At 45.3% G+C, this 123,838-nt stretch overlaps 3 protein-coding genes across 8 annotated transcripts; 1 reads left to right on the forward strand and 2 right to left on the reverse strand.

Moving 5' to 3' along the window:
- Window positions 1-10,501: 10,501 nt before the first annotated feature.
- Window positions 10,502-42,555, reverse strand: LOC138402178 (liver carboxylesterase 1-like). 3 transcript variants are annotated; one of them, XM_069497932.1, is made up of 15 exons: window positions 42,473-42,555; window positions 38,823-39,027; window positions 36,142-36,286; window positions 33,000-33,133; window positions 30,524-30,677; window positions 28,628-28,735; window positions 26,083-26,187; window positions 23,856-23,894; window positions 19,363-19,503; window positions 18,927-18,929; window positions 17,940-18,020; window positions 17,525-17,672; window positions 12,590-12,721; window positions 11,538-11,610; window positions 10,502-11,245 (listed from the first exon to the last, which is right to left on the reverse strand). In XM_069497932.1, the coding sequence occupies exons 1-15, from the start codon at window positions 42,522-42,524 to the stop codon at window positions 11,062-11,064; spliced, it is 1,704 nt and encodes a 567-aa protein (XP_069354033.1). In that variant the 5' UTR covers window positions 42,525-42,555; the 3' UTR covers window positions 10,502-11,061. The 3 variants fall into 3 exon arrangements, with proteins under 3 accessions (XP_069354033.1, XP_069354034.1, XP_069354032.1); XM_069497933.1 differs by having other exon boundaries at window positions 38,823-39,030; XM_069497931.1 differs by lacking the exon at window positions 18,927-18,929.
- A 15,087-nt stretch (window positions 42,556-57,642) lies between these two features.
- On the reverse strand, window positions 57,643-86,834 carry LOC138402177 (liver carboxylesterase 1-like). 4 transcript variants are annotated; one of them, XM_069497929.1, is made up of 15 exons: window positions 86,566-86,834; window positions 82,717-82,921; window positions 79,676-79,820; window positions 76,702-76,835; window positions 75,174-75,327; window positions 73,496-73,603; window positions 70,940-71,044; window positions 68,460-68,498; window positions 65,378-65,518; window positions 64,943-64,945; window positions 63,952-64,032; window positions 63,537-63,684; window positions 59,397-59,528; window positions 58,345-58,417; window positions 57,643-58,052 (listed from the first exon to the last, which is right to left on the reverse strand). In XM_069497929.1, the coding sequence occupies exons 1-15, from the start codon at window positions 86,615-86,617 to the stop codon at window positions 57,869-57,871; spliced, it is 1,704 nt and encodes a 567-aa protein (XP_069354030.1). In that variant the 5' UTR covers window positions 86,618-86,834; the 3' UTR covers window positions 57,643-57,868. The 4 variants fall into 4 exon arrangements, with proteins under 4 accessions (XP_069354030.1, XP_069354029.1, XP_069354027.1 ...); XM_069497928.1 differs by having other exon boundaries at window positions 82,717-82,924; XM_069497926.1 differs by lacking the exon at window positions 64,943-64,945 and having other exon boundaries at window positions 57,644-58,052; window positions 82,717-82,924; window positions 86,566-86,833.
- Window positions 86,835-91,111: 4,277 nt separating this feature from the next.
- On the forward strand, window positions 91,112-91,774 carry LOC138373942 (chromodomain-helicase-DNA-binding protein 9-like; the record flags this gene model as incomplete). Its single annotated transcript, XM_069456607.1, has 1 exon — window positions 91,112-91,774. A coding segment is annotated over one exon (663 nt), but the record flags the coding sequence as incomplete, so codon positions are not given.
- Between the last annotated feature and the right edge of the window lie 32,064 nt (window positions 91,775-123,838).

The raw sequence follows: 123,838 nt of genomic DNA on the forward strand, positions 1-123,838 counted from the left end.
GCCCTACCTACAGGAGAGTCTGGAGAGCTAAGGATTTTTAACTGGGCACATGGCTGCCCTGAACAGAACCAGGGTTCTCTTCGGAAGAGGATGAGAAGGATATTGGAAGGAAACCGATATTTATCTTCTTCTCTGTGGCTTCCTCGCACTGGATCATCATCCTCTGAGAGCAAGAGGGGCCCTGTGGGAAGCACCATGGGCTGAGAGGGCACAGATAGGGGCTTCTACATCCCATGGACTGAGGTGAATTACTGCCATGAGTTCAAGTTATAGGGACTGAGGTCTTCCAGGGTGCGGACACGCAGACCCGGTGTTGTCATTCACAGAGGCCTCCTATGATGGCAGGTGGATCTGTCCACTGGGCAGAGTGTTTCTGCCCACTCCAGGTTCCCTCTCCCCCTGCCTGGCCTGGCAGGGCACCTCAGCAATGGAGGAAGGTGATTTCTTGTTTAGAACATGAGCACGGTGGCCACCAGGTGGCACCAACACACACTCCTGCTGCTAAGCAGAGGCTGCAGGAAGCACACAGGGCTGGGGGTGCTTGTTCATGCTCTAGACCTATCTCACAACCTATCTGAATCCTCACCACTCTCCTGAACCAGGGGACTGCAAAGCAGTTCTTGTATATATGCAAAGATCCATTTGGTTTTGCTATTATTAATAGTATATCATGGGTGGGTGGATTCATTCATTCATTCATTGATCAGAATCATAGCCAGCCCTGCTGTGTACAGGACTGGACTAGAGAATACACAGGATGAATAGCCCTGCCCTGGAGGAACTCTCAGTCTGATGGGGAGACAGATGGTTGCTGGTAAGGAAACATTTATGGAGCACTTATTGCTTACTTTTAAAGCCCTCCAGTGGCTTCCCATTGCTTTCAAGGTAAATCCAAGTCCTCAGTCTGCCTCTCCTCCTGTCACCCACCTCTGCTCCAGTCATGCTCGACTAGCTGCAAGTGACCCAAGTGCACCCTGTTCCCCTGAGCCTCACCCCTGGGCTCTTCCATGGCTCTCTGATACTGGCTCACTCCTCTCTGCCTCTCAAGATATCACCCCCTAGAAAACACCTTTCCACACCCGACCATCACTGCACTTACCACACTTACTGAAATGATCTTTCAGGGGACCAGCAACTTTGGGGACAGGATGCAGCAACCACTTATGTATACTTATATGCCCAATAATAGGTGGCACTAGGGTTGAGTCTTGAGAGAAATTCCAGGACATGAGAATAGCTCCAGTGACAGCACAGAGGCATGAATCAGTAGCAGGGAGTACCGGGATCCGCAGAAATTTGCAGGGTCCAAATGGAGAGGCTGCAACAGAAAGTCAAATCCAGAATAGGAGGGAGATCCTGTGCTGAGATGAGCAGATGGAACCTTTTCCAGCAGACAGTAGGAGCCACTGAGGTGTTAGATCAGTGGAGTGATGGAACCATACTTGGGAGTTAGACGGTGTATGAGCAAATGATTGCTGTGCAGCAAAGCACCCCAAAACATAAAACGACTAGCGTGTACTTAACTCATGAATCTGTGGGCCTCCTGGGGAGTTCTGCTGATCTGTACCATGCTCAGATAATGTTTCAGTTTTTATTTTTATTTGTAATTACTATGAGTACATAATAGTTTTATATATTTATAGGGTACATGTGATGTTTTGATACTGGCCTACATAGTGTAATATCAATAATCAAGTTAGGGTAATTTGTGTACCCATCCCCTCAAACATTTATATTCCAATTCCACTGTTTTAGGCTTTTAGTTATATTAAAGTATATCATAATTTGTTGTTGACAATTGTGACTTTGTTGTGCTATCAAATATTCTTAATTCTAACTACTGACTACAAGTTGAGTTGATCACCTATGGCCAATGATTCAATCCAATCTGTTTGTGTATTTTGCCCATGTTTTAATGGGGCTGTTTAGTATTATCTTGCTGATTTCTTCAAGTTCTTTGTAGATTGTGTATATTAGCCCTTTATTGAATGGTTTGTGAATATTTGCTCTCATTTTGTAGATTGTCTATTTGCCCACTTGATTATATCCTTTGCTGTGCAGAAGCTTTTAAATTTAATCAAATCCCATTTATTTATTTTTGTTGTTGCTATAATTGCCTTTGAGGTCTTAGTCATAAATTCTTTGCCTAGGCCAGTGTGTAGAAGAATTTTTTCTTCATTTTGATCTAGAATTTTTATGGTTTCATGCTTTACATTTAAGTCATTATCCACCTTGAATTAATTTTTGTAGGTGGTGAGAGGTAAGGTGCTTGTTTCATTCTTCTGTGTGTAGCTATCCAATTATCTCAGCATCATGTATTGAATAGGCTTCTTTTCTTCAGTGTCTGTTGTTGTCTGCTTTGTTGTAGATCAGATGGTTGTAGGTAGATGGTTTTATATCTGGGTTCTCTGCTCTGTTCCTTTGGTCTATCTCTCTATTTTTGTACCAATACCGTGTTGTTTTGGTTTCTAATAGTCTTGTAGTATAGTTTAAAGTCTGGTAATGTGATGCCTCCAGATTTGTTCTTTTTGCTTAAGATTCCTTTGGCTATGTGGGCTCTTTTTTGGTTCCAAATGAAACATAGAATTATTTTTCCTAGGTCTGTGAAATATGATATTGGTATTTTGATGAGGATTGTATTGAATCTGTAAATCATTGTGGGCAGCATGGATATTTTAACAATTTTGTTTCTACCAATCCATGATATGCTTTTCACTTGCTTGTGTCATCTGTGACTTCTTTCATCAGTGTTTTCTAGTTTTCCTACAGAGAACTCTCACCTCCTTTGTTAAGTATATTACTAAGTATTTTATTTTCTTTGTAGCTATTGTGAATGGTATTGAATCTTTGATTTGATTCTCAGCTTGACTGTTATTGGTATATGCAAATGCTACTGAGTTTTGTATATTTATTTTGTAATCTAAGGCTTTGGTGAATTTATTTATCAATTCCAGGAGTCTTTTGGTGCAGCTTTAGTGAGTTTCTAGATAAAAGATCATATCATCAGTGAGAAGCAAGAGTTTGACCTCTTGTTTCCTGACTTGGATACCCATTATTTCTTTCTCTTTCCTGATTGCTCTGGCTAGGACTTCCAGTACTATATGGAATGGAAATGGTGACAATGGGCACCCTTGTCTTGTTTCAGTTCTTAGGGGGAATTCTTACAACTTTCCCCCATTCAGTATGATTTTGGCTGTGGATTTATCATGTGACTGTTATAATTTTGAGATATGTTCCTCCTTCACTCAGTTTCTTGAGTGTTTTTATCATGAAATGGTGCTGGATTTTGTAGAATGCTTTTTCTGCATCTATTGAGATGATCATATGGTCTTTGTTTTTGCTTTTGTTTAAGTGGTGAATCACATTTATTGATTTGTGTATGTTGAACCATCCTTGCATCCCTGAAATGTAGCACATCTGGTCATGGTGAAATATATTTTTGATATCCTGTTGAATTCAGGTTGCTAATAGTCTGTTGAGTATTTTTCCTTCTATATTCATAAGGGATATTGGTCTGTAGTTTTCTTTTTTGTTGTTGCTGTGTCCTTTCCTGGCTTTGGTATCAAGGTGATGCTGGATTCATAGAATAAGTTGGGAGATGATTCCTTGCTTTTAATGTTATGGAATAATTTCCATGGTATGGATACCAGCTCTTCTTTGTAGGTCTGGTAGAATTCAACTGTGAAAGCATTTTGCCCTGGGCTTTTATCTGTTGGGAGAATTTTTATTATTGCTTCAACCTCACTGTTATTGCTCTGTTAAGTAAATCTATTTCTTTCTGATTGAGTCTTGGGAGATTGGTGTTTCTAGGAATTTGACCACTCCCTCTATGTTTTATAGTTTATGTGCATAGAGATTTTCACAGTATTCCCGCATGATATTTTGCGTTTCCGTAGTATCAGTTATAATATCTCCTTTTTCATTTCTGATTGAGTTTATTTGGGTCCTTTCTCTTTTATTTCTGCTTAATCTAGCATGAGGTCTATCAATTTTGTTTATCTTTTCCAAGAACCACCTTTTTGTTTCTTTGATCCTTTGTATTTGTTTTCCATTTTGTTTAGTTCTGCTCTGAGCTTTGTTATTTCTTTTCTTCTGCTGGCTTTGGATGCAGTTTGCTCTTCTCTTTTTAGTTCCTTGAGATGTAACATTAGATTGTTAATTTGTAATTATTCTATCTATTTTGTGTTGGTATTTAGGTATGAATTTCCACCTCAAGACTGTTTTTGTTGAATCCCATAGATTTTGATGGCTTGTGAACCCTTTGTCATTCAGTTCAAGGAATCTTTTGAGTTCTATTTTGATTTCATCATGAACTCAATGTTCGGTCATTAGCAGATTGTTTAATTTTCATGACTTTGTGTAGATTTGAGTATTTCTCATGAAATTGATTTCTAGTTTTGTTCCACTGTAGTCTGTAAGAATATATAGCATGATTTTGACTTTTTTTAATTTCTTGACTTATGTTTTGTGGCCTAAGATATTATCCATCTTGGAGAATGTCCCTTGTGCTGATGAGAAGAATGTATATTTCATAGTTTTGAGTAGAATGCTCTGTAAATGTCTGTTAGTTCCCTTTGCTCTAGAGTCCCAATTAAGTCCAGTGTTTATTTATTTTCTGATGATTTGTCCAGCTCTGAAAAGGGGGTCCCCAGCAATTACAACATTACTATTTATGTCTTTGCTTAGATCTAGTAGAATTTTCTTTATAAATCTGTGAACCCCTATATTCGGTGCATATATATTTTGGATTGTGTATTTTCTTGTTGAATTGCTCCCTTTAGCATTACATAATGGTCATCTTTGTCTTTCTGTACTGTTGTTGATTTAAAGCAAATTTTATCTGATATGAGAATGGCCACATCAGCTCTCTTTTGGTTTTTGTTTGTGTAGAATTTTTTTTTCTATCCTTTCAACTTGAGTCTGTGTGAATCCTCCTGGGTTAGATGTGTTTCATGGAGATAGCAAGTACTTGGGTTGTGTTTTTTCATCCATTCAGTGAGTCTATGTGGGGCATTCACACTGTTAATGTTGAGTGACAGAATTGACATGTGGGATGCTGTTCTGTTCATCATGTTGGGTAGTACCTTATTGCTTTGTCTTCCCCCTTTTGCCATTGTTTAGTATGAGCTCTGAGCTTTATCTGTTGGGTGATTTTACACTGGTGGGCATCCACCGTGCTGATCTATGGTTAATGCAGGTCTGAGTATTTCCTGTAGGGCAGGTCTGGTCATGGCAAATTCCTTTAGTGTTTTCCTATCTGGAAAAGACTTTATTCCTCTGCTGATGAAACTTAGTTTTGCAGGATACAAAATTCTAGGCTGGCAGTTGTTCTCTTTAAGAAGATTGAAGATGTGCCTCCAATCCCTTCCGACTTGTAAGATCTCTGTCGAGAAGACTGCAGTTAGCCTGATGGGTTTTTCTTTGTTGGTTAGTTGTTGCTTACATCTTGCTGCTTGTAGAATTTTCCTCTTCATTTTGACTTTGGCCAGGTTGATAACTATGCATCTTGGAGATGTCCTATTTGCTCTAAATCTTCCCAGTATTTGATGACCGTCTTGTACCTGGATGTCTGAATCTCTGTCAATCCCAGGGAAGTTTTCCTCAATAATTCCTTCAAATAGATTTTCCATGCTTTTTGTCCTTTCTTCTTCTCCCTTGAGGATACCCTATAATTCAGTATTAGTGTGCTTCACATAGTCCCATATATCTCTAAGTGATTGCTCAGTATTTTTATTCTCTTTTCTGCCTCTATGAATGACTAGGTTAGCTTCAGAGCCTTTTCAGGCTCTGAGATTCTTTCTTCTTGCTTTAGTCTGTTGCTGAGGGTTTCTGCTGTGTTTTGATAGTCCCTAAATGATTCTTTCATTTCTTTAAGTTCTATTTTATCCTTTCATTTGTTGTCTGGCTGTTTTCTGACTTTTTCAATTTTTTCATTGATTTCTTAAAATTTAGTTTGACTTTTTTGTTGGTTTTCAACTTTCTCTTCAATTCCATTCACTTCATTTGCCATCCATATTTTGAATTCCATTTCTGTCATTTCAACAATTTCCTTTTGTTTGGAGTCCACTACTGTAGTTCCATTGTGATCCCATGGTGGTGTCAATCTATCTTGTTTTTTCATGTTGCCAGGGTTCTTTTGCTCATTTCTTCTCTTCTGAATCCTCTTCTCTCAGCTCAGGGCAAATAGGGTTGCAGGGCACCATTCTCCTTTGCTGGTAACTCCCCTGGTTAGTTAGAAGGAGAAGTCCCTGGATGGCACTTTTGTGTCCTACTCTGGAATACTGGCCCATCAAGGGAGAGGTGGATGCACTGACAGCTTGTAGTACAGCTGTTCTGTTTTGTTCCTTTCCCCTGTGATTACCGCAGTTCAAGCCAATGCTGGTTGGTGTTCATGCAGGGTGGTGGATTATTCCCTAGATCATTGTTCGAAGTTCTAGCTGGGAGCTGGGTGATACCCTGTCCACAGAGGCTGGTATTATAGTGGAGTGCTCTGCCTAAGTTCTCCCTGTGGAGGTGACAGTGGCAGCTGGGTGAGGCTATCTCGGCAGTGGTGGTCCTGGGGGACTGGGCTGTGAGTGTTGCTCAAGCCATATCCAGGTGTAATGGCAGCTAGAGGCTGGGGATTCCCTGGCAGAACATTGGAGTTTGGGGCTGTTCTCCCACTCTGGTGGCAGTAGTGGATACTCAGGGCTCTAGGTTCAGATTGGTCAGGTTCATATCCCAGCTCTGTGACCAGGGCTGTCTTCATGGATGTGAGAACTGTGCAGTCACAGGTTGTATTAATGCTGTGCCATTGCAGTCTTTGAAGTCTTTATAAGTTTTAAGACAAGTGTCCCACATTTTTATTTTGCACAGGAAATTATGTAGCTGGTCCTATCATTTACTAGCTGCGTTTTCTTGTGCCTTGTGTTGATTTTCATGGGGTTGATAACAAGTACTCACCTCATAGGGTTTCTGTGCAGATTATTTTACCTAATATGGAAAGTACTTTATAATGAAAACACAATAGATATTCAATACCTTTTAGTTACTATTACTATTGTTATAGAGTTTAAAGTTATAATCAATAGATCACCGATGGCTGATGTCCACATCTATGTGTAAAGATCCATCTGGCTGGTCATCTTTCAATTGATCCATACAGTCCCATTGCCAAGCACTTGTTAAGGAACCACAAATGGGAATCTGACCTTCGTCCTGACCCCAAAGAGCCCACAGTCTCACAGGAAAACCTCTACTCTCATTTGGCCTGAGGGTTTTAGTTTGTTGTCCTCTGCTCTATAGTGTCACCCCTTCTCTTTAAACCAAATGGAAAAAATACACTGTTTCTTCACCTCACTGAGGCTCCGGGATCTCTGCGAGGCTGTCTCAGGATGAGCAGCTGTGGTGTGAAGGTTCTGCACTGGGGCCCTGGTAAACTTTCTCATGGGTTGAATCTTCCACCAGCACAAAGGGAGGAAGCACCCAGGCTTTTTTATCAGCTTTCCAGATGTGGGGTAAGAGGGGACAAAAGAGGAGTGAGGCTTAAAAAGTATCAGCAAAATCAAAAAGTGGAGACAGACTCCCCATGACAGTGTTTAGTGGGGTCTTGCTTTTTCTTTGATCTGATCTGACAATCTCTTTAAATTGGTATGTTTAAATCATTTTCTTTTAATGTAGTTATTGACATGATTAGATTAAAAACTGTTATTTTAACAAGACTTTTTAAATTTCTTCATAGGTTTTTTTTTTCCCCCTTTATTTTGTTTGCTTGCTTTAGGATTATTTTTTATGATTCCATTGTATCTCCACTACTGGTTCCTTATTCATATCTCTTTAAAAATCTTTAGTGGTTGTCCTTGGTATGCAATATACATCTTTAACTAATCACATTATACCTTCAAACAATATAATATGAATTATAAGAACCTTACTTCAGTGTACTTTACATTCTTATTTCCCATCTTTGTGCTATTTTTGTCATTATTTTGCTCTTAAATACGCTCTAAGCTCACAGTTCATTGGTACTGCTTTTGCCGAAGACAGTGACTTAATACAAAAAAATCTAACTTTTATTTTAAAGATTTCTGTAGTGTTCACGTTGCCGATATAGATCCAAATTTTTTCCTTGTATCACCTATCTTCTACACGAAGAACTTCCTTTCATATTTCTTGTAGCACAGGTATTCTAATAATAAATTATCTCAGTTGTTTTTCTGAAAAGTCTCTTTTTCTCTATTTTTGAATAATATTTTTGTGAAATAGAGAATTCTGAGTTGAAAGTGTTTTCTTTCAGCACTTGAAAGGTGTATCTTCTTGTTGTTGTTTTTTGTTTGTTTGTTTGTTGTTTTTGCTTGCATGGTTTCCAGTAAGAAGCCTTCTATAATTCTTTTCTTTGTTCCTGTGTATGTAATGTCTTTTCTCTCTGGCTTCCTTCAATATTTTCTTATTAAGTGTCTAAATATGTATGTTAATGTTATTGCTTAATCCTGTTTATGGTTCCCTCAGATTCTTTGATATCTTTCATTATTTCTGGAAAATTCTCAGCCATTATCTTTACAAATATTTTTTTCTCCCTGTTCTTTTTCTCTTCTCTTTCTGGTATTGTAGTTATACATATGTTGGACCTTTAGATATTATCCCACATCTCTTGAATGCTGTGTCCTGTTTCTTTTTTTCTCCAATCCTTTTTCTCTTTTTATTTAAGTTGGGTAATTTATATTGACCTATCTTCAAGTTCACTTATTCTTTCCTCAACTGTGTCAGGTCTACTGCTCAATTCATTAGAGGCATTCTTCATTTCTAGTATTTTTTCTTTAATTTCTACCATTTCCAATGTCTTCTTTCTTACACTTTCTACATCGCTGCAGAAATTCCCGTCTGTCCTTATATGTTTTCCTTATACTTATTTTAAATTCTCAGCCTGTTAGTTCTGACACCTAGGTTATCTCTGAATCTAGTTCTGTTGATTGCTTTGTCTATTGTTAATGGGTTTATTCCTTGCTCTTTTGTGTGTTTCCAATTTTAAATTCAATGCTGCACATCATGTGTGAGAGACTACAAACCGAAGTAAATAGCATTTATGCCTGGAAATGGCCATGCCTTATCTTGTACAAGACTGATTGCACACATGAGCACACATGTGTGTTGGTGTGTCAGTCCGTGTGTGTGGTTGTGTATATTTGGGGAATTAAGTTTTTGTAGTCAGGAGATAAGCAGGGCTTGGGTTGTGTTGTTGCTATGGTTATTTTAAGTGCATTGTTGTATTCAGATTCTGCTAATGTTACCTTGTGCTTGTGCTTACTCTGGTGTGCTTGTGTTTGAATGGGTTTTTTAGGGTGGGTTTTCTGAAGGGTTTTGTTAATGCTTTGTTCCACTACTTAGGTTTAGGCCTTCCCTGTGCACCTGCTGGTACTTGATAATTCTGGTGACAATTCTCTTGTCTTGGTCTAACCTCAATCTTAGGCAGGCCCTGTGATCCTCAGTTTTGAAGATAGGACTTTCTCGGTCTTCTTTCTCCTCCCCAGCAGTAAATACCAATGAACTGGACTCAGGATGGTTTGTTGTCCCTCGCCCAGGGGTTTTTCAATTTTTTCTTATCCTGAGCCTCAATAAGTCTTCAGTCGTGCCTTGAGGAAGACAACGGACAAGGTTTGCTGGCCTTTTTCCTTGGGGGATTATGGTCAGAGCAGGATTCAAGCCTGCACCCCTGGAGTCAGGCTTTCTCCTGTCTGCACAATACAATGTAAACTTTTGTAATTAAAAAAAATCAGAATTTAATTTGTGGGGCAGTTCGGACCGTTATTAGAATGTAACTTTATCTGTGCTAAAATGTTATCTGTGATGGAATAATAGTTTGTCTAGTTTATTCTCCTAGTTACTAGGGCAGTAATAATTAATATGTATCCAGTCCCATAGTTTGAGTTTTACTTTTTGGTATATTGAAGTTGTCTTTCTCAGGAGCTCACGTTTTTCTCAGGAGCACCTGCGAGAGGCCCATGGAGAAGAGTTTGTGTGGGTTTAAACTCCCAATTAGCTATATGGCTCCCAGGAATTTTATACTCTCATACTAGGCCACACTTGGCCTTTCGCACTTGATTATTCTTTTCAAAGACTTTACTGATTATAGTGACCCTGTCTTCAGCCTGTAGGTGGAATGGAAGCCAGTGCTCACATCCCATATCTCCTGTCTTCCCTTAAATTCTAGGGTAATCATTTGCCTTGCAATTTCACCTCTTTTGTGCAGGAAAAGTAATGATTTTTAAAGTAATCCAGCTTCTTCCTGTTGTCAGGATAGGACTGACACTCTTTAGAACTTTCTACATCCCAGCAGAACCCAGAAATCACTCCTGAGATTCTAAAAGAGTTTTAGGATGACACTTCAGGGACTTATTCCAAGGTGGTCACTACCTGGACTTGAAGTGGTCCAGACCACAGAGCGGCTTCAGACCAGCTGTTGGAAGAGACAGCCTCATGGAAGGGCCTAAGACACTTCTGTGTATGTTGAGGAAGGTCCTGCACACCTGTGGGAGGGTCAGCGAAGGCCACACAACACTGCCACAGGTCACCACGGCCCCTCTCCCTCTACCGATCCAGGTTCGTGCTCAGCCTGTGCCACCTCCATCTCCACGGGTAACTCCAACTCGAGGGAGGACGGCTGCACTCTGGCCAGCCCCAGTCCGACCACTGGAAGCTGTTGGGGCTCAGAGACACGGGGCATGTGCAGGGTCCCCTCAGCACCTCCCAGGGCCCAGCCTGCTGGGTGCTGCTTGTCTAGAGGCCAAGCCGTCCCCAGCTGAGGCACCTTCCTACTGCTGGTGCCTCCCGCTTCATTATTCTCTCTCTGATGAGAGTGCATTAATCACTAGCCTTAGACATAAACACTGATTTGGCCTCTAAAAGAAGATTTATTCCCACGATTGAGGTCACAAGTGCAAAAATTGTCCCTCCCTGCCCTGTGTCCTCTCCCAGCAGACAATTCTCCAGCCCCCACAACCTGATGCTCTCTCACTCACGATCACCTTCTATAGAATAGCCCAGTCTTGGCTCCTCCAGGCTCTGGAGGCTGGCGGGGCCTCCCGTTCACAGCTCAGTGTGTTCTGTCTGGGTTGCCTTCTCTGCTGCCTCCGTGTCCAGGAGCTTGGTCCAGAAGTCCACTTCCTTGTCCTTCAGCTTCTGGGCTGCCTGCGTGGGGACATCAATCTGCAGGTACCCTTCCTTCTGGTCATAAGCTGGCCAATGGGGCAGTCCCTCCCCATTGGGGTTCCTGGGGACAGAATCATATAGAAACTCCTTAAAGTTGCCGTGTGGTCCCAGCAATCCTCTGAGATTTCCAGGGATCTCCTGGCTCATGTATGCTAGGAAACTCGTACACCTCCAGACATAGGGAGCTCACCATGTCCCGGGGCAGCCTTTCCATTTTCAGAGAACTCTCATTTTCAGAGCACTGTGGTGTCAGGGTGGGAAGTTTAATCACTCAAACTTTAGAAGCTGTCCCTCCTTCCCCATAGATCCACCTGCCCCCACCGACCCTGCCCCATCTTTGCCACCAGGCTCACCCGTTCCGAGCAAAGTTGGCCCAGAATTTCATCACCATCTTGCTAAGTTTGATCTCTTCTTCTGAAGCACCACCTGTAGAAACAAAAAACCTTTTCTGTGCATAGTGTGGTTCATGGTTCAGTAGAGTTAGCATCACTTGGGAGGTTGTTACTAACACAGAGTCTATGTCCTTGCTCCATAGACACTGGGTTGAAATCTGCATTTCAAGAAGACCCTGGTTAATTTGACTGCACTGTAAGTTTGATGATGAATGATCTAGAACTCAGCAATGGGTGTGCAGACAATCCATGGATTGGCTGACTTTCTCTTTTGTGACCCCCACCTGCCTTCTCCCCACTCAGGGTCCCAATGCCACACCCAAGGTTTTCCTCTACAGGAACCACAACTCCCAGAGTTGTGCTCTCTTGGAACCTTTCTCAATCTCCTACATGTACCCACAGTTTCACATCTGTAAAATAACAGAGCTGCAAAGGTCCTAAGGGATCACCAGACTGGGAGACGCCCAAAAGCACTGGTGTGTCATGAACAGCCAGGACTTGGGTTACAGTCATCCATTACTGCTGAGAGTGAAGGTGTTGAAGGCACTTGTGGAGGGTTTTCTTTAAAATATTATGTTATTAAATATTTTGAAGTTAAAGATACATGATTTGATAAGTAGACAGACAGACAGACACACATTAGACCCAGTTCAAGGTTAACGGCAATTCTAACCTGAACTTCACTCACATTCTGATATGCTCTTGTGAGAGGGAAATGGAGTAGTGACATTCTGGCCCTAGAGCAGGGCCCTGCAGGTGACCCACCTCTGCCTTATCTATGGCACAGGCCAGGATTCTGAAAATGACCTTGGCTGAGGGCACATGAGTGCACATCCTCCTTCACGCGTGTCAGAGCAGGAGGAAGGGTGGGGGCTGCACAATGGCATTCGACCCTGTTACAGTGAATCAGGAAACTAAGACCAGGACAGAAGGACAAATCGCTCAAGGCCTCCAAACCAAGACTGGAACCCACATCTCCTAACTCCAGGCTCACAGCCACCAAGAGCCATTACCTTTTAAAAATGGGGCTCCCAAGACAGAGAAGATCTCATCCCCGTGGTCCCCTCTCACCGTCTTGGGTTTCATGTCTGATGAGAAGCTTGGGCGGTACCGAAACTCATACATGTAGGTGGGGGCTCCGGCATCTGAGAAGACACGATTCATGCACAGTTCCTGTTACCAGACACAGCCCTGGGGGGTGTCAAGGTCCCCGGCCCTGCGGGAAACCCCTGGTGATCAGCACAGTGAGAAACCCTTTCAGAAAAATTTAGTGACTTCCTGAGGGCTGCTTAGCTGGTTAAGGTAGAATGGGATTTGAGCAGAGCATTTGTTGAATGAGTGAACGAGTTAATGAATGAGTGAATACTAAATAAATGAATTTTAAAACCCTGGGTTGACCAATTTAGGATAACTATCATTACGGGGACACTGGATCCCTTTGCCGCATGATGCATTCACATACACGCAAATCTATATACATCCAGTTTACACTATTCTATTTCTTTTTTTTTTTTTTTTTTTTTTTTGAGACAGAGTCTCACTCTGTTGCCCAGGCTAGAGTGACTGCCGTGGCGTCAGCCTAGCTCACAGCAACCTCAAACTCCTAAGCTCAAGGGATCCTCCTGTCTCAGCCTCCCGAGTAGCTGGGACTACAGGCATGCACCACCATGCCCGGCTAATTTTTTCTATATATATTTTTTAGCTGTCCATATAATTTCTTTCTATTTTTAGTAGAGATGGGGTCTCGCTCTTGCTGAGGCTGGTCTCGAACTCCTGAGCTCAAACGATCCACCCACCTCGGCCTCCCAGAGTGCTAGGATTACAGGCGTGAGCCACCGCGCCCGGCCTACACTATTCTATTTCATTGATAAGACAGGGACTAGTGTTCATTCCCTTGGAGAATATATACACCCTGATAGGTGTCTTCTATTCAGCCTAGTTTTAATCATGTCCAGTGGTTTTTTTTTACCCATTTCTGAAAAGAGTGATGCAAATCCAAATTGCTTGCTTGAAAACAAGGATATTTAAATACAAACATAGGCAGAGAGAGAACAATGGGTCTCTTATTTCTCAGGAAACCACAAAACTCAGCACTTCATATTTCACGGTCTCCTGCTTGGCCCAGGGAGTGTTAAAGCTTTAAGGCTGATAATGTAGTAGTGGAGATGACAAGGGGCCGTGGAAGGGTGACCTTGCCTCTCTCCTGACCTCTCTCCTCCTCTCCTCTGCCTTCCTCTCTTAGCACTAAACCCACTTGTCCATACCCAGGGAGATGTCAATTTCCCTACTGACTGGCTCAGTGGAGCCACCAATCCCTGCTCCTCAGGGATAACTCATGGGCCATCCAGCCCTATAGCTCAGCACTTTGCATTGGACACAATGTCCACAAAGGAATGACCCTGACAGAGAAAGAGTTAGGCCCCAACTGGGTTGGTGGAGAAATTTTATAACTTTTCCCCCTATGGGTACAGTAAGAAATTTAGTTGGGCACGCTTGAAGTTCTGACTGGGGGGGGATGGGGTGGGGGGAGGGGATGGGTGCATATCTACATGATGAGTGCGATGTGCACTGTCTAGGGAATGGACACGCTTGAAGTTCTGACTGGGGGGAATGGGGGTGGGGGGAGGGGATGGGTGCATATCTACATGATGAGTGCGATGTGCACTGTCTAGGGAATGGACACGCTTGAAGCTCAGACTCGGGGGGATGGGGGGGCATGGGCAATATATATAACCTGAACTTTGTATCCCCATAATGAGCTGAAATTTAAAAAAAAAAAGAAAAATTAAAAGAAATATATATCTTAAAAAAAAAAAAGAAAATGCAGAAAAAAAAACTGAACAAAAAATTACTAATAATCCCACCACTCAGAGATAGGCCATTTTAGTACTATAGCCCTATCTCCCTTTTGTGTTTGTCAAATTGGAAAGATACTATATATGTTATTTTGTAACATACTATAATCATCTCTTAACATCATTAAATATTCATCCAGAAAAAAATTTACCAATATATGTCATCCCAACGTGAACGTGAAGAATAACTTATTTAATCATCACCCTCAGCCTCCACCACTGCACCCTTGGTTTATCAAGAATCGTTGTTTGGAACAGGTCATCCTTCTGAGGTCCCTAGCGCACTTGGTAAATAAAGGGCCGCTTCAAGGTCAAGCACAACATGCTGAAAGGAGAGTTTGACCTCGCCTCTGCCACTCAAATGTTTTACAAAGGAACTCAGAGCCCAACCACAGAGGAAAGAACTTTTGTGAAGGAGAGAATTTATTTTAGGCAGCATGCTTCCCAAAAGACATTTTTAAAAAAAAAACTTTTGCCTAAAACCACTGAGATTTATAAAATTCATACAATCACAACAGAAGTCTTCAAAAGAAAGTAAGGAACAGATTTGGGCAATAAGAAGTAGGAACACTAGTGAAGTATAGGCAGTGAGAGAGCTAGTAATCAAAGATATGCAAATTAAAACGTAGTCTTATGTCCCTTTTTTTGGTGGAAGAGGGCTTATGAAATTGGCAGCATTCTTTTAATTTCCAACCTTAGTATCCCAGGTGAGAAAGGGAGTGAAGAAATCCACACTCTTATATACTGGAGAGCAATTTTGCAAAATGCATCAAGAGCTTCAAAATGTTCCTATGGGCCAGCCTAGTAATTTTGTATGAAAAACCCTAGAAAATTATTAGACATATGGTTGAAAATTTATGCATATAAAGCTGAGAATAATAATGTTATTGGCAGCCCCAAATTATGAGCAGCCAATCTAAATATCCAACTGGATAGAAATATTAAATTAAATTTTCATATATCTATTTGATGGAAGAATGGATGTTTTTGACAGTTTTTTAAATCAATATTAAGGAAATCCTTACCTCATTTACAATTAGAGTAAAAAAGAAAATCATCACAACATGGCATTGCATGGATAGAACTATAACAGAAAATTAATTTTTATATAATATGAGATGAAAAAATTCTTAGAAGAAAATACCAAAAATATTACCATACATATCTGCAGGTAGAGGGATTAGGATAGTTATCTAATTTTTCCTTTATGTGCTTCCATATTTTCTAAACTTTCTACAATTGAAACATTAACTTGGCCGGGCGCGGTGGCTCACGCCTGTAATCCTAACACTCTGGGAGGCCGAGGCAGGTGGATCGCTTGAGGTCAGGAGTTCGAGATCAGCCTGAGCAAGAGCGAGACCCCCGTCTCTACTAAAATAGAAAGAAATTATCTGGCCAACTAAAATATATATATAGAAAAAAATTAGCCGGGCACAGTGGCGCATGCCTGTAGTCCCAGCTACTCGGGAGGCTGAGGCAGTAGGATCGCTTGAGCTCAGGAGTTTGAGGTTGCTGTGAGCTAGGCTGACGCCATGGCACTCACTCTAGCCCTGGCAACAGAGCGAGACTCTGTCTCAAAAAAAAAAAAAAAAAGAAACATTAACTTTATATTCAGAAGTTATTTTTCTCAAAAAGAGTGAGACAAATACAGAAAAATGAAAGTTGATAAAATCTGTGTAGTCCTGGGAAAAAGACCCAGCAACTCAAAGACATGAAATATCAGATAAAAAACACAAGTCTCGGGTAGCCAGGCCAGCAGAAGATGTAGAAGAGAACTCCACAGATCAGACACATGGCAACATGCAAAACTAAGTTCATAAAAGAACAGACTGAATCCCAGTCGGCCCCTCGGGACCCTCGGGAGGAGGAAGTGGAGACGAGCACCTGCACCTGCCTGTACGGGGCTGGGCCTGGGCACATACTGGGTAAGCTGTCGCCAGGTTTTAGCAAGCTTATAAAGTCCTGAATTTCAAAATGCTTCCAGCATGGTGAAAAGAGAGTGGTCTGGACCGCAGAACCCTTTGCGGGCTTGCAGACTAGGCAAAGGAGAGCTGGTAGGAAAAGGTGGGTCTGGGAGGATCCCCAAATGGCACCCGGAAGAGGACACCTCTCTAGGTGAGCCTGTGCATCCTTACCTCACACCACACCCACACAGCCTCCGTCAGTGTCAGAAGGTTTCAAGGTAGACCCCGCCCTGGCCCTCTGATTGTCCATTCCAGCACTCACCAAGATGGACAAAACCTGCAGCCACAGACACTGACTTCTCCAGACCACCCACACCTGCTACTCCTCCCTCCGTTTGGCCTTCTTGGTCCTGGACAACCATCTTGATCCGGTGCTTGTCTCCCACTGTGCCCCCAGCTGCACTAATTAAGAAACTAGTTTGCCGTCAGCTCTGACCTTGGAAACCTCCTGAGAGGCGTCTTCCAATATTTGTCCTCCAGCCCACATCCCACCATCACCCCAGGCAGGAAGCCCTTGTAGCAGATGCTGTTGCTGCCTCACCCACATCACCCACATGCCCTGTTTCTGGGTCTGCCAGCCTGACGCCCACCACCAGCATCCACCTCTTCGCCTGAGGCCTTTGTCAGCCCTTCAGGGACTAATGGACCCATGTGTGCCCTCGGTCAAGATACCAGGGAATTAACAACTCCTTGGAACAGCCTTCAACCAATAACAACTGAGAGCTGGTGGATAAAGACCCCAGCTCCCTCTGCTCAGAAGGGACAACCCCGAGCCATGTCCTCTGCTTGTGTCCCACAGCTCCCAGCTCCAGCTGTGCACAGTGGACACCTGCTTGGCAATGCATCACGGATGGTCTTCCACCTCTTTCCTCTGACACTTCCCCACCTCCCTGCTGCTGTTTCCTGGCATCACCTGACAAATAAACTACATGCATTTGGACCATTTTCTCAGAGTCTGCTGCAGACAGAACCCAAAATAGGACAGCGCCACACCCCATGTCATATGGAACCTGCCTGTGAGGCCTGACCCTCGGCAGTGTCCACATCTGTCTATGCTGGGAGGTTGGCAGGTCAAATACTGGAGCTGGTGTGGCCAATGTTCCTTTGCTGTCCAACCTCTGGGACTCACCTCTGTGGTGTCGGGCCACAATCACAGATGGGACACCAAATAGGACATCTCCAATCAAGTCCAGGAACAGGTCTTTCTTTTTGACAGGGTCGTCTGTTCCTCCTAAATACTCCTCAATGGCTACCGAAGTCAGCTCCTCAGGGATGCCCTGAAACAGATCAAGACAGTGACCACGTTCCCGGGTGAGCAGTGCAGCTTCTCTGGCCAGTCAGCAAGGCTTGCATCGATGGAGAAGCTCTCCAGCCCTGGGCAACTCCCCCCACCGCCCGGGTGGTGAAGTAGGGACGGTAGAAAAATGAGGGCCAGAACCCCCAAGCCCCAGTCTCCATTCTATAATTTAATTGATCTGTGATTCGGGACAAGTCCCTGCCCCTTTTTGGATCTCACCCAATTCCCACAATTCCTAGACTCTTACAGTAAGGGGGTAGGACTTCCACAAGAGTGACGTGGCCGTCTTCTGGTCCAGTTTGCCTTCAGAAAGTGGATAGCCCATCAACTATTAAAAAAAAATGGTTAAGCATTTGTAAATCCTCAGGAATGAACAACAGCCAACCTCACCAACCAACCACAACAACACAGGCTGTAGGTCCTCTAATTTTGTTGGGCCATAAAAACCATGGGTCTTTTATGAATTGGGAAAATCAATGAATCAAATGCACTTACACCTAGAAATTTAAGAATTGCAAAGAGGGTAAAAAAAAAAAATTTAACAGAAACTGGAAGACTGTGCAGCGTGAGTACGTGTGTGTGTGTGTGTGTGTGTGTGTGTGTGTTTGCTCATGAACCTACAGTGGCCCCAGCCCCCTGGCTGAGAAAGCTCCACCTGCCAGGGAACTTACTCTTTGCTGCAGCCAAAACCTGGTGACAGGCAGAGGCCCCTGGGCCCCTCCCAGAGCAGTGACTTTAGAAAGCTTCCAGTTATAAGGCCTTTCTCTGCCCTTCGGGATGCAAATCTACCACCCACACTGTTTCCTCAAGGACCTGAGGGGCCTGGCTATGAAGTGCAAACCTCCAGGGAGATACCCCTGGTCTCCCTCCCAGTCCTGTGCGAAGATTACAGCCTCACTTCAGGGAGGGCCTCGCTGCCATTCACACCCCTGCCTCCTGTTTCTCCTCCAGGGGAGGGTGGACCCACAGATCCAGGTGGTCTGGCCTCACGGACTAACCAACCCCAACTCCGCACCCCACCGTGCTTTCCCTCAGCACAGCCCAGGCTTCAGAACATCTCCAGCCTTTGTTTCAGGGATTTGGGGCCCGTCCACACCGGACAATTCCCTGTTGCAATGGTGTTTCTGGATAAAACCTGTCCTCCTGCTCTAACTAGGGTTGGCTTTGTTATCTTGGACAGGAAGGAAGGTCTTGCTGCGCATTTAGAGTCAATCTTAACTCAAGGAGAACCGACCTGCTCTGAATCTCTCCAGAGAGATGACTGAGAGCCTGTGTGGAGATTTATGGGGAAACTGCGCACCGGGCCCAAGGTGAGAAGCTGCCAGGCCCAGGCCTGACTCGCCTCAACGCCTGAGCTCCTTCCCCGTTCCAGGCTCCTCCGTTTCCCATCTGCACAACCGTTACCTCCTCAGGCCCTCCCGGCACGGACACCGCAGGATTCTCTCATTGGAAGACGATCAAAGAGTGTTGGGGAGAGGGGTTCCCGGGGCCATGCCACCCCCGTCACAGCTGGGCCATCCCAGAGGTTTCCATGGAAATGACAACTCATGAGGGAGGGGACAGCTGCCCTGGACTCAGATGGGGACTTGGAGAAGGAGGACGTCTGGGGCGGGAGCAGGGAGGGCTGACTGGGGAGAGCGCTGAGTCTGTCTGAGGCTGCACGTGCTCACCGTTGGAAGGAGCCAGCCACACTCTTGCTTGTTGATGCCGACAACATAGGGGACAGCGTTGAAATTCTTCTCGGCCAGAATCTCTTCAGGGCTTTTGGGCAGCAGCACTCCGTCCACCACCGTGGGCAGGAAGGGGTGACTCTGGGGAAGAGACAGGACAGCGTCTGAGCCTCCCCTCCCCAGACAGCACCCCTGTCCCCCATCTGCCTGCCTGAGGGCGAGGGGAGCACATGGGCCTGTGTGGCCCCAGGCAGTGGCCACAGAAGCTCAGGGTCCTGACCAAGGGGGCAAAGTCTGTGTGACCCCAGACGGTAGGACTTCAACCAGGGGCTGGCAGTGGTAAGGTGATGGGAGAGGGAACCGATCTTAACTCAGATCGAAATCCGTGTATTATGTATATACATTACATGTACTTCAATCTGCAATGTGTGTCTCCATCTGTAGAGACAGAGACTTGTTACTCCCAGCAGCGATGTTCTGTAACATTGCTCCGAACGCCGAGTTAGCGAATATTCAGTCATTAATTGCAGGGGAAGTTTAGGATTAGGTTCCTCAGAGCCTCTGGTCAACCCTATTTTATGTGTGGATTTCTATTTGAAGATATTTTACGTAATAGATATTTCTCACAAGGACTTAATTATACTTGGTATTTATTTATGCTAAAACACCAGCCGGGAAGGGCTTCGCTGTTGTCTGGCCCTGGGGAATGTGACTGCAAGTCTCTTTGGCTTTGAGCCTCACAGCGTGCTGTCCACTGTGCTTTCTAAAAACTCCTTTGTCATCTCACGAATGCATTAATTGAGCTGCTTTTCCATCCTTCCCACAGCTTCATCACACACTGCAGATGTTACTTTAGCACTTTCCAGAATGGCCTCATGTACGGATCAGAAAACTTCCTCTTCGTTTTTCTGGATGTGCTGTGTTGTCGCCCTGTCATCCCTGAACTCGCAGCACGGCACTGCCCCTCACCCCCCAGGCACAGCTCTTCCAGCACAGCTGTGCTCCCGCGAGGCACCGCACAGCCTCCTTGCGTTCGGGAGCAGAGACAGCACGGCAGCACCAACTGCCATCTGGGACAGGGACATCACTAACACGAAGCACAGAAACGCAAAAAATAAGGTGCTCAGTGAACCACGGAAAGGACCCTTGTTAGTTTGAGAGATGAGAAGAGCAGACAGAGAGCTGCCTCGTTTGATCTCGGACGGGAACGTGCACGTCATCCAAGCCAAACTTCTTGCCACTCTGCACGTGGCTGTGAACGACCACAAAAGTGCCGTGGGTATTGACTTTGGGGTTAACAATAAATCTTATCAAGTAGGTGAATTTACAAATACAGAATCCATGATTAATGAGGACCGACTATATCCACCTATCTATATTTAAATGCTTTGCTTTCAAGAGGTGTTGAGCTCTCACCACTCAGTGTGCCTAGACTGGGACTTGATTCTCTATGAGAGAGGAATACCGCCCGTAAAGGATCAGGGGCTGGGGGTGGGGGCTCACGCCTGTAACCCCAGCAGTTTGGGAGGCAGAGGCCAGAGGACTGCTTGAGACCAGCCTGGGCAACACAGTAGGGCCTTATCTCTACAAAGAATTAAAAAAAAAAAAAAAAAATTAGCTGGGCATGGTGGCACCCACCTGTAGTCCCAGCTACTCAGAAGGCTGAGGCAGGAAGTTCACTGGAGCCCAGGAGTTCGAGGCTGCAGTGAGCTGTGATGGTGCCACTGCACTGCAGCCTGGGAAACAGAGTGAGACTTTATCTCAAAGAAAAATAATAATAATAATCAGGGGCGGGCTCCCATTATATTGATGAATGTTTCAATTTTAGCTTTTACCTTTGATGAAAAATTTTATATGGCCACAGGTTAAGTAGAGCCTGACTTCTTTGCCACCATCTGGGGCGCGGCTTCTGCGCACAGTGATGTTTCACATACAGTCACCAGAGTGTAGCTGCTGAGAGCGTGCGCTGCGGAACCAGACTACTGCCTGGATTGGAAACCTGCCTCTTGTTACTTACTAGACGATCATTTGGGTACGCAGTTGTACCTGTTTGTGCCTCAGTTTTCTCGTCTATGAGATGGGTTACTGTGAGGTAAATGGCTGAGCACACACAAACTATTATACTCAGCACAGTACCTGGGACCAGGAAAGGGCTCAGTAAATCCTAGACGTTACTAGTTAGCACTGTTACTACAGATGCCCTCACAGACACCCGTCCTGTGCGCCGTGTTTCCAGCTCTGCCATCCGTGGGCCAGAGCTCCGTCCCTGGACATCACGCGGAACTGGGCAACTCCCAGGCTCTGAGACCCTGTAGCTCCCTGCTCTGCCAGGGCCAGCGAATGACAGGCCAGTTCCGGCTGCCCAAAGGAGAAGCTCTGTAAAGTGAACCAGACCCAGCAGCACGAGGCTCAAAACTCATCCCACACAGCTGACACCAGAGACCGGGGTCAGGGTGCAACTAGGGCTGCCGGGAGAGGCCACGCGGTTCAGAGAGGGCTGCTGTGGGCAGCTGGCAAGGGAGCAACGAGTCTGGAAGGAAGGAACAGGGCAGGCCACACGGAGGAGGTGCTCACCACCTGTGGGGGGCTCTGGGGAATGAATGGGATTGAGAGGGCATGACAGGGGTGAGAATTTCTAAACAGTGGGAACTCCATGAGCAAAGAGACAGAGGTGTCACTGTGCAGGGCTAATACCAGGAACTTCAGGGAGTCCTGGGCTTGCTGGGATGGCCGTGGGGCAGGGACCAGAGAGGGGGTCAGATGGCGGAGCACACAGCAGGCACTCAGCTCGGTCTGGAAGGACTAACTCCACGGGGGCAGGGGGGTGGCTCTGGTAAGGAAGGTCAGGCTTGTAAGAAGTAGGGAGACAGGCGCTACTGCGTGCTTAGGAGGGTAAGTCTGGCAGCACCGTGGGACTTGGTACTGGAAGGAAAGTGGGGGTAGAAGACAGCAAAAGTGCAGGAGAGAGAAAACAAAGGCCTGAGTGGGACGGCATCCACAGGGGGAAGACTGGCATCAGCAGCAGTGACAGTGACAGTAATTGCCACTGTCCACTCAGAGGACACGAGTATGACCTTGTTGGGGTAGGAAGCTCGGGCATCCTTCACTCCCGTCTTTCTCGCCCCTCACGCGCTGTCCGTCCGCACATCCCACCTTCAACATATCCAGACTCCAGCCACTCCCCACCCCACTGCTGTGGCCTCGTCTCAGCTGCCAGGACCCCTGGCCTGGATGATTCCAGCACAGCAGCCTCCCAGCTGGTCTCTCTGCACCTTCCAGGCCCCTTCCCGACTGTCTACTTTCAACACAGCAGACAGAGACCTTTGTAAAATCCAAGATCATGTCTCTCCTCTGTTCAAAACCCTCTGAAGCCTCCCCTCTCACTCCAAATCAAAGTCCAAGTGCTTCAAGTGACCACCCCCACCTCCCACCTCCCACCTCCCACCTCCCACCTCCCACCTCCCATTACCTCTTTAGCCTCCAGCCCGTCTGTCCCCTGGCTCCTTCCTCTCCAGCTCTGCAGACCAGCCTCCTGCCTCAGCGAGGACCAGCGCAGCAGCCGTCCCTGCCTGGACGGCCCCTCCAGTTTCCCTGACAGCTGCCTCCCCCCTCCGGAGCCCGGCTCAGATGCCACCTTCTCACTCAGCCCGTTCCTGACCCTGCTACGTAAGTTCAAACCACTGGTGAGCTCCACCCCTTAACACCACCCATCACCAACACACTACATATTTTATTTGGTCTTTACTGTACACGGCCCCACTGGAATGGAAGGCTCTAAGGGGCAGGGATCTTGTGTGTGTCACTGCTACGTCCCCAGCTCCCGAGTCAGGTCCTGGCACTCGGGCAGTGCTTACAGAGCCTGAGCTGATTGGCTGCATGACTCATTCAATCCTCACAAGACCTGTTAGGGGAAAAGTGCTGTGATCTCCAGGGGGGGAGCAGAGAGGGCAGGACTGTGAGATGCTGCACAGGTGATGCCACCAGACCCTGGCGACCTGTTGGGGGGACAGCAGGAGAAGATGTGGAGGACACTATTGGAATGACCCACGTGCTGGGAGGAGGGGGTTCTCAGGACTGAGATTCCGAGCTCCCCCTGTATAGATGAACCTGTGGCCTCCCAGGGGATCTGTATCCTCAGGGAAGGCTCCTGTGACCTCTGCCTCCTGACAGTGGGAGGCTCCGGTCCAGCCTCCTCCCTCAGGGCCATGTTGGGCAGAGGAAAGGTGAATAAGAAAGGGGGTGGGTGAGACCGGGAGTCTCACATTTGATGCCTGGGAGCACTGGACTGTGAGAACAGGAAACAGGTTCCAGTCCTGCCTCTGGTCCCCTGGCTGTGTTACCCCAGGCAAGTCACTGCCCCTCTCTGGGCCTCAGCACCATACACATGAGGAGTTATGGGGGTTCCACAAGGGAGAATTGTTTCATTCAGAGTCAGTTGGAGCTTAAAGATGTTAAGACTCAAAACCTTTAATCAAGAAACCAAAGGTCCTTACCTCTCTGGGGTCTGCATCAAAATCAATCCTAAGAAATTTCTGTGGAGACAAAGGCAGAGGATGTGGGTGAGAAGCTTCCCGGGAGAAAGCTGATCTTTGTGGCTGTGCACCAGAGGTGTCGGGTTCTCCCTCCTGGTGCCACCCTGGCAGGGCCAAGAGGAAGTGGGCAGGACACCAGCTCTATGGGTGTGAGCACAGGGTGTGGGCGAACTTGAGGGAGGGGCAGGCACCAGCAAGGGAAGGACAGGCCCTGGGGACCCTGGCCAGGGTGGCAGGAGCTCTGGAGAGAAAGTCTGTTGTTGGTGACTGCCGTGACTGCCACCCATTTCTCCTTCTTGTTCCCCTGGCAATGACACCCCAATTTTGTTTGGGGGACCACCCACGTATCCTCTCTTACTCCATAAATTCAGGTATTTATATTCAACCCAGGGAGTTCCATCGCCCTAAACACAGATATTATTTCAGGGATGGGCACTTACCCATGTCAGTCCAACAGAGTGTACCCCAAAACTTTTGCTAGAACTATTGGGGAAGAGGATTTCTAAGCAGGTAGAATATAAGTCCAGAGTGCTGTTGTCTTAAACCTCCCCAGGGGACAGATCTGCCTGAGAGTGAAGCCAACACAGAGGAGTGCAAAACGGAAGGATAGAGACAGGAAGATTCCCAATAACATCCTATGAACATCTGGATCCAGCCATGCCTGAAGCCATCTGTTCTTGGACTTTTCAGTAACCCAAGGATTCTGTTGCAACACATTTCTTTTTCTGCTTGAGGCAATTTGAGATGGGCTTTCTCATCCTGCATTAGAAAGTCCTGACTCATACAAGCTCCATGATGCTTCTCTTTGGTGTGTGTTCACCAAGATTGCAGTGATTGTCATGTCACACTGTAGCTAACAGGTCTGACTGGGATGCAGGAAGTGATGGGAAAGGGTTCCTCCATTATGGGTTTGTAGCCCCACCAGCCAAGTGTGTGTGTCTGTGTGAGTCAGTGTGAGTGTGAGTGTGAGTGTGAGTGTGAGCGTGTGTGTGTGTGTGTGTGTGTGTGTGAGAGCTGGGGGCAGTGGATCATCATGGAAGCACTTCCATAAGATCTCAGAAAATCTCAAAAGAGTGTCCTGGGATCGTAGGTCTGAATTTTCAAAGTCACCAGCTAGTTCCTTATAAGCTGGGTCCTCTTATGCTACGTGAAGAATTGCTGAAATATTTGCCTATTTCCAGACATTAGAACCAGTTGTGCTTTAATTTTTTAAACATTTTTGTTCTCCATATTACAGCCTGATGAACCAGGACCCAACCCCCACAGACACACTGGACGCAACCCACAGACACGCAGGCAGAGCCCAGTGCTAGAGACGTGCCCGGGGCGTCCAGGAGTATCCCCAGGTCTGCAGGGTCCAGACGGGGAGTCCAGGCCTCAGGCCACTGCTGAGCTGACAACTCACACTCTTCTCCCACCACGGGAATAGCTCCCATTGGTTCTAGATGCTGTATTCTCTGGGCGTTTGTTCTGTCGAGCTTCCCTGTGATGACAGATGGCTTCCACAGCCATCCATCAATCCTCAGATGTCACCTTCTCTGTGACGCATCCCTGCTGGCTATAAGGAATGTTTTCCCTCTCTGTACTCTCACCATACTCAACCCACTAAGTATATGGATAGTTACTTGTGAGCAGGTACCATGTCCAATCTGTGTTTGCATCACCTCCCCCATGTTCCCCCCATACAGTTAGCATGGATGGATGGATGGATGGACGGACGGACGGATGGAGTTGGTCAATACATGGAGTACGGGAGAACTGGATGGCTACATGGACAGATGGATGACAATTACCAGGCAGGTGATGGATGGATGGGTGGATGAGTGGCTACCTAGATTCACAACTGAGTCCGAAAAATTTAGGATTTTGGTTCTCCCTGAGAATATGTCATGTTTAATTTCTTTAAAGTACATCTGAAACAAGAATGGCAAAATATTAAGTTTCCATAAAGTTGGAGAATTATTACATAATTTTTACTCATGTATTTTTGGACTTCTTTTGATATTTGAGGTATGTTTTAATAAAAAAAGCAAAAAGGAAATTCCCTGTTCAGATCCAGAGACTCCTGAGAGGTGCACAACTGTCCCAGGGAGTTTTTTCAGGGCAAGAGGACAGCAGAAAAGATGAAGCCCCGGGCCACGACTGCATGCGGGGGTGGGGGCGGGGGGACTAGCACGGACCCACCTACCATTTTCAGTGTAGCCTCCAGGAGCTCCTCCTCTGTCTTCTGGCGCAGGCAGTGAACCATGGCAGCCGAGGTGGTGGTTTTACACCCAGCAGCGACAGCAACTTGCTGCAAAGATCACAGGCAGCAAGAGCTCAAGAGCATTGTCCCTTCCCTCCGTCAAGGTAGAAAGATGTGTTCTGTCCCCAGACCACTTTGCAAGACAGCAGGGGGAGCAGAAAGTACTCTAGACCAGACGTGTGGGTGCTGGGGCCCCCAGAGTGCTGCCTCTGTGCCTAATCTGAAATGTGACGTGAGTCATAATTACACACGGCCTCTGTCTGTTACCTTTTGTCTGTTAAAATGGGTGTAATGACCTCAAAGCTGAGTGTCTCAAGAGAGGTTTAAGGGTATGGAGCCCCGAAACCCACCATCTGGTTTCCAAGCCCAACTCTTGTGCATACTGGCCATTTGGCCTCGGGCAAACCACTTGCGTTCTTTGTGCCTTGGTTTCTCCATAATGATCGCGCCTACCTTGTAAGATGAGCTAATACGTGGGAAGTGTGTAGGAGGGTCCCGTGTCTCCCACACACTGAAACGTGCAGAATTGCAGGAGGCCTGGATAAGGTGATTCGCACCAAGACACTTCAGAAAGTACCGAGTGTGACTTAAACGGGGCCCTACAGGAAAATAGCGCGCGTCCGTCCTGAGGCACGGATGGTGCTTCTCAGTCAGTGGGGCGTCTGCGGCACAGCTAAGAGTTTCCACCTGCACCGCCACGTGCTGGAGTCCTGAGCAATAACCAAACGTGATTCTCCAGGGCAGGGGTCAGACATTTTCATTAAAGGGACAAACAGTCATATCTGAGGCTTTGTGGGCCATGTGGTCTCTGCTGCACCTTCTCAACTCTGCTACGGAAGGAAATTAAATGCGTTCCTCTGTGCTCCAATGAAACTTTCATTATGGACACTGAAATGTGAATTTCATACAGTTGTCACAAGTCTTAAAATATTCTTCTTCTTATTATATTTTTTCAATTATTTATATATATAAAAAAAAGTCATTCTTAGCCCAACGGCTATACAAACATAGGCCCAGATGTGTCCTCCTGTGTCTTAAGGCAAAGCCACTGAAGGGCACCTGTTAATGCATAGAGAACCCCTGACCCCATCCCAGAACCTCTTTCGGTCTTAAAAAAAAAAATGTAAGAAGAAAACACTCCAGAAGGAGAGGCTCCCCTGAGCCTGTCTGGGACACTTGGGGGTGGTCTGCCCTGCACATCCTTGCTTCAACTTTTCTGATGCCACATCTGATGCACCAAGGGAGCATCTCAGCAAAGCCAGTGCTGCCAGCCTCTCTCCTACATGATCCGGGATGGGGGGGGAGAGCTGTGAGTGTAGACATGTTCCTTTTCCAAAACAGGGGGAAAAATTTCTGGAACCACAGGGGAGTTCCCAAGCCCAGGGCCAGATGGGGTGGTCACAGGAACTGACAGCAGAGCTCGGCCAGAGAGGAAGGCCCAGATGCACCCAAGGCGGGCTCCGTGGTGGCAGGGCCATGGGGAGGGCGCAGGGTCCCAGAGCCTGGACAGTGTCTGCTGCAGAATCCCTGCTCAGAACTTACTTGGCGAATAAACCAACAGGAGGGAGAAGTGGGGAAGAGGGAGGGAGGAGGAGAGAAGAGCAACAGTCAGAAAGACCTGGATTTCCTTCACTTTGCAATTTCTGGCTGTTTGTTCACAAAGCCCAGCCTCATCCCCACCACCTCCGCTTCCTTGAAAAATAAATTCCCCTTCTTGACCCAAGCCTGCCCCAGTGGCCATCTGTTGCTTATAACCAATGAATTCTGAAAATTTTTCAAAAATTCTGAAAAAATCCGTGGTGTCTCCATTTTCTCCCCTCCTGCTAATCAGCCCCTGAAGTCTGAGCTGCCCCAAACCAGCCCCCACAGCCCCACCCAAACCCTGCACCTCTCTGGCTCCAGTGGGCCCCCCTCAGCAGCGCCACCCTGTGGTCACCTCTTCCTCTCTTCCTACCACTCTCCAGATAAACACAAAATCCTCCCCAGGGTCCTGTGCAGCAAGGCCCCTGCCAAAGTCCCCACCCTCAGCACACCCCAAGCTCCCCCTGCTCTCTGCTCTGGCCACATCAGCCTTCTCTCACTCTCAAGATGCTTCTCCAGCCACAGGACATTCACACATGCTGCTCTTGTTTCCCTGGAATACTCATTGATCAGCAAGTAAATTATTGCTCAGCTTTCTGACACTGACTCATTGATCATTTTCCTGATAACCTCTAAGGAACACTCTGAGGCCCGTGATCAGACACACACTCACAGTCGAGAGTCACAAGCTTGAGTTCCAGCTCTGCCTGATCCCCTGTGGATCTTGACACTTGGCTTCCACGCTTGGCCCAGTTTGCTTGGCTGTAAAGTTGGGAGCTTGAGCAAGGGGTCTCCTTGTCCTTCCCACTCAGCCACTGTCACTTCAGTGACTCTTTGAGAATATCCTCTGGATCCCTCAGCAAGAATGCAGAGCCAAGGGTGTGGGAGCGTCCTGTGAGAGACCTACCTCCGCCAGGGGCTTGACATCACCGTTCTGGACCAGAGTAGCAGTGAGGGCCACACCACTCTCAGAAATGGCCCGGTGGAAGAGGTTCTTGGCCAGGGGAGATAAAACCTGGGAGGGGAGAGGACAGGAGGAGAGTTCATGCTCAGGGGAGGGTCCACCCACAGCTCTGCCCTGGCCCGGTCCCCAGGAGACCCTGGGGCTCAGAGGGCACCAGGGCTCCTCACCTGGCCTGGCCTGTTTCCCAGCCTCACCCTGGGCCCTGCCTGCCCCAGAGAACCTCAGTGGGATGGAGCCGGAGCACAGAGCCGCGGACGGAACAGGAAGAGTGTGGCACGCACAGATCACAGCAGTCAAAAGCACAGAAAGACAGCTTGGCAATTCCCAGCCACACGTTCTGTTTCAGCATTTCCACTACTCAGAAGAAAAATGACCAGGGAGGCACACACAGACTTCTGAGAGTGCCCATGATGGTTACAGATTTGGAAATAACCCGAGGATCCCATACTATGAGACTGGGTAAACAAGTGATTTATTTATTTTTGCTGAAAGCTCTGTCACCCTGGCTGGAGTACAGTGGCCATTACAGCTCACCACAGCCTCCAACGCCTGGGCTCATTGTCCTCCCACCTCAGCCTCCCAAGTAGCTGGGACTACAGGTGCATGTCACCAAGCCTGGCTAATTATTTTGGTTTTTGTAGAGATGGGGTCTTGTTAGGCTCATCTTGAACTCTGGGCCTCAAGTGATCCTCCCACCTCTGCCTCCCAGGGTGATGGGATGACAGCCACTGTACCTGGCCGGACGCTTCATTCTTACCATGGAATACTATGCAATTATAAAAGGTCATATTATGGAGGAGGGTTTAATGTTTAGGGAAACATTTTTGTTATACAATAATATTAAGGAGAACCTTTTTATAGAAAAAGAGATATATGATAGATGGATAGAGGCTTGACAAGAGACCACAAAACTACATGTCAATATAGCAACAGTGACAACCCTGGGGAGTAGGATTGTGAATGGCTTTTTTCTTCTTTGGGACGATCTGCATTTTTCCTTTCTCTCTACATCAAAAAACATAAAAGCATTTCCCCTAAGTATTCAACTAGGACACTAATATATGATTGACAAACACAGCAATGGGCTGACCCTCTGCTCAGCTCCGAGGCACCTGGAGCGCTCCTCACAGCTCCCAGCACCTTCCAACCTGCTTCCCCATCCCAGCTGCCCTCAGTGCCGCCCCAGCCCCATTCCCCACACTGGCAGGACATCTCGCGCCCCCAGACTGTGTCTGTGTCCAACATCCCCTTGTCCCCTCCCTCCCTATCCTGTGTTCCATCTGTCTTTCCTCTCCCACCTCCCCCAGCCCACCTGGTCCCTCAGACCCAGACATAGCTGCCTCCCTGTTGGCCATGGGGGGCCATCAGACCACCTCAGCAGAGGCTCCTGCCTGCTCTCAGTGCTCACGTCCCCTCAACACATAGATCTGCCTTTGAAACAAACAATGACTTCTGTCCAGCTCTTGTCCTTGCCTTCATATGTTTGTAATTTATACCCACCCCCGCCTCCCAAAAGAAGTGAGCTGAGTCCTATTGTTAAAATGAGAAGGAAAGAGAGAGAAAGCTCAACCAAGTTGGCAGAGGAGGACTGCCAGCAGTGCAGAATGCGCTGGACATTATTATGGCCCCAGGACATTAAGCTGAGCCTTGAGCTTCCTGGGAGCCAAGGAGAGTTTGCACGTTAGCTCTCCACAATGTGATGCTGGGCAATGAGTGGGGTCTGTTGCAAATCCAGGCCTTGTAAGCAAAGGTGCCTGTGGCTGGGCAGGCTGGTCTCTAAGTGGTCTCTTCAGCAGCCACATCAGCCTGGGGGTGGGGCCTGGTGCCAGGAACACTTACAAGAACAGAGACACTTTCACCTCCCGCTGACTCGCCAAAGATGGTCACAGAGCCTGGGTTCCCTCCAAAGCTGGCAATGTTGTCCTGGACCCAGCGCAGCGCGGCCACCTGGTCCAAGTGACCCCAGTTCCCCCGGCTGTGTTCGTCCCCTGTGCTGTGAGTAAGAGAACAGGTTGGGGTGGGCAGCACAGACGCCATGGCAGGGCTGTCAGGACTAGAGGCAGGGCTTGGGGCTCCCGGTGAGCCTTCCAGAATAGGCTGGGCTCCCACACCCCTGACACAGGGGCCTTCCCCTGCCTTCCATTCCCTTGCATTGTGCTGTTGTAGGGCTCTACATTCACTCATCTGGACATGATTTACTGAGCATCTACTATGTGCCCAGTGCTGTCGTAGGAGCTATAGCACATCTAAGAACAAAACAGGGAAAATTTCTGACAGTGAGCTCACAGTACAGACCACAAACAAACAAACAAACAAATACAGAATAAAATGTCAGGTAGTGAAAGTGCTTTGAGGGAAAATAAAATGGGGTGAGGGAAAAGGCAGGGGTGGGCAGTGGGTGCTACTTCAGATCACATGACCAGGGAAGGCCTCTGGGACGCTGTGGCATTTGAGTAGAAGCCTGAATGAAAGAAGCATGTGAGCCTTGCAAATATCCAAAGACAACAATTCCAGGCAGAAGAAACAGCAAGTGCAAAGGCCCTGGGGCCCAGTGAGCACTGTGTGCATGTAGCAGGTGCAGCTGGAGAGGGCCCTGTGGGCCTGGGGAAGCACGTTGCATGTCATCCCAGGTAACGGGGGAAGCCACTGCAGGTTTGTGCAGAGGAATGACATGACTCAATCTATGCCTTTATGATCTCTCTGGGTGTTGTGTGCATCAGCTGCAGCACAAAAGTCACAGAGTGACCAAGTGAGTGGCTGTGATAATAATCCAGGCCAGAGGCAGACAGGCTGATTAGGGTGAAGCAAGGGAAGGTGGGCAATGGGGGGACTCTGAGTACATCTCATGGGTGGAGCCAGGAGGATCAGCTGCCACCTGTGTGCGGGGTGTGGGGAAGAGAGAAGAGTCCAGGCTGCTCTCGTGGCCTTTATCCCGGGCGGGCAACTGGGAGGACGGAGCCTCCGGCAGCTGAGCAGGGGATGCTGGGAGAAGCAGGGGCGCCTCTGCCTGGGGAGGGCGTGGGAGTCCTGGCTCAGTGAGTCCCTCTGAAGAGTGAGGGGCCTAAGACAGCCTGTGGGGACAGAGGAGGTAGCTAGTGAGGGGCGACTGGGATTAAAGGAGAAGTGGCCGAACCACAGGGCTCTGACAGTGCCCTGGGGATCAGTGGGAACTAGTGCAGAGGGACAGGGAGACACGCAGAGTCCCAAGGACAGGGACAAAGGAGGGACCCACAAGGGGGCTGAGAAGGAGCTGCCCACTGGGCGGGGGTGGCTGGACGCCAAGGGAAGGCAGCATGTCATGGAGGCATGAGGGACCGTCTGTGGCTGCTGCTGAAAGCTCAAAGGAAGGTTAGGCCCAGAGCACATGGAGGTCATGGGTGACCTCGACGGGAACAGCCTGGCGGCGTGGTCAGGGGAAAACCCGGCTGGCGAGAGTAGAGGACAGACAGGGAGGAGGCGAATGCAGACAGGACACGTAGCAGTTTTCCTGTAACGGGCAGCAGAGACGGGGCCGTAGGTGAAAGGGATGCGGAGTCTCAAGGAAGGTGAAACCTCGGTGACTGGCCGGGATGCCCACTGGCAGGCCCAGCACAGCCCGTCCTCCTGCTCCCTGGGTCCTCCCAGCAGTGAGCGGATCCCCTCCCCCACCCGCCCGTCACACCTCAGGGTCAGATGTTCTGGGTCAGGTGCACTCAGAAAAGGCTCACGGTCACTGTGCCCAGAAGGAAGCCTGCCTCCTGTCCCCACAGAGAAGCCTCTAGTCTTGACTGCTGCATGCGCCAGATTTCTAGCAAGATATGGGGTGAGTGTACCCCGACACTCCTCCAGGGAGGGTGGCCCACTGGGCTCGGATGCTCCAACAACCTCCCATCTCCAGCCACCCATTCCTTCTCCCACAAGCATTTGCTGCGCGGCCTCTTTGACTCTGCCCCTCCCTTCCTTTTGCAGGAGAAGGAAAATGTGTGAACCGTTTGCTGCTAAGAAAGGCTTGATGGCAGAATGTGTAGTACGCTAGGGCAGCACAGGTGAAAAGGAGATGAGTACTTCAGAGGAGGCAACATGTGGGCTGGGCCTTGCAGGGTGAATAGGAGTTTGTCATTCCAGGCAGAGGTCACAGCATACGCAAAAGCTCAGAAGCAAGTAGATTTGTGGGGGTGAGGAACAAGAGTTAGGTGGGGCCCGATTAGGAAGGAATTTGAATGCCTTATTAAGGAGCTTAGCAAAGGTCCTCTGAGGGCTGACAAGACCAAAGCAGGGTCCTAGTATCTCCTAGCTGTGGGGACAGCACTGAAGTGAGAACAGTCCAATATCTTACCTGAAGAATCCCCAGATGCCCACACGGTACTGAATCATCACCACCACCACGTTTTCCTGGGCAGAGAGGGCCAGGCCATCATAGGTTGAGGCCCCGCCCACCACCAGGCCACCTCCGAAGATCCACACCATCACCTGGACAGGGAGAAGCACCCACACTGGTTATAGGAAGCAGATCTGGGAAGCACTAAGAGATTATCTGGTTTGTCACCTACCACTTGGCCATGACTCAAGCAGGCCATTACCCAAAGTCCACCAGTGCCCAGCAAGGTTGCAAAACACAACCTCTGTCCTCCCAGACCCTCCCAGGTAGAGCCCAGGCTACCACCTCACTCCTCACACCCTGGCTGCCCCTGCCTTTCTCCCCAGCCCCAGTGCCGCCTCCCAACCCCTCAGGCTATTGACTCTGAGCACATCACCATGGGAATAATAGCAAAGGCTAAGGATGCCCTGGTCTCCCTGACACTCTGTCACCCTCATGCCTGGACCTTTCATGCTCCTCTAAGTACACATGGAGAAGCCCTTGCAGTGCAGCTTCGTCTCAGTTAACTCTTTTGTGGTGAGCTGAACTTCTGTGAGCATGAGCGGTTGTCTCAAGAAGCACACATGTCCCGATGGTCTCTCTTCCTAATAGGCCTCCTTTCTGCCTCCCAAATCCTAGCCACCCTGCAAAGCCCAGCCTGGAATCCAGCCTGTCCAGGAAGTCTTCAATCACTTGACTAACATTATCTGGGAAGCTACTGTGTGCTGGAGACTGTGATAGGAACTGAGGATGAGAGTGGACACAACAATTCACAATTCATGGTTCTCACATTTAAAGAGCTCACATAACAGGGAAGCAGTGGGAGGGGCTAAAAGAATTATGCAGTATCAACAATGACACTGTTAATAAAATAAAAGAACTTATAAACTATGCACTAAGTACTGTCTAAGCACTTTAAAATAAACTGTCCATGAGGCAGGTACTAATACTGTCCCATTTGACAGACAGGAAAACTGAGGCACTTAACCTGCCCAAGGGCACACAGCCCAGTGGCAGAAGCAGGACTTGCCCAGGCAGTTGGTTCCAGAGTCCAGGTGCTGAGCTGCCCAGCACGCGGCAGCCAGTGGCCACAGCGCAGCAAGTCTGCTGTTAGGGTGGGCTACGATCCTCCCTCCCCCTCTACCCGAGGTTTCACAAGTGCTTCTCTTCATACTCAGCCAGGGGCCGAGATAAGCCGGGCAGTCGGCACTGAACACGCACACCTGACGACTCCCCTTTCAAAGATACAGAGAAGTTAAGAAATTGCCCAAGTGTCTCAGCTATTCAAAGGCAGAACCAGGGTTGAAGCCCAGACCCTGCAGTTCTGGATCCTGTGTCCGTACTAGAGGTTCTTCTGTCTGCAGGCTCCCACAGCCCCTGTTTGTCTGATCCCCGCCTCCCTCCTGGGGACGGGCTGAGGTGACCGTCATCTCTGAGTGACGGCTGAGCCCACGGGCTGGTCTGCGGTAACATGCTGAAGTCAGCGTGCGTCTGTGCAGCCCGGAGGGCAGGATCCCTGCAGGCAGGGGCTGCGTGGAAGCGGTTTCAGGTTCCCCCTTTCCCCGACCCCCAAGTCTAACCTTGCATGTCAACTCACCCTTCACACAAGTCAATAATGGGGTGCAGGACGAAATCTGTGGTAAGGGCCTAACAATAATGGTAATAATTAGCCACTGTCCCTCTGTTTGCTTCTCTATAATTGCCACTCCGGAGCCACCCAGCTGGTGTCCATAGAGATTTTTAAGTTTCTCCATAGATAACATCACCTTTTTGAAACCTAAAGGTAGTTTTTAAGAGATCTTCCAGGCCCAGCATTTCAGGGGATTAACTGAGCCACCCAGACCAGTAGCCCAAACCAAGAAACCGACTCAACTGGAATTGTGACCCCAGGGACCGAAACAACACAAGGAGATGATTCCTACACACCTATAATTTTGCCCCAATTAACCTAATTCCCTAATCCCTTGCCTGCCAAACTACTCTTAAAAATTCGTCTCCCAAATTCTCCAGGAGGCGGATTTGAGAAATTTCTCTCATCTCCCTGTTTAGCACTGTGTGAAATAAAACTGCCTCCATTGCACCTCTGACTGTCTCAATACATGGGCTCTTCTCTGAGCAGCAGGGAAATGAACCTGGCTGGGTGGCAACACATAGTGTACACGGAGTACAAAGTAGAAGAATGAATGAATGAGGGAGTAAGTGAGTGAACCTTTGTCCCCACTTCTTGTGCCTTACAAAGCCCATGTAGGGCCAACATGTCCCAAGTTCATGCACCTGCTCCCCACTCCCGGCACCGTGCCAGGGTGCTCCCGGGACTCTGGCTGGGTGCTGACACCCTCCCCTGGCCACCCCAGGCATCACCTCCTTTTCCAGCAGATTCTCCCCTCCTCCACCCTCCACCCTACAGCTGGCAGCCTGCGCCATCTCTGGCCCTTCATCTATTTGGGAAATACTGACTCACTGGGTCACCAGCTTGTGCCAAAAACTATTAGGGAGGGAAATTAGCTACAATATACTCCCAGAAAATTGCCAAAGGCGATGAAACTGCCCCTGAGATTGTCTCAGGCTCGGCCCCGACACATGTGTCATAGGACAGTGAAAATTGTCACAGATGGATCACAGTGTGCTCCCCACAACCCACATGCTTGATGTCCTGCTCCATGTCAAAGAACACTGGTTTGAGGATCAAAAGACCTGAGCCAACTCTACCCTACTATGCAACCTCCCTTTCCCACTTCTGGGCCTCAGTTTCTCTATCTGTAAAGGAAGAGCTGGGTTGTTGACTTTTCTCTGATTCCTTCCGGCTCTAACATTATTGAAAATTATGTCTCAACTGTTCTGGGTAACAGATTCTTATACCAGCAACTAAGAGTAATCACTCTAGTCATTCAGTGAGCATGAGAGAACTTAGAACAATTAAGATGTGCCTTACAGATGTACAGCAAAATGCCCTAGTGGTTCCATGTCACTAGGGGAAACTGACATTGGAAACTTGTGTTTCTGGTGCAAACCTGCGGCCCCTGAGCAGTCCTGGCCTGTGCTTCACCCGCTTCCCATCTGCACCAGACGACCCCGTGGTTGTGGAACCGGCATGTCTGGGCCAGGGGTTCCCACGGCTTACCGGCAGCCTGCTTTTCTTGGTCAAGTCAGCAGGAGTGTAAATATTCAGGTATAGACAGTCTTCGGAAAACTTGAGAGTAATGTTCTCCTTTCTGTTGGAAAGGAGGTTGGAGAGCAGCTGACCTGCCACTGGGTCTTGGGGGCACCTGGGGAGGGGAGAAAGAGGAACCCCTGAGGTTCAACCAGACCTAAGCAAGGTGTCTCCTGGGGCTGGGCCAGGCCTTGATCTGGGAGGTTCAGCCTGTAATTCGACTTGCCATTGCGAGACTCGAGACGCTGGAAGTGGGAGGAGGCATCTGGGGGTCCAGGTGGAGCCCTGGGACTAGCTAAGGCCTCTGAAGCCCAAGCAGAGTGAGATGGCCTTGGCACCTCTCCCCTTCCCAGAGCCTTTGGGATGCCCTGGCTGAAGGAGAGGAGGCTGCAGAGATGCTGACCTGCCCTGGGAGGCGACATTTCCTGCTATCTGTGGGCTCCAGATGGTGGGCTCTGGGGTGACCCTGTTCCTCCACCAGGTAAACATGTTCCAGTCCATGGAAGACTTCCATACACCATGAGAAGTCAGTTAAATGACAGATATTTAGAGCCTGCAACAGGTCAGGGGTGAAATTTTGTGGGACATCTGCATTCTAGTCCTGCCTCAGCCACTCATTTGCTGAGTAACCTTGGGTGAATTCCTTTCCTGCTGTGGGTCCCAATCTGCCAGGTGTAAGTGAGAGGACTGATTTCTAGAAGGATCTTCCAGCTCTGACATGCCAAGTTTCTACCATCAACTCATCCCTGGCAACAGCTGTTTGTTGCCCTGATGAAAGATCTCAAAGATCCAACAGATGAAAATTAGTAATATTCATTGAGTCTTCCACATGTGCTAGACACTGTTTTAAAGTACTCTTTATGTACTAACTCATTTAAGTCTCAGATTGGCCCTATGATTCTATTATAGGTTCTATTATTATCCCCATTTTATAGATGAGAAAATTGAGGCACAGAGAAGTTAGAGAACCTGCCCGAGGTCACCTAACCAAAAGACCCATGCTGTGTAGCACTCATATTTCCACATAAATTATAAGCAACTTTGCCGGATCTCATTGTACCCAGAGGCAGCCATGGCAGCCCCCACTGTATATATGAGGACCGAGGCACTCAGATGCCACGAATGATGCAGCTGTCAAATGGCAAATACCGAGTCAGCGAAGATGACTTCCTGATTTCCATCTAGGACAATTTTTCCCCAGACGACCAAGAGCAAAGGGCAGGATGCTCATAAAAAGAAATTCAAGTGTCAAAAAAGAGAAAAAAATTCAACTTCACTAGTATTCAGATAAATGCAAAATAAAGAGCACAATATCAAATAGCCAAAAAACTAACCTAAACATTGGCTCAAACCTGCTGAATGGCGATTTTCATAAATCGAAGGAAAGAGTATAGTTGGAACATTTCTGGAGGAAAATTTAACAAAAGGTGCACACTTTTGACTCAGAAATGTCATTTTTTGAAATTTCTTCGACAATATTGATGAATGTGCATAAAAGTTTAGATATAGGATGTTCATCACAGTACTACTTATCAAAAATATCAAAAAGCAAATTAATGACATGAAATAAGAGATTAGATAAATTAATTATGGTTCAATATTCAACGTAATGCAGCTATTAAATGTCATACAATGTGATTTAATCCCATAGAATGATATTCATGATGTACTTATAAATGAGCAAAGCAGGCACCCCAGCTATCTGGATAGATGATGCCATTTTCAAGGGAGAAAGTATGCAACAGGTAAAAGACAAGGAAAACACTATCCAAAATGTTAACAGCAATTCTCTGTGAGTGGTGGAATTGACCATGATTTTAATTTCTTACTTTTCCTTTTCTACATTTCCTAAATTTTCTATAAAAAGTATGTCAAATTTACAATCAGAAATTAAAAACAGGAGTATTGTTTTTAAGAGAAAGGAAAGGAAAGAACGTAGGCAGAAGCGGGATCCCAGAAATTGTCAGAAATGCCTTGCTGAGGACAAAAATAATGCCTGGGTTGACGCATGCAGGTGTCTGAGGTTCCCTGGGCAGGGTTGCTGTGAGGCCGGCTGGAACTGTTTTGCCCAGCTTGGCCAGGCAGGCAGGGCACACCAACCATTGCTCTGCTCGTGAATAGGCGGCCAGACACACTTGGGAGTTGAGAGGTCGCCAAGTCAACATGCCAGTACACTCCCCACCCACACACCTTCTCACGCACCCCACCTCCCAGCTGTGTCAAAGAGCAAGTCAGAAGAATTAATAGGATTATTACTTTTCATCATCTGCTCAACTGCTTTTTTTTTCAGAGCACTTATCACCTTCTAACATAGCACATTATTCATTTAATAATTTGCATATTATTCATAGTCTGTCTCCTTCTGCTATAGTGCAAGCTCCATGAAGCTAGGGATCTTTGTTTTGTTCATTAATGGATCCCAAGACCTGGAACATACATGCATGGCACAAGGTAGGTACACAGTAAGTATGTGTTGAATAAAGGACTTTAGAAAGCTGAGAGAGTTCTGGAATGTTCTTAAGGTTCTACAGAGTTCTTAAGGATTCCAGAACAAAGTACAAGCCAATCAGGGAGTCGCCGGGACTCCATCCTGCATCACTCTGAGGCAAACATCCCCATGAAAGGAGCCCAAGCCAGCCCCACCGGCTTACATGGGCGGGTAGGAGCTGGTGTTCTTCACAGAGCGCCATGGCTCTGCAGGCTGTGGCGGAGCAAACCGCAGGGATCCGAGAGGCGGCTTGGCAAAGGGGACTCCCAGGAACACGGCCACAGGCTGTGCGAATCCTTCCAGGCGGACGTACTTCCCCAGGACTTTGCCATGCACGGTGGCCACCACAGGCGGCGAGGACGGGTGACCTGCTGGACATCGAGAGGAAATGAGGACACATCGGAGGAGAAAGGCTTGATCTGGATTCCAGTGGGTTTTGCCACTTTCTAGGCGTGTGACCTTGAGGAAGTCACCTAAGCCCTCTGGGCCTCAGTTTCTCCCTATGTGCAAAAGGGGTGAGGGGTCACTGTCCTTCCCAGCTCACAGAGGGCTTTTAAGGAGCAAATTGGAACAGTTGGTGGAAAAGCACAGAGTGAAAAATAAATGGAAGGAGAGGTGCTGGGAAAATAGTCACTTGGTCTCCCTCTGAAAAGCCCCTGGAACATTCATCTATTACATCCTGCACTGAGCCGCGTGCAGGGGGACAGGGTGAACAGGAGGTGGCCCCTGTTCCCAGGAGCACCGAGCCTTGCAGGGAGAATGAGCCACATACACACTCGAGCCTAAATCCGGGAAGACAGTGGTGGTGTCCTGGGTGGGTACCTGTGAGGTGCTTCAGGAGGTACAAGAGGGGTGAGGCCATCCGACTGGTGGCACGTGGAGGGGCTGGGACCTGCAGCAGCAGGAGGACTGAATGAGGAGAGATGAAAGCAGGGAGTGGTGGGAACCGGAGAGGAGAGACTGTGCTGAGGCTCCGAGACAGCAAAATGCACAGCCTGCTGGGCACGGCCAGTGGCCCGTGGGCACCAGGTGGAGGCTACGGGGAGTGGAAAATAACCCTGGGATGAGAGAGTGCGGGTCAGGGAGGGCCTAGAATGCCAGGCTGAGGGCTGGGGCTTTATTTCATAGGCAAATGAGCAGCAGGAGGTGTTCTGGAGGAAGGGACATAAGCTTGAGGAGGACTCTGCCGTGGCTCAAAGCAGGACGTCCAGAGGAGAGAGACTGGGGGGCAGAGTCCGGCTGCTCCACTCTGCAGAGCAGACAGTTCTTCCCCCCTGAGCTGACGTCCACGTCCCTGCAGCTTCCGCGTCAGTCCTGGTTCCACCTGCCATGGGACCAAGCTGACCTAATGTGATTTTCCGGGGCAGGTGGCCTTTCAGACGCTTGCTCATGCCACCCCCTCCCAGTCCTGTCTGGCCTCAGTGACCTCGATTTCTCTGAGCATCCTTCCCAGGAAATTATTTCTAGCCTCTTGTCCTCCCCATTGAGTTACTTGGGATACAGACAAACATTCAACTTGTCTTTCAATGTGTGGCCAGAACAGAAAAGAATAATCCAGATTTGGTCTCATAGGAGAATATCCAATGACTTTAGAAACTCCTTATGCAAAACATGGTTACAAAACAGTATCTACGTCTCATGTTATTGACAGCTGATTGTAATACTGTGGACATTTAGGTTGTCTTCTACTTTTGTCATTGTTGCTAATTATTACAAATAACGCTGAGATGAACTTCCCTGGAAGGCTGTTCATTGACGTGGCAATGGGGGTGGCATTGCAGGTGACTTGTTTTCTTTGTGATTTCCAAGTTTTCTGCACTGAACATAAATGCCATTTCATAATTAAGAGACAAATTATATGAAGAAATACAGCAATGTCTATATGGGATTTTGAAGGACTTGGTCCCTGACCAGATATGGGGGACGTGGAAGGGAAGGAGATGAAAGAGCTGGCTTGTGAGGCTGGGTCCCCATTCAAACGGGGTCAGTGTAGGTGTCAGGGGGACATCCTGGCAGAGATGCCACAGGACGTGGGCTCTTCTAGACTGGAAGGAGGCTGGGTGAGGGGCAGGGTAGGACCATCCACCAGAGGGTGAGGTGCGCACCATGGATGTGGTGACTTCATCGAAGAGGCCAGTGTGAGAGAGAAGAGAAAGAACAAAAGAGAAAACTCAGGGACAGCTACAGCTGACACTGAGAACATGCATCAGAGTGAGGCCAGGAGAACGACAGGGCATCACGGAAGCCCAGGAGAGAGGAGGAAAGTAAAAGCAGAGAGGAGAGCACTGCGCCTGGGTTTGCGAGCTAAGTGACAACCTTCAGCATGGATGAAGTGGACAGAAGCCAGAATGCCGAAAGCAGAAAGATGGGCGGGAGGCGTAAGCAAGAACGGGAACAGCAGCAATTACCACTATGTTCTATGTGGCATGTACACAGTGGGCACTTGCTACATATGAGACACACACTCCAGTTCATTTAAATTAATCCTAGAAAAGCCTTGCGAGGTAGGCATCAACATGCCCATTTTACAGATGAGGAAACTAAGGAGGTGGAAGCAGCCTGTAAGAAATTCCTAAAGATGGAAATGAATGGCGTTGCCTGGGGTAACCAGCGGTAAACGAATATTCCAGTCCAGATTTGTTTCTTTCTTAATCTGCCCCTACACGCAGTTCCAGGCCTCTCTCTCATAATGTCTCCCTGCCACAAAGAAGACAGAACCCAGACAGGGCCTGGGCTGTCAGGGCTGATGGGGGGACCCCTGGCTCTGGATGCAGGAGGCAGAGATAGACTAGGGCGTGGTTATCCAGGTGACCCTGGGCAAGTGCATTCTGCTTTTGGAGTCTCAGCTTCTCCATCTATAAAATGGCACAGACGTAGCTCGAGGTCCCTCGCTGCCCCCTGTATTTCCCACGTCTGTTACTGTCTGTACTTTCATGCTTCGCCACCTGAGGCCTTGCTGGTTCTGGAGGAACTGCCTCTCCCGGGGTCCAACCATCCCAGAGCCCACACACCAACCACCTCCTTGATAGGTTCCCACATCCTGGGCCACCATCCACCTGCCCTAGTCACCCCAGAGGCAGGTGCCAGATAACTAGGGACAGCCCCTGTGCCCCAAAGCCCCTGGAAATTACTCAGTAGCCAGTGCTAAGCCTGCTCTCTCTTCCAGGGAAAACGACAATAAAAGGCTTTGCCCATCCCCTGCTCCTCTTGACTGTTCTGGTGCTTCCCTTGTACCCCACTCCCACCCCAGTGTGTGCCCCTGCTCCTGAGAACTGTGACACACTATCTTTTCAATGGCAACTGGCTTCTGATACATTGCCCTGACCATACCTCAAATTTTCTTTAATTCACCACATTCATAGACAACTACTTCATGTATCCATTCCTTTCCGGCACTTCCTCTATAGAGGCACTGTCCTAAGTGCTTTAGAAACAAGCCATGTCATCCCCACAGTAGCCCAATGTGGTAGGAGCGTCAGCACCCCTATTTCAAAGATGGGGTAACCGAAGCACAGAAAAGCTAAGTACCTTGCCCAGACACACACAGCTAGGACGTGCTGAGCCAGGATTCAAACCCAGGCGCTCTGGCTCCAGAGTCCTTGCTTTTAATATTCTGCTATGCTACTCTCCACGATGCAGCCATATGTGGAATAATCATCAAGGGGAATTAAGCTGAGCTCCAGATTCCTCATTAGCCCACCTCCCCAGACCCAGACCTGTAGTGCCTTTCCCTTGTAGGCACCTCCGCCCACCTCGCCCCAGGACAAGGATTTCCAAATGCGCCCCCCATGTTTGCATTACAGAGGAACTCACCCCAGGCCTTAGAAGTGGCAACAGTTGCCAGGAACAGAGCATAGAGCCACATCGTGGAACTGCAGCAGCTCCCAGGATCTGTGAGCTGTCCAGGTCTAGGTGCTGCACTGAGGGGATGTGCCTTCCCGTCCCACAGCCTCGCCTGGCCCTGGAGTTCCCTCCACGCCAGCCCAAGGATCTAAGCAGGAATAAGAGAAAAGCTCTCTCCACTACCAAAGATCTCCCTGGACTTCTGTTGGAACCTCCAAGCCACGCCCCCCAGAGTTCAGCCTCTTTTTATGTTAACACTCCAGACTGAACTCTCCAATTACAGTTAGCCACAAACTTGCCAAGCAACTTGTTACATAAGGGTTTCTCCTTTGTGGGTCTCTAACCTTAGTGGGCTGGGAGCTTCCCAAAGTCAGGCACAAGTAGGCAAGGGGGAGCTTTGGTGTGGGGTCCCCAGGACAGGCTCAGAAATATTCACAGCAACTCAAAGCCCCACAGCTGCTCAGCTGGGCAGCTTAAGACACATCTTTTAGCTTCTCTGGGCTTGCATTTCATGGAGTTCTACAGCTCACAAGTTCTGAAGTGATTTTAAATTCCATCCAGTCCCATTTCTGATGCCTAAATTTGCTTTACAATCGTTACTGCCAACTGGCCTGGCCTCCCGTCACACACCTCCAGGGTCAGGGAACTCACTACCTCTCAAATTAGGGATTTTGGACAGAAGGTAAAAATGAATTCCATCTCTCCACAGTCCCTGGCTATAACCATCCATCCATGTATCCACGCATTCTTTGATTTACCACAATGCCTCATACTTGGCTGGGTGTTATGGATACACAGGTAAACTCAAGACAGGCTTCATCTGGTCAAGGAGCTCACCATTAGTAGATAAGACAGACGTGTGGGGGGCTTGCAATGCATGTGAAAACACCAAATTAGGGGGATACAAAGTGCTCTGTAAAGTCCCATTTACAAACTGCTCGGGACAAAAGGGAGATGCTCAAAGCGTCTTCCAAAGGATCATCAAATGCCCATCAATAGCGAATTTGTTACATACACTCTGGTACCTGGCCAAGGAAATACCGTGTACTCACTCAAACCAGTGATGCACATGTCTATACACTGACAAGGAAAGACAGTCATGATCTACTGCGAAAGGGGCAAAAATAGGTGATAAAACTGTTGTGCCTGCTTTGGGAAACGGTTTGGCAGTTCCTGGAAAAGTTAAGCACAGAGTTACCGTATGACCCAGCAATTCCACTCCTCGGTATATTCTCAAGAAAACTGAAAATGTGTTCATACAAAAACTTATACTCAGATAGTACTATTATTCCTAATAGCCAAAAGAGGAAATAACCCAAATGCCCATCAACTGATGAATGCATAAATAAAATGAGGTCTATTCGCAGAGTGCAATGTTATTCATCCATAAAAAGAACATGCTACAGTGCGCATAAAACTTACAAACATTATGCTAAGTGAAAGAAGCCAGGCACAAAAGATACATATTGTGTGATTGTTTTTTACAAGAAATTTCCAGAACAGACAAGTCCGTGCAGACAGAGAGTAGATTAGTGGCTGCCAGGGGCTGGGGAAGAGGGAAATGAGGGGGATGCCGAGTGGCTGCTAACTGGCACCAGGTTTCTTTTTGGGGTCGTAAAAATGTTCTGGGATTAGATCGTGGTGATAGTTGCACAACCTTGTGAATATACTAAAAGCCACTGAACTGTACACTTTAAAAAGCAGAATTTTCGGCAGGGTCTGGGGAAGGGGAGGCAGCGCTATATCTGGCCATGAAGGTGACAAGAGGCAGCCCCTCCAGCAGCCCAAGAAGCAGGCCAGGAAGACAACGAGGAAGACAGGTGTTCAAGCAGAAACAAAAAGAGGAGCAGAAGAAACTGGAGGAGCTAAAGTGAAGTCTGCGGGGAAGGACCCCCCTGGCCACAAGCAGAATTAAAAAATCTGGTGTAAAGTAAGCTGTTCCTTGTGCCGGAGGCTATGGCGACCTTTGATTCCTATTTAAACATCTGTATTCCCTGCCACAACATCTTCTGCCACCTATAGCTAAAATGAAGCGTTGTCTTGGAGCCTATTGTACATTAAAGAATAAACTTCTGTAAAAAAAAAAAAAAAGGTGAATTTTATGACATGTGAATTATATTTCACTAAAGAAACATTTTTTTTAAAATCCAGTTATGTATAATATGATCCCATTTTAGTAGTAACATATTTTTATTTGCATAGGAAAATTTCATAAGGTTATATGTCTAATTAGCATCACAATAACCATTTCCTGGCTGTAATATTGTGGGTGTTTTTACTTATTTGTGTTTTCCATATTTATTCATTCATACATTCACTTGACAATTATTTCTCACCATGTACAAAAATCAACTCAAGATGGATTAAAGACTTGGACATAAGACCTGAAACTTTTAAAATGATAGAAGGAAATTTAGGGAAAGCTCTCCTGGAAATTGGTCTAGGCAAAGAATTTATGACAAAAACCTCAAAGGCACAGCAACAAAACCAAAAATAGATAAATAGGACTTAATTAAATCACAAAATTTTTGCATAGCAAAAGAAATAATCAAGACAGTGAACAGACAACCTGTGAAATGGAAGAAAATATTTGCATGCTATACATCTGATGGGAGGACTAATATCCAGAATTTACAAGGAACTCAAACAACTCAATATAAAAAACCACAAATGACCCAATAAAAAAGAGAACTAAGGATATGAACAAATATTTTTCAAAAGAAGATAAAAAAATTTCCAACAAACATATGAAAAAAGTTCATCATCATTTATCCTCAGAAAAATGGAAATTAAAATCACAATTACTGATCATCTTATAACAATCAGAATTGATGTTATTAAAAAGACAAAAAAAATGACAGATGTTTTCAAGGATGCAGAGAAAGGGGAACATTTATACACTGTTGGTGGGAATGTAAATTAGTGCAACCTCTGTGGAAAACAGTATGGAGATTTCTCAAAAAACTAGTAATAGAAGTACTGTATGATTCAGATATCCCACTTACCCAAAAGAAAAGAAATCAATGTATAAAAAAGACACCTGCACTCATATGTACAGTGCATCACTATTCACAGTAGGAAGTATGGAATCAACCTAAGGGTACATCACAGAGGACCGAATTTTTTAAAATGTGGTATATATACACAATGGAATATTATTCATCCATGAAAAAGAATGAAATCATGTCTTTTGCAGCAACATGGCTGGAACTGGGGCCATTATCATAAGTGAAACAACTCAGACACAGAAAGACAAATACAGCATGTTCTCACTTATAAATGGGAGCTAAATAATGTGTACACATGGAAACAGAGTGTGCAATGATGGACAATGGAGACTCACAGGGATGGTTGGGTAGGAGAGGTTGGAATATGGGAAGTGCTTAATGGGTACAATATGCATTGCTCTAGTGACGGATGGACTGAAGTCACTGACTTCACCACCTTGCAATATATATCAATGTACCAAAATTGCACTTGTACCACATGAAGATATAGAAATAAAAAATAAGGGGGAAAAACCAAATACATAGTACATACTAAATAAATGTATATGTACATATATACATGTAAATTGTACACATATATGTAATTTCCACACATATATGATTTATATTAATATATACATATATAATATATTTTACCAAAAGTATATAAACGTACATCTTTAAGTGCCCGAAATGTGCTAGGAAACAAATGATCTGTGCTAGGTCATCTTGTAAGAGAGTTCAACTTTAATAAAGGTCTCCTGTCTCCCAGGAAAAATAAGTATATGGCTTTTTCCAAACACCCACTAATCTCATGATTTCTGTTTCTTTATACCACATAAAGGTTCTCTCTGGGCTCATTATGAAAAAGCAAAAAGATTACACATATATATTACGATGACAAGTGACTGCATATAACAAAAATGTAACTATGGTTTCTTAATGAATGGGGTTTTCTCCTTCTCATATAACAAACAGGTAATGGGTCAGGGAGAAGGTGGTCAGTGGGAAGAAGAGGGAGAAGAGTCCTTGGTCCTGGAGAAGAACTTTAGGAGGGCCACTGCCTGGGCATGTCCAGAAGCCTGAGATGACTCTGGAGCTGCTTGATGCCTTCTAGCTTCTTGTTGCAACATCCATAGTGTGTGGTTCTCATTCTCATGAGAAAAGATGGCCAATCCACCTGCAGATATCTTGTCCAACCTTCAGGCAGGCAGAGGGGGGATGAGCCTGTCTCTTGCTCCTCAGAGAAGAACGGCTTCCCTGCAACCCCACGGACGTCTGCCTATATCCCATTGCCCAGACCCGTGCACCATTTCAAGCCCTACCTACAGGAGAGTCTGGAGAGCTAAGGATTTTTAACTGGGCACATGGCTGCCCTGAACAGAACCAGGGTTCTCTTCGGAAGAGGATGAGAAGGATATTGGAAGGAAACCGATATTTATCTTCTTCTCTGTGGCTTCCTCGCACTGGATCATCATCCTCTGAGAGCAAGAGGGGCCCTGTGGGAAGCACCATGGGCTGAGAGGGCACAGATAGGGGCTTCTACATCCCATGGACTGAGGTGAATTACTGCCATGAGTTCAAGTTATAGGGACTGAGGTCTTCCAGGGTGCGGACACGCAGACCCGGTGTTGTCATTCACAGAGGCCTCCTATGATGGCAGGTGGATCTGTCCACTGGGCAGAGTGTTTCTGCCCACTCCAGGTTCCCTCTCCCCCTGCCTGGCCTGGCAGGGCACCTCAGCAATGGAGGAAGGTGATTTCTTGTTTAGAACATGAGCACGGTGGCCACCAGGTGGCACCAACACACACTCCTGCTGCTAAGCAGAGGCTGCAGGAAGCACACAGGGCTGGGGGTGCTTGTTCATGCTCTAGACCTATCTCACAACCTATCTGAATCCTCACCACTCTCCTGAACCAGGGGACTGCAAAGCAGTTCTTGTATATATGCAAAGATCCATTTGGTTTTGCTATTATTAATAGTATATCATGGGTGGGTGGATTCATTCATTCATTCATTGATCAGAATCATAGCCAGCCCTGCTGTGTACAGGACTGGACTAGAGAATACACAGGATGAATAGCCCTGCCCTGGAGGAACTCTCAGTCTGATGGGGAGACAGATGGTTGCTGGTAAGGAAACATTTATGGAGCACTTATTGCTTACTTTTAAAGCCCTCCAGTGGCTTCCCATTGCTTTCAAGGTAAATCCAAGTCCTCAGTCTGCCTCTCCTCCTGTCACCCACCTCTGCTCCAGTCATGCTCGACTAGCTGCAAGTGACCCAAGTGCACCCTGTTCCCCTGAGCCTCACCCCTGGGCTCTTCCATGGCTCTCTGATACTGGCTCACTCCTCTCTGCCTCTCAAGATATCACCCCCTAGAAAACACCTTTCCACACCCGACCATCACTGCACTTACCACACTTACTGAAATGATCTTTCAGGGGACCAGCAACTTTGGGGACAGGATGCAGCAACCACTTATGTATACTTATATGCCCAATAATAGGTGGCACTAGGGTTGAGTCTTGAGAGAAATTCCAGGACATGAGAATAGCTCCAGTGACAGCACAGAGGCATGAATCAGTAGCAGGGAGTACCGGGATCCGCAGAAATTTGCAGGGTCCAAATGGAGAGGCTGCAACAGAAAGTCAAATCCAGAATAGGAGGGAGATCCTGTGCTGAGATGAGCAGATGGAACCTTTTCCAGCAGACAGTAGGAGCCACTGAGGTGTTAGATCAGTGGAGTGATGGAACCATACTTGGGAGTTAGACGGTGTATGAGCAAATGATTGCTGTGCAGCAAAGCACCCCAAAACATAAAACGACTAGCGTGTACTTAACTCATGAATCTGTGGGCCTCCTGGGGAGTTCTGCTGATCTGTACCATGCTCAGATAATGTTTCAGTTTTTATTTTTATTTGTAATTACTATGAGTACATAATAGTTTTATATATTTATAGGGTACATGTGATGTTTTGATACTGGCCTACATAGTGTAATATCAATAATCAAGTTAGGGTAATTTGTGTACCCATCCCCTCAAACATTTATATTCCAATTCCACTGTTTTAGGCTTTTAGTTATATTAAAGTATATCATAATTTGTTGTTGACAATTGTGACTTTGTTGTGCTATCAAATATTCTTAATTCTAACTACTGACTACAAGTTGAGTTGATCACCTATGGCCAATGATTCAATCCAATCTGTTTGTGTATTTTGCCCATGTTTTAATGGGGCTGTTTAGTATTATCTTGCTGATTTCTTCAAGTTCTTTGTAGATTGTGTATATTAGCCCTTTATTGAATGGTTTGTGAATATTTGCTCTCATTTTGTAGATTGTCTATTTGCCCACTTGATTATATCCTTTGCTGTGCAGAAGCTTTTAAATTTAATCAAATCCCATTTATTTATTTTTGTTGTTGCTATAATTGCCTTTGAGGTCTTAGTCATAAATTCTTTGCCTAGGCCAGTGTGTAGAAGAATTTTTTCTTCATTTTGATCTAGAATTTTTATGGTTTCATGCTTTACATTTAAGTCATTATCCACCTTGAATTAATTTTTGTAGGTGGTGAGAGGTAAGGTGCTTGTTTCATTCTTCTGTGTGTAGCTATCCAATTATCTCAGCATCATGTATTGAATAGGCTTCTTTTCTTCAGTGTCTGTTGTTGTCTGCTTTGTTGTAGATCAGATGGTTGTAGGTAGATGGTTTTATATCTGGGTTCTCTGCTCTGTTCCTTTGGTCTATCTCTCTATTTTTGTACCAATACCGTGTTGTTTTGGTTTCTAATAGTCTTGTAGTATAGTTTAAAGTCTGGTAATGTGATGCCTCCAGATTTGTTCTTTTTGCTTAAGATTCCTTTGGCTATGTGGGCTCTTTTTTGGTTCCAAATGAAACATAGAATTATTTTTCCTAGGTCTGTGAAATATGATATTGGTATTTTGATGAGGATTGTATTGAATCTGTAAATCATTGTGGGCAGCATGGATATTTTAACAATTTTGTTTCTACCAATCCATGATATGCTTTTCACTTGCTTGTGTCATCTGTGACTTCTTTCATCAGTGTTTTCTAGTTTTCCTACAGAGAACTCTCACCTCCTTTGTTAAGTATATTACTAAGTATTTTATTTTCTTTGTAGCTATTGTGAATGGTATTGAATCTTTGATTTGATTCTCAGCTTGACTGTTATTGGTATATGCAAATGCTACTGAGTTTTGTATATTTATTTTGTAATCTAAGGCTTTGGTGAATTTATTTATCAATTCCAGGAGTCTTTTGGTGCAGCTTTAGTGAGTTTCTAGATAAAAGATCATATCATCAGTGAGAAGCAAGAGTTTGACCTCTTGTTTCCTGACTTGGATACCCATTATTTCTTTCTCTTTCCTGATTGCTCTGGCTAGGACTTCCAGTACTATATGGAATGGAAATGGTGACAATGGGCACCCTTGTCTTGTTTCAGTTCTTAGGGGGAATTCTTACAACTTTCCCCCATTCAGTATGATTTTGGCTGTGGATTTATCATGTGACTGTTATAATTTTGAGATATGTTCCTCCTTCACTCAGTTTCTTGAGTGTTTTTATCATGAAATGGTGCTGGATTTTGTAGAATGCTTTTTCTGCATCTATTGAGATGATCATATGGTCTTTGTTTTTGCTTTTGTTTAAGTGGTGAATCACATTTATTGATTTGTGTATGTTGAACCATCCTTGCATCCCTGAAATGTAGCACATCTGGTCATGGTGAAATATATTTTTGATATCCTGTTGAATTCAGGTTGCTAATAGTCTGTTGAGTATTTTTCCTTCTATATTCATAAGGGATATTGGTCTGTAGTTTTCTTTTTTGTTGTTGCTGTGTCCTTTCCTGGCTTTGGTATCAAGGTGATGCTGGATTCATAGAATAAGTTGGGAGATGATTCCTTGCTTTTAATGTTATGGAATAATTTCCATGGTATGGATACCAGCTCTTCTTTGTAGGTCTGGTAGAATTCAACTGTGAAAGCATTTTGCCCTGGGCTTTTATCTGTTGGGAGAATTTTTATTATTGCTTCAACCTCACTGTTATTGCTCTGTTAAGTAAATCTATTTCTTTCTGATTGAGTCTTGGGAGATTGGTGTTTCTAGGAATTTGACCACTCCCTCTATGTTTTATAGTTTATGTGCATAGAGATTTTCACAGTATTCCCGCATGATATTTTGCGTTTCCGTAGTATCAGTTATAATATCTCCTTTTTCATTTCTGATTGAGTTTATTTGGGTCCTTTCTCTTTTATTTCTGCTTAATCTAGCATGAGGTCTATCAATTTTGTTTATCTTTTCCAAGAACCACCTTTTTGTTTCTTTGATCCTTTGTATTTGTTTTCCATTTTGTTTAGTTCTGCTCTGAGCTTTGTTATTTCTTTTCTTCTGCTGGCTTTGGATGCAGTTTGCTCTTCTCTTTTTAGTTCCTTGAGATGTAACATTAGATTGTTAATTTGTAATTATTCTATCTATTTTGTGTTGGTATTTAGGTATGAATTTCCACCTCAAGACTGTTTTTGTTGAATCCCATAGATTTTGATGGCTTGTGAACCCTTTGTCATTCAGTTCAAGGAATCTTTTGAGTTCTATTTTGATTTCATCATGAACTCAATGTTCGGTCATTAGCAGATTGTTTAATTTTCATGACTTTGTGTAGATTTGAGTATTTCTCATGAAATTGATTTCTAGTTTTGTTCCACTGTAGTCTGTAAGAATATATAGCATGATTTTGACTTTTTTTAATTTCTTGACTTATGTTTTGTGGCCTAAGATATTATCCATCTTGGAGAATGTCCCTTGTGCTGATGAGAAGAATGTATATTTCATAGTTTTGAGTAGAATGCTCTGTAAATGTCTGTTAGTTCCCTTTGCTCTAGAGTCCCAATTAAGTCCAGTGTTTATTTATTTTCTGATGATTTGTCCAGCTCTGAAAAGGGGGTCCCCAGCAATTACAACATTACTATTTATGTCTTTGCTTAGATCTAGTAGAATTTTCTTTATAAATCTGTGAACCCCTATATTCGGTGCATATATATTTTGGATTGTGTATTTTCTTGTTGAATTGCTCCCTTTAGCATTACATAATGGTCATCTTTGTCTTTCTGTACTGTTGTTGATTTAAAGCAAATTTTATCTGATATGAGAATGGCCACATCAGCTCTCTTTTGGTTTTTGTTTGTGTAGAATTTTTTTTTCTATCCTTTCAACTTGAGTCTGTGTGAATCCTCCTGGGTTAGATGTGTTTCATGGAGATAGCAAGTACTTGGGTTGTGTTTTTTCATCCATTCAGTGAGTCTATGTGGGGCATTCACACTGTTAATGTTGAGTGACAGAATTGACATGTGGGATGCTGTTCTGTTCATCATGTTGGGTAGTACCTTATTGCTTTGTCTTCCCCCTTTTGCCATTGTTTAGTATGAGCTCTGAGCTTTATCTGTTGGGTGATTTTACACTGGTGGGCATCCACCGTGCTGATCTATGGTTAATGCAGGTCTGAGTATTTCCTGTAGGGCAGGTCTGGTCATGGCAAATTCCTTTAGTGTTTTCCTATCTGGAAAAGACTTTATTCCTCTGCTGATGAAACTTAGTTTTGCAGGATACAAAATTCTAGGCTGGCAGTTGTTCTCTTTAAGAAGATTGAAGATGTGCCTCCAATCCCTTCCGACTTGTAAGATCTCTGTCGAGAAGACTGCAGTTAGCCTGATGGGTTTTTCTTTGTTGGTTAGTTGTTGCTTACATCTTGCTGCTTGTAGAATTTTCCTCTTCATTTTGACTTTGGCCAGGTTGATAACTATGCATCTTGGAGATGTCCTATTTGCTCTAAATCTTCCCAGTATTTGATGACCGTCTTGTACCTGGATGTCTGAATCTCTGTCAATCCCAGGGAAGTTTTCCTCAATAATTCCTTCAAATAGATTTTCCATGCTTTTTGTCCTTTCTTCTTCTCCCTTGAGGATACCCTATAATTCAGTATTAGTGTGCTTCACATAGTCCCATATATCTCTAAGTGATTGCTCAGTATTTTTATTCTCTTTTCTGCCTCTATGAATGACTAGGTTAGCTTCAGAGCCTTTTCAGGCTCTGAGATTCTTTCTTCTTGCTTTAGTCTGTTGCTGAGGGTTTCTGCTGTGTTTTGATAGTCCCTAAATGATTCTTTCATTTCTTTAAGTTCTATTTTATCCTTTCATTTGTTGTCTGGCTGTTTTCTGACTTTTTCAATTTTTTCATTGATTTCTTAAAATTTAGTTTGACTTTTTTGTTGGTTTTCAACTTTCTCTTCAATTCCATTCACTTCATTTGCCATCCATATTTTGAATTCCATTTCTGTCATTTCAACAATTTCCTTTTGTTTGGAGTCCACTACTGTAGTTCCATTGTGATCCCATGGTGGTGTCAATCTATCTTGTTTTTTCATGTTGCCAGGGTTCTTTTGCTCATTTCTTCTCTTCTGAATCCTCTTCTCTCAGCTCAGGGCAAATAGGGTTGCAGGGCACCATTCTCCTTTGCTGGTAACTCCCCTGGTTAGTTAGAAGGAGAAGTCCCTGGATGGCACTTTTGTGTCCTACTCTGGAATACTGGCCCATCAAGGGAGAGGTGGATGCACTGACAGCTTGTAGTACAGCTGTTCTGTTTTGTTCCTTTCCCCTGTGATTACCGCAGTTCAAGCCAATGCTGGTTGGTGTTCATGCAGGGTGGTGGATTATTCCCTAGATCATTGTTCGAAGTTCTAGCTGGGAGCTGGGTGATACCCTGTCCACAGAGGCTGGTATTATAGTGGAGTGCTCTGCCTAAGTTCTCCCTGTGGAGGTGACAGTGGCAGCTGGGTGAGGCTATCTCGGCAGTGGTGGTCCTGGGGGACTGGGCTGTGAGTGTTGCTCAAGCCATATCCAGGTGTAATGGCAGCTAGAGGCTGGGGATTCCCTGGCAGAACATTGGAGTTTGGGGCTGTTCTCCCACTCTGGTGGCAGTAGTGGATACTCAGGGCTCTAGGTTCAGATTGGTCAGGTTCATATCCCAGCTCTGTGACCAGGGCTGTCTTCATGGATGTGAGAACTGTGCAGTCACAGGTTGTATTAATGCTGTGCCATTGCAGTCTTTGAAGTCTTTATAAGTTTTAAGACAAGTGTCCCACATTTTTATTTTGCACAGGAAATTATGTAGCTGGTCCTATCATTTACTAGCTGCGTTTTCTTGTGCCTTGTGTTGATTTTCATGGGGTTGATAACAAGTACTCACCTCATAGGGTTTCTGTGCAGATTATTTTACCTAATATGGAAAGTACTTTATAATGAAAACACAATAGATATTCAATACCTTTTAGTTACTATTACTATTGTTATAGAGTTTAAAGTTATAATCAATAGATCACCGATGGCTGATGTCCACATCTATGTGTAAAGATCCATCTGGCTGGTCATCTTTCAATTGATCCATACAGTCCCATTGCCAAGCACTTGTTAAGGAACCACAAATGGGAATCTGACCTTCGTCCTGACCCCAAAGAGCCCACAGTCTCACAGGAAAACCTCTACTCTCATTTGGCCTGAGGGTTTTAGTTTGTTGTCCTCTGCTCTATAGTGTCACCCCTTCTCTTTAAACCAAATGGAAAAAATACACTGTTTCTTCACCTCACTGAGGCTCCGGGATCTCTGCGAGGCTGTCTCAGGATGAGCAGCTGTGGTGTGAAGGTTCTGCACTGGGGCCCTGGTAAACTTTCTCATGGGTTGAATCTTCCACCAGCACAAAGGGAGGAAGCACCCAGGCTTTTTTATCAGCTTTCCAGATGTGGGGTAAGAGGGGACAAAAGAGGAGTGAGGCTTAAAAAGTATCAGCAAAATCAAAAAGTGGAGACAGACTCCCCATGACAGTGTTTAGTGGGGTCTTGCTTTTTCTTTGATCTGATCTGACAATCTCTTTAAATTGGTATGTTTAAATCATTTTCTTTTAATGTAGTTATTGACATGATTAGATTAAAAACTGTTATTTTAACAAGACTTTTTAAATTTCTTCATAGGTTTTTTTTTTCCCCCTTTATTTTGTTTGCTTGCTTTAGGATTATTTTTTATGATTCCATTGTATCTCCACTACTGGTTCCTTATTCATATCTCTTTAAAAATCTTTAGTGGTTGTCCTTGGTATGCAATATACATCTTTAACTAATCACATTATACCTTCAAACAATATAATATGAATTATAAGAACCTTACTTCAGTGTACTTTACATTCTTATTTCCCATCTTTGTGCTATTTTTGTCATTATTTTGCTCTTAAATACGCTCTAAGCTCACAGTTCATTGGTACTGCTTTTGCCGAAGACAGTGACTTAATACAAAAAAATCTAACTTTTATTTTAAAGATTTCTGTAGTGTTCACGTTGCCGATATAGATCCAAATTTTTTCCTTGTATCACCTATCTTCTACACGAAGAACTTCCTTTCATATTTCTTGTAGCACAGGTATTCTAATAATAAATTATCTCAGTTGTTTTTCTGAAAAGTCTCTTTTTCTCTATTTTTGAATAATATTTTTGTGAAATAGAGAATTCTGAGTTGAAAGTGTTTTCTTTCAGCACTTGAAAGGTGTATCTTCTTGTTGTTGTTTTTTGTTTGTTTGTTTGTTGTTTTTGCTTGCATGGTTTCCAGTAAGAAGCCTTCTATAATTCTTTTCTTTGTTCCTGTGTATGTAATGTCTTTTCTCTCTGGCTTCCTTCAATATTTTCTTATTAAGTGTCTAAATATGTATGTTAATGTTATTGCTTAATCCTGTTTATGGTTCCCTCAGATTCTTTGATATCTTTCATTATTTCTGGAAAATTCTCAGCCATTATCTTTACAAATATTTTTTTCTCCCTGTTCTTTTTCTCTTCTCTTTCTGGTATTGTAGTTATACATATGTTGGACCTTTAGATATTATCCCACATCTCTTGAATGCTGTGTCCTGTTTCTTTTTTTCTCCAATCCTTTTTCTCTTTTTATTTAAGTTGGGTAATTTATATTGACCTATCTTCAAGTTCACTTATTCTTTCCTCAACTGTGTCAGGTCTACTGCTCAATTCATTAGAGGCATTCTTCATTTCTAGTATTTTTTCTTTAATTTCTACCATTTCCAATGTCTTCTTTCTTACACTTTCTACATCGCTGCAGAAATTCCCGTCTGTCCTTATATGTTTTCCTTATACTTATTTTAAATTCTCAGCCTGTTAGTTCTGACACCTAGGTTATCTCTGAATCTAGTTCTGTTGATTGCTTTGTCTATTGTTAATGGGTTTATTCCTTGCTCTTTTGTGTGTTTCCAATTTTAAATTCAATGCTGCACATCATGTGTGAGAGACTACAAACCGAAGTAAATAGCATTTATGCCTGGAAATGGCCATGCCTTATCTTGTACAAGACTGATTGCACACATGAGCACACATGTGTGTTGGTGTGTCAGTCCGTGTGTGTGGTTGTGTATATTTGGGGAATTAAGTTTTTGTAGTCAGGAGATAAGCAGGGCTTGGGTTGTGTTGTTGCTATGGTTATTTTAAGTGCATTGTTGTATTCAGATTCTGCTAATGTTACCTTGTGCTTGTGCTTACTCTGGTGTGCTTGTGTTTGAATGGGTTTTTTAGGGTGGGTTTTCTGAAGGGTTTTGTTAATGCTTTGTTCCACTACTTAGGTTTAGGCCTTCCCTGTGCACCTGCTGGTACTTGATAATTCTGGTGACAATTCTCTTGTCTTGGTCTAACCTCAATCTTAGGCAGGCCCTGTGATCCTCAGTTTTGAAGATAGGACTTTCTCGGTCTTCTTTCTCCTCCCCAGCAGTAAATACCAATGAACTGGACTCAGGATGGTTTGTTGTCCCTCGCCCAGGGGTTTTTCAATTTTTTCTTATCCTGAGCCTCAATAAGTCTTCAGTCGTGCCTTGAGGAAGACAACGGACAAGGTTTGCTGGCCTTTTTCCTTGGGGGATTATGGTCAGAGCAGGATTCAAGCCTGCACCCCTGGAGTCAGGCTTTCTCCTGTCTGCACAATACAATGTAAACTTTTGTAATTAAAAAAAATCAGAATTTAATTTGTGGGGCAGTTCGGACCGTTATTAGAATGTAACTTTATCTGTGCTAAAATGTTATCTGTGATGGAATAATAGTTTGTCTAGTTTATTCTCCTAGTTACTAGGGCAGTAATAATTAATATGTATCCAGTCCCATAGTTTGAGTTTTACTTTTTGGTATATTGAAGTTGTCTTTCTCAGGAGCTCACGTTTTTCTCAGGAGCACCTGCGAGAGGCCCATGGAGAAGAGTTTGTGTGGGTTTAAACTCCCAATTAGCTATATGGCTCCCAGGAATTTTATACTCTCATACTAGGCCACACTTGGCCTTTCGCACTTGATTATTCTTTTCAAAGACTTTACTGATTATAGTGACCCTGTCTTCAGCCTGTAGGTGGAATGGAAGCCAGTGCTCACATCCCATATCTCCTGTCTTCCCTTAAATTCTAGGGTAATCATTTGCCTTGCAATTTCACCTCTTTTGTGCAGGAAAAGTAATGATTTTTAAAGTAATCCAGCTTCTTCCTGTTGTCAGGATAGGACTGACACTCTTTAGAACTTTCTACATCCCAGCAGAACCCAGAAATCACTCCTGAGATTCTAAAAGAGTTTTAGGATGACACTTCAGGGACTTATTCCAAGGTGGTCACTACCTGGACTTGAAGTGGTCCAGACCACAGAGCGGCTTCAGACCAGCTGTTGGAAGAGACAGCCTCATGGAAGGGCCTAAGACACTTCTGTGTATGTTGAGGAAGGTCCTGCACACCTGTGGGAGGGTCAGCGAAGGCCACACAACACTGCCACAGGTCACCACGGCCCCTCTCCCTCTACCGATCCAGGTTCGTGCTCAGCCTGTGCCACCTCCATCTCCACGGGTAACTCCAACTCGAGGGAGGACGGCTGCACTCTGGCCAGCCCCAGTCCGACCACTGGAAGCTGTTGGGGCTCAGAGACACGGGGCATGTGCAGGGTCCCCTCAGCACCTCCCAGGGCCCAGCCTGCTGGGTGCTGCTTGTCTAGAGGCCAAGCCGTCCCCAGCTGAGGCACCTTCCTACTGCTGGTGCCTCCCGCTTCATTATTCTCTCTCTGATGAGAGTGCATTAATCACTAGCCTTAGACATAAACACTGATTTGGCCTCTAAAAGAAGATTTATTCCCACGATTGAGGTCACAAGTGCAAAAATTGTCCCTCCCTGCCCTGTGTCCTCTCCCAGCAGACAATTCTCCAGCCCCCACAACCTGATGCTCTCTCACTCACGATCACCTTCTATAGAATAGCCCAGTCTTGGCTCCTCCAGGCTCTGGAGGCTGGCGGGGCCTCCCGTTCACAGCTCAGTGTGTTCTGTCTGGGTTGCCTTCTCTGCTGCCTCCGTGTCCAGGAGCTTGGTCCAGAAGTCCACTTCCTTGTCCTTCAGCTTCTGGGCTGCCTGCGTGGGGACATCAATCTGCAGGTACCCTTCCTTCTGGTCATAAGCTGGCCAATGGGGCAGTCCCTCCCCATTGGGGTTCCTGGGGACAGAATCATATAGAAACTCCTTAAAGTTGCCGTGTGGTCCCAGCAATCCTCTGAGATTTCCAGGGATCTCCTGGCTCATGTATGCTAGGAAACTCGTACACCTCCAGACATAGGGAGCTCACCATGTCCCGGGGCAGCCTTTCCATTTTCAGAGAACTCTCATTTTCAGAGCACTGTGGTGTCAGGGTGGGAAGTTTAATCACTCAAACTTTAGAAGCTGTCCCTCCTTCCCCATAGATCCACCTGCCCCCACCGACCCTGCCCCATCTTTGCCACCAGGCTCACCCGTTCCGAGCAAAGTTGGCCCAGAATTTCATCACCATCTTGCTAAGTTTGATCTCTTCTTCTGAAGCACCACCTGTAGAAACAAAAAACCTTTTCTGTGCATAGTGTGGTTCATGGTTCAGTAGAGTTAGCATCACTTGGGAGGTTGTTACTAACACAGAGTCTATGTCCTTGCTCCATAGACACTGGGTTGAAATCTGCATTTCAAGAAGACCCTGGTTAATTTGACTGCACTGTAAGTTTGATGATGAATGATCTAGAACTCAGCAATGGGTGTGCAGACAATCCATGGATTGGCTGACTTTCTCTTTTGTGACCCCCACCTGCCTTCTCCCCACTCAGGGTCCCAATGCCACACCCAAGGTTTTCCTCTACAGGAACCACAACTCCCAGAGTTGTGCTCTCTTGGAACCTTTCTCAATCTCCTACATGTACCCACAGTTTCACATCTGTAAAATAACAGAGCTGCAAAGGTCCTAAGGGATCACCAGACTGGGAGACGCCCAAAAGCACTGGTGTGTCATGAACAGCCAGGACTTGGGTTACAGTCATCCATTACTGCTGAGAGTGAAGGTGTTGAAGGCACTTGTGGAGGGTTTTCTTTAAAATATTATGTTATTAAATATTTTGAAGTTAAAGATACATGATTTGATAAGTAGACAGACAGACAGACACACATTAGACCCAGTTCAAGGTTAACACCAATTCTAACCTGAACTTCACTCACATTCTGATATGCTCTTATGAGAGGGAAATGGAGTAGTGACATTCTGGCCCTAGATTAGGGCCCTGCAAGTGACCCACTTCTGCCTTATTGATGTCACAGGCGAGGATTCTGAAAGTGACCTTGGCTGAGGGCACATGAGTGCACATCCTCCTTCACGCGTGTCAGAGCAGGAGGAAGGGTGGGGGCTGCACAATGGCATTCGACCCTGTTACAGTGAATCGGGAAACTAAGACCAGGACAGAAGGAGAAATCGCTCAAGGCTTCCAAACCAAGACTGGAACCCACATCTCCTAACTCCAGGCTCACAGCCACCAAGAGCCATTACCTTTTAAAAATGGGGCTCCCAAGACAGAGAAGATCTCATCCCCGTGGTCCCCTCTCACCGCCTTGGGTTTCATGTCTGATGAGAAGCTTGGGCGGTACCGAAACTCATACATGTAGGTGGGGGCTCCAGCATCTGAGAAGACACGATTCATGCACAGTTCCTGTTACCGACCCAGCCCTGGGGGGTGTCAAGGTCCCCGGCCCTGCAGGAAACCCCTGGTGATCAGCACAGTGAGAAACCGTTTCAGGAAAGCTCAGTGACTTGCTGAGGGCTGCTTAGCTGGTTAAGGTAGAATGGGATTTGAGCAGAGTATTTGTTGAATGAGTGAACGAGTTAATGAATACTAAATGAATGAATTTTAAAACCCTGGGTTGACCAATTTAAAATAACTATCATTACGGGGACACTGGATCCCTTTGCCGCATGATGCATTCACATACACGCAAATCTATATACATCCAGTTTACACTATTCTATTTCATTGATAAGACAGGGACTAGTGTTCATTCCCTAGGAGAATGTATACACCCTAATAGGTGTCTTCTATTCAGCCTAGTTTTGATCATGTCCAGTGGTTTTTTTTTTACCCATTTCTGAAAAGAGTGATGCAAATCCAAATTGCTTGTTTGAAAACAAGGATATTTAAATACAAACATAGGCAGAGAGAGAACAATGGGTCTCTTATTTCTCAGGAAACCACAAAACTCAGCACTTCATATTTCACTGTCTCCTCATATATTTTGTTTCCTGCTTGGCCTAGGGAGTGTTAAAGCTTTAAGGCTGATAATGTAGTAGTGGAGATGACAAGGGGCCGTGGAAGGGTGACCTTGCCTCTCTCCTGACCTCTCTCCTCCTCTCCTCTGCCTCCCTCTCTTAGCACTAAACCCACTTGCCCAAGCCCCAGGGAGATGTCAATTTCCCTACTGACTGGCTCAGTGGAGCCACCAATCCCTGCTCCTCAGGGATAACTCATGGGCCATCCAGCACTATAGCTCAGCACTTTGCATTGGACACAATGTCCACAAAGGAATGACCCTAACAGAGAAAGAGTTAGGCCCCAACTGGGTTGGTGGAGAAATTTTATAACTTTTCCCCCTATGGGTACAGTAAGAAATTTAGTTGGACACGCTTGAAGTTCTGACTGGGGGGGATGGGGTGGGGGGAGGGGATGCGTGCACACCAACATGATGAGTGCGATGTGCACTGTCTAGGGAATGGACACGCTTGAAGCTGAGACTCGGGGAGATGGGGGCGCATGGGCAATATATATAACCTGAACTTTTGTACCCTCATAATGAGCTGAAATTTAAAAAAAAAAAGAAAAATTAAAACAAATAAATATCTTTAAAAAAAAAAAAGAAAATGCAGAAAAAAAAAACTGAACAAAAAATTACTAACAATCCCACCACTCAGAGATAGGCCATTTTAGTACTATAGCCTATCTCCCTTTTGTGTTTGTCAAATTGGAAAGATACTATATATGTTATTTTGTAACATACTATAATCATCTCTTAACATCATTAAATATTCATCCAGAAAAAAATTTACCAATATATGTTATCCCAACGTGAACGTGAAGAATAACTTATTTAATCATCACCCTCAGCCTCCGCCACTGCGCCCTTGGTTTATCAAGAATCGTTGTTTGGAACAGGTCATCCTTCTGAGGTCCCTAGCGCACTTGGTAAATAAAGGGCTGCTTCAAGGTTAAGCACAACATGCTGAAAGGAGGGTTTGACCTCGCCTCTGCCACTCAAATGTTTTACAAAGGAACTCAGAGCCCAACCACAGAGGAAAGAACTTTTGTGAAGGAGAGAATTTATTTTAGGCAGCACACTTCCCAAAAGACATTTTTTTTAAAAAAAAAACCTTTTACCTAAAACCACTGAGAGTTATAAAATTCATACAATCACAACAGAAGTCTTCAAAAGAAAGTAAGGAACAGATTTGGGCAATAAGAAGTAGGAACAACTAGTGAAGTATAGACAGTGAGAGAGCTAGTAATCAAAGATATGCAAATTAAAACGTAGTCTTATGTCCCTTTTTTTGGTGGAAGATGGCTTATGAAATTGGCAGCATTCTTTTAATTTCCAACCTTAGTATCCCAGGTGAGAAAGGGAGTGAAGAAATCCACACTCTTATATACTGGAGAGCAATTTTGCAAAATGCATCAAGAGCTTCAAAATGTTCCTATGGGCCAGCCTAGTAATTTTGTATGAAATACCCTAGAAAATTATTAGACATATGGTTGAAAATTTATGCATATAAAGCTGAGAATAATAATGTTATTGGTAGCCCCAAATTATAAGCAGCCAACCTAAATATCCAACTGGATAGAAATATTAAATTAAATTTTCATATATCTATTTGATGGAAGAATGGATGTTTTTGACAGTTTTTTAAATCAATATTAAGGAAATCCTTACCTCATTTACAATTAGAGTAAAAAAGAAAATCATCACAACATGGCATTGCATGGATAGAACTATAACAGAAAATTAATTTTTATATAATATGAGATGAAAAAATTCTTAGAAGAAAATACCAAAAATATTACCATACATATCTGCAGGTAGAGGGATTAGGATAGTTACTTGATTTTTCCTTTATGTGCTTCCATATTTTCTAAACTTTCTACAATTGAAACATTAACTTTATATTCAGAAGTTATTTTTCTCAAAAAGAGTGAGACAAATACAGAAGAATGAAAGTTGATAAAATAGGTATAGTCCTGGCAAAAAGACCCAGCAACTCAAAGACATGAAATATCAGATAAAAAACACAAGTCTCGGGTAGCCAGGCCAGCAGAAGATGTAGAAGAGAACTTCACAGATCAGACACATGGCAACATGCAAAACTAAGTTCATAAAAGAACAGACTGAATCCCAGTCGGCCCCTCAGGACCCTCGGGAGGAGGAAGTGGAGACGAGCACCTGCACCTGCCTGTACGCGGCTGTGCCTGGGCACATACTGGGTAAGCTGTAGCTAGGTTTTAGCAAGCTTATAAAGTCCTGAATTTCAAAATGCTTCCAGCATGGTGAAAAGAGAGTGGTCTGGACCACAGAACCCTTTGCAGGCTTGCAGACTAGGCAAAGGAGAGCTGGTAGGAAAAGGTGGGTCTGGGAGGACCCAAAATGGCACCCGGAAGAGGACACCTCTCTAGGTGAGCCTGTGCATCCTTACCTCACACCACACCCACACAGCCTCCGTCAGTGTCAGAAGGTTTCAAGGTAGACCCCACCTGGCCCTCTGATTGTCCATTCCAGCACTCACCAAGATGGACAAAACCTGCAGCCACAGACACTGACTTCTCCAGACCACCCACACCTGCTACTCCTCCCTCCGTTTGGCCTTCTTGGTCCTGGACAACCATCTTGATCCGGTGCTTGTCTCCCACTGTGCCCCCAGCTGCACTAATTAAGAAACTAGTTTGCCGTCAGCTCTGACCTTGGAAACCTCCTGAGAGCCATCTTCCAATATTTGTCCTCCAGCCCACATCCCACCATCATCCCAGGCAGGAAGCCCTTGTAGCAGATGCTGTTGCTGCCTCACCCACATCACTCACATGCCCTGTTTCTGGGCCTGCCAGCCTGACATCCACCACCAGCATCCACCTCTTCGCCTGAGGCCTTTGTCAGCCCTTCAGGGACTAATGGACCCATGTGTGCCCTCGGTCAAGATACCAGGGAATTAACAACTCCTTGGAACAGCCTTCAACCAATGACAACTGAGAGCCGGTGGATAAAGACCCCAGCTCCCTCTGCTCAGAAGGGACAACCCCGAGCCATGTCCTCTGCTTGTGTCCCAGAGCTCCCAGCTCCAGCTGTGCACAGTGGACACCTGCTTGGCAATGCATCACGGATGGTCTTCCACCTCTTTCCTCTGACACTTCCCCACCTCCCTGCTGCTGTTTCCTGGCATCACCTGACAAATAAACTACATGCATTTGGACCATTTTCTCAGAGTCTGCTGCAGGCAGAACCCAAAATAGGACAGCGCCACACCCCATGTCATATGGAACCTGCCTGTGAGGCCTGACCCTCGGCAGTGTCCACATCTGTCTATGCTGGGAGGTTGGCAGGTCAAATACTGGAGCTGGTGTGGCCAATGTTCCTTTGCTGTCCAACCTCTGGGACTCACCTCTGTGGTGTCGGGCCACAATAACAGATGGAACACCAAATATGACATCTCCAATCAAGTCCAGGAACAGGTCTTTCTTTTTGACAGGGTCGTCTGTTCCTCCTAAATACTCCTCAATGGCTACCGAAGTCAGCTCCTCGGGGATGCCCTGAAACAGATCAAGACAGTGACCACGTTCCCGGGTGAGCAGTGCAGCTTTTCTGGCCAGTCAGCAAGGCTTGCATCGATGGAGAACCTCTCCAGCCCTGGGCAACTCCCCCGACCACCCGGGTGGTGAAGTAGGGATGGTAGAAAAATGAGGGCCAGAACCCCCAAGCCCCAGTCTCCATTCTATAATTTAATTGATCTGTGATTCGGGACAAGTCCCTGTCCCTTTTTGGATCTCACCCAATTCCCACAATTCCTAGACTCTTACAGTAAGGGGGTAGGACTTCCACAAGAGTGACGTGGCCGTCTTCTGGTCCAGTTTGCCTTCAGAAAGTGGATAGCCCATCAACTATTAAAAAAAAATGGTTAAGCATTTGTAAATCCTCAGGAATGAACAACAGCCAACCTCACCAACCAACCACAACAACACAGGCTGTAGGTCCTCTAATTTTGTTGGGCCATAAAAACCATGGGTCTTTTATGAATTGGGAAAATCAATGAATCAAATGCACTTACACCTAGAAATTTAAGAATTGCAAAGAGGGTAAAAAAAAAAATTTAACAGAAACTGGAAGACTGTGCAGCGTGAGTACGTGTGTGTGTGTGTGTGTGTGTGTGTGTGTGTGTGTTTGCTCATGAACCTACAGTGGCCCCAGCCACCTGGCTGAGAAAGCTCCACCTGCCAGGGAACTTACTCTTTGCTGCAGCCAAAACCTGGTGACAGGCAGAGGCCCCTGAGCCCCTCCCAGAGCAGTGACTTTAGAAAGCTTCCAGTTATGAGGCCTTTCTCTGCCCTTCGGGATGCAAATCTACCACCCACACTGTTTCCTCAAGGAGCTGAGGGGCCTGGCTATGAAGTGCAAACCTCCAGGGAGATATCCCTGGGCCTCCCTCCCAGTCCTGTGCGAAGATTACAGCCTCACTTCAGGGAGGGCCTCGCTGCCATTCACACCCCTGCCTCCTGTTTCTCCTCCAGGGAAGAGTGGACTCACAGATCCAGGTGGTCTGGCCTCAGGGACTAACCAGCCCCAACTCCGCACCCCACCGTGCTTTCCCTCAGCACAGCCCAGGCTTCAGAACATCTTCAGCCTTTGTTTCAGGGATGTGGGGCCCGTCCACACCGGACAATTCCCTGTTGCAATGGTGTTTCTGGATAAAACCTGTCCTCCTGCTCTAACTAGGGTTGGCTTTGTTATCTTGGACAGGAAGGAAGGTCTTGCTGCGCATTTAGAGTCAATCTTAACTCCAGGAGAACCGACCTGCTCTGAATCTCTCCAGAGAGATGACTGAGAGCCTGTGTGGAGATTTATGGGGAAACTGCGCACCGGGCCCAAGGTGAGAAGCTGCCAGGCCCAGGCCTGACTCGCCTCAACGCCTGAGCTCCTTCCCCGTTCCAGGCTCCTCCGTTTCCCATCTGCACAACCGTTACCTCCACAGGCCCTCCCGGCACGGACACCGCAGGATTCTCTCATTGGAAGACGATCAGAGTGTTGGGGAGAGGGGTTCCCAGGGCCATGCCACCCCCATCACAGCTGGGCCATCCCAGAGGTTTCCATGGAAATGACAACTCGTGAGGGAGGGGGCCAGCTGCCCTGGACTCAGATGGGGACTTGGAGAAGGAGGACGTCTGGGGCCGGAGCGGAGAGGGCTGACTGGGGAGAGCGCTGAGTCTGTCTGAGGCTGCACGTGCTCACCGTTGGAAGGATCCAGCCACACTCTTGCTTGTTGATGCCGACAACGTAGGGGACAGAGTTGAAATTCTTCTCGGCCAGAATCTCTTCAGGGCTTTTGGGCAGCAGCACTCCGTCCACCACCGTGGGCAGGAAGGGGTGACTCTGGGGAAGAGACAGGACAACGTCTGAGCCCCCCCTCCCCAGACAGCACCCCTGTCCCCCACCTGCCTGCCTGAGGGCGAGGGGAGCACATGGGCCTGTGTGGCCCCAGGCAGTGGCCACAGAAGCTCAGGGTCCTGACCAAGGGGGCAAAGTCTGTGTGACCCCAGACGGTAGGACTTCAACCAGGGGCTGGCAGTGGCAAGGTCACCGGGGGGAGACCCGAAATGTCACTCAGCGTAAATACATGTATTCTATATATAGTTTTGTGTGTTTCCACGGAAGGGTGTCTGTCTCTGTAAGTCTCTCTGCGGGAGACCCTCGTCATTCACGGCAGCCATGCTGGGTTCTACAGCGCTGCCCTGAGCGCCGGCCGCACCAGTGCCGAGTCGCCACTGGAAGGGGAAATACGGCGTCAGGTCCTGGGAGCCTCTGGACACAATATATTCAGGGACCTTATTTTATGCATGAGTTTCCGTTTGGAGACATTTCATGTAATAGATATTTCTTTAAAGAACTACTTTTATATAGTATTTATTTGTAATAAACACCATCCAGGAAGGCCTTCACATTTTCCTCACCTTGGATCCCATGGCTGTAAATATTTTTGGTTTCCGCCCCACAGCAGTGCCGTCCACTGTGCTTTCTACAAAATCCTTCATCGTCTCCTGAGTCTGCAGTTGTAGCTGCTTTTCCGTCCTTGCCGTAGCTCATCACACACTGCAGATTCTACCACTGTCCACACTGGCCTCAGGTGTGGACGGGCACCTTTCCTCCCCTTCCTCCCGGGTGTGCTGTACTGTTCATTGACTCTGATCTCACGGCCAACAGCACTACGATTCATCGCTCAGCAAAGCTCGCCTGACACGGGTACTTTCCCCGTCACACACAGCGCAGCGTCCCTGGGCTTAGGAACATGAGACATCGCTGCAGCAGGACTCTGGGGAGCGTTTGAAACGGTGAGATCTCTAACTAACACAAAGAACAAAATGCAAAAATATAGCCCTAAATGGACTGTGAAAAGGACACTTGGTCGTATGAGAGGAAATACAAGAAGACAGAGTATTGGCTCATTGGATCTCTCTGACACACTGTGTTTTCCAGGTGCCATGTCTGTTCTGCACAAAGCAATGAGTGACAGGCCAGTTCTGGCTGGTGACAAGAGGGGTCTGTAACGAGAACTCAACCAAGCAGGACAAGGACCAAACCCTAATCCAGTACGTTTGATTATAGAGAACAGGATCGGGTGTGACTACGGCTGCCTTGAAAGGTTGTGCAGTTCCTGCCTTGGGAAGCCGGGAACAGGACGGGCCACCTGGGGGGGAGGAGCTCACCACCTGCCGTGGGCTCTGGGCACTGAAAGGGATTGACAGGTGAGGAAAATGGGGGTAGAAGATAGTGAAAGTGCAGGAGAGAGACAATGAAGGCCTGAGTGGGATGGCATCCACAGGGGGAAGACTGGCATCAGCAGCAGTGACAGTGACAGTAATTGCCACTGTCCACTCAGTGGCTGCACATGGTGGCCCTGTGTGGGCCACAAGTATGACCTTGTTGGGGCATCCTTCACGCCCGTCTTTCTCGCCCCTCACGCGCTGTCCGTCCGCACATCCCACCAGCCAGTCCTTCAACATATCCAGACTCCAGCCACTCCCCACCCCACTGCTGTGGCCTCGTCTCAGCCGCCACGACCCCTGGCTTGGATGATTCCAGCACAGCAGCCTCCCAGCTGGTCTCTCTGCACCTTCCAGGCCCCTTCCCGACTGTCTACTTTCAACACAGCAGACAGAGACCTTTGTAAAATCCAAGATCATGTCTCTCCTCTGTTCAAAACCCTCTGAAGCCTCCCCTCTCACTCCAAATCAAAGTCCAAGTGCTTCAAGTGACCACCCCCACCTCCCACCTCCCACCTCCCATTACCTCTTTAGCCTCCAGCCCGTCTGTCCCCTGGCTCCTTCCTCTCCAGCTCTGCAGACCAGCCTCCTGCCTCAGCGAGGACCAGCGCAGCAGCCGTCCCTGCCTGGACGGCCCCTCCAGTTTCCCTGACAGCTGCCTCCCCCCCTCCGGAGCCCGGCTCAGATGCCACCTTCTCACTCAGCCTGTCCCTGACCCTGCTACGTAAGTTCAAACCACCGGTGAGCTCCATCCCTTAACACCGCCCATCACCAACACACTGCATATTTCATTTGGTCTTTACTGTACACGGCCCCACTGGAATGGAAGGCTCTAAGGGGCAGGGATGTTGTGTGTGTCACTGCTACGTCCCCAGCTCCCAAGTCAGGTCCTGGCACGCGGGCAGTGCTTACAAAGCCCGAGCTGATTGGCCACGTGACTCTCATTCAATCCTCACAAGACCTGTTCGGGGAAAAGTGCTGTGATCTCCAGGGGGGGGAGCAGAGAGGGCAGGACTGTGAGATGCTGCACAGGTGATGTCACCAGACCCTGGCAACTTGTTGGGGGGACAATAGGAAAAAATGGAGTGGATACTATTGGAGTATCCCAGGTGCTGAGAGGAGGGGGGTCCTCAGGCTGAGATTCCAGGCTCCCCCTGTATAGATGAACCTGTGGCCTCCCAGGGGATCTGTACCCTCAGGGAAGGCTCCTGTGACCTCTGTCTCCTGACAGTGGGAGGCTCCGGTCCAGCCTCCTCCCTCAGGGCCATGTTGGGCAGAGGAAAGGTGAATAAGAAGAGGGGTGGGTGAGCCCAGGGACTCAGACTTGATGCCTGGGAGCACTGGACTGTGAGTCCGAGGAATGGGTTCCAGTCCTGCCTCTGGTCCCCTGGCTGTGTTACCCCAGGCAAGTCACTGCCCCTCTCTGGGCCTCAGCATCATACACACCAGGAGTTACTGGGGTTCCACAAGGGAGAATTCTTTCATTTGGAGTCAATTGGAGGTTAAAGATATTAAGACTGAAACTCTATTATCAAGAAACCAAAGGTCCTTACCTCTCTGGGGTCTCCAAGTAAATCAATCACAAAAAATTTCTGTGGAGACAAAGGCAGAGGATGTGGGTGAGAAGCTTCCCGGGAGAAAGCTGATCTTTGTGGCTGTGCACCAGAGGTGTCGGGTTCTCCCTCCTGGTGCCACCCTGGCAGGGCCAAGAGGAAGTGGGCAGGACACCGGCTCCATGGGCGTGAGCACAGGGTTTAGGTTCAGTGGGGGAGGGGCAGGCACCAGCAAGGGAAACACAGGCCCCGGGGACCCTGGCCAGGGTAGCTGGAGCTCTGGAGAGGCCCTCTGCTGTTGGTGACTGACCTGCCCGCCACCCATTTCCCTTCTTGTTCCCAATTTCCCTTTGGGGGACCTCCCACTTCCCCTCTCTCACTCCATAAACTCAGGTACTTAAATGCAACACAGGGTGTTCCATCTCCCTAAACACAGATATTATTTCAGGGATGGGAACTTACCTATGTCAGTCCAACAGAGTGTACCTCAAAACTTTTGCTAAAATTATTGAGAAAGAGGGTTTCTAAGCAGGTAATATATAAGTCTAGAGTGCTGCTGTCTTTAACCTCCTCAGGGGACAAATCTGCCTGAGAGTGAAGCCAACACAGTGGAGTGCAAACCTGAGGGATAGAGACATGTAGATTCCCAATAATATCCTATAAACATCTGGATCCAGCCATGCCTGAAGCCATCTAGTGCTGGACTTTTCCCTTACCTGAATTTTTTTTTAGAAAGATTTCTTTTTCTGCTCATCACAACTTGAGTTTTCTCATCTTGCATTAGAAAGTCCTGACTCATAAAAGCTCCCTGAAACTCATTCCACCCCATGCTTCTCTTTGATGTTCACCAAGATTGCAGTGATTGCAATGTTGCACTATAGCTACCAGGTCTGACCTGTATGCAGGAAGTGATGAGTGAGGGCTCCTCCGTTATAGACTGTAGCCCACCAGCCAGGAGTGTGTGTGTGTGTTGGAGGCAGTGGAGAATCATGGAAGTACTTCCACAAGATCTCAGAAAATCTCAGAAGAATGTCCTGAGATCTTAGATTCTGGGTTTTCCCAAAGGAATCAAATCTTTCTTTATAAGCTGGATCCTCTTGTGCCACATGGAGAATTGCTGAAATATTTGGCTCTATTCAGTAATTATAATACAGTGGTGTTTTAATTCTTTGAACACTTTGGTCACCTTATTAGAGTGTGATAAACCAACACTTAAATCCTAAAGCCAGATAGACTCAACACACGGATATGGAAGCAGAGTCCAGAGCTAGACGCCTGCCCTAGGGTTCCAGAAGTATCCCCAGGTGCTCAGTGTCCAGATGGGGGTCCAGGCCTCAGGCTACTGCTGAGCTCACAACTCACACTCTTCTCCCACAAGGGGAATGGCTCCCATTGGCCCTACATGCTGTATTCCTTGGGTGTTTGTCCTGCTGAGCTTCCCTGTAATGAAAGACGACTGCCACAGCCATCCATCACTCTTCAGATGTCACCTTCTCTGTGAAGCACGTCTGATGACTATAAGGAATATTTCCTCTCTCTGTATTCCACCATATGCAACCTACTAGGTATATGGGTGTGTTTCTCCTTGGGTAGTTTCTTGTGAGCAAGGACTATGTCCAACTAATGTCCATATCACCTCCCCTGACACTCTCCCCACCTGCCCCATACTCTTAGCATGAATGGATAGATGGATGGATGGATGGATGGATGGAGTTGGTCAATGCATGCAGTTTGGATAAACTGGATGGATACATGGAGAGATGGATGATAACTAGGAGGTAGGTGATGAATGGATCATTGATTTTGGAGTAATGGATGATGGAGTGAAGATATAAGGGGGCTGGATGGTGCATTGATGATGGATGAGTTAAAAATAGATGAATGAAGAGTCACAGATGGATTGATATTAGCTTGATTAAAGGATAGCAATGAATTGGATAGATTAGTGGATGGGTAGGTGGATAATAAGATGGTGGATGAATGCATGGGTGGATGAATGGCTATCCTAGATTCACAATTGAGGCAGAGTTTCAGAAAAATCTAGAAAATTGGGACACCATTGGGTTATAATTGACATAGTTTCTAAATCAACCAAGATAAATTGTGACATCATTCTGAAATTTCTGTGCTTAGTATCCCCATCCCTCAAATTCAGGATGGTGGATACCCCTGGGGAGTATGTAATGTTTAATTTCTTACAAATACATCTGAAAAAAGAATGGAAAAATATTTAGTTTTCATAAAATTGAGGGATTGTTACGTAATTTTTCACCATGTTATTTTTGGACTTCTGATATCTGAGGTATGCTACAATAAAAAAGGAAAAGGGAAATTCCCTATTCAGATCCAGAGACTCCTGAGAGGTGCAAAACTGTCCCAGGGAGTTTTTTCAGAGCAAGAGGACAGCAGAAAAGATGAAGCCCGGGGCCACGACTGCATGCGGGGGTGGGGGTGGGGGGGACTAGCACGGACCCACCTACCATTTTCAGTGTAGCCTCCAGGAGCTCCTCCTCTGTCTTCTGGCGCAGGCAGTGAACCATGGCAGCCGAGGTGGTGGTTTTACACCCAGCAGCGACAGCAACTTGCTGCAAAGATCACAGGCAGCAAGAGCTCAAGAGCATTGTCCCTTCCCTCCGTCAAGGTAGAAAGATGTGTTCTGTCCCCAGACCACTTTGCAAGACAGCAGGGGGAGGAGAAAGTACTCTAGACCAGACGTGTGGGTTCTGGGGCCCACAGAGTGCTGCCTCTGTGCCTAATCTGAAATGTGATATAAGCGATAAGTACACAATCTGTGTGTTGCCTTATCTCTGCTAAAATGGGCATAATGATCTCAAAGCTGAGTGTCTCAAGAGAGGAGTTAAGGGTATGGAACCCTGAAACCCACCATCTGGTTTCTAAGTCTGGCTTTTGCACACACTGGCCATTTGGCCTTGGTTTCTCCACCCTTAGATGGGCATAATGATCGCGCCTACCTTGTAAGATGAGCTAATACGTGGGAAGTGTGTAGGAGGGTCCCGTGTCTCCCACACACTGAAACGTGCAGAATTGCAGGAGGCCTGGATAAGGTGATTCGCACCAAGACACTTCAGAAAGTACCGAATGTGACTTAAACGGGGCCCTACAGGAAAATAGCGCGCGTCCGTCCTGAGGCACGGATGGTGCTTCTCAGTCAGTGGGGCGTCTGCGGCACAGCTAAGAGTTTCCACCTGCACAGTCACGTGCTGGAGTCCTGAGCAATAACCACACGTGACTCTAACCAGGGTAGGGGTTAGCAAAGTTTTCATTAAAGGGATAAACGGTCATATCTGAGGCTTCATGGGCCATGTGGTCTCAACTGCACCTTCTCAAATCTGCTCTTGGAGTGAAATGGGTGTCACTATGTTGCAATAAAACTTTATTTATGGGCACTGACATTTGAATTTCATATCATTTTCATAGATTTGAAATATTATTTTTCTTTTGTTTGGTTTCTATTGATTAAAAATTAAAGAAAAATGATTCTTAGCTAAAAGGTCATACGTACCTAAGACCAGGTTAGCCCTCCCCTATCCTTAGGCAGCCACCCAGGCAGCCATGAATGCATGGAGAACCCCTGACCCCAACCTAGAACTTCTTCTCATCTTAAAAAAAAAAGTAAGAAGAAAACCCTCCTGAAGGAGAGGCTCCCCTGAGCCTGTCTGGGACACCGGGGGGTGGTCTGCCCCACACACCGTCACCCGGACTTTTCTGAGAATCTGAGTTTGATGCACCACGGGGGGCAGTTCAGCAAAGCTGGGGCCGTGAGCCTCTCTCCTAAGTGGCCTTGGATGGGTGTGAAGAGCTTCAAGAGTAGACATGCTCATTTTCCTAAACAGGGAGAAAAAACCTGACCACTTTCCGGAACCACAGGCGAGTTCCCAAGCCCAGGGCCAGATGGGGTGGTCACAGGAACTGACAGCAGAGCTCGGCCAGAGAGGAAGGCCCAGATGCACCCAAGGCGGGCTCCGTGGTGGCAGGGCCATGGGGAGGGCGCAGGGTCCCAGAGCCTGGTCAGTGTCTGCTGCAGAATCCCTGCTCAGAACTTACTTGGTGAATAAACCAACAGGAAGAGGAAGAGTGGGGAAAAGGGAGGGAGGGGGAGAGAAGAGCAAGAATCAGAGAGACCTGGATTCCCTTCACTTTGCAATTTCTGGCTCCTGTTTTTGTTCACAAAGCCCAGCCTCATCCCCACCACCTCCGCTTCCTTGAAAAATAAATTCCTCTTCTTGACTCAAGCCTGCCCCGGTGGCCATCTGTTGCTTATAACCAATGAATTTGAAAAAAATTCTCAAAAATTCTAAAAAAATCCTTAGTGTCTCCATTTCCTCCGCACCTGCGAATCAGCCCCCGAAGGCTGAGCTGCCCCAAACCAGCCCCCACAGCTCCACCCAAACCCTGCACCTCTCTGACTCCAGTGGGCCCTGCTCAGCAGCGCCACCCTGTGGTCACCCTTCCTCTCTTCCTACCGCTCTCCAGATAAACACAAAATCCTCCCCAGGGTCCTATGCAGCAAGGCCCCTGCCAATGTCCCCACCCTCAAAACACCCCAAGCTCCCCTTGCTCTCTGTTCTGGCCACATCAGCCTTCTCTCACTTTCAAGATGCTTCTCCGGCCACAGGACATTCGCACATGCTGCATCCTCTCCCTGGAATACTCATTGCTCAGCAAGTATATTATTGCTCAGCTTTGTCATGCTGACTCATTCATCATTTTTAAAAGAAGCCTTTCCTGATAACCTCTGAGGCACACTCAGGGCTGTGGTCCTGGGCAGGCCACGCACTGGAAGTCCACAGTGACGGGTTTGTATCCCAGCTCTGCTTTGATCCTATGTCGACCTTGGCATGTCACTTCTACACTCTGCCCGTTTGCACAGCTATAAAATTGGAAAGTTGAGCAAGGTGCCTTCTTGCCTTTTCCATTCAGCATATCTAGCTTCAGTGTCTCTTTGAGAATGTCCTCTGCATTTCATAGCAAGAAAGATCCCTGAGGATGCCAGGAGCGTCCTGTGAGAGACCTACCTCTGCCAGGGGCTTGATGTCATCCTTCTGGACCAGAGCAGAAATGAGGGCCACACCACTCTCAGAAATGGCCCGGTGGAAGAGGTTCTTGGCCAGGGGAGATAAAACCTGGGAGGGGAGAAGACGGGAGGAGAGTTCATGCCCAGGGGAGGGTCCACCCACAGCTCTGCCCCGGCCACATCCCACGGAGACCCTGGGGCTCAGAGGGCACCAGGGCTCCTCACCTGGCCTGGCCTGTTTCCCAGCCTCACCCTGGGCCCTGCCTGCCCCAGAGAACCTCAGCGTGATGGAGCCGGAGCACAGAGCCGCGGACGGAACAGGAAGAGTGTGGCACGCACAGATCACAGCAGTCAAAAGCACAGAAAGACAGCTTGGCAATTCCCAGCCGCCCGTTCTGCTTCAGCATTTCCACTACTCAGAAGAAAAATGACCAGGGAGGCACACAAGACTTCTGAGAGTGCCCGTGCTGGTTATAGAATTGGAAATAACCCAAGGATCCAATACTACGAGATTGGATAAATCAGTGATTTTTCATTGTTACCATGCAATACTATGCAATTATAAAAGATAATATTATGGGGGAGTGTTTAATGTTTAGGGAAATATTTTTGTTATAGTGTAATGTTATAGTATGTTATACTAACATTTATGGTAATTAATGTGCCTTATGTTAATTAAGGAATGTCTTTTTGTAAAAAACAGATAGATGATAGATGATAGATAGATAGATACACAGTGTTAGGAAAAAAAACTAGAAAAATATATGTCAAATGTCCACAGTGACTACCCTGGGGAGTAGGATTGTGGATAGTATCTTGCTTCTTTGGGCTAATCTGTATTTTTCCTTTCTCTCTACTTTAACAAATACGAAAGGATTTTCCTCTGAGTCTTCAAGTAGGAAACCGACAAACACAGCAATGGGCTGACCCTCTGCTCAGCTCCGAGGCACCTGGAGCGCTCCTCACAGCTCCCAGCACCTTCCAACCTGCTTCCCCATCCCAGCTGCCCTCAGTGCCGCCCCAGCCCCATTCCCCACACTGGCAGGACATCTCGCGCCCCCAGACTGTGTCTGTGTCCCACTTCCCCCTGTCCCCTCCCTCCCCATCCTGTGTTCCATTCCGTCTTTCCTCTCCCACCTCCCCCAGCCCACCTGGTCCCTCAGATCCATAGACAGCCTCCTCCCTCTTGGGCATGGGGGGCCATCAGACCACCTCTGCAGAGGCTCCTGCCTGCTCTCGGTGCCCACGTCCCCTCAACACGTAGATGTGGCTTCAAACCAAACAATGACCTCTGTCCAGCTCTTGTCCTTGCCTTCACATGTGTGTAATTTATACCCACCCCCGCCTCCCAATAAATGAGCTGAGTCCTGTTGTTAAAATGAGAAGGAAGGGGAGATTAAGAGCTCAAGCAAGTAGGCAGAAGAGGACTGCCAGAAATCCTGGCTGGTGCCAGAGATTCTTATGGCCCCAAGACCTAAAGCTGAGCCTTGAGCTTCCTGGGAGCCAAGGAGAGTTTGCACATTAGCTCTCCACAGCCTGATGCTGGGCAATGAGTAGGGTCTGTCCCTAGTCCAGGCCTTGTAATCAAAGGTGCCTATGGCTGGGCAGGCTGGTCTCTAAGAGGTCCCATCAGATGCCACATCAGCCTGGGGGTGGGGCCTGGTGCCAGGAACACTTACAAGAACAGAGACACTTTCACCTCCCGCTGACTCGCCAAAGATGGTCACAGAGCCTGGGTTCCCTCCAAAGTTGGCAATGTTGTCCTGGACCCAGCGCAGCGCGGCCACCTGGTCCAAGTGACCCCAGTTCCCCTGGCTGTGTTCGTCCCCTGTGCTGTGAGTAAGAGAACAGGTTGGGGTGGGCAGCACAGATGCCATGGCAGGGCTGTCAGGACTAGAGGCAGGGCTTGGGACTCCCGGTGAGCCTTCCAGAATAGGCTGGGCTTCTACACCCCTGACACAGGGGCCTTCCCCTGCCTTCCATTCCCTTGCATTGTGCTGTTGTAGGGCTCTACATTCACTCATCTGGACACAATTTACTGAGCATCTACTACATACCCAGTGCTGTCGTAGGAGCTATAGCACATCTAAGAACAAAACAGGGAAAATTTCTGACAGTGAGCTCATAGTACAGACCACAAACAAATAAACAAATACAGAATAAAATGTCAGGTAGTGAAAGTGCTTTGAGGGAAAATAAAATGGGGTGAGGGAAAAGGCAGGGGTGGGCAGTGGGTGCTACTTCAGATCACATGACCAGGGAAGGCCTCTGGGACGCTGTGGCATTTGAGTAGAAGCCTGAATGAAAGAAGCATGTGAGCCTTGCAAATATCCAAAGACAACAATTCCAGGCAGAAGAAACAGCAAGTGCAAAGGCCGGGGCCCAGTGAGCACTGTGTGCATGTAGCAGGTGCAGCTAGAGAGGGCCCTGTGGGCCTGGGGAAGCACGTTGCATGTCATCCCAGGTAACGGGGGAAGCCACTGCAGGTTTGTGCAGAGGAATGACATGACTCAATCTATGCCTTTATGATCTCTCTGGGTGTTGTGTGCATCAGCTGCAGCACAAAAGTCACAGAGTCACAAAGTGAGTGGCCATAATAATAATCCTGCTCCCTGTCCCCACAGAGAAGCCTCTGGCTTTGAGTGCTGAATGTGCCATATTTTAAGCAGGACATGGGATGAGTGGACCCTGACACTTCTCCAGGGAGGGTGGCTCACTGGGCTCAGATGCTCCAAAAACCTCCCATCTCCAGCTCCCCATTCCTTCACCCACAAGCATTCACCCAGGTCCTTTCATGGGTCTGCCTCTCCCTTCCTTTCCCAAGAGAAGGAAGATGTGTGAACCTTTCACCACTGCGCTGCATCTAATGGCTTGAGAGAGGAACACAGAACGTGTTGGGGCAGCACAGATGAAAAGGAGATGAGTACTTCAGAGGAGGTAACATGTGGGCTGGGTCTTGCAGGATGAATAGGAGTTTGCCAGGTGTGGGCATTCCAGGCAGAGGGAAGAGCACATGCAAAAGCTCAGGAACAAGTGAACAAGTGTGGCTGGGTCATGAGAAGGTAAGGGAGGTCCGATTATGAGGAGACTGGGATGCCTTTCATAAGGAACTTAGCAAAGGTCTCCTGAGGGCTGACATGACCAGCGCTGGCTCCTAGTATCTTCACTTTGGGACCGGAGTGCAGGCAGGAGAGCCCAGAAACTTACCTGAAGAATCCCCAGATGCCCAGACGGTACTGAATGGTCACCACCACCACGTTTTCATGGGCAGAGAGGGCCAGGCCATCATAGGTGGAGGCCCCGCCCACCATGAGACCACCTCCGTGGATCCACACCATCACCTGGACAGGGAGGGACCCCCACACTGGTTATAGGACTCAGAGGTTGTCTGGTTTGATTACCTACTTCTTGGCCATGACTCAAGCAGGCCATTACCCAAAGTCCACCGGTGCCCAGAAGGGCTACAAAAAGCAATTTCTTTCCTTCCTGACCCTTCCAACTGGGGCCTAGGCTGGCACCCCATTCCACACACCCTGGTTCTCCTGCCTTTCTCCCCAGCCCCAGTGCCACCCCCCACCCCACCCCCGGGTGAGCAATGCTGAGCAATCACCATGGGGATAAGAGCGAAGGCTAAGGATGCCCAGTTCTCCCTGATACTCCCGTCACCCTCATGCTGGACCTTGCATCCAGCTGTGCGTAGGCGTATGCCAGCGCTTGCACTGCAGCTGCATCGCAGCTAACTCTTTTGCGGAGAATCACACCTGTGCGCAGGGGGTTGTCTCAGTAAGCACACACACCCAGATGGCATCTCTTCCTAATACGCCTCCTTTCTGCCAGCTCCGCTTCTCCAAACCCTACCCACCCTGCAAAGCCCAGCCTAGAATCCACTCCAGGAAATCTTCAACCACTTGACTAACATTATCTGGGGACCTGCTACGTGCTGGGGACTGTGATAAGAATTGAGGATGAGAGTGGACACAACGATTCACAAGTCATCATTCTCACATTTAAAGAGCTCACATGACAGGGAAGCAGTGGGAATGGCTAAAAGAATTATTAATATACTGAATTAATAATAACAGTTAATTTTAAAAAAATAACTTATGAACTATGTACCAAGTACTATCTAAACATTTTAAAATAAACTGTCCATAAGGCAGGTACTAATACTGTCCCATTTGACAGACAGGAAAACTGAGGCACTTAACCTGCCCAAGGGCACACAGCCCAGTGGCAGAAGCAGGACTTGCCCAGGCAGTTGGTTCCAGAGTCCAGGTGCTGAGCTGCCCAGCACGCGGCAGCCAGTGGCCACAGCGCAGCAAGTCTGCTGTTAGGGTGGGCTACGATCCTCCCTCCCCCTCTACCTGAGGTTTCACAAGTGCTTCTCTTCATACTCAGCCAGGGGCCGAGATAAGCCGGGAAGTCGGCACTGAACACGCACACCTGATGACTCCCCTTTCAAAGATACAGAGAAGTTAAGAAATTGCCCAAGTGTCTCAGCTATTCAAAGGCAGAACCAGGGTTGAAGCCCAGACCCTGCAGTTCTGGATCCTGTGTCCGTACTAGAGGTTCTTCTGTCTGCAGGCTCCCACAGCCCCTCTGATCCCCGCCTCCCTCCTGGGGAGGGGCTGAGGTGACCGTCATCTCTGAGTGACGGCTGAGCCCACGGGCTGGTCTGCGGTAACATGCTGAAGTCAGCGTGTGTCTGTGCAGCCCGGAGGGCAGGATCCCTGCAGGCAGGGGCTGCGTGGAATCGGTTTCAGGTTCCCCCTTTCCCCGACCCCCAAGTCTAACCTTGCATAGGGGGCACTGAGTACAAAGTAGAAGAATGAATGAATGAGGGAGTGAGTGAACCTTTGTCCCCACTTCCTTGTGCCTTACAAAGCCCATGTAGGGCCAACATGTCCTAAGTTCATGGACCTGCTCCCCACTCCCAGCACCGTGCCAGGGTGCTCCTGGGGCTCTGGCTGGGTGCTGACACCTTCCCCTGGCCACCCCAGGCATCGCCTCGTTTTCCAGCAGAACCTCCCCTCCCCCACCCTCCAGCCTGCTGCTGGCAGCCTGCCCCATCTCTGGCCCTTCACTTATTTGGGAAATACTGACTCACTGGGTCACCAGCCTGTGCCAAATACAATTCGGGAGAGAAATTAGCTGCATAAAATAACAGATGGTTGGCCAAAGGCAAAGGAAAGGGCTTCTGGGCTTGTCCCGGGCTCTGTCCCACACCTCTGTAACAGGATGGTGAAAGTTGTCACAGGTGGACCTTGGTGTGCTGGGGAAAGGCCACACACATGCTCAATGTCCTACTCCATGTCAAAGAACACGGATTTGAAAATCAAAGACATGAGCTCTGGTCCTGCCAGCCCTACTGTGCACCTCTGCATTCTCTCATCTGGGCCTCAGTTTCTCTAGCTGTCAAAGAAGGGCTGAGTTGTTGGCTTTTCCCTAAGACCCCTTCCAGCTCTAACACTATTGGAAATCATGTCTCAACTGCTCTGGGTATCAGAGTCTTAATCTAGTAACGAAGAGTAATCACTCTTGTCCTTCAGCGAGCATGAGAGAACTTGGGACGATTACGATGTGCGTTACAGATGGACAGCAAACTCCCCCGGTGGTTCCATGTCACCAGTGGAAACTGACATTGGAAACCTGTGTTTCCTGTGCAAACCCTGGGGCCCCTGAACAGTCCTGGCTGTGCTGCCCCCTCCCCAGCTGCCTTCGCCTCCACCCCAGCTGAGGAGGTGAATCATTGATGCATGCAGGTGTCTGAGGTGCCCTGGGGCGTGGCTGTGAGGCCAACTGGAACCTTTGGGCTGTTTTGCCCAACTTGGCCTGGGTGATTGGGCACATCCACCATTGCTCTGCTCATGAATAGGCAGCTAGACACGCCTGGGCATTGAGAGCTCGAGAAGGTAACACACCGGTACATTCCCCACCCATACCCCTCCCCACCCACACCGCCCAACTGTGCCAAAGGGCAAGACAAGAGAATAACAGGACCATTACTTCTGACCTCCCTCACCTGCTCAACTGTTCCTTTCTATTCCAATGCAATTGTCACATTCTAACATATAAAATATGCATTTACTAATTTGCATATGATTATTGCCTGTCTCACTGCACCAGACGACCCCGTGGTAATGGAACCGGCATGTCTGGGCCAGGGGTTCCCACAGCTTACCGGCAGCCTGCTTTTCTTGGTCAAGTCAGCAGGAGTGTAAATATTCAGGTACAGACAGTCTTCGGAAAACTTGAGAGGAATGTTCTCCTTTCTGTTGGTAATGAGATCGGAGACCATCTGCCCTCCCACTGGGTCTTGGGAGCACCTGGGGAGGGGAGAAAGAGGAACCCCTGAGGTTCAACCAGACCTAAGCAAGGTGTCTCCTGGGGCTGGGCCGGGCCTTGATCTGGGAGGTTCAGCCTGTAATTGGACTTGCCATTGCGAGACTCGAGACACTGGAAGTGGGAGGAGGCATCTGGGGGTCCAGGTGGGTCCCTGGGACTCGCTAAGGCCTTTAAGGCCAAGCAGAGTGAGATGGCCTTGGCACCTCTCCCCTTCCTGGGGCTTTAGGTTGCCCTGGCTCAAGGAGAGGAGGCGGAGGAGATACTGACCCTCCCTGGGAGGTGACATTTCCTGCTGTCTGTGGGCTGCGGATGGTGGGCTCAAGGGTGACCCTGTTCCTCCACCAGGTAAACATGTTCCAGTCCATGGAAGACTTCCATACACCATGAGAAGTCACTCAAGTGGCAGACATTTAGGGCCTGCAACAGGTCAGGAGTGAAACCTTTGGGGGACATCTGCATTCTAGTCCTGCCTCAGCCACTCATTTGCTGAGTAACCTTGGGTGAATTCCTTTCCGGCTCTGGGCCCCAATCTGCCAGGTGTAAGTGAGGGGAGCAATTTCTAGAAGGATCTTCCAGCTCTGACATGTCACGGTTCTACCATCAACTCATCCTCAGCAAGTTCTGTTGGTTGCCCTGATGAAAGAATTTAAAGATCCAACATAGATGAAAACTGGTAATATTTATTGAGTCTTCCAAGTGTGTCAGGCACTATTTTAAGTACTCTTTATGTACTAATGTCTTTAGGCCTCAGGTCAGCCCCATGACATTGGTTCTATTATTATCCCCACTGTACAGATGAAAAACCTGAGGCACAGAGAGGTTAGAGAACCTGCTCAGGGCCACATAGCCAGGAAGATCCACGCTATGCAGGGTTTACATTTCTGAGTACATTAGAAGCAACGTTCCCAGATCTCAATGTATCCAGGAGGTGGCATCGCAGCCCCACTATGCACATGAGGATGGAGGGACCCAGCTGCCAGAACGACACAACTGTCAAGTACAGAATCAGAGTCAGCACTAGCACTCTGGGAGGCCGAGGCGGGAGGATTGCTCAAGGTCAGGAGTTCGAGACCAGCCTGAGCAAGAGCGAGACCCCGTCTCTACTAAAAAAAATAGAAAGAAATTAACCAGACAACTAAAAATATATAGAAAAAATTACCAGGCTTGGTGGCACACACCTGTAGTCCCAGCTACTCAGGAGGCTGAGGCAGAAGGATTGTTTGAGCCCAGGAGTTTGAGGTAGCTGTGAGCTAAGCTGATGCCACGGCACTCTTGCCCAGGCAACAGAGCAAGACTGTCTCAGAAAAAAAAAAAAAAAACGGAATCAGAGTCAGCAAAGTGACTTCCTGATTTCCATTCAGGGAGATTTGCCCCAGATCACCAAGAAGAAGGGCAGAATATTCAGAAAAAAAGCAATTCAAATGTCAAAAAAGAGAGAAAGCATTCAACTTGACTAGTACTCAGATAAATGCAAACGAAAGAGCAAAACAATGTTTATTATAATTGTTTTGCCTATCCAATACCTAAAAATCATTATTTTAATATCACTAAGTATTGGCAAGAGTCCAGTGAATGGAGGTTTCTTATATCAATGGAAAGAATGTAGTTGGAACATTTCTGGAGGGAAATTTAACAAGCACTGCATACTTTTGACTCAGAAATATCATTTCTTGAAATTTTTTTTTAAATATTCTTGAATATGCATAAAGATTTAATAGAGGATGTTCACCACAGTGCTATTTGTATTATCAAAAACATCCAAAACAACTTAATGACTCCAAGTATCAAATTGGGTAAATTAATTATGATTCAATACTCAGTGTGCTGCGGCTATTCAGTGTCAGGCTGTGTTATTTAATGGCATAGAACGATGTTCATGACGAACTTATGAATGAGCAAAGAGGCATCCAAACTGTCTGTATCCATCATACTGTTTTCAAGGGAGAAAGTATGCAACAGACAAAAGACTGGGAAAACGTGATCTAAAATATTACCAGCAATTCTCCCTGAGTGGTGGAATTAACCATGACTTCAATTTTCTTACTTTTCCTTCTCTGTGCTTCCTAAATTTTCTGTAATAAGCATGTAGTACATTTGCAATAAGAAAATAAAAGGTGAATATTATTTATAAGAGAAAGGAAAAGAAAGGGAAGGAGAGAAGGCAGCCAGAGGCAGGTCCTGGAAATCCTGAGAAATGTCTTGCTGAGGACATGAATCCTTGATGCACGTAGGTGTCTGAGGTGCCCTGGGGGAAAACTGTGAGGCCAACTGGAACCTTTGGGCTATAGTCCCAACTTGGCCTGGGTGATTGGGCACATCCACCATTGCTCTGCTCGTGAATAGGCAGCTAGACACCCCTGGGTGTCGAGAGCTCGTGAAAGCAACACACCGGTACATTCCCCTTCCACACCCCTCCCCACCCACACCCCCCAACTGTGCCAAAGGGCAAGACAAGAAAATAAGAGGACAATATTACTTCTGACCTCCCTCACCTGCTCAACTGTTCCTTTTTGTTCCAATGCATTTATCACATTTTAACATATCACATTATTCATTTACTAATTTGCATATGATTATTGTCTGTCTCCCTCTGCTACAATGCAAGCCCCATGAAGCTAGGGATCTTTGTTTTGTTCATTAATGGATCCCAAAAACCTGGAACATGCCTGGCACCCAGTAGGTACTCAATAAATTTATGTGTTGAATAAAAGACTCTAGAATATTCTGAGAGTTCTGGAATGTTCTTAAGCTTCTACAGTGTTCTTAGGGATTCCAGAACAAAGTATAAGCTGATCAGGGGGTTGCTGGGACTCCATCCTGCATCACTCTGAGGCAAACATCCCATGAAAGGTGCCCAAGCCAGCCCCACCGGCTTACATGGGCGGGTAGGAGCTGGTGTTCTTCACAGAGCGCCATGGCTCTGCAGGCTGCGGCGGAGCAAACCGCAGGGATCCGAGAGGCGGCTTGGCAAAGGGGACTCCCAGGAACACGGCCACAGGCTGTGCGAATCCTTCCAGGCGGACGTACTTCCCCAGGACTTTGCCATGCACGGTGGCCACCACAGGCGGCGAGGACGGGTGACCTGCTGGACATCGAGAGGAAATGAGGACACATCGGAGGAGAAAGGCTTGATCTGGATTCCAGTGGGTTTTGCCACTTTCTAGGCGTGTGACCTTGAGGAAGTCACCTAAGCCCTCTGGGCCTCAGTTTCTCCCTATGTGCAAAAGGGGTGAGGGGTCACTGTCCTTCCCAGCTCACAGAGGGCTTAAGGAGCAAATTGGAACAGTTGGTGGAAAAGCACAGAGTGAAAAATAAATGGAAGGAGAGCTGCTGGGAAAACAGTCACTTGGTCTCCCTCTGAGAAGCCCCTGGAACATTCGTCTATTACATCCTGCACTGAGCCGCGTGCAGGGGGACAGGGTGAACAGGAGGTGGCCCCTGTTCCCAGGAGCACCGAGCCTTGCAGGGAGAATGAGCCACATACACACTCGAGCCTAAATCCGGGAAGAAAGTGGTGGTGTCCTGGGAGGGTACCTGTGAGGTGCTTCAGGAGGTACAAGAGGGGTGAGGCCATCCGACCGGTGGCACATGGAGGGGCTGGGACCTGCAGCAGCAGCAGGACTGAATGAGGGGAGATGAAAGCAGGGAGTGGTGGGAACCGGAGAGGAGAGACTGTGCTGAGGCTCCGAGACAGCAAAATGCACAGCCTGCTGGGCACGGCCAGTGGCCCGTGGGCACCAGGTGGAGGCTACGGGGAGTGGAAAATAACCCTGGGATGAGAGAGTGCGGGTCAGGGAGGGCCTAGAATGCCAGGCTGAGGGCTGGGGCTTTATTTCATAGACAAATAAGCAGCAGGAGGTGTTCTGGAGGAAAGGACATAAGCTTGAGGAGGACTCTGCCGTGGCTCAGAGCAGGACGTCCAGAGGAGAGAGACTGGGGGGCAGAGTCCCGGCTGCTCCACTCTGCAGAGCAGACAGTTCTTCCCCCCTGAGCTGACGTCCATGTCCCTGCAGCTTCCGCGTCAGTCCTGGTCCCACCTGCCATGGGACCAAGCTGACCTAATGTGATTTTCCGGGGCAGGTGGCCTTTCAGACGCTTGCTCATGCCACCCCCTCCCAGTCCTGTCTGGCCTCAGTGACCTCGATTTCTCTGAGCATCCTTCCCAGGAAATTATTTCTAGCCTTTTGTCCTCCCCATTGAGCTGCTTTGGTTACAAACAAACATTCAACTTGTCTTTCAATGTGTGGCCAGAACAGAAAAGAATAATCCAGATTTGCTCTCACAGGAGAATATCCAATGACATTAGAAACTCCTTATGCAACACCTGGTTACAAAACAGTATCCAAGTCTCATGTTATAATGGCCAGTCCTATACTGTGGACATTTAGGTTGTTTTCTACTTTTGTCATTGCCAATTAAGACAAACAACACTGAGATGAACTTCCTTGGAGGGCTGTTCATTGACGTGGCAATGGGGTGGCATTGCAGTTGACTTGTTTTCTTTGTGATTTCCAAGTTTTCTGCCCTAAACATAGATTTTATTATTAGAAGACATTTTTTATGAAGAAATACAGCAATGTCTATATGGGGTTTTGAAGGACTCGGTCCCTGACCAGATGTGGGGGGCATGGAAGGGAAGGAGATGAAAGAGCTGGCTTGTGAGGCTGGGTCCCAATTCAGACAGGTTCAGTGTAGGTGTCAGGGAGACATCCTGTCAAGAGGATCCCACAGGACGTGAGCACTTTAGAGTGGAAGGAGGTTGGGTGAGGGGCAGGGTAGGTTCATCTTCCAGAGGGTGAGGTGCACAGCATGGATGTGTGTGACTTCATCGAAGAGCCCAGTGTGAGAGAGAAGAGAAAGAACTAAAGATAAAACAGGGACAGCTACAGCCAAGACTGAGAACATCCATCAGAGTCTCAGCAGGAAAACGCCAGGCCTCACGGAAGCCCAGAAGAAGGGAGGAGGGTAAAGTCAGAGAAGAACGTACTAGGCCTGGTCTTTGTCAGCTCGATGATAACCTTCAAAGCGAAGAGGAGGTCAGAAGCCAGATTGCCAAGGGTAGAAAAGTAGGTGGAGGGGCGGGAGGCACAATCAAGAATGGGAACAACAGCAGTTTCTACTATGTTACATGTAGTGCGTACATAGTGGGCACTTGCTACGTGCCAGACAAACATTCCATTTCGTTTAAACTAATCCTCATCACCGTCTTAGCGCAGCCAGCAGCGTGTCAGTCTCATAAACTAATCCTCAAAAAAGCCTTGCTAGGTAGGCATCAGCATGCCTATTTTACACATAAGGAAACCGAGGAAGTAGAAGCAGCTTGTAAGGACTTGCTAAAGATGGAAATGGACGGCGTTGCCAGGGGTAACCAGAGGTAAAGGCATATTCCAGTCCACATTTGGTTCCTTTCTTACTCTGCCCTTACACGCAGTTCCAGGCCTCTCTCTCACAGTGTCTCCATCATAAAGACAGAACCCAGACAGGGCCTGGGCTGTCAGGGCTGATGGGGGGACCCCTGGCTCTGGATGCAGGAGCCAGAGATAGACTAGGGCGTGGTTATCCAGGTGACCCTGGGCAAGTGCATTCTGCTTTTGGAGTCTCAGCTTCTCCATCTATAAAATGGCACAGACGTAGCTCGAGGTCCCTCGCTGCCCCCTGTATTTCCCACATCTGTTACTGTCTGTACTTTCACGCTTCGCCACCTGAGGCCTTGCTGGTTCTGGAGGAACTGTCCCTCCCGGGGTCCAACCATCCCAGAGCCCACACACCAACCACCTCCTTGATAGGTTTCCACACCCTGGGCCACCATCCACCTGCCCTAGTCACCCCAGAGCCGGGTGCCAGACAACTAGGGACAGCCCCTGTGCCCCAAAGGCCCCTGAAATTACTCACAGTAGCCAGTGCTCAGCCTGCTCACCCTGCCTTGCCTCTTCCAGCAGAAATCCCAATAAAAGCCCTTGCCCACCCACCCTCCACTGCTCTGGAGTTGCCTCTTTTGCCCCACCCCCACCCCAGTGTGTGCCCCTCCTCCTGAGAACTGTGAGTAACAAACTGTCTTTTCAATGGCAATTGGCTCCTCATACACTGCTCTGACCATACCTCGAATTTTCTACCAGTACACATATAACAACACCCCTCCATTTATGCATCCCTTTCCCACACTTCCTCTGTAACAGGCACTATTCTAAGTGCTTTATAAACATCCCATGTCATCCCCACAGCAGCCCAGTGAGGTAGGTACTGTCGCCATCCCTATGTTAGAGATGGGGTTACTAAAGCACAGAAAAGCCAAGTTCCTTGCCTAGGGACGCACAGCTAGGAAGTGCTGAGCTGGGAATCAAACCCAGGCACTCTGGCTCCAGAATCCTTCCTTTTCATATTCTGCTATGTCACTCTCCAAATCTGGCCATATTTGAACTAATAATCAAGGGGAAATTAGGCTGAGCTCTCCACATTCCTGTGTGTGATGCATGAGGTTTGTCCGTCACCCTCCTGCCTGTGGCACCTGCAGTGCAGCTTTGGTCTAAGAGTGTTGTTTCTCCTACCCTGTGCCTCAGCACTGGCCAGGGCTAGCTGGTCTCCACTGCTCCAAGTCCAAGTCCAAAGGTGTGCACCTCTACAGAACCAGACCTGTGGTGCTTTTCCCTGTACACATCTTTGCCCACCTTGGCCCAGGACCAAGATTTCCAAATGTGCCCCTGATATTTGTATTTCAGAGGAACTCACCCCAGACGCAGGAAGTGGTTACAGTTGCCAGGAACAGAGCATAGAGCCACATCGTGGAAGGGCAGCAGCTCCCAGGGTCTGTGAGCTGTCCAGGTCTAGGTGCTGCGCCTTCCTATCCCAGAGCCCAAGTGCCTGCCGCTGAGCTCCCACTCCCACAGCCCAGCGATCTAATCAGAGACAACAGAGAAGCTCTCTCCACTATCAAAGATCTCCCTGGAGGTCTGTTGGGACCTCAAAGCCACTCCCATCCACAGTTCATGCTCTTTTATCTAAGTCCATTACAGATAGCCATAGACTTGTCAAACAGCTTGTTATATAAGGTTTTCCCCTTTGTGGGACTCTGACCTTAGTGCACTGGGAGCTTTCCAAAGGCAGGCACAAGCAGGCAGATGCCTTCAGGCAAGGGGGACCTTTGGTCTGCACAATGAACTTAACAATTTTTACAGCAACTCACAGCCATACTAGGGTTCAGGTGGGCAACTTAGGACACATCTCTTAGCTTCCCTGGGCTTGTATTTCATAGAGTTCAAGGCTCGTAAGTTTGGAAATGATCTTAAATTCCATCTAGTCCCCTTCTGATACCTAAAGTTGCTTTACAATGTTCTTCCCACCTGGCCCAGCCTCCTGTCACACAACTCCAGGGTCAGGGAACTCACAGCTCTCAAAGCCGGGATTTTTGGATAGAAGGTAAAAATGAACTTTATCTCTCCACAGTCCCTGGCTATAAGCATCCATCCATGTATCCACTCATTCTTTGAACATTTACCAAAATGCCTGACACTTGGCTGAGTGTTACGGGTACACAGGTAAACTCAAGACATGGTTCATCTTATCAAGGAGCTCACCATGGGTAGATAAGACAGATGTGTGTGGTGGGGGGGGTTGCAATGCATGCGAATGCAATGCAAATTAAGGGGATACAAAGTGCTCTGGGTACACCTGGGAAAGTGCCATTTACAAACTGCTGGGGACACAAGGAAGACACTCAAAGGCCTCTTTCATACGATCATCAAATGTCCAACAATATGGAATTTTTTAAATACACCCCGGTATGGCTGGTAAAGGAAATATTAATATTATGTTCTCACTAGAAGTAGTGATACACATATCTATATATCGACAAGGAAAAACAGTCACAATCTAGTGTGAAAGGGGCAAAAATAGGTGATAAAACTGTTGTTTCTGCTTTGGGAAATGGTTTGGCAGTTCCTAGAAAAGTTAAGCACAGAGTTAGCATTTGACCCAGCAATTCCACTCCTAGGTAGATTCTCAAGAAAGTTGAAAATGTGTTCATACAAGACTTGTAGTCAAATAATAATGTTATTCATAATAGCCAAAAAGTGAAAACAACCCAAATGCCCATCAACTGATGAATGCATAAATAAAATGAGGTCTATTCGCATAGTGAAATATTATTCACCTGTGAAAATAACATGTTACAAGATGGATCAAACTTGAAAACATTATGCTCAGTGAAAGAAGCTAGGCACAAAAGACTACATATTGTATGATTATTTTTTATATGAAATTTCCAGAATAGACAAGTCCATGGGGACGGAAAGTAGATTAGCGGCTGCCAGGGGCTGGGGAAGAGGGAAATGAGGGGGATGCAGGGTGACTGCTAGTGGGCATCAGGTTTCTTTTTGGGGTCGTAAAAATGTTCTGGGATTAGATGGTGGGGATGTTTGCACAACCTTATGAATATACTAAAGCAACATCTATCTACTAGCAACATATATCTTTATTTGCATAGGAAAATTCTGTAAGGTTATACATCTAATTAGTATTACAAGAACCATTTCTGGTGGTAATATTGTGAGTATTTTTACTTATTTGTACTTTCCATTTTTATTATTCATACATTCACTTAACAAATATTTATTGAATGCTTACTGGGTGGTAAACACAGTACTGAGAGTTTCGTATGCAGGATCTCCGTTCTCCAAACACCCCTGTGACATTGATACTAGGATCTCCTGAAGCTCAGTGTGGTTAAGGACCTGGTGTGAGGACATCCAGTAGGAAGAGCTGAGCACTGGACACAGCCTGTGTGTGTGGCTGCACAGCCCACACTCTTAAACCCTCTGCTTTGGTGTCAGTTTTGCCAAACAACCTTTGTTGTTGCCCCAAGCAAGGCTTGATGGCCAGCGGGGGATCTTGTGCAGCCTCTCCCTTCTGGCTTCTCCTCCCTCCGCCTGCCCCCTGCACAGTGCCCCTGCCTTCCTGCTGATCCCTCTGGGTCCTTCAGGCTGCCAGGAAGGGCGGGGAGCTGCCTGCAGTCAGGAGTTACTCAGAGGGCCAGAGGGTGACAGATGGTTAGAAACAGGAGCACTACTAGGGTTCTTGGGAGATAAATACCTCAGCATATTCTGTTCCCACAGTTTGCTCTTGCGACTAAGCTCCAGGCACCCACAGTGGGAAATGACTTCATAAAGGACCCCTGACTGGCTGTTTTCCCTTCCCCACCTCACCTTCCCTCTCCCATCACTGTTTCCTGCACTTGTGCTTGAATCCCCGTCTCAGGTTTGCTTTTGGGGAAAGGCAAAGGGTCCTGAGCCCCTTAGCCAAATGACCCATGTGGTTTGTATGGGTTGAACTGGGTCCAGCCAAAATTCATATGGGGAAGCCCTAAACCTCGGTACCTGAGAATGTGACTATATTTGGAGACAGGGACTTTAAAGAGGTGATCACATTAAAATAAGATCACTACAGTGAGCCCTAATCCAATCTGGCTGGTGTCCTAACATGAAGAGGAAATTTATACCCAGAGAGATGCCAGGGGCACGCGTGCACAGAGGGGTGACCATGTGAACATGTAGCAAGAGGGTGGCCTCCTGCAAGCCAGGGAGGAAGGGCTCAGAGGAGCCCAACCCTGTCAGCACCTTGAACTTGGACTACCAGCCTCCACAACTGTGAGAAAATTAATTTCTCTTCTTTAAATTACCCAGTCTGTGATATTTTGCTCTGGCAGCCTGAGCCAACTAGTCCATAGTTCCAACTCAATTCCTTTCTTCACGTCCAGAGGAAACTAAGGCCACAGTTCAGGAAGGATTGCCTCAGCTCACACAGCAACTCAATGGCAAAGTCAGGACCAGAAATGGAGGCTTTTGACTTCTGCCACATTGCGGATGAAATGGACGACAGCCATTTCTCTTGCTTTGACACACTGGGGAGGTGTTCTAACTGCCAACCTTATCACAGGGCAAAACACCTTGATCTTGTCCACAGTGGCCTTGCCACTTCATTGGTCCAGGGTGAGGGTGGTAGGGCAGAGGGGTTAGAAAAGGCCAGAGGAGGCAGCAGGTCCCTGGAGAGCTGTGTTCTGTTTCTGCATGTCATTTGGCAAGCTTGGGCAGACCAATGCTAACATCAGGAAGGATTGGGCAACCAGCAGCCATAAAGCATGTGCCAATCGCAGAGAGGTCCATGGGTTCTTGCCCAAGGCCATAGGTTGTAACTGAAATGAAGCTTCTGGAAACCCACATTCAAAAAGGGATACTCATTAGCACTCAATCTAGCCATGTGGCAGGCTGGTGAGGAGGCTCTGTGGTGGGGGTGGGGACTTGGCGACAGCACTAGAATCAGTCCCCAGAGGTAATTGACCTGGGCTAGGGTTCCTTCCTCCCTTAGTTTTATTGAAAAAAACACCAGCCTGCCACATGGCTAGATTGAGTGCTAATGAGTATGGGCCAGATTTCACCCTTGGGCTGTGGTTTGCTGACCCCTGATCTAGACTATGATGACTTTGCCCTCCTTAAGTCATGATTTCTAAAGTCGCCATCGGTGTTGATAGCAGTTAGCGGGATGGAGGAGGAGTGATTTATAGGTTGGAGGTGCATTTGCTCCCCCTTTGAAAGATTTATGTAGATTTCTAAAAGAAAATTCAGAATATGGAGTAGCTCCTGAATGGGGAGATGTTGTTAAGCAATCTGTGAGTATTTCACAAATACTAACTCATATATCATTTAAAAAATTAGATGCCATTCAGTTATATCTTAGATTGAGTTTTACGTTAAGAATTAATAAAGTATTCCATGAACCAGAAAATCATGGGAGAATTACATGAAAGTAGCATAGTTTGCTCGTCCTTTTCCTGGACTCTGTGGTTCCCAATCTGCAGGTGTTACTGCTGTTCTGAGGCAGGTGATCTTTCCCTCTTTTAAGTATCTTTTTCCGCTTGGCTCTATCTCCCTTATTCCCAAAGTGACAGTCGATAAATTCATGTGAAGCATCTCATTTTAACCTTCACCTTTCACCTCCCCTATCCTTTCTTTATTGTTCTTTCCAATGAGAAGGGGGCCACTTCTTTGGTCTTCTAGAACAAGTGCTGATAGGAAACATGTAAGGGTTATGGAAGACCCATGAAAAAATTTCTTTGGACCTTATGTTTTCTAGAACTATTCTACAAACTTATGTCTCACAATATGGAGGAAGGCTAACAGCCTCTTTCTACTCTCTTATCCTATGATAAAATGGAAAGTGGAAGAGCTATATCAATACAGAATCAATTTACAAATAATTACCTACATTTAGTAGGTAACAAAACCTACAAAACTTGCAGTCACTGCAAGTAACTGCAGGGCTGATGGGAATGCCTGATGGCCTTTCCTCTGGAGGAGAAGCTAAAAACGTGGCTGCTATGTTCCCCATGCTACTATCAGGAATGGCTGGGTTACCAAATCTGTTGGGCATGGGAGGACTCCTGACACAGCCTACAGAATCTGGGATAGAAGAGAAAAAGGGAAATGACTCTAAGGAGCTAGAAGGAAAAAAAGAAAGGACAGAGAGCCAAAGTTCAGAGCATGGTGGAGAAAACTCTGTGTCGAGTTCTCCTTCGACATCCTCTACTGCTGCATTAAATACAGCTGCAGCTGCCAACCCGTTAGCTCTTAACCCACTATTACTATCTAACATACTTTACCCAGGGATGCTTCTCACTCCAGGCCTTAATCTTCATATTCCAACTTTGTCCCAGTCCAATACTTTTGATGTACAGAAAAACAAAAACAGCGACTTAGGCTCATCTAAGTCTGTAGAAGTAAAGGAAGAAGATTCCAGAGTTAGAGATCAGGAAGACAAAGTGGGTACTGAACCAAGTCCTCTCAGTGAAAACAGCACAGATGAGGGTTCAGAGAAAGCTGATGCTTCATCAGGCTCTGATAGTACATCATCATCATCCGAGGATTCAGATTCTAGTGATGAAGACTGATTCCCAGACTCTGCATTAAATTATGAACTCATTTTGGATTTTTTCTTTAATTATTAATTGTAAATACCCCAGTGTTGAGTGCATCAATAACTTACTGACCGAACATTTCAGTTGTTTAGAAGTGCAAACTGCTTTCAGAGACGTTTTGCATGTAATATTTCTTAAGATTCATAAGTTTCTGAACTCGTATGTACTATCAAATACATAAAGGTGTAAAATTACAACAAAAGGCATTATAATTTTGTTGGGGGTTAATTTTATGAAAATTATGCTCAATAAGAGTTGTATATTTAATATATTTGCAGTGAACACAAAATACTTTATGCATATTACTGATTTAATTTGAATATAGTTTTACAGCCTCCTTGACACCTATAATTTACAGATCAAAACTCAGCAACAATTTGGGCAGCTAATGAATGTCATGAAAGCTGTAGAATCTACATCACCATCCATTGCTTTAATTACATGAAAATGCTCTAGTGTTGTGATGCACTGCTGATGTTTCCAATTCAGGTACAAGTATGTTTTAAAGAAGAAATAAGTTTCCCAATCAGCCAATTTAACTGGCTACCTGTTACCTCAGCTGAGTTAGTTTAGGAAGTTTACATTCGTTTCTAATTCTGTCCTTGTTTTCAGGGGTTTTTTAAACACGTCCTATATATCATGTTAATCTGGCAAGAAATATGACTTGCTTTTTGCTGAGCTTAACTTGGATATCAGTAAAATTAAGTCATAAAATAATCCTGACTTTGGCACCCTATAGACATACTTAGTTTTAACTTTTCAAAGTTTGGCCCCTTATTAGAAATAATTATGTCTCAGATGAGTAATGTCTGTTTCCAGGGTTCAGAAAAAGCAAACTCATGAAATGCCACTGAAAAGAACTTTCAACACAGCATGCTTCATGTAAAACAAATTGTTTGCTTTATTTGTGTAGATTTCTATTTGTGTTTTACGTCATGGAAATATTCCAAAATTAACAAATAGTGGTAAAGTAATATGCAGATCGTCTAAATTCATTTTGAGTTTCTAGGTATAAGCAGACTGAATGTTGCCCAGAATCAGTGTTGGGTTATCAGTTTATATTAAATATACTGAGTTGCCCATTTTGAAATGCACTTTGAATAATCTCAAAAAGATGTACAAGTTATACCTGTTAACCACAAAAATGAAGCCTAAGGCTTCTGGTCAATTTCTTAAAACCCTTTACCATGTAAAATTTGTCTGCTAATTGATTTGTAATACAATTTCTCCTGCTAAAGCTGCTATTATTCTGACACGGTAGAGGTCCAGGTTCACCTTCGTATACATTTAAAACAATTAGAACTGAATTAGACATAAAAATATTTACATTCTATGGAGAGATAAATGTTAGCATTTTTGTGGTACTCAAATAAGTCAGTGGTAACTTTTGCAAGGGGATAAATTTAGGGGGAAAAAGCACCCTGATTCTCTCCTACGGAAAAAATAACTTCAGTACGTTTTGACAGAACTGTTGCTTTGCCACAAATTAAGCAGTTGTATTAGGTTTTCCAAGACCTTTATCAGTAAATTATGTTTCTGTATGTAAAATAACTAATCCCTTATTAGAGTTATATGTGTTCACAAAATTATATAACTTCCATTGGGATTGTATTGATTTTGTATTTTCCCAAAATAGTACTTTGAATTGATAGTCCTTTATGCAGTGTCTTAGCAGTAGTCACTATAATGCCCATCCAGGAGAAGTGGGTAGCAATTCTTCATCATGGAAATGATATATTACATATTTAGTATCTTCCCTTTGCAGTATTGCACTTTTGTTTAGAATACACCTATGAGATAGCCAATGTTTTTCAAACACAGTTAAGTTAGTTTGCCAGTGGAGTATTTCAATATCATCCATATTTCTCTTCTTCCCTTTAGTTCTACCCACATAATCTTTATTCCTTTCTTTCCCCGATTAAAAAGAAAAAGGCAAAAAATCTCTAGATCTTGTCACTAAAATCTAATTTATGTCAAAGTTATGAGATAAGCCATTTTCCTAATTATGGTCAAATGAATTTGGTTAACATCCTAGTAATTCTCTTTCTATGTAATAAGGCAATTACAGTTCTCAAAGCATTAAGGCTAATATTAACCTTAAACATTCTCTTAGGTTTCAAGACACTTCTATTTAGTATTGATTGGGGAAAAATCCAGTTATCAGCTAAGGAAAAAACATGCAAATATGGTTGTGTAAAGTTAAAGGTTATAAGGAAAAAAAATCAGTAGAATTACATAATACAAAAGTTGCAGTTGAAAGGATATTCACGTATGTGTTGGTAGTTACTAAAAGAATTATAGCTGTTATTGCCTTGTATTTATAGACCTTGCTTCAGGTTTCATGATTCAAGTCTTAGTGCAATTTTTCTTTTGGGCATTTGCAATATTTACCAGTTGTGTTTTGTGTAGTCTGAATTTGCTTTCTGTAGTTGAGCAAACATTTTAAAAAGTCATTTGTAATTTATTAAATTACTTTCTATGATGTTCTATAGAGCAAATGGAAGTTTAATTATTTTTATTAAAGATATTCTTTGACTACCCAGGATGCCAGCCTCTGTACATGACAATACTTTTTAAATTGAATTTGATGTATAATTTATCTTCAGTTATGAAAGAAACCATAGTCATAAATCTTTAAAGGGAAAGTATACTTTGGAAGAATTTTTAAAAGACAGAAATTGACCATAATCATAATTATTTTTTTAGTGATTAGCCATTCTTTATTATCTGTTATCATGTTTACCAGTTTTGCTTAAATTATTATTTTATAGTAAGAAAGCTACAACACAGTCAAATATCAAGGGCATTTAACATTGAGTCTGACCTTGGCTAAAATCTCCCTCTGCCACTAGCAGTTGCTTCAGTTTTCCTCGCATGTGTAAATTAAATAACTTCTTGTGAAGTTGTGATTTTTTTCTAGAATAAGTGTTTAACATATGCAAGTTACCAACCATGTCTACTTTAAACACCCACTTGATAAAAATGAATAAAACAAGGTAAAATGTCCTATCAGCTTAGTAGGGAGTATACTTTTTGTCTGCAGGGAAAAAATCATGAGACTAAGTCAATAAACATGGTAATTATGTCACAGCACCAATTTAGAAAGTATGTCGTGTAGATTAACAGATTTTGAAGGATGATGGATCCAGCATCTGACTCCATGCGTGATAGAACTTGCTTGCATCTTCAACTTCACCCCTTTAATTTACTTTAGTCAAAGTACAAGCCTAAACCTCTTCCATTCTATAAAATTTTTTCCTAACCAAGTCCACAGTTTGCTATTAGTTTTTGTCTTCTATTCTATCTCCATTTTCTTCACTTTCCATTCATTCACTCAACCAATTTATTTCAGTATTTATACTATGTCTCTAAAACATCCCTCATTTTGCTAAGTGAATAAACTTTCATCAATCTTAACGGAGTTTCCCTGCTGTAACATCTGGTACTGTTGACCACCTAATCCTTAAGTCTATTCTTTTGGATGTCCTGGCCTTCCCTCCTCTCTCTCCTTCCTAGGTAGTGCATCACTTCACATGTGGACATACCGACTTCCAACAAATAGCTGTACCTCCTTGGAATTTTGGACAGTACTAACTACCCCCAAATAAACATATTGTCCCATACAGCATCAGCCTTTCCTCTGTATTTGATATTAAAATAGAAAATATCTACAGACACCAAGGCTACCAACACTAAAGAGTTTTTAAATCCCTCACGTCTCAAATCTGCTATCTACTGAAATCTCACAATTTTCTCCTTGAGTAACATCATATTTACATCATAAAAATGTCAGTAACACTAACTTGAATATTGTACAGACTCGATTTTTCTCTTCCTTAAAACCCTAAAATGACATCACCAATTTATCTGTGTGCCAAGGTAAGTATTTCAAACATTTCAGAGATGGAAAAAGCTTTTAAAAGGCACTGGTTCTAATCTCCTCCACAATACTGAATCATGTTACTACCATACTGGACTCAGCTTCCCTATTAAATGGCTCAAATACTGCATACTTTCCAGGGCTGCTGTGAAGATTAAATAAGATGACAAAGTCTGGCACATAGGATATACAGGGTGGCAATGCCAATTTAATGGCATATATTGCCAATGTCTGGCATATAGAAAACATACAATAAATGCTAGTTGAATTTGAGAAAGTGGTGTCACTTCCCACAAAATTGAAGGAATCAACTCACTTTATTTCATTCACCAATCAAAATTCAAACTCACTGGTCATTTCCCATCATTCACCTAGCGTAGCCACTTTAACTTTACATCTTTAACTCTACCTAAATGGTGTAAAGGACATTTGCTCATTTTATACTGAAGATAGCAAGGTATAAAAATGTGGAGGCCATTTCAAAAATAAGCAACAAGTGCTGCTACCAAGCAAAGGACAACAAATGTAGCCCCGAGGGCAAATACATCAAAACTAAGCATAAAGACAGAGTAATTTCCCTAACCAAGAACACTTTATTTTTTTACTTTTTTTTTTTTTTTCTGAGACAGAGTCTTGTTCTGTTGACCAGGCTAGAGTGCCCTGGCGTCAGCCTAGCTCACAGCAACCTCAAACTCCTGGGCTCAAGCGATCCTCCTGCCTCAGCCTCCTGAGCAGCTGGGAATACAGGCATGCGCCACCATGCCCGGCTAATTTTTCTATATATATTTTTAGTTGGCCAGATAATTTCTTTCTATTTTTAGTAGAGACGGGTCTCGCTCTTGCTCAGGCTGGTCTCGAACTCCTGACCTCGAGCGATCCTCCCTCCTCAGCCTCCCAGAGTGCTAGGATAAGAGGCCTGAGCCACCGCACCCAGCCCACAATATAGTCTTAAATGTTGCCAATTTTTTGTTTTGATTTAATTTCATTGTCGACCCATTGATATTGGTGGTTGCAAAATATAGAAAATGCTTCATGTTGGAATTCAAATTCTTAAACCCCAATCTTTACCCCATGCCATAAAGTAAATATTATTTTATTAAGTTTACTTCTGGACCTTTAAAAAATCCAGAAAGACTCAGAGACATACCTAACCTCTAAGAAGTATATTTTGGAAATCAATAATTATTTTTCCCTTGGTGTTAAGAATTTTTCCTAACTCATTGCCATTATTGGTAGTGATTTTTATAAACACTAAAGAAAATAGTTTATTCTCTAATTACAAACATAAAGTAGTGGAGTCGTATCATATACCCACTGGAACACATTCAACTATTCAGCTCTTGTTTAGAAAATCTTTTTTTTCTGTTTTGTACAACATAGCATATAAACACAAGCCAACTACTTCATCTAGTACTCACCCAGAACAGGAACAGTAATCCATTCCAGTGCTGGAAGAAGAATTGCCTATGTTAGACGTTTCTGAGAGAAGGCATACTGTGTATAGATGATGTATTCTGTATTTTGTGAGCTTATAAGGAAAAGGTGATTTTTGACTACACATAATCACCCTATACAGTGAATTTAGAATTTAATCTCTATATAAATGCAGTTTCGGTACATAAGCTATTCATTTTAAAATGCAGAAAAGCATATACTTAAATTATCCATAAACCCAATCAGAGATAAACACTGTTGATACATATACATCCAGTCTTTTGTATATCTGTGTTACATACATGTAGTGGGTTAGATAATATCTTCCAAAAACTCATGTCAACCCAGAACCTCAGAATGTGACTTTATTTTGGAAATAGAGTCTTTCAGATATAAGTAGTTAAGTTGTGGTCATACTGGATTAGGGTGGGCCCTAAATCCAATGACTAGTGTCCTTATGAGAGGAGGAGAAGATACACAAACACTGGCAAGAAGGCCATGTGACAAAGGAGGCAGAGATTGGAGTGATACAGCTGCAAGTAAGGAGCACCAAGGATTGCCAGCAACCACCAGAAGCTAGGACAGAGGCTATTTCTATTTCATAGCCTCCAGAATGAACCAACTCTGCCAATAGCTTGATTTTGGATTTTTGGCCTGAAATGTGGGGCAATAAATTTCTGTTGTTTTAAGTCACCTAGTTTGTGGTCATTTGTTATGGCAGCCCTAGGAAACTAATACAATATGTTTTTATAGTAAATCAGCATTATTATGATATATAATATTTAGTGTATTGCCCTTAATATACTGACCTTTATCCTTTGTCAAATAATCCTGCAGTGTGATTTTTAATACATAGTATTAGCTCATACAGATGTAATTTATTTGTGTGCTTAAAAATGTGATTTGGGGCCGGGCGCGATGACTCATGCCTGTAATCCTAGCACTCTGGGAGGCCGAGGCGGGTGGATCACTCGAGGTCAGGAGTTCGAGACCAGCCTGAGCAAGAGCCAGACCCCATCTCTACTAAAAATAGAAAGAAATTATATGGACAACTAAAAATATATACAGAAAAATTAGCTGGGCATGGTGGCGCATGCCTGTAGTCCCAGCTGCTTCCGAGGCTGAGGCAGGAGGATTGCTCGAGCCCAGGAGTTTGAGGTTGCTGTGAGCTAGGCTGACGCCACGGCACTCTAGCCCCAGCAACAGAGCGACAGAGTCTCAAAAAACAAAAAAAGCAATAAAGTTAAACCAAGTGGTTGGTTGAAGATAGTACAAATATGTCACAGTGAATGTAAATTTGCTGTATAGAAAAAAGAATTACTGCATTTTAAAAATCCAATAATTATTTGAAAGGCTCACATAAAATTAAAATGTAGGAAAGAACTAGAAATTAGGATATTTGCTCTTAGGCAGACAGGCCCTTGCTATTATCCCTAATTTTTAGGTAAGTACTTCCAGGCGATGAGGAAGTGTTATTTCTGGGAACAGCTTTTATACTAAACATTCACACATCAATGTTTCTTGGACATATGTACTTAAAATGTGGAGAAGGCCCTTTATTTCAGCCCAAGTGAGACTACAAGATCTCATTTTCTTTTTCTTTTTTTTTTTTTAAGAGATGACTTCTGGCCTTTTGGCCCCCGTGGACTACATTTCCCAGCAGGCCGTGCTCACAACTACGGGTGCCTGCATGAGGCCCGGCGGGTTGGCGGCGGCGCAGTCGCGGTGCTGGCGGCCGACGGGCGGGCCCTTCGCGGTTTGAATGGCTGCGGGCCCGGGCCCACACTTCATGTGAGGACCGGCTGCCCGGTGTGCGCTATGCCGTCCGGAGGTGACCAGTCGCCGCCGGCCCCGCCTCCCCCTCCGGCGGCGGCAGCTTCGGATAAGGAGGAGGAGGACGACCGCCAGGCGGAGGACGCCGCGCAGCCTGCCGAGTCGCCGACGCCTCAGATCCAGCAGCGGTTCGACGAGCTGTGCAGCCGCCTCAACATGGACGAGGCGGCGCGGGCCGAGGCCTGGGGCAGCTACCGGAGCATAAGCGAGAGCTACACGCTGGAGGTGCGCTAGAGGGAGGAGAGGGGGGCTTTCCGGGCCTAGTCGGCGTGCCGGCCGCGGGAATGGGGCGCCTTCCCGCCCAGGGTGGGGCGCCCTCAGGGACCCTCCAGCTGGCTCCGGGGTCCCAGCCTGGAGAGGGTGGAAATCCTCTCTGCGCTGCGCAGTCCTGGAAACCAGGCGTTTAAAAGGCTCTTAGCAGCGCGGAAGGTGAACCCGGTCTCGCTGCTCTCCCCTCTCGGGTTCAGAATGGGGGACACCTCTTGCCCTAAAGTAGCGCAGCGAGGCTTGAGATTATGCTGGGGTCACGGTTAGAAAACGGGTCTTTGCGACTCATTTGATTCCCCTCCCACCTGGTTAGTAGAATGCACAGGTGTAGTTGGTCAAGACCGTACGTAGAAGGGGCGGGAACTTGCCCATTTTTGCACAGCGATTAACCGGATTTTAGCGCCTGAGTCTCCAGGCTTCTCTCTTCTTTGCCTACTGTACCAAATTGCCTGTGCCCAGGTATTGTGTCGGTTTGAACAAACGCGCTGTTAAGTTTCGGGCTGTGTCTATGTGTGTGTAAACAAATTAAGACTAATCTTCCCAGGCAGATGAAATGCGCTTTCTGCCTACCCGGATATAGACGCCCTAGGAATCAGGACTGTAACTGCCTTGAGGACCTTTTGGTCACCCTAGACGTTGCCAGGACTCCTGTTGTTGCCGTGATCCCAGAATGTTATGTCCCTTTCTTCTGACGGGATTTGCAAATGAAAAAAAATGGCCATTCTAGCCAGTGACTGTCAACTCTGTAGGCACCTCCCCTCCGTGGGCCAATGGGAAGTGACACGGAAGTCCGGATTGTTTACCAGCTGTGCATGTGTGTGTGGCATTTAAACTTGAGGCCATTTGATTTTCTCAAGTAGTTTTATATAAACATTAATAGTTTGTAGAATAGGCTCAGGACGTGAAGGCCTAACCAAGGTATTATTTAAATAGAATGTGGTGTTTTTGCCTGTGTGTCATCCTGCTAAGGTTTTTTAAATTTATAGTTGCTTTCATAGAATTTTAATTCAATTACTAGTTCTCTCTCCCTGTTGTTGTATCTGCAGAGAAAAGGTAGTGTATGGTGGCTTTAGAACCTGACAGACGTGGGTGACTTTAACCAATTTACTTATCAGTTTTGTGAAATGTAAGCTGGAGATATTTGCACCTACCTCACAGAGCTGTTCTGAAGGTTGAATAAGGTGATATGTTGTTCTGGGCACATAAAGTGCTCAAATGGACAGTGCTTTCAAGATTTCTAAGCTCTTTCATATGCTTACGTGATCCCGCTGAGTAGGCCACGTCCCTGTTCATCTCTCAGTGCTTTCCTGTATTTAGGGAAAGTGAAGGACTCTTTTTTGGTGAAGGGCATAAGTGCCTCCAAACAAGCTCTTCCTTTATTCTCAGGATGATCTTGTAAATAAGACAGAACAAGCATTTTCACCGTACAGCTGAGGTATTTCAACTCATAGAGGTTAAGCTGTGTAAAGTCTAGTGTTATATAAGCAAGTGACACAGAATAGATGGTTACTAAATTATTTTGGAAAATATGTTTGGTTATTCCATCTTTTTGATTACTGATTTTAGTCTCAGCTTTTTAGCCCAGTTTACCCGATAAATAGCTCGATGATCTGAGGTGGAGCTGAGGTGGTGATGCTAGTGCTGGGGAGCAGCTGCAAATACAGACTATCAGTAGCAGACAGGTTTGACTGCACAGAGACCATAATAAATCAATTGCTTGCAGACTCATATCAAAACCCTACCAGTCAGTGGCAAGTGACAATTGAGCTGTATCTGGTGGCAGGCTCTACAGTGGCAAGTGAGTTGATGTACTTCAATTGTACAGGTGCATCTGTGGTAGGCTTTAAGTCAGAATCTGACACTCATTTTAGCCCGTGTGTGGCCCGTCCATTATTTTATTTACTACTTCCATCTGTGCCTCTTTCCCCCGCTGTGCACCACGCACTTGTCTCAGTCACAGTTTTGGTAAGCCCACAAGGTAACCCTAGCAACGATGAGTAACAAACGAATGTTGATGGAGAGCTTCCTTGAAAAGGGGGAAAGACCCAGTGATGAGACAGCAGGAGACTCTAAGACTGCCAGTAAAATGAAAGTTGCATTTAAAAGAAAATACTAAGAGTCCTACTTAAATTGCAGGTTCATTGCAACAGGTGATTCACATTCTCCAAGCCCACTTTGTATAATATGTGGCAACTGGCTAGCCAGTGAAGCCAGGAAAACTTCAAAACTGCTTTGCCACATGGAGACCAAGCACCCTGCACTAAAAGACAAGCCTTGGGAGTTTTTCAGAGGAAACAAACATGAACACAGAGAACAGAAGCAATTGTTGAAGGCCACCACTTCATCAACTTTATCAAATGTGTCTGTACTGAGAGCATGATCCTTAGTGGCTAACCCCATTGCTAAAGCTAAGAAGCCCTTTACTGTTGGTGAAGAGTTGATCCTGCCTGCTGCTAAGGACATTGGCCGTGAACTTTTAGGAAAGGGTGCAGTTCAAAAGGTGGCACGTGTTCCTCTTTCGGCTAGCACCATAACTTCACGAAATAGCAGAGGACATTGAGGCCCAATCGTTAGAGAGGATTAATGAGTCACCATGGTACACAATCCAGGTTGACAAGTCTACCACTGTTGACAAGGCAACAATGCTTGTTTCTGTGCAATATATTTTTCAGGAGGATGTGTATGAGGATATGTGCACTTTTGTTGCCAACCAGTACCACAGCTGCAGAACTATTCAAGTCTTTGAATAATTACATATCAGGAGAACTGAATGGGTCATTTTGTGTCAATATATGCATGGATGGAGCAGCTGCCATGACTGGATGGCTTTCTGGTTTCACTACTTGAGTCAAGGAGGTCACTTCTGAATGTGAGCCTCACACTGTATCATCCATAGAGAAATGCTGGCCAACTGAAAAATGTCACCTGAACTAAACAACGTTTTGCAGGATGTGATTCAGATTATCAACTATATTAAAGTACATGCCCTTAACTTATGTCTGTTCACGTAGCTCTGTGAGGAGATGGACACAGAGCACACACATCTACTCTTAGAAGTGAGATGACTCTCTAAAGGTAGCTCACTAGCCAGGGTTTTTGAGTTATGAGAGCCACTCTAGAGATTTCTTTTAGAAAAACAGTCACCACCGGCAGCACATTTCAGTGACACAGAATGGGTCGCAAAACTTGCTTACTTGTGTGACATATTCAACCTACTCAGCAAACTCAATCTGTCACTTCAGGGGAGAATGACAATTGTGTTCAAGTCGGCAGATAAAGTAGCTGCATTCAAAGATAAACTGGAATTATGAGGGTGACGAGTGAACACTGGGATTTTTGACATGGTTCAAACATTATCAGAGGTTTTGAAAGAGGCTGAGCCAGGGCCTTCTTTCTCCCAGCTGGTGCATGATCACCTATCTCAGCTTTCAAAAGAGTTTGAGCATTAATTCCCAACGACAAAGACCCCAGAACTAGGAAAGAATGGATCCATGACCCATTTGTGAATAAGCCAGGTGAATAGATTTACTCCGTGCTAGAAGAGGATCAACTGCTTGAGATAGCAAATGACGGTGGCCTTAAAAATATGAGACAACTTTAAATCTCCATACGTTCTGGATTACAGTCAGGGCGGAATATCCTGAGATTGCCACAAAAGCACTGAAAAGCCTGTTTCCATTTCCAACATCCTGTCTTTGTGAAGCAGGGTTTTCTGCAGTGACAGCAACCAAACGAGGTTACAGAGTAGACTGGACATAAGCAACACACTTCGGGTGTCACTGTCTCCCATCACCCCCAGATGGGACTGTCTAGATGCAGGAAAACAAGCTCAGGGCTCCCACTGATTCTGTGTTATGGTGAGTTGTATGATTATTTCATTATATATTACAAGGCAGTAATAATAGAAATAAAGTGCACAATAAATGTAATGCACTTCAGTCATCCCCAAACCATCCCCCATACCCTCTCCCCCATCCGTGGAAAAATTGTCTTCTATGAAACCAGTCCATGGTGCCAAAAAGATTGGAGACCGCTGTGATAATGGATCCACAATGGTCCATAAGGTTACAAAAATAAGTTTGATTTATTCATGTATATGTTTTGATTATGTGTAAAATTAGCAGGATGTATATTCAAGCTTAATTTTGCATTTATTTCTCTATTGTAGATTTTGAGCAAGATTAAAAATACATAAACAACAATATTGTTTCAGTTACTATGGCTATATAACAAATTACCCTAAAATTTAGTGTCATATAACAACAATGTAGATTGCTCGCAGACTTAGTGGGTCTGGAATTCTGACAGGGCATAGTCTGGATGTCATGTTTCTGTTTCGGAGTGACTGGTGCTTCACCTGAAGACTTGAGCAGCTAGGGACTGACACAGCTGGGGCTCCATGGGCATTTCTCTCTCTATGTGACTAACCTCCATGAGGTCTCTCCAGTATGGTGTTTCAGGGTATCTGGACCCTTTACATATTGGTTCAGGACTTCCAAGACACATGTCCTGGGAGAGAGTGCCAGGTGGAATCTGTATTGCCTTTTATTATCTTTGACATTACATAGCATCACGTCCACCTGTGTTATGGTTGAGCCAGTTATTCAATGTGAGGGCAAACTGACCGTTTGCCCAGGTTCAAGGTGAGGGGACACAGATCCCTACCTTTCAGTGGAAGAATGTCAGGGTCACATAAGAAGAACACATGGGACAGGGCCATCATTGGAAAATAGTTTCCTACAAACATAGAAACAACACGTTGAATTTAAACTTAAGAATTTTTTGTATTGACATATATGTAGCTCGTTAACTAAAAATCAATTTTCTTTTCTTTTACAGGGAAATGATCTTCATTGGTTAACATGTGCATGATACGTGGCTTGCAGAAAATCTGTTCCAACCATGAGCAAAAGGACAGTTGAAGGAAACTTTGTATCCTTAACTAGAATCCTGCGGTGTTCAGAGCAGAGGTAACTATGTTAAAGTTTGAAAAGTACAGTATGACTAATATAACTGCTCATAAATCAGGGATAGTAAGAATTCTCTTTGTACCCCATTTTCTGAGCATTTGTACCTGTGGAATGCTGAATTTAGAAGCTGGGTCATGGCTTTCCTTTACTACATCAATTTTTGTATCCATTTTATTTTACTCCTTTGGTGAAAATATTTAAATTTTAACATATTAGGCACTTGTATGAAAGAGTTTACTTCTAAAGGTTATGATTCATAGTGTAATAGTGGGAGAAATTTAAATAAGTCTATTGAGAAGCTTTAGGAGACACTCTAGGTTGAAAGGGTAAATAAAATATTATGTATTATAGTATTAGAACTACATGCACAGGACTCGGGTCATAATATATACAGAACGTGTAAATATTTCCTAGTTTCCTGTTTGTGGGCTAAGTGACACTATTATAATCAATCAGAAAGGGTCAAATAATGTTTAAAAGAAGAGGCAGAAGTTGCTTTATTTATCTGTTGTATAATTGAATTGATTATACTTATTTGTGTCTTCTGGATGAATTTTCCTTTATGACTTATTACAGATGAATGGAAAAAGGATGGTTGGCATTTTGGGGGGAATTAACACTGTCAAAATTTTTGGACCTAACGGTTAAAAAAAATCACCTGCTATTAAAATAATAGGACATATAATATTTTAACTATAGTGTATTTGTTAACCTTAATTCCATCCTGAGGTATATTTAGGCCTAAGAACAAAAGGCATTGCATAGAGAGTTAAATGCCTGGACTGTGAACATGCAGAAATAGACTTATTAATAAATAGGATGCAAAAGTGCAATTATTACGAAGAAGAAAACTAGAGGCAGAGTAACCTAGTAGAGTGTCAGAGAACTTCAGAAGTGAAGGTCAAATTATGAAATCTTCATGATAAACTATAATAAACTAAACTTACCTAACATTTTAATGCCAATAATACAATCCTGCATTTTGGTTTTATTTCCCTTTCAAAAACTCATTTTTTTATGTTTAGATTTTTACTTGTGGGTTCAGATTATTTACTTTTTCGGCCATAATGGACTAAGTGGGTTATGGGAGCAGATTGGGAGAAGATACTTACAATGCATAAAATTGACCAAGGATCAGTATCCAGAATTATATAAAGAACTATGAACAAATAGTTAATCAACAAAAATGAGGAACCGATATGACTTCACAAAGGCCAAAACTCACATAGGTAATAGATACAGGGAAAGATGTTCAATGATACTAGTATTCAAAGTAAAAACAAGACAATGTTTCATTCTCATCAGATTGGGGAAATTTGGAATCTGATAGTACCAAGTTAGGTCTTTATGCAGGGAAATAGGAACACTCTATATTGCTGGCATACATTTATGAGAATATAAATTGGCGTAACTACTTTAGTGGGAACTTTGGCAGTACCTAGTAAAATGGAAGGTGTACATTCTCTGACTCCTCCTTGGGATAGTTCCTAAAGAAACTCCTGCAACGTGTACAAGGATATGTTGATTATAGCATTTTTTGTTACCATGAAAAATTAGAAACAGCCTAAATTTCCATTGGTTGGGGAGTGAATGCAAAAGGTCATGGTATATTCATATGAAGGAATGTTTTAGCAGTTTAAAATGAATTAATTAGATCTTATGTATCAACATTAATGAATCTCAAAAACATTATTGAGTAAAAACAAGTTGCAGAATGTTACAGTATGATACCATTTATGTAACTATTTAACTGCTTATGGGTACATATATATATTTGTAGTAAGTATGAATACATACGCAGGATTAAGACTAGCTTTGGAATGTGGTTATCTGGGGAAGAAAGGTAGGGAATGGGATTAGGGAGGAGTACACATGGGAATTTTGGCTATTTCTGTAGTGTTTTTATTTTTTAAAGAAATCTGAAGCAAACATGAAATGTATTCAGTATGTTAATGTTTGTTAAATCTGCCAGTTGGACATATGAATGTCGATTATGTTATTCTTGCTAATTTTGCTTGTATTTTAAAATATTTCATAATTTTTAAAAAAAATCTTAGGTAATCTAAAAAAAAAAAAAGTAGGATCAGAGGAATAAACCAACCTGTAGAGATTAATCTATTCAGAGACATAATTGTGATTTTATTTCACTGTCTAAAAGTAATTTAATGAGATAATTCTGATTTACTTTTAGTTATTTATATTTATATACTTTACCTTTATGTCACTTAAGAAAATATCTCATTTTTTATTTTTAATATTGGCTTAATTGAATTTTTTAATAAGATGGAGAAGTGGGAAGACATGGCAAATCTACCCCCACATTTCAGAGAACATACTGAGAGATTAGAAAGAAACTTCACTGTTTCTGTTGTAATTTTTAAGAAATATGAACCCCTTTTTCAGGATATCTTTAAATATCCTCAAGAGGAGCAACCTCATCAACAAAGAGGAAGAAAACAGCGGTATGTTTTTGTTTGTTACTTGGTAATACACATTTGTCTGTGCTACAGTTTTGATCTCTCAGTTTATTTTGCTAGTCTTAAAAAAGAAGTGTGATCTCATAAATAATCTTTTTCACCAATAGTTTTCTTTTAATGATTTATTTATTTATTTATTTATTTTGCTTTTCATCATGTTAGTTATGAATAGGTTGGCTTTCATATTGCAAAACGTATGGGGTCTTTGTTTACATAAACTTTCTCTTTTCACTTAAGCAACCAAAAATGTGACTGCGCAAGTCAGATGTAGGGACTTTCACCAATTAGCTACCCTGGGTATAGACCACTAAACATAGGAAATATCTGACTGTGTCTAGGAGTCTTAAAACATATGGCCTTGCTAATGTCATCAAAAGAGCTATTGTTATTTTATTTTCCACCTTACCTATCTTGACCTCAAAAAACTTTAAAAATTCTTTGAATTTTCTTTTTTTCTGAGATAAGCTCTTTCCCTGGGTCCCAGCTATTTCCTATCAATATTTTGTTGGGGCAGAACTTCTTGCATATTTTCCATGGGAAGCTGAATCTATTATAGGATCACTCCCTCTAACTGTGGGTTTTATTTCACACCTAATTTACGGTCACTTGGGATGTCTTTTTTTTTTAATTCTTCTGTTGTCTCATGACTTTTTTTTTCTCTCCCAAAGGCGACAACCCTGTACTGTGTCAGAAATTTTCCATTTTTTTGGGTGCTTTTTATATATGCAAAAGGTAAGAAAACAATATTATTTATCTAGATATTATTTAAATTTTCAGGCCGGGCGCGGTGGCTCACGCCTGTAATCCTAGCACTCTGGGAGGCCGAGGCGGGTGGATCGCTCGAGGTCAGGAGTTCGAGACCAGCAAGAGCGAGACCCCGTCTCTACTAAAAATAGAAAGAAATTATATGGACAACTAAAATATATATATACAAAAAATTAGCCGGGCATGGTGGTGCATGCCTGTAGTCCCAGCTACTCGGGAGGCTGAGGCAGTAGGATCGCTTAAGCCCAGGAGTTTGAGGTTGCTGTGAGCTAGGCTGACGCCACGGCACTCACTCTAGCCCGGGCAACAGAGTGAGACTCTGTCTCAAAAAAAAAAATAAAAAAATAAAAAAATAAATAAATTTTCAGGTATTAATTTTGTCAACCTATAGTTTCTGACTTAAAATTTTCTGAAGTGTTTTAATCCCAGATTCTTTAAGTATCACCTTTTCATAAGAGGGTATTTTGAATTTCTTTATAACATCCAATTCTTCTGTTTTTAAATGGAAAATCCATCAGTTTTGTTCTTAGACAACATCTTTTCCACCTAAAGCTATTCTGAATTAGGAACTGAGAACCCCTTATTCTGTATATGCTTGTATTTTGAGCTATATTTTTCATGAGACATGTTTACTAAATTGAGTGGGAATGACCAACCTCAGAGTAGTTCAGATTTATTTTTGCATCTTTTTCAGACAAATATACTTAATCATATGCCTTTAGATACTATTTATTTTCTCTCTCTTTCTTCTCATTTAATCTGCCCAAGGTCTGTATTCAGTGAAATACATCCCTGTTATGTTTTGTCCTTTTTATATTTCTATGTAGAAATAATTTTAATAATCTAAAGAAAAGAAAGTACAGTTACATTAGTTACATAGCTTTCTTCTATAGGCTATGTGGCATGCCTTTGCCACTGAGATAGCCCAATAAAATGCAGAGTTAAAGACAAAGAATCATAGAGCTGAAGGAGTTTCATAAATATAAGAGATTCTCATTATTAGATCAACCAGCTCAACTTACTGCTACCTGTGGGCGATGTGGTGAATGCTGCTGGCTGCTGTTGATTCTCCTGCATGTGTACAAGACGTCTTTCCCTCTCAGCGTAGGTGCTGCTTTGTATACAGTGAAGAAGTTGGCTGCAAGAAACCTTCTAAGTCAGAGAGCACCTTCTGAATGCAGTTAATCTACCCAGATTGTTTTATTGACTTAAAAAAATTATAGAATGGATTTCTGTGAAACAAAATAAAGGTCTGAGGTCTATTGCTGTTTAGAACATGAAGAAAGCATATAGAATTCTTTTTGTATATAATGAATTTCTGTGCTTTTCTGTATCTTATGAAACTTGAATAGTCCACTGCACAGAAAATAATTTGAGTAACTTTTCTCAATTCTCTCGAGGGTAATATTAATATATAACTATTACCATTCTAGATCTTACTAATTTATAACCTACAATGGGTACCTTAGAAAATTAAGGCTTACTTCTCTAGTGAAATCCTGATTGAGAATGTCTACTAAAAAATGAGTAATACTGGACTGAAAGAAAGGGTATAATACTGTATAAAATTCGTAACTTTGCTTTAAGACAGAGTCTTGCTCTGTCACTTTGGGTAGAGTACAGTGGTGTCATCATAGCTCACTGTCACCTTAAACTCCTGGGCTCTAGTGATCCTCCTGCCTCAGCCTCCCATGTAGCTGGGACCACAAGCATGTACCACCACATCTGGCTGATGTTTCTACTTTTTTCTAGAGATGGGGTCTTGCTCTTGCTCAGGCTGGTCTCAAATTCCTGGCCTCAAGCAGTCTTCCCAACCCAGCCCCAAAGTGCTAGGATTACAGGTGTGAGCCACTGCACCCACCCAAAATCATAGTTTTTTAAAAAGCAAAATGGATATATGTCTAAGTGACTAAATGTGGCATAGCAATGTGATGCTCTATAATTACAAAAAAATCACAGATTTGTGAACTCATACATTATAGAAATGTATACAGCAAAACACCTATGGAGGAGCTTGTTAAAAATAGAAATACTCAGCCCTTACCCAAATAGTCATCAGTCTCAGCCAGCTAAGTGAAATTGGCAAGATATATAGTGTTTGTTTTCTCTGTTAAGGGTGGTGTTCAGATTTTTCCAGGTAAACTGCTGAACTCATCTGAGATTTTTTGACTTAATACTGAGCTATGTGCATTAGCATTTTAAAGTTTTTATATTAATATCTATTTTTTTCCCCCACCATAGAAACTGAGAGAAATTAACAGTATGATATGAACAGTAGAAACTCCAACTGAAAAGAGAGGGATTGTTTTGGAAGATGAAAGTGAATCACCTGCAAAAAGAATTTGCCCGGAAAATCATTCTGCCTTATTACGCCATCTCCAAGATGTAGCTAATGACCAAGGTTCCCACTGAGGTTAGTCTCTTGTATTGAAATTGTCTTTCCACAAACTGTTTAATAGCATCATTTAATGCATCTAAATTATGGAGCTCTTTTCCTTAATCCAGCCAGTCAATTACAACCTGTTAGTAACGTGAAGGGACATTTTTGTGAGAAATTGGATTGACTGCTTCTAGTATCCATAGGATATTTTCATTCATCCCATCTGCCTTTTTCCCTGCCAATTCAGTGCTTACCATCAAGGCTGCTTAGAATCCAGAGTTGGATTTTTATCTCTTTGGCAAAGCTTTTACAAGTACTACTGACGACAAAGTGTTCTCTCATATGAGTGTAAGAGGTCTCTGTTGACATGCTCCAACAGAGGGACTATATTTCAAATTCATCCCTACCTGTTTTCTGGTCAGCTCTAGTCCTCATGCAAAACAAAAATTAGGTATTTTGTCCTAAAACACTTGGTAGCAGTGTGAGATTTCTGCATTCCTAAAACAGAACAAAGGAGAGCACACCCAGATTTGGAGGTCCCAGGCCATTAGCCCAGGTCTCCTGTTCCCTTTGTGCACTTCTTCCCTTTCCCCATTAGGTATGATGCAGTGCTTGATTGTTCGGTTGTGCAATGTCTGAATGAACCTGTATAAGTGGTGGCACTTTAGGGCTGTAAAACGCATGATTTTGTAACCCAGATTTTGTTGTTTATTTGTGATAGCACTTTCTACACGGTGAACTTTATTAAGTACAAAACCTCCAGGCTAAACATCCAATATTTTCGTTAATGCTTTGCACTTTTTTTAAACTGTTAAAGCCCCCATAGCCACTTTCTGGGCATGTGTTTTAAATTCTCCGGTGGTTTGTTGTTATGTAGGAATCAGCTGGCTAAGTAAAGATTTCAATCAAGTTAAACTGAGGGGATTAATATGAAAAATTATGACCTCTTCCTTTAGGAGGTAGTTACCTAAAAGACATGTGTCCATTAAGTTGATATATTTTAAAATATTTTTGGGTGTATTTCTCACAGTTTAAAAAAATAGGTTGGTGAATTTAGGTTTTTATTAGTGCATAGTACCATTTATACAAATTAGAAGATGTTATTTAACAGCCATTGAAAAATCTATATACCTTTATTAATGACTTGGTCCAGCAGTTTTAAAGTTGCATAAATAATCTTATTAGGGAGAAAATTCAATTATAAATTGAATCAGTATAAACAAAGTTACTGGGTAACTTCATATTGCTCTGAAAGAAATATGAAACTTACACTGTTCAATTAGAATAGTGTTCTGCAAAAATATTTATAAGACCTCTGAAGATACTGCTACTGTAATTTTATGTGAAGATAAGTGTATTTTTCAATACAGCATTTATAAATTAGTCTTTGTGCAGTTATATTGAGAAAAGGGTATTTAATTTTCTGTATAAATGACAAAGAACAATCATTTATTGATTTATTTTGTCTCTACTAAACACATTGGACATTCATCATTTAAATGTCTGACTTCATTAACATCTTCCACTGAAAAGTGCTGAGTTATGGAACCTGTTTTGTCCATACCTCTCTTCTCTACTTCCTAATATGTACAGCTGAAACCACTGATTTAAAAACTATTAAATAGTGTTGAATTCTGTCCACTTTATTAGTTTAAATGAATGCAACTTACCTTTAGCATTATATTCAGAAAAATATGTAAGCCTCAAGGTCCCCAATAATTTGGAGTACTGAGCTAGGTAACCACCCTAAGACACTTCTGACAGAAGTAATGTATTACTCAGAGAGAGGTTTCTAAAACCTGCTGTTAGAACCTACGCATACATGGAAAACACTGATCGTCAGTCATTATTCCCAGTTTTACTCCTCCGGCAGTCCTTTGCCGTTGGTCAGCTGTAACCAGGCCAGAGTCCGGCAGGAAAGTGCATGGTGCACCAGATTCACCATCTCTTAAGTTGCCGCTGTTTTCCCTTCTTTACTGAAGGGTTGTACTGAACCAGGCTTTACCCATGACAGGCCAGCAACATGAACACTTTTATTGTGCTGTTCTTCAGGCTTCTTCTAGGTACAAACACAGACATTTAAAAAAATGATGAGATTTCAGCACTGTACAAACTTGTTTCCCAAAAAGTTATTCTATAATGAGCATTCTCTGATGAAGACATTATAGAACAGAAACAGTGAGTTAGCCATTTCAAAATGGTTACCTGCTTGCTTTCTGAGTCAGCATCTTCTCTCTGGCTTCATCATGTACGGAAGGATTCCATGGAGAAAAGCTTAAGGGAGAGAAAATATTAAACTGTGTTTGGCTTACTAAATGTATATAAACATCTGTTTTCAATAATTAAGCCAATCTCCCTAACTTAAGGAGTAATCTTTAAATAATCAGTTGTCAACGTGTATGTCTTAGACATTATCTAATTGATTTTTGTCACATAATAACTATCCCATATATGTGGATGATCTCATTTAAGCCCCACCCCTGAAGTACTATTATTTAAAAATTAAAAAATCAAGGCACAGTAAAGCTAACAAGTACAAAAGTCAGCCAGTCCATCTGCTGAGTCCAAGCTCTTAACAACTATACTCCTCTGCCTTCCGTAAGATCCCAAAGTTGAAATGACCAAATCTGGAGTCGCTTTTCTCATGTATTAGGGCAAAACAAACTCAAGCAACCAAGTTTGTTTTGCTGAAATCCGGTGGAATGACCACAGCTGAATTCGTTCCCCGATTCTAGACTCAAGTATCTCTCTTAGTCTGTCACGAATTTTGTACTTTCCTGAGAAAAACTTCTGTTGGCGAAGCATTAGATGACAGGTTGAGTTGTTCCACAGGCATTTATCTTAGAATTACTTCTCTAATTTTTTTTTTTTTTTTTTTTTTTTTTTGGAGACAGAGTCTTGCTCTGTTGCCCAGGTTAGAGTGCCATGGCGTCAACCTAGCTCACAGCAACCTCAAACTCCTGGGCTCAAGTGATCCTTCTGCCTCTGCCTCCCGAGTAGGTCGGACTACAGGCATGTGCCACCATGCCCGGGAAATTTTTCTATATATATATATATATATATATATATTTTTTTTTTAGCTGTCCATATAATTTCTTTCTATTTTTAGTAGAGACAGGGTCTTGCTCTTACTCAGGCTGGTCTCAGCAAACAGGGATAATTGGACTTCCTCTTTTCCAGTGTGGATGCCTTTTCTTCTTTTTTCTCTTGATCTGGCAAGGACTTCTAGTACTATATCGAATGAAGTGATGAAAGTGGGAATCCTTTCTTGTAGGAAATGCTTTCAACTTTTCCCCATTAAGTAGGAGGTTAGCTGTGGGTTTGTCATCTATGGCCTTTAGATTGTAAAAGCTCATTTCAGAACGTAGGGGCTTGAAGGTTTCTCTCCTACTGTTTCCCCACATCCAGGAGTTGCTCCCAGCTCTCAGCCAGTCTCCGGCCCTGCAAGCTACCTTCAGTCTTCTCCTTACTTTTGGTGCTTCCCATGGCTTCTCTGGTGAATCCTAGCATTCTCCCCTCCAGGCAGCAGGTTCAAAATTTAAGTATCTACTTACTATTCTGGCTCCTCTCTGTGGAAGAAGCACAGGATACCTGCATCTGGTCGGCTATCTTGATCCCTTCCTTAGACACCAATTTTTAAGACCAGGTACAAACATTTAAGTTTCTTAACTGAATATAACATATACACAACAAAGCATACAGGTATACATACATACATATGTACATTTATGCAAAATATATATCTGTAAATTTCACTAACTGATCATACTTGCATCATTAGCACCCAGATCAAGAAATAATTTTACAGCACCCAGACCCTGCCTACTACCCGCTTCCTGCCTGTCTCTCACATGGTAACCACTAGCCTGACTTCTAGCAGCATAGAGTGGGTTGTCCAGGTTTTGTATTTTTTTCTAAGCAGAATCATGTACTCTTTTTTTTTTTTTTTTGAGACGGAGTCTCACGCTTGCCCAGGCTAGAGTGCTGTGGCGTCAGCCTAGCTCACAGCAACCTCAAACTGCTGGGCTCAAGCAATCCTCCTGCTTCAGCCTCCCGAGTAGCTGGGACTATAGGCATGCGCCACGTTGCCCAGCTAATTTTTTCTGTATATATTTTTAGTTGTCCATATAATTCCTTTCTATTTTTAGTAGAGACGGGGTCTCGCTCTTGCTCAGGCTGGTCTCGAACTACTGACCTCGAGCGATCCACCCGCCACGGCCTCCTAGAGTGCTAGGATTACAGGCGTGAGCCACTGCGCCCGGCCAGAATCATGTACTTTTGCAACTGACTTCCTTCTTTCAACATTATGTTTGTGTGATTCATATGGATTGTTGTATGTGGTTGTGGTTTGTTCATTGTAATTTTTGTATACTCATTCATTGTGGGAATATGCCATAGTTTATCCATTCTACAGTTGTTGGGCATTTGGAGAGTGCATTACTCTGCTCAGGCTGAGATAACAAAATACCCTAGACTAGGTGGCTTAAAGAACAGAAATTTATTTTTGCATACTTTTGGAGGCTAAAATTTCAAGATCAAGGTGTCAGACAATTTGATTCCTGTTGAGGGCTCTCTTCCTGGTATGTAGGCAGCTACCTTCTCACTGTTTTCTACATGGCCTTTCTTCACTGCTCAGAGAGAGAAAGCTCCAATGTTTCTTCTTATAAGGACACCAATTCTACTTGATTAGCACCCTACCCTTATGACCTATTTAACATTAATTACCTCCATAAAGGTCCTATCTCCAAATGTAGTTGCTTCAGGGGTTGGGACTTCAACACAGGAATTTTTAGAGAGGATATGATTCAGTCCATTATAGTTTTTAGTTTTAGATTATTATAAATGTTGTTACCTTGAGTATTCTAGAACATATTTGCTAATGACTACATGCATGCATTTCTTTTTTTTTTTTTTTTTTTTTTTTTGAGACAGAGTCTCACTCTGTTGCCCAGGCTAGAGTGAGTGCCGTGGCGTCAGCCTAGCTCACAGCAACCTCAAACTCCTGAGCTCAAGCGATCCTCCTGTCTCAGCCTCCCGAGTAGCTGGGACTACAGGCATGCGCCACCATGCCCGGCTAATTTTTTTTTTCTATATATATTTTTAGCTGTTCATATAATTTCTTTCTATTTTTAGTAGAGGTGGGGTCTCGCTCTTGCTCAGGCTGGTCTCGAACTCCTGAGCTCAAACGATCCGCCCACCTCGGCCTCCCAGAGTGCTAGGATTACAGGCGTGAGCCACCGCGCCCGGCCCATGCATGCATTTCTTTTGAATGTATATCTAAGAGGGTGCTGGGCCATTGGGGTTGTGGGTGTGAACTCTAGTACACACTCCCAAAAGTTTTCCAAAGTAATTATATGCACCTGCTCTCCTATGAGCAGGAAGAGTTGCTCCATACTGTTGTCAGTGCTTGGTGTGATGGTTAATGTTAGGTGTCAGTGTGACTGGACAGAGAGATGCCTATCCAGTGGTGTTCTCGTGAAGTGTAGTTTCTGGGTGTGTCTGTGCGAGTGTTTCCGGAGGGGATTGGCGTGTGAGTCAGTGGGCTGGGAGAGGAATTTGTGCTTTAATGTGGCCATCACCATCCAATTGGCTGGGGGGCGGGGGGGTGGCCAGTTGGTCAGAAGAGGGGGGCTTCATTTGCTCTGCTTTCCCTGTCCCTTCTCCAGTGGGATGCCTTTTTCTCCTCCCACTCTTTAACGTTGGACTCTAGGTTCTTTGGCTTATGGACTCTGGGACTTACACCAGCAGCCTCCCAGGCACTCTCAGGCCTTTGGCCTCAGACTGGGTGCTGCACTGTTAGCTTCCTTAGTTCTGTGGCTTTTGGACTTGGAATGAGCTACACCATTGCCTTCTCTAGTCCTCTAGCTTACAGATGGTGTGTCGTGGGACTTCTCTGTCCCTGTGATCATGTGAGCCAATTCCCCTAATAAATCCACTCTCGTATATCCCATTGTTTCTGTCTCTCCAGAGAACCCTGAGTAATGCACTTGGTACTTTTAGAAAGACTGGTACACCTTGATTCTTATTCATTACTGTGTAATTCTTTCATTAGTTTTATTGTATGTGACAATGGATTTGCAAAAGTACATTTCTGAAAACAAGTTCCTCAATGGGAAAAATGGACCATTGATGGTCAGTTGGTAGTATGAGGGCAGGGACAATCCTGTCTCTCATCACGACCCCTAGTTTGGCGTCCAGGCATTGACTTCATCAAGAGTCCTTGTTACTGCAGCCACTTCCCTGAGCTTCAGGGAGCTTCCTCTTTTTGACACTCAGATCTCTGGACAGAAATCACATAATGTTGACACCTGCCAAGATCTTTCTGATACTCTGTTGTAATTAGGTGGTCAGAGACCCAGGGTCAGTCCAGTGCTACGACTGACAGAGGCAGAGAGCCTGTGGGATGCTTTATCCTGGGAGTGGATCTCAACGGGGAGAGCTGCACTCCCCATGAGCTTAAATGGGGGACACCTGCATCCTCACTTTCACAGGAGCCTAGTACCTGTAAATCAGAGAGTCTTTTCTGTCTCCACTCTGCATTTGTATTTGCTTGGATGAGTCCTCCACTCTGTGCATTGACTTTCAGGTTCCCTGCTCTAAAAGCAATTCTCATTGCTCTGTCGAATTTCCAGGTTCCAAAATGCTGTCCTCTCCTCTTCCATTATGTGTTCATGTGGTTTTGTATCTTTAAAAACTTTATTTTTCTGTCATTTTGAACAATTTGGGGAGGAAATGAACATTGACTGACTTTTTCTCACCAGAAGTAATGAACTGCTATTTTTACATAAATTTTTTTTTTTTTTTTTTTTTTTGAGACAGAGTCTCTCTCTGTTGCCCAGGCTAGAGTGCCATGGCATCAGCCTAGCTCACAGCAACCTCAAACTCCTGGGCTCAAACAATCCTTCTGCCTCAGCCTCCCAAGTAGCTGGGACTACAGGCATGCGCCACCATGCCCAGCTAATTTTTTCTATATATTTTTAGTTGTCCAGCTAATTTCTTTGTATTTTTAGTAGAGACGGGGTCTCGCTCTTGTTCAGGCTGGTCTCCAACTCCTGAGTTCAAGCGATCCACCCACCTCGGCCTCCCACAGTGCTAGGATTACAGGCGTGAGCCACCTCGCCCAGCCAACATAAATATTTAACAACAGTATTTTTCTACATTGTTGACAGCTACATTGCATCCCATGGTACAAATACTGACTAAATTATTTAACCATTTACTATTGTTTGTCAATCAAATTATATCACATTTTTTGCTATTGTCAGCCGCAATGAGGTGAGCATCTGATACATCTATCTTTGGGCTCATTCAGAATTATTTCTAGAAAACAGTGTTTAAAAATATAGTTTTCATTGTTATTTAGGCATGGCAAGGACGACACATCAGGAGATGACTGCCACTGAAAAGGTAGTTATTACTCAGAGATCCAGGACAAGGGGACACTCCATGTCATGGGGAGGGAGCCACATGGGGACGCATTGGGTTCAGTTGGAAGGTGGTGGGTGTGGAGTGAGGGCAAGAGCAGTTTCTGTGGTTTCTGTGGGAAGGAGGAGGTGAGGCAGGGCATGCAGGGTTAAGATCGGCCAGTTTGAATAATTTCACTGGGCTCCCGGGCACAGGGGCTGCTCCAGCTGATACCTGCAGGGGGTGATTAGGGCGGCAGGTGTGGTCCAGCCTAGGAGAGCCCCGCAGGAGGCAGTTGGGGGTGCGGGCTCTGGATGGGTCAGTTTGTATACGTAAGACACACTGTCGGGCAAGTGGTTTACTATCTCTGGAAGTTATCTAAGCCTGGGAGGGGCAGGCCCTCTAGAGTTAGCAAGGCCCCAGATGTCAAAGCATCAGAATAGAGAAAATAAAGAACACGGTTCATACAAACAGCTAGGACAGAGGATATGCTCCTTTTAAGTGTTATGATCGATTTTGCCAAATTGACGCTAAGAAAGCTTGAACTAATTCTCTCTCACTTCAGTGGTCAAAATTCCTAGTTTCCCATACTCTTCCCATTCCTTGGCACTACCACTAAAAGAGTAGTGCTAAAAATTCTTGTCAATCCAATAGGCGCAATGTGACTATCCGGTTTGAATTTGCATGTCTTGGTGCGCATGCTCTTGGTCTTTGAAAATGACATTTTGTGTGTGTATAGCATGAAGACCCCTTGGACCCTGAAGGGGCATGGAAAGGGACTGAGGACTGGCTCATCCTCCCCGACCCCTGTACCCACCCTGATGTGCTCCTGGCCTCTGCCCAGAGAAGGAAAAATAGGGAAAGACCAGACAATGCTTGTGGGTGTCTCAGAAGGGCCACAACTTCCCCAGCTGCCCACCAGCCCTCAAGGCGTTCAGATTTCATCCCTCCTGTGACCTTCTAACGAGAGAAGACAAGGCCAGCGTCAGAGATCCTGGGATCTGGGCAAAGCTGAGTGCACTCCAGCTTTTTGGAGAAGCTTATGTGATTTATTTTTGCTGAGTCCTGTGTGAACCCAAAGGGCCAAGGTTTCACACGCAGAGGACTTAACTGTCTTTGAAAAGGAGACCTCACCCTCCACCCTCCCGATGAGTGTTAAGGAAGTTCCCATCCAACTAACCCTGCTGGTCCCTCCAAATGGCTTGTTTGCTTCTGCCAGCTTCTACTTTCGGAAACGCCCTCATCATCTGTCATTCCTAGGATTAAAGCCTGTCAGTGGCTCCCCATTGTTCCGGGATGAAGTCTGTTCCCTTTAGATTGCTTTCATGCTCTCTGTCCTTTATTCACACTCCCAGTAAAATTGGCTCACCAGGAATCCCCCAAACCTATCTTGCACCACTGCTAATGTCTTCTCTACTTCTCCAAATCCTGCCTATCTCATAATGCCCAGTACCCATTAGGGACATGCCACAGACAGTTCTGGGCATTAATGCATATGAACACCAATAATTGTCAGGGCAAGAAAACACAAAACACCTCTCTATGCTGAGGCCACTCTATTCACCCAGATGTTCATAATGTAGTCTATAGTTTGATATTTGTGAGCCCTTTCTAGATTATAATTAAATCTTTTCTGGATCTAAATGTTTACATGTCTTTCTGAATCATCCTTTTTCCTTTTTCATTCTTAAAAGGATAAAGGAAGGCTTTGTAGAGTATTCCTAGCAAACCAGGGACTGGATTTACAATCAGGTTCTTATGATTTCAATCAAAGAAACAGCAAAGCTCAAAGTTTATCAAAGTGTGATACACTTATTTCTGGAGTTAAGCAAGATCATATTAGATGGTGTTCAAACTTTAAAGCATTTATATGAGGGTTATGTATTTATTTTGCTATATAATAGAAAAAAATACCTAATATTAAATCCATTAGTTAATGGATATTATTTGTGGCGGAGGGTGCTGGCAGTCTAATAAAATCATCCCACCCTCCTCCCAGCTTTCTTTGCAATTACAGTGATCATGTGACTGACTGAGTTCTTAGGAATGGACCCTGGGTGGGAGTGAGGAGAGCCACCTCCAGGCCTGGCCCATGGAAACTGCCGTGGTCCCTCCTCCCCACTCCTCCCCAGTCCAGCTGACTGCAATCAACACCCATGGTGACTTTAGAAACCATCAGGGCAAAGCCATCATAGTCTAGATCAGGTGTCGACAAACTACAGCCCAAGGGCGAAATCTGGCCCATAGTCTCTTTTTAAAACTAAAGTTTTATTGCAGCACAGCCACAGCCCATGTAGTGGCTACCATCACTACAACAGAATTGAGTAGTTGCCACAGATACTTTATGGTCTACAAAACCTCAAATATTTATTACATGGTCCTCTATAGGAAAAATTTTGCCAACACCCTAGTCTAAATCTCCAAATGACCATATGGGGGACAGCTACCTGTTGATCTCAACAACACTCTAGTACTTTACATTAAAAAAAATAAGCCATTGAAATTCAGGTCCTATTTGTTTATTTTCACTCATACATTCTTACCCAGCCATCCTAGAATGATTGCCTAATGTAGATGGCCTGAATGTCAGTTGATTGCACATTGAAGATGACCACTTATGTCCCTGGGAAGTACTGCTCTCCCCTCTGGACCCACCTCCAGGCCAACATTTCCCCCAGATGCTCTGACTCGGTCAATCCTGTGATTGGATTGACCCCAGGGAGTCTGACCCCCTAATGACTACACAGCATCAAGAGCCTTGGAAGGTGTCAACATAAGGTAATTTCTGCCCCATGATCTGAATGTTGAAAGGAAGACGTTCCCTGAAGCTCATGGAAAGGGCTGCAATGATGATGATTGTTGTCAAAGCCAGTGTCTTGTCACCTAACTGGTGGTCATGATGGTGGTCAAGGTTGTCACTGCCTTTATATCAGTAATTGATCATCAAAGGTTCACCTTTCTCATTGAGTGACGTCTTTTTGGTCATACACTCTTATAAACCAGATGTGTTATTACTTACAATTTCATTGGTTACTTTATTTTTTACTGTCATTTTAATTTTAAAAAGTACAATGGCACATTTTTTCATGCTTACCTTTATTTCATGGCAAGTTCTACAAGTCTTCCATTCATGGAAATGATATAAAATCTCTGTTTTGAGTGAGTGTGTTAAAGTAAAAAACAGTTAATCCATTTGAAGACATCTAATAATAGTACAGTTGGTGAGCTGCTATGGCAAAAATGTGGTAACAGTATGCGAATAACTGAGGTTCCAGAAACGCTGCTTATGTCTAGGCTGCATTGGAATGTGTCGTAGAATTCCAGATTCCTAGAGTGGGGAATGGTGCATAGGACAGCACCTCACCCAGAGCCACCCCTCTCCCCTAACCCCTCTCTTTCCAGATATGACCCCAAATGTCACCTGGTGGGTTCCCGGCCTGCTGGTCTCCCAGTGCAGCTTCTCCACCATGAAGTCTACACCTGATTAACGCCGTGTTGGCTAGGCAAAGCTGAGTGAAGGGCCCAGGTGGACATGGGCTTGCTCTGCCCCATGCCTGCTCTAGTATGTGCTCTGCATGTATCTGTTGAGTAAACTGGTGGAGGTGGAGCCCCAGAGGTGCCACTCTCCCAGGTCCTACAGAGTTGCTTAGGAGTTAAGGCCAGTTCCCAGGGTTTTACTCTCCACATCATTCACCTCCTGCCCTAAGGGAAGGGCAATGACCCTAATCAACTGCCACTTAAACAAGAGATGCACTGCTTACTGTTAAAGTAATGCAGGGAAATTATATACTTTAAAAAAACGAGTTGTGGCGTGAGGCTTAACAGACGCCAGCCATCACATCCGCAGAGTCATTTTGAGCAGGCATGGGATACAGAGGCTGCACCCGAGTGCAGGGAAGGACGAGGAGTGGCCACCTCTATGCAGAATTGTCTGGTGTCACAGGGCGGGTATGTGACTAAACAGTGGATTAGGAGAATAATTCCTCCTTATCTTCAGTATTTTGCTAACACAGCACCTCAAAGTCTTCATAGGCCAAGAGACAGGACTGCTTCCCAGGTTATGAAGGCCAGCTGGCTAGGGCACAAGGCCGGGTGGTCAACAGGTGTGCGTGTGTGCACTGCACCACATGACTGGAACCTTGGTGTCTAATGAGGACCACCCAGACTGTCCCACGTGGATAGAGATGGTGTAATTTTCATTAGGGTGCTGTTTATAATCTTTGTTTCTCTTTTGCGTGAAAGTAAGGGAGGAAGGAACCCTAGCCCAGGTCAAGCTTTGTAGAGTCAGTCACCTCTGGGTACTGATTCTAATGCTGTCACCAAATCCCTAGCCCCACCACAGGGCCCAGCCTGTTACCAGCCTGCTACATGGCCAGATTAGTGCTGATGAGTGTCCCTTTTTGAATCTGCATCTCTAGAAGCTTCAATTCACCTACAGCCTACAGCCCTGAGCAGCAACCCATGGACCTCTCTGGGATTGTCACGTGCTTTATGGCTGCTGGTTGCCCAGTCCTTCCTGGTGTCAGTATTGGTCTGCCCAAGCTTGCCAAATGACAGGCAAACAGGACACAGGTACCTGCCGCCTCCCTCCTCTGGCCTTTTCTAACCCTCCCGCCCTACCACCCTCACGCTGGGATAGTGAACTGACAAGACCACCATGGACAAGATCAGGGTGTTTTGCCCTGTGATAAGGTTGGCAGTTAGAACACCTCCCCAGTGTGTCAAAGCAAGAGATATGGCTGTCGTCCATTTCATCCGCAATGTGGCAGAAGTCAAAAGCCTCCATTTCTGGTCCTGACTTTGCCATTGAGTTGCTGTGTGAGCTGGGGCAACTCTTCCTGAACTGTGAGCCTTAGTTTCCTCTGGACTTGAAGAAAGGAACTGGGTTGGGACTATGGATTAGCTGGCTCAGGTTGCCAGAGCAAAATATCACAGACTGGATGACTTAAAGAAGAGAAATTAATTTTCTCATAGTTCTGGAGGCTGGGAGTCCAAGTTCAAGGTGCTGACAGGGTTAAGTTCTTCTGAGCCCTTCCTCCCTGGCTTGCAGGAGGCCACCCTCTTGCTGAGCGTTCACATGGTCACCCTCCTGTGCCCATGTACCCCTGGCATCTCTCTGAGTACAAATTTCCTCTTCATGTTAGGATACCAGTCAGATTGGATTAGGGCCCACTCTAGTGATCTTATTTAAATGAGATCCCCTCTTTAAAGTTCCTGTTTCCAAATATAGTCACATTCTTAGGTATTGAGGTTTAGGGCTTCCCCATATGAATTTTGGCTGGACCCAGCTCAACCCATAACAGACCACATGGGTCATTTGGCTAAGGGATTCAAGACCCTTTGTCTTTCCCCAGAAGCAAACCTGAGACAGGGATTCAAGCACAAGTGCAGGAAACAGTGATGGGAGAGGGAAGGTGAGGTGGGGAAGGGAAAACAGCCAGGGAAGGGAAAACAGCCAGTCAAGGGTCGTTTATGAAGTCATTTCCCACTGTGGGTGCCTGGAGCTTAGTCTCAAGAGGAAACTGTGGGAACAGAATGTAGATTTCAAAGTCATTCCACAGGAGGGTTGAGGGGGCTGAGGTATTTCTCTCCCAAGAACCCTAGTGCTCCTGTTTGCAACCATCTGTTGCCCTCTGAGTAGCCCCACGCTGCCACCCTTCCTGGCAGCCTGGAGGACCCAAGGGATCAGCAGGGAGGCAGGGGCAGTGAGCAGGGGGGAGGCAGAGGAGAAGCCAGAAGAGACAGGCTCCATGAGGTCCCCCCAGGCCATCAAGCATGTGCTGGGGCAACAACAAAATAGATTTCTCAAAATGTCTGGACACAAAAGCAGAGTGCTTAAGAGTATGGGCTGTGCAGCCACGCAGGCTGTGTCCGGTCCTCAGCTCTTCTTATTTCATGTGTGATCTTGGGCCAGGTCCTTCACCACACTGAGCTTCGGGAGATGCTAGTATTAATTTCACAGGGCAGTTCTGAGAACTGAGATCCTGCGTACAAAACTCTCAGCCCCGTGCTTGCCACCCAGTTAAGCTCGCAGGGAGTAATTGTCAAGTGAATGTATGAATGAATAAATACGGAAAACGCAAATAAGTAAAAACACCCACAGTATTACGGCCAGGAAATGGTTATTGTGATGCTAATTAGACATATAACCTTATGAAATTTTCCTATGCAAATAAAAATGTTACTACTAAAATGGGATTATATTATACCTAACTGGATTTTAAAAAATGTTTCTTTAGTGAAATATAATTCACATGCCATAAAATTCACCTTTTTTTTTTAAACAGAAATTTATTCTTTAATGTACAATAGGCTCCAAGACAACACTTCATTTTAGCTATAGGTGGCAGAAGGTGTTGTGGCAGGGAATACAGATGTTTAAATAGGAATCAAAGGTCGCCAGAGCCTCCGGCACAAGGAACAGCTTACTTTACACCAGATTTTTTATTTATTTATTTATTTTTTGGGGGGGGACAGAGTCTCACTCTGTTGCCCAGGCGAGAGTGCTGTGGCGTCAGCCTAGCTTACAGCCTCCTCAAACTCCTGGGCTCAAGCAATCCTCCTGCCTCAGCCTCCCAAGTAGCTGGGATTACAGGCATGCGCCACCATGCCCAGGTAGTTTTTCTA

The sequence above is a fragment of the Eulemur rufifrons genome, chromosome 23 (genome assembly GCF_041146395.1).
Source record: "Eulemur rufifrons isolate Redbay chromosome 23, OSU_ERuf_1, whole genome shotgun sequence".
Taxonomy (NCBI): Eukaryota; Metazoa; Chordata; class Mammalia; order Primates; family Lemuridae; genus Eulemur; species Eulemur rufifrons.

Coding starts and splice junctions, on each gene's coding strand:
- LOC138402178 (XM_069497933.1), bottom strand. CDS start 42,524: ATGTGGCTCTATGCTCTGTTCCTGGCAACTGTTGCCACTTCTAAGGCC. Junction 36,287..38,822: donor ACCAGCTCCTACCCGCCCAT/GTAAGCCGGTGG, acceptor TCCCCTCCCCAG/GTGCCCCCAAGACCCAGTGG. Junction 26,188..28,627: donor ATGTCAAGCCCCTGGCGGAG/GTAGGTCTCTCA, acceptor TGATCTTTGCAG/CAAGTTGCTGTCGCTGCTGG.
- LOC138402177 (XM_069497928.1), bottom strand. CDS start 86,617: ATGTGGCTCTATGCTCTGTTCCTGGCAACTGTAACCACTTCCTGCGTC. Junction 76,836..79,675: donor CCAAGAAAAGCAGGCTGCCG/GTAAGCTGTGGG, acceptor CTCCCTGTCCAG/GTGATGGTGTGGATCCACGG. Junction 71,045..73,495: donor ACATCAAGCCCCTGGCAGAG/GTAGGTCTCTCA, acceptor TGATCTTTGCAG/CAAGTTGCTGTCGCTGCTGG.